Raw genomic sequence first — 136,432 nt, forward strand, 5'->3', positions numbered from 1 at the left:
CTTAAAATTCGTGATTAACAATAAAAGTGACGCTGAAAATGAATGCTTGGAAATTACTATTCTAGTTGCATATTATTCTAGTCCAGTGGAGATCCAGAGAAGCTCCTTCTAAATCATGTTAACTTCTCTACCTGTTTTTTCAATATTCAATAGAATAGAGAAATTCTGACCTAAATGACTGTAATTAGTTCTTGTGATGGACAGACGCATGAGGCAGGCACTTTCTCACTCTACGCCCCCAACTCCAAGTAATCATTTCCTTTCTTCACCACTGTATACTTTGAAAAATGTCCTGTAACTTTTTCCTACCAGCTAACAATTCAATTTTCTGAGGCTGCAGTTCCCCAAGGAAACTAGTTCAAACTCCTTAAATCAAGCTGCTGTAAGGAGCCAGACAGTTTGAGCTGATGAAAACTGCATACAGTGTAACGCAATAAAACCCACAGACCAGTCTAGGTCATAACAAAATAAAATTTATTCCTAATATTAAGCTAACATTTTCTTACAGTTGTTATTCTTAAAGACTATACATACTGATTTTAAAAGCATTAAAATATTAATGGTTAACCAAGTATATGTCACTGAATTCCTAAAAAAGTATTTGAACATGACCGTGGTCCTTTTGAAATAATTGTTTAAGTCTGAAGATCTTGTGCACTAATTCAGCTTTACCATAAATCCCTCATCCTGCACCAGACTCTTTGCTGTTGCTTTTGATGAGCGTTAGATGAAAAGCTACATATTATTTTTCCTTTTTAAAAAGTGCCACAACCACCACTCTGATAATTATTCTGTAGAGGAGCATGCTCAAACTTTTTGCTTGAGCTGGACCGAACAGGAGTCAGCATCCTGGGATCAGAAGTAGAATAAGCATTTAAAAACTTGGCCGCAAACTACCACTTTGGCTAGTCAGCTGGACGCAAGGAGACCTGAGCTCTTATTCCCTCCCTGCTATCTTTTTTTTCTTCAGTGACGGTGTAATGTAAAATATAGAAGCAATTCAGACCAGCAAGCACTCAATTATTAGTCTCTTTTTGGAGCTGGCTCTTACAGAAGGGGTCCTCATAGTAGAGACCCCCCCTTCCCCTCCTCCCACTAACCTCATCGTGGGGTCAAGACCCAAAGGCCATGTCTATACTGGTAAATAAAACAGTACAGGGCTCATTTTCTGACCCTGTGGCCAACTAGCCTGGCACATCTCGCAACCATACAAGGGTTTAAACCAGTTATCCCTGCAACCAGGCCAAAAGCAATCTGTATACTAGGGCTTGCCTTTGGCCCATGCTAGTTCCCCAACCACAGCCTAGCACCAATTGTTTTGGCGAGGCCTGGTTGGCACAAAACCACTTCACGGACTGTGCACAACCAGTGCTCTGGCATTTGCCCTGGCCCTGTTCATTTTGCTAATGCAGATGTGGCCAAAGAGTCTTCGTAACCCTGAACAAGCAAATCAGCAGTGAGGACCCAGGCACAGGATTTTACGTCCATGAAACAACACATGATGGGGGGAACAGACAGATCGAGAGCAGCAGTCCAATACACTCTGTTTTGTCAGGAGAAAAGTATTTGTCTTTTTCCTTGATGTAAAACCAATACCTGTGTGACACACACATGGCACGCTCATTCACATTCATAGGAAAGCCCAAGCCAACAACTCTTTTTCTGGAGTTGCACGTATGGCCTTGCTCTGGAACGCGGAAAGAGGGATCTGCGCTGACTGAGGGGATTCACAGCTGCCTCTTTCGTTTGCTCTTCCTGATCAACCCATCACCAGTTTATCAACTGGTTTATCAACATGGTTTATCAACCATGGCAAGTTTCTGGATGCACACAACTCAGCTTCTGCACCAGCTTAAGCAATGAGCATAACCTCAGCTTTCATTCATATTAGCATATCTGAGCCACTGAACAAGGACAGAAATGATCACACGCTCAAAGAAGGCAAAATAGCACTGGTCTGGAATTAAATGCAGTCTTGTAAAGTTGGTAAATACTGGTTTAGAAAAGGCGCAGAGAAGTCGACAGCTGAGGCTTGGCAGAGTGTTCTTAGCGTGCCTGTAATAAAGGCTTGACTGAAATGCAATTGACTTGGCTGCAACTAAATAAATGTCTAAAAAGGCATTTGTGATAAAATACTTATCTGTGATTACCATATTGAATGTTCATGTGCTTAGATATCTGTCTAGGTTTGCAAACGGAACGTTCTTGAGAATCTTCTATTAAAATTTAAAGCTTCAGAAAATGCTGCATGATTTTCACAAGGCCACAAAATAAAGCAGAACAGCGTATTTTGGCACAGCTTTTCCAAACTAACTTAAAAAAAATCACTTCCTTTCTTTGGCCCCACTGGCAAAAGCAAATAAAATAGGAGGAAGACAGAAGAAAAATAGGAAACTTCTCCGTTACTAACATTTTCATTGGGTCATTAAAAAATTAGAACAATCCCAAAGGGCAAAGAAGGAGACTGATGGCTAAAAGGAGAAAAAATAAAGTTCTGTAACCGCGTACAGCCATTGCCAGCTAAGAAACAGAGCACGGTTTGGACTTTCATGAGGCATGAGCAGTTCTGGGGGAAAGAAAACAGGAAACAGAAAACAAGACCCTCACCGGGGTCCTTCTATAGCACATTTTATATCGGTTTTGCTACCAGCATGCAGGTAACACTTAGCTTTGCAACTGCAGTTAATTTTCCTTTGATTGAGTTTTACAGTACACATGATGTGTTTTTTAAAAAATAAATGACAAGGGGGTTAAATGGAGTATATGATAGTCTCATGATTTATCACCAGGCTTGATACCATTAGGGTATATACCTGGTATACACCTTCCACAGCTGAAGGAGCAATCCTGTACGTTACTGCTCCTGAGACCACTGGTGGAACATGAAGCCCTAAGAAAAGGCCTACGGCAAGTTCACAGTGCCGGGGGCAGCAAGGGGAGGCTGCTCTGCAGGGGAAGGGGAGCCGGGAGCCATGGGTGACAGCAGGGCCAGCGGGGCAGGGTCTCACTGACAAGGGCGCAGAGCAGGTCTGTTGGTGGCAACCAAGGCCAGCCAAGAGTCCAGACGGCCAGACAAGCCCATGGGTATGAGGGAGGTCCGAAGTCAACCCTGTCACCAGTCAGGATCCAGACCAACAGGCGTGGGCATGGCTGCAGCGCAGCTGCAATGGAGCTTGAGCCGGGAACAAGGGTGAGAGCCTCAGCCTAAAAACAGCTCCTGGGCGAAGGAGCAGCAGGCCCTCACTGAGGTTTCTTCTAGCTCTTTCTGTCAAGGCTACCAGCTACACTACCTCTAAGCTGGCCCTGAGCCCAGGCAGCCACACACCCAGAAGGGGGGATGCACACAGGACCCCCCCACACCAGCCGTGTATACTGTTTCCACTCTCAAGTTTTTTCCATGTTTCTGTCCTGCCTTCACCTACCACAGTTCCCTATCAAACCTATTTCCATACTCTTTTAATCCCCATTTTGTGGACAAGCATCTAAATCATTTTTTCTTTCTCCACTGGATTCCCAGACCCTTTTTCTCTTCCTTCTTTTAGTGCATACTATTCGCCCACTAACTTCCCACGCTTCCTTCATGGTTTTGCAGTCAGTTTCCCCCACGCACACTCCCGGTCCCTGCCCCTCACAAGTAATAGGAGAGATGCTGCTGCTTCCCACAGATACATACGACAGGTATTCCAGCCAACAGTAGCCCTGTTGGTCCTCATTAACTCATACTTCATATATTGTGGATTACGCTATGCTGGCGAATAAACACACTGATATAAGGTGAAATGCTCTTGGGCAGTGAGTCTCTGCCTCGGCTCCCCAGTTCCTACACTTAGCTTTTTGCCCCTTGAACAGTCCTGATCTCAAGAGACTCTTCCTCTTAACCTATTTTTTTTCCTCATCCTGGCCTGGCATTTGTCTTTTTTCCATTTGACTCAGACAGCTTCTTCCTTCATGCTTCCAGGGTGTTAGCAGTAGGGTCACTAAAAGGACAAGAGAGAGAAATTCCTTGTTCTTAGTTCGCAAACAAGAACCTGTTTGGGAAAAGGAGCAGCTAAAAGCATCCGTGGAAAGTTTTCCCCGAGATTCTGTAGCCTGGACAAGGAGGGGGAGTGTGTATGTGAACTGTACCCATTCGCTGTAGCAGTCCGGGTGCACGGAGGCTTCTCGGCTCGGCGTTCAGTGTTGGAAGGGACTTGGGTTTTCGTTGGACCCAAGGCTTTGTAAGTTTTAGCTGTTAAGAAAGTCTCTCAGTGTGTGCAAACTGCAGTTTGGCAAGGGGTTATAGCTTGGCCAGATCTGGACAGAGTACCCACACGAGCAACAAAAGGCATTTTCCTGTCATTACACCAGATTTGAAGCGCCTGCTCTAAATGTTGGGACCACTAGATCATTTTGAAGAAAATAATATCTTAACATGGACCAAATATATATTTTTTAATCTTCTTCCTGGAAATGACTGGGAAAAAACGTAAACAGCTTATTACAGGAGGCATGAAAAATTTCATACCAAAGAGCTAGCTTGCCAAAGATACAAGCAACTGGAAAACTGTCTTATAACGGGAAATTTTTAGACAATTTTAGTAATAGTCGATACAAACACACCCACTTTTAACAAATAACAGTCCATAGAAATATTGCAGATAAACCTATACACAATGTCCAGAAGTGCCTACTCAGACCCTGATTAAGCTGGCATAAAGCAAGACTAATGAAGGGGCTGGCAGTTGGGCGATGATACCGTCAGGAAAGAAAACACAGCGTGACCGAAACGGGACGCCAAGAGGATAAATGTGAAAGGACGGGAAACCTGAGGCAGCACAAGGCTGTGGGAGCAGAAGACTCACTCTGCGGCATGAAATGAGTAAATGTACTCTCTGGTGTGAGTGGCAGCGTGGGTGGAATAGGAGCAACCGCCCTCGGTCTAAAACCGCTGGCTTTGGACTGGTTTCCGAAACCCGGGAACGTGCTGGAGAAGGTGTTACCTGGAACCTCGGAAATTCCCTTCCCACGACCAGCGTCTCAGCTCCTTCTTTTCAAACGTTCAATGAATATTCCCCACGGCTGGAGACACCATTACAGAATGGAAAACAGCGCTATTTACCAAATGTTTTTCTTTTTCTTTCTTTTACTGAAGTGAAAAAGCTTTAGTAGACCTCACTAGAAAAATATTCTATATAATGATTTTATGACATATTTTCATGAACTATTCCAGAAATTATTTTTGATTGCAGCACAACACAAATAGACTAAATGTTTTGTTTTGCTTTGGGTGGAACACATAGCATGAAAAATTAAAAGTGCTTTTTCAAGTACTTTTTTTTTTTTGCAAAATATCTTCAGTACTTTTTCACCAGGGGTGACAGGCCACTTCAACAGGTCACCTTAGGAAAAACTCCCGTACCTCATGAAAATGCCTAGAACTGTTTAATCTGCATAGGAAGAAACAAGTTTTCCACCAAGTTCTCAGGGGAAACCCTATGAACAAGCCCAGTAAAAAAAAAAGCTGAGGAATGGAAAGTAATAGAAAAGAATGTGCAGTATTTTCACAGCCTTTCAAACTGTTTGAAGTTCAGTTATTTGTTGAAAGAGTTCGATTCTGCTCATGTTCCGTATATAACTTCTGTTATACAAACTTGCCGTAAAATTAGATTACGTCATATGCCAAGGGTACAAAACCAAAGCAGGTGGGTAGGTTTCTTTTTCTGGAAAAAAAATCTCAGCACAAATACCAGGGACCACGAAGGAACTCTTCCTCATCTATTAGAAATAAATAAAAAAATTGAGAAATCAAGTTCCAACCGTGCTTTGGTTTTGTTTGTTTGTTTTTCAGAAAAGATCACGCATTCTCTAACTATTAGCAAAATACAGCTAGAGCTGCGTTAGGGTAATATAGCTATATATTGGGCTAGATTTGTTTTTATATATATATACACACACAGAGCGCACACTAAATTTTAGGTAATATAGTCAAATATTAGGAGTATTAGCAAAATACGGCTATTTAAATCTCATCTGGGAAACATGAATGAAGGAACTTTCCAGGGCTGCGCCTAGATAAGTCTAAGTGGAACGGTGTCATTCGGTGACTCCCTGCACAAGACTCTCTCCTGAGCCTTGAAAATATTTCTCGGTCCAACGCAAAACCTTTCTCAGCTAAGTAAGGCACAGTATTTGAAGGCTCGAGAGGCTCCACAGCTTCTTTAATCACGGGCTAATATCACATAGCAAAACTCTGTGTAAAGCTTTTTTTGTGAAACAGAAGTTAAAAAGCTATGCGCGCAAGTATTTTAGCACTGACTGGGCCCTTCATTGCGCTCAAAAAGTGCTGATAAATTCTTGAAAGCCTTACTGGAGCCTCAAAAATTAAATCCACAAAGGAAAGCCCAAGAATGGGAAGTGGTGATCAAGGCAGGCATGCCCATGCCTAACGATAGAAACCTGTGTGAACTGGGCTTCAAAAAAGCCATCCTTTCCACGTGCCACATTTTTAGCTTGGCCTCTTAAGAAAATGCAATTGCATTCACCGTCCATCTCTTTGCTCCCAAGTAACTTTTGAACCCTTTTTACAATTTCAGCCAAATTCAACATAAAGGACCCAAAAATACTAAGTGTCATGAAAATCAGCTTAATAATCAGATAAAAGACTGCTAATCAGTGTCCCCCCAGAGGAGAGACGGTGTGACTTCACCAGCCACCTACTGCCACCAGTTGGCTAACCGTCAGCACGAGCGCCTGGTGAGCCCGCCAGCGTACGCACCGCTGGGAACCATCTCCGTGTTGGTAGTGCATGTGGGAAGTGGGGACTGTTGGAGCCTACGTAGAGGGGACGGGTACAAAAAGGACGTGGAACATCAATCCGTAGGTAACCAAGCTTTGTTAACCCTGCTATTTCTAGAACAATGTACTGTATATACTATATACACTCGGGTGAAGTGTGTTCATGACAGTATGTAAACTGCCGTTGGGGTGTTCCGTGGATAAGTCAGAACGAGCCAGGAGAATGAAACTTCGGGATTAATAAATTCTCACGTGCCAGGAAAGGAACCCCATCATGGTGCAAGACAAGTGGGAACCGACACGCCCCGGACAAGCCAGTTGTACAGCTAGAAGCCTGCCTGCTTTGGGGATGCGGGCAGCACATGGTGAGACCCACCACCAGCAGGTCATGGCTGCAGCTGGTTAAGATCCTGCTGTGCCAGATCCTCCAGACATGAGCGAAACCCCACCTGCCGGCGGCAGATTTGGGGGTGGGCAGCAGCGCAAGTGGACTGGACGCGCCGCAGCCGGGGAGTCCGGTCCTCGAGGCGGTGGAGCCAGATGCAATCACAGGAGGCAAATGGCCTCCACGACACGCAGCCGTGAGACAAGGAGGTGCCTTCAAACGGCGGGGGAGGAGGTGGCTGGTTGGATGCCGTGAGCGGGGCCCTCCAGGCTGGCTCCCGGAGGACGAGGCCCTCGACCTCTGCGAGCGGGAGGCCGAGGGACTGTGAGGCGACCTGGGCCCACGCTGTACCGGGCACAGCGGAAGGGGGTCGGCGGGGACGGGAAGAGGCCTGCGGAAAGACAAAGCCCGCACAGCTCAGCCCGGCGCCCGGGGGACGGCGGCCGGCGGAGCGAGGGCAAGCGGCACCGGTGAGGCGGCACCGGCGGGACGGCGCTGACAGGGCTGCGCGCGGGCGCCGGGGCGCGGCGGGCTGGCGGGCGGCTCCCGGGGGGGCGCGGACGGCCCCGCCCCGCCCCGCCCCGCCCCGCCCGCCGGCTCGCGCTGCCCTCGAGCGCCCCCGCGCGCAGCCGCCGGGCGCCCGCCCGCCCGCCCGCGGGGAGGGCGGCGGGCAGGTGCGCGGCGGCTGCGGCGTGAGCCAGCGTTGGGTCCGTGTCTGCCCGCCACCGCCGCCCCTCCTCGCCGGCTGCCGTCGCCTTCCCGGCGTGAGCACCGGTTCCCTCCTGCCGCTGCGGCTCGCTGCCTCCTCCTCCGTTCCGTCCTCCCAGCGGCTCGGGAAGGCAAAGCCCCCGGGGGTGCCCGTCGGTGGGTGCGTGCCCCCAGCCCCCGCGCTCGCCTCCCCATCGCGGCAGCCGCAGGCGCAGCCCCGCTTAGCCCGGCCACCATGGCGCGCGGGAGGTAAGCGAGCTCCCTTCACCTCTCCTTCGCGGCGGGGCCGCCGCCGGGTCTCGCCCTCCCGCCGGCGCCGCACCTGCCGGGGCGCCCGCGGGTCCGCCTCCCGCCGGCCGCGGGCGGCTGCGGGGAGGGGGCGGCAAGCGGGTTATTCCGATGCCGGAGGAAAAGTTGCGCTGGGCGGAGGCGAAGTGGCTCCGCATTGTTGTGTTTGGACGCGGGTGTTTCCCTGCGGGCGGCGGCGTGGCGGGTGTACTTCCGGGTTCGCACCTTTTATTCCTTCGCCGCCGCTCTGCGCCCCCTCCTCCGCCGGCTGCTGCTGCCCTCGAGCGGAGCCGGAGCCGCCGCCGGCTCGGCTCTCGGCACCTGAGCCGCGGCTCCCCCTCCAGGACGGGGGGAAGGGGGTGCCGGGCCGCCCCGCACGTCAAACACGAACGACGACAGCAGTCGTAGTAGAGGAAGGGTGAAGGGACGGAGCGTCCCCCGCCGCCGAGCGGGGCGCGAGGCGCAGCGCCCCGCCGAGAGCCGCCAGCGCCGCGGCGGCGGCCGGGGCCGAGGTAACGGCCGGGCAGCGGCCGCGGGGACGGTGCGGCAGCCCGACGCCAGGGGGCGGCCCGCGCCCCGCCGCCGCCGGCGGATGGTGGTGACCGCCCGGCGAGCCGCTGCGGCCGGGGGTGGGGGGGGGGCGGGCGGGGACCGGCGCGGAGCGCCCGCGGCCCGGCGGCCGGGGCGGAAGGGAAGGCCGGGGAGGAAAGTGGACGGACGGCGGCACGGGACCCGCCGGGCGGCGCGTCCGCTGTGAGGCGGCCGGGGAGCGGAGGATGGGGCCGCGGCGGTGCGCCCCGAAGGGCGCGGTGTTTGACCGCCCTGTGGTAACTACCGCCGGTGCGGGCGGGGGCGAGGGGCCGGGGCGGGCGCCGCTGCCGGGTGTCACGCGCAGCGCCGTGTGCGCGGTGCGGGGGGTTTAAACGTGAGTGGTGGCGGGGCCGCCATTTTGAATGGTTCCCTGCCGCGCCGCAGGGAGCGCGGGGTCGCAGCCGGCCGCTGCCCGCCCTCGGCGGCGGCCGCCCCGCGGGGCTGCGGGGAGAGGGCCGGGGCGGTGTGGAGGTGCGGGGGTCCGTGCGGGCGGGCGGGCTTTCCAGGCGACGGTCACATGTAGCCTCACGGCCGGCTCTGAGGCGGAGTCGCCGGTGCCGACGGGACGCAGCGCGAGGGAGAACAAATAAAGTGCAGAAGTGCCTCCAAAGCGCCTCGTTTCTCCTTGTCTGGTTTCACGCCCGGGGGGAGAGGCGGCGGAGTCGGTTTGGCCGGTGGGCGTCGGCCGGGCGGGCCGCCGGCGGCGCTGGCCGCCCCCGCCTGCCGCCGTGGTGGGAGGTACAATGGCATGTCACCCTGCTCCGGGGCTTCACTCGCGCCTAACCTCTTCTGGTGGTATCTCGGTGTGCGTTTGGGGCTGAACGGCGGCGACTTGATTCGGCTGCAGCGATTAGGCTGTAGTACAGCGAATCAGATAGGCAGCTAGTAAATTAGTAAATTAACTTAAAAATAAGCAAACATCTCAACGGCAAGGCACGTAAATATTTTGTCCAAGCTATTACAGAATATGAAACTGGCGTATCTAAATAAATCTGAAAACTCTAGGTTAGTTTTAAATCTCTTTTTGCTTTAGCACGAGGGAATCATCCATTTTAATCTGATAAACATATTACCTAAAGAGATTTGATTAATTTACTTGTTTCTCTCTTACCGTTTGTCAGCTTGTTAGTGGTCGTGAGTAAATTATGTGTGACATTCTTACAGCGATGGGACAAGATAGTAGTACACTCTAGCAATTTGTTTACAGACTTTATGCTTTTTCCTTACATAACTGATCTTGCTGTTCTTTCTAAATAGGCCATACGCAGGGCTGGGTTTTTTCCCCCCCATCTAATAGCCTGTTTTGGAATTTCACATCTTGCATGGAAACACTGTTAATAATTGCAAGTACAGAGAAATGTCCTGTCATGAACAAGTCATCCGATACTAAGAAAATAATTATAGTTAAATTTGGTTGTAGTTCATTTAAATATAGTTGTGTATAGTTTTAGTGGTATCTGGATATAATACTGCGCTAAAATGCAGTAGTGCATGTTTACTCTTAGATTGATACCTGTATGCTTTGCTTTACAAAACTACAAGTCATTTATTTTTTGAAACACACTAAAAAAAACCAACCTTAAAACTTCAGAGGAGGCAACACCGACAAGCTTGTTTAGAAAACTATTTGTAAGATGTGCAACTAAGCCCTAGTTCTTTAAAGAATGATGATGGCTTTTTCCCCCTTGGTATAGAGTAGTAAGAATCAGTATTGAATTAAATTATGACCTCAGTTATTAATACACCAGGAAGCCAAGTTTCCTTTGCTGTAGTGAAACGAATCATGTATGTTATGGCAAAAGTAGTGATGACGGCTGATGTTTGCCCCGTGTAGTAGTTACAAAAATGCAGCTGTAGTACAAGCTGCCTCTGTGTGTATGCCAAAAACAGCTGTCTTACACCCTGGCTTTGAAATACCTTCTGTAAAGAGGGCATGTGCTGCCATCTCAGTTTTATCAAAACTTTTTTTTTTTTTTTTAAATCTGAAAATGTGTTAGCTGGCATGTATTAAAAATTTCAGAAGAGGAAAAACGGTGGTAAATAAATGAATAAATGAAGAAGGAAACCCCAAACCCTCTCCCTCCGAGGCCTGACGGCTGCTGTCTAAGCCATTGCTAGGGTGCAGCGGTAGGTCACAAGCAGCGTTTCAGATCGCGTCCCTAAGCACAGGAATGAATTTTAAAGCCCAAGCGGTTAAAATAGTTGTTCCTCCTCTTTTTTTTTTTTTGTCACTCCGTGGCAGGGTTTTGTTTGCATCGCAGCTAAAACCCGTGGTACGCGGCGCGATCGTCGAGCGGACGGGCGAGGCTCCAAGCGACGCCGGCAGCGGGGCGCTGGGGGCGGGAGGTAGTTTCCAAAGGAGCCGTTTCTCCCTCGGTGAGGAGCCTGAGCGCCCCGCGTTGCCGGGCAGACCGACGGGTCGTCGTGCGGCGTGAGGAGGTGGCGGTCATCCAAGGCGGCGACCCGCTGGGCGCGCCGAGGGCCGGCCGGGCGCGGCCCCGCGCCGCCGGCTGGGTGCGGGCGGCAGCCCCTCCTCCGCCCGCCGCGCCGCGCCGCGCCGCTGGCCGCGGTGCTGAATCCCGCCAGCCATGTTGGTGCCGGCCGGAGCCCGCCGCTCGCCTGCCCTGCCCGCGGTGCCGGGGAGGGCCAGGTGTCACGGGCGGGGCTGCAGGTTGAGCAGGCTTCGTCTTTTATTCGGCTCGTGTGTTTTTGCGTCCTTCCCGGGGGGGGTCACGGTGGGGGAAAATGCTTTCACCAGACGCCCTTATGGAATGCAGCGTATCGCTTTGGTAGTGAGTGCTGGTAGTCAAGTCACTGACAGAAATACTACAGCGCTTCCTTGCTTAGGAAAGGAGCCCTTCCGGCAATAAAGACTTTCTGTAGACAACTTGCGGAGGATAATGTTACCTGTATAAAATGGAAGTGGAGCTGAAACCCACAACTAGGCAGGAACTTGCTATTTGCTATTTTTAACCGCAGGTTCAGTTTATGAAAGGACATTCTGAAAGCTAATACCGAAACAGCATGTCATCAGTGAGAACGAAATAACGGCTGATAGTATGGGGAAGGTTCAAGAAAAAACAGGTATCCGTTAGCAGCAATACAAACACAGACGTGAGCTTTTTTCCTTTCTTCCTCTCTTCAAGAAAAGACAGTTAAATTTCGAAAGGCATGCAATCTAGAAGATTTTTTTTTTCCCTAAATTCACTTTAATGTCCTTCAGCATCTCTAGTACATTAAAAAAATAAAAAAGCTTTTTTTCACCACAGAGACAAGTGTTCATTTTCTGTAATTGCACACTGGCTGTTTCAAATGCAGTTGCGCAGTAGAAAGCAAATATGCTGCTCTGGTTGGATGTGTAGAGGCTAAAAAAAGACAAAAACAACCTGATGTGTTTCATATGGGAGGATAACAATTTTAAAAATATACAGACTTTTTAACATTCTGCTTCTAAAAATAGAATGAATTGATATGCAGGGTCTTCAAATTAAAGGTCAGAGGTGACAAACCGGGACAAAGGTCATGCAGCTCATTTTCAAGCAATCAGTTTCTAGTTTTTTCATGGTTGAACAAAAGCTTAATTATACAGAAAAGCAAGGACTGTGATATTTAACTAGTCAATTTTAACAGAGAGAGAGGTAGTTTTACACAATTCCCTCTTTTTCTTGAATGTGGCTGTAATATGGAATTATTTGTGCTACTGTTACTGATATAAAAATAGGTCTGTCTAAATTTAAACATTTAAATACGTTTCTTAATTTAACATTTAATAATCTACAATCTGTATTTAGTATTTGTACTAAAGAGAACTAAGAGAAGAGTGTGTAGCCATTTTCTGCCTTTTCAGTGATCTTAGCAAAAAAAAAAAAAAAGAGGTCTACCCTGATGATGCATACTATGATTTCAATAAAGTTAAATTGCTGGTCCATGCATTTTTGGCATTCGTGTACATACTTACTATTTCTAGCAAAGCACTCTCCTTCCCAAAAATCCTACTTCCAGTCTGCAGCATTCTCTGTGTCACTGTGCAGTAATTACACAGACCTAAAAACTGACTGTTTAACTAGTATGTGTATGTGATTATCATTTTATTATATGCAGTGTAGTATTCTTTCACTAATTAAGATTCAGGGTTCTTAACAATTTGAAGGGATTGTTTCCATGTTTATATTAATAACATCACATTTACACCACACCATGTTTTCATAAATGTTCTAAAGGTATTTAATAAATATTCTATAGGTAACATCTGATACATATTTAGACCACATGCAATACTGCAACACCTAAGGATAATGCCCACAAATTATACTCTTAAAGTTTGTACACGCACTGGTATTTTAGTATCGCATAGTAGGTTTTTGCTTTTCTTTCAGGCACTGTGTCTCCTGTACCTACTTCAAATACTGATGTGTGCACTGATTTTAAAGATTTTAATCTTTGATTTTAGAGATTGTGAATTTTTAGTTACATATCACTGAGGTTCCTGCGTACTTTTTTCCGGTTTGAATTAATGACCTGTCTGCACTAAAGTTTATAAAAAATGACCATTGCATTACTTTATTTGTTCAGTTGTTTGAAGCAGTGACTCGGTCAGAAGGTATGACATACAGGACTGCTGTCCACTCCAGTTAAAATGAGAAAAATGTCATACACCCTGTACTATCCATACTTATAGGAAAGTGAATATTGGTGTTTAAAATACAGACACTCATCTGTTGTTTTGCTTTTATAACCTTTGGTTTGATTGTTTTAATCCACAATATCCGTAGTGGTATTTGGTGAGCATGTTATGAAATACAAATGACAAAAAAAATTCCATCTTTGTTAACGCTCTCAAGTAATAGTTCAGTGATTATTAAATAAAAATAAATTAATTAAATAAATAGATAGATGAATAAATAAATAAACCCCCAAAACCAAGCAAGAAGATTCTGTGTTTTGTAGGTAAATGGCATGTACAAATAAAACAAAAATTCTATGCAAGGGAAAGGATATGTGAAAGATGTGTAAATTCCATGAAAACAAGTATTAGGTTAACGTAAAACATCTCAGAAAGGAGGTCTGAACAAACCATACTAAAGTTGTTGTAAAAACAAAAATCTATAGAATATATTTTTAAAAATAAAACTTGTAGTGCCATCACTTTTGAGGGGATGATGTTAAAGTCTTCATTGGTTAGAGTATTTTTAGAACCTAAACGAAAGTTGTGAGCTATACCATTTGTTTATAGAACAGCTTTAATCTTGGTTTAATAATGGTTTTGCATTGAGGAAAAAGCATGAACAATTCTGAATTAAAAATGTAACATCTCTACATTGAATATGAACAATACACATTCAATTCAGTGTGATCAGGGAGAATGGAAAAAAACGCGTTTTTCTTTAAACTAAAAACTTAAACATTGAATTCACCTTGTTGCCATAATGGCTCTTTCTTAATTTGGCCTTCAACGTGTATCTTTTCAGGGCTTCATTTGGCATTGTTTTGTTTGCAAACGGTTTTCAAGTGGGGAAATAAAATCAGTCTCTCTCTCTCTTCCTCCCCCCCCCCCCCCCGAAATAAATAACTACAAATCAGTGATCAAGCTCTGAAAAATGTGTCGATCAATCTATAGTTTGAGAATTGTGGCTTTTAAAGTTTTTTTCCTTACAAAGTACTGATACTAATTAATTTAAAAAATACAAAGAAAAATCCGTCTGAAAACAAATGTAGTAAGATCTCAAGGTAGTTTTTTCATCGTTTCATTTGCTGTGTAGCAAATTGATGTGTGGCAATTTCAATATGCCCATGCTAACGGTAAACTGGGAACAAAGTACTTTAAATACGAGGGAAGTAGAAAAACAGTAGTAGGAGAGGGTGATGTGTTTTATTTTTAAATTGTGTATTTAAAAAACTTCATCTTTGAATCTTACAAAATATTGTTTGAAACATACTTATTTTACATTGCTTTTTATTAAGTCATTATCATAGTTGCTTAATATATGTACATTCAAATGCAGACTATAGGAAATTGCAGATTATACTAAATCAAATACACTAAGTGAGAATTGTGTATACCTAATTTCAGTCCTTAAACCAAAAATAATCTTGTTCAGTGTGTTCCTTTAGTACATATTATTGAAGTTTTAACCTAAATAAACCCAAAATAGTTTTTATGCTAAAATAATTGTCAATATTAATATAATAACAGTATTTAATTTTGAAGAGAAACTTTGATCCTATTTAAATAGTTGGCAGGCTTTCATTGGCTCCAACTCTGATATGGTGGGTTTTATTACTCCTTTTTATTGCCCAAAAGAATCAGATTCGTAACAGCAGTGGAAGCACATTTTGCCTTTCTCTGTTCACATTCTTACTGTAGTCAAATGACATTCTTACAAGTAGTTAAATGGTGCATAACTGGATGTTTGGTCTTAAAAAATGTGCATTTCATTTCTTAAAAACTAAGGTATGCTTAGCCTCTTTTTATAGCTGAGAAAAGCATACCTGGACTATTGCCAAGCTATTTTATTTACTTCAAACTGTAATTGCCCTCCTTCAGATCAGTGACAAAATTGGGTGAAATTAGTAAAGAAAGACTAAATTTTAATTTGCTAGTTGTTCGATTAATTTTCTTGAATCAGCATTTTTTAAATGTTTTGGCATCTCACATGTGCTTGCTTTTATCTTCACTTGCTAGAAAAATAATGGTGTAAGAAGAAAAGCAAAGAAAATTATGGCTAGACTAAGAATAAAATTGTGAGAGCTTTCAACTTTTTTTTCCCCCTGTAATTACATAAGGACATTGACACCTGAGTGTACATTTTCAGGAAATTTTAATTTTTCTTATTTATGCATTTCAAGCTAACTGTATTTTACTGAATGAAACCAAAAGGAAAAGAGAGTTAAAACAATGAAAACATCTCAGGAGAAAATCCATTTAGAATTGTACATTAAGGAATCCATGGTACATACTCTTAAAACAAGTTAATTCAGAGTACAAGACAACACTCATTTGTGAGGTTTGAAATCAAAATACTGTGGGCATAGTGCTTCTACCAGCAGTCAAGAACTGCAAATGAGAATAAAGTGTTAGTTAATTTTTACTGACTGGTTCAAAAGATAGATGGCAAAGTTTGTTAATTACAAAATGTGTTTTCTAAGTTAATATATCTGACCAATGTGTGTGTGTGTGTGTGTGTGTATGTTTTAAAAGCTGATGTTTTACGCTCTTTCTATGCTTGGGTTCTGTACACAGAGTTTTAAAGTTTTGTATATACTTTGCAGCATTCATCCGTTTAAGTCTCCGCTCCTGATGAGTTAACTAAAAGAGCTCCTTTAACATCGGAATGTTTCCCCCTATTTGCATCACTATCATATTTGTTTGTTATAAAATAAAGTATCGGTGGGTTTTGTTTTCTAGTTCTTCTGCACTCTGATCGTACTTATAGCATCCAGCATTCTTTAAAAAAAATACTGCTGGCTTTACACGGTGGAAGAAATCAGTCCCCTGGCTACCACTGACCGTGAAAGAAACAGGTTTCACATCTGAATTTTTCTTTTCAACTTATTTTTGGAGGAAAGCATGTAACTTATTTAAATGGGGTAACTATGTATGTCTGTTTTACTTTCATCCAAGCAGATTATGTTTCTGAATCTTCTGGCAGCAAACTTGCTTAAGCTAATGAATTCAAAACAATGCTTATCAAAGAGAATTCTTTTTAAATAGGTATAAACTTACTATTATTTTCCACTGACCTTTTTTGACAACTGAGTTGTCAAAAAATAAACTATACAAGCTGTTAAGTAAGTTGAATTACAGAATGTGCTACCTGTAAGGAAAGGTGGATTACCTTTGTTGGATGTCTGTCAGTGTGTCTTTAACTGATACTATTTTCATTGTATTTCCTGTCCTGCAATAATTCCATATGGTGTTCTGTTGCATTATTTTTTGTGCCTACTGTTACAGTATCCTTCCACGTGCTGTGAATACATGGTTAAAACAAGGATTGCTTTCAAAGCAAGTAACTTTTTCTCTGAAAACATCTCGCTGTCTAGTAAATAATTCCTAAACAGCATTTATTTGGTTACTTGCAGTTACAAAGTTCATGTAAATGCCAAGATAGTTTCAGAAGTGAAATGTCAAAATGTTTTTCTGTTTTGTACAGCATAAGGAGGCATAGGAGAGTTCACCACGAGCCATTTCAGAGCCCAAACCTGCTTCCATTTAAGTCAGGGGCTGATTTCTTACGGCTTTCAGTAGGATGCAATAAAATACATGCCAATTAGTTTCTCATTTAAACTATCTGGTTTAAATGAGTTCGTAGAATTGGAATGCCCAGACTTTTCTACGCTAACATCCCTTGTGCCGAGTTTTGTGTATCGTATAGGGAAGCTTTTTATAACAACTACTTTATAAAAAAATTACATCTCCTTTTTTCTACTTAATAATCTGATATGTTTATGCGACACTCTAAAATATGTGATGCTTACAAATGTGTTATGAAATGGTGATACTGGAAACAAGGATAAGTTGAGCTTGTGCTGTTTTCTGCTACAATTTTTAAGAGCTGTACTTTTCCCCTTTGAGTCCCGACACCACTCCCCCAAATATTTATTTTTAATCCCTTCATAAACTGAAGCAGACTACGTGCCAAAGCCACGAACGGATCCTTTACTCTGTGCTTGCATATTTCATTGTGTTGCATAAATAATGCAAGTAAATCCGAAAGACACAAAAGCCACATAGCCACAGGTTGGCAGAACAAAGCAGCAGGCACAAGAGATTGGGCTTCAGTGCTTGAAGGTGTAAAAGCAGAGCTAGGTTTAATACAAGGCAAAAGTCCACACAATTCCAGTGGAACACTTAGTTACTACAAAAGAAGAGGAACCGAATCAGCTTGCCAGTGTTGTTGCACCGAAAAGAAAGATTGTACCATCCCCTTTTCCGATTCCCGGTGTTGGGAAGGGCTCGGGATAACTGACTGTAGGGGAAAAGAAGTTACAGAAATTTGATTCTCATTTGTCTTTGGTCATTCTTCTGGCTTTGCTCACTCCTAGTGGAATACCCCTTTTTTTAGTAAGAGAGCAGGATAACGGTCAGGATGTGCTCTTAAACTGGAAGAAGACAAATCTCAGATTTCTCTAAAAGAGAAGAGAATTAGGCTTATATCTAAACAGGAGGATAATGCAATTCCTTGTTTGTTTTGGATGGGTTTTAGTTAAAGTAGATTATTCAAAAGACAGTAGAGGGTGACAAGAGGACAGGCTTGTAGCAGGTGAGTTTGTGCATGCTCCTATCTATTCATCTTTCATTTATTAAACAAACTGAACAGCCTAAGTAACAAGCTTACTCCAAAACCAAGGTCTTTTCCTTCATTCTTCCTACCATCTGTGGTACTCATTTTCTGCGTGATATTTTTATTGGGATTATACAAAGTTAGCCAGGCTTTGCTCAACTAGATCAGAAGTACACCTTTCATGTAGTTTCAATCAAGTCACACATCTGTATTTTTATGACTAATTGGTTTTGTTTAGATTGAGACCTAGAATTTAATATTATTCCATATTACGCTCTGCAATTTTATAACTGACATAATTGAAAGCATTTTTCTATTGATACTTATAAATTGGCATCGAGTTGCAATTTTGACCATGAAAGAATCCCGAAGAATCATTTTTACTGTTTTTTTTAAATCATATACAAGGTATGACTAATTGTTTAATTTGTACAATTTAAGCGTAGTAAAGACAACTCACTAGTTCTTAGGTTACCTATTGCAATTAAATATTGATAAAGGAAACAAACACCTTCCAATATCCTGCAAATCTCTGTCTTTTCCCTCTGTTGTCATCAACTGTGTAGCTTTCAAAAGAGACCAAGGGAAGGGGCAATGCCTTTACGGATGCTTGGGGGAAAAAAAAAAAGCGGCGGCTGAATTTTTTCTTGTGCCTTGGTTATCTCATTGTGGTTCTGATGAGCAAGGTAAGTCTCAAACAGTTAATAAGTTTACAGGTCACTTCACAGAGTCAATGCCCTGGCATTTTATGGCCTTCTAATGAGCCGTTAAACTGGAGAAGAGGTAATTAAATATGGTACTCTAGTACGATGTACACAGTACTGACTCCAGCTCTCTGATTTTAGGTTCCTCAGAAGACGATGAGGTCATTCAAGAAGGTCTCCTCAGGCTCAGGTCAGTCTTCTCTATAGCGTCTTACAGGGCTGACTTTGTGTCTGTAAAACTGAGGTACTGCAGCACTTCTGTCCCACTGACTCAGATGAACTTAATTCTTGGGGGGGGATCATTAATTTTGTGCACAAGCTTCAGCGTTCTTGCTTGATGCAGTTTTGAGTGTTCTGTTTCTGTAAGACAAATAAACAATTATATAAGGAAAGTTTATTTGCAGTAACCCACCGTCAGATACCTGTTGTAAATTGTAGGATCCCCACGTGCCTGTAAGAACGCTGTTGGACTACCACCACAGCAGACCTACCGATGGCCACACACCTCTCAGTCGCTGCCTGAAATTTTACCTCCTCGAGCTATTTCCATGCCGCTGCCAAGTTACAGCGCCGGCTGGGCGTTGCCGCCAAGCAGACCCCTCCGATCGCGACGCGGCTTCTATCAAGCGCGGCCCAAGCGGCAGCGGTGCCCGCCCGTCCCAGCCTCCCGCGGCGGCGGGGCGCGGGGCGGCCCTTCCCCGGCGCCCGCCGTGCCCGCCCGCGGCGGCGCATGCGCGGGGCGGCGGGCAGGGGGCGCGGCGCTCCCCCGCGGAGAGGCGCTGCGTGCCCGAGGGAGGGACGCTGGCCCCGCTCCGCGCCGGCCGCTCGTCCCACATACAGGCGCAAGCCGTCCGTGCCCCGGCTCCCGTAGAACGGGGAGTGCTCGTCGCGGCGCTAGATAGCCCGGGGCTGGCGCTGGCAGGGGTCGGGCTTTACCTGCGTGCTGGGGCGGCAGGAGCTCCCCGTGCCGCCGCCGGGCTGGCGCAGGCTGCCGTGCGGCGGGCGAGAGGGCCTGGGCGGTTGCCCGGCGGGGAGGATGGGCACACCGAGCCCGGGTGCGGCCGTCCCGGGTGAGGAGACGGGCTGGAGCGAGAGCGCTTGAGGCGCAGACCCGCCCGCTCATCGTCCTGCGCCTACACCGCGGGAGGTGAAGCGGTGGAAGCGGGCCGCTGACCGCCGGCGCGGTTACTTCGGGCGGGCCGCGGCGTGCAGCCGGTCCCTCTGCAAGGGCCGGTCTTCCCTGCGGGGTTTTAGCCCTGTCAGACGGTCTCCCGCAATGACTGGCTAGAGCCTCCTTAAATCTGCCGGGGAAGCCGTCGCTATCGGTTGCAAATCCACAGCTGCGAGACTGTTAATGTACGTGAGACCACATCCTGCCGCAGAGCTTTCCGAGTGGGTGCCTCCCGCGTCCTCCTGCCCTCGGATCACGCGCGGGATTAGAGCAATTCCCAGTATTTTATAAATCCCCCTCGCGAGCCGCCGGCATTGCCGGCAATAATCCACGGAAGGCAGGGTGGACCGCGCCAGGGGGCTGTGCGGCACCGACAGCCGCCGCGTTTCATTTCAACAGAAGATGTCGGTAAACCGCGTGTCTGAAACCACGCTCCGGCCGTCAACTAAAATAGCGGCGCCCGCAAACTGCGGCGTGATCCTTCTGTGAGGGCCGCCCCGTCTCCGTAACGAAGGCAGAGGCGGGCTCCGGGGAGCCGTGCGCGGCCCGCCGGGGTGACGGGCGGCTGGCGCCTACCTCAGGTGCAACGGCTGAGGAGCGCCGGGGCAGCCGTTGGGGGGCTCCCGAAGCCGTGCTCCGGTTGCAAACGGCGGGCGGGGGGTGGGGGAGAGGCGCCTGCTGCGCCTTAAAACGGCATTTCCCGAAAAGAGCCGTCGCTCGGGACGGGCGCGGTGCGAAGGCACCGTTATAAACCCGGTAACTTCATACCCCGCGGATGCACGTCGAGCAAACCCCGTCCCTCATCGTGCCCAGCCAGGGGAAGCGCGCGGCTGGGTCGGAGCGGGGCTCGCTTAACTCGTACCTTCAGAAAATCTCCCAAAAGGTGTTTTTAAATAATAATCATCCCGCGGGAATAATACGGAGGGTAGTTAAGACCGAAGCGGGGAAAAGGGGAGAGCTGGGCGGCGGCTGGGCACGGGCGACCCTGCTCCCCGAAGCGCGCGGGAAGGCATGTCGCCACATTCCCCGATGGAAAGAAACCGCATTTTCTCTTAAGTGTTAAACAAAAGATTAAAGGCAAAGCCCCGCGCCGGGGGAGGGTTGCGGGGACAGACCCGCCGCCTCAGGCGCCGCCGCGCCCGCGGGCACTGACAGAGCGCGGCCGTTGGGCGACGAGCGATTGGGAACGGCTCCCCCCCCCCCCCCCCGGGCCCCAGAGCGACGCGGCCGCTGCCGAAAGGAAAGCCCGCCGGGCCGGTGGCAACCCCCCGCCCTCGGCCCGGGCGCTTCACGGCGGCGGAAAGGGAAGGCGGTTTTGGCGCCCAAACTGTAGGTGAGAGGGTTTTGGCGGGAAGAGCTTAGCACCGGCAGAGACCCCTGGCCTGGGGGTCGGTGCGGCCCCTGAGGGGGCCGCACCGACCCCCAGGCCAGGGGTCTCTGCCCTGAGGAAGCGGCCGGAAAGCCCCCCCCTCCCTCCGCCTTAGGAAGAGCCGGTTTCGATAGAAACCGCGTAGGAAACACGACGGGCGTCCTATTCGGTCGAACATCAGCGGGAGCGGCGGGCGTGGGCCGCCGCTGGTCGTGCGTGGGGCGCCTGCGGCCGCCGCGCAAAGCAACCAAGCCCAACAAGTGAAGAAGGGGGGGGGGGGGGGAGGGAAGGGGCTCTCCGGCGCCGTTCCTGCTTTTCCTGCCTGCCCGTCGGCGAGAAACGTTGGCTCTGCTTTGAAATGGGAAGTCGTGGCAGCACCCCGAGCTCTGCTTTCAAGTGTAAAACACGCGTTTTGTTTGAAATGCACGCGGGGTCGGTCGTTTGTTTGGCTTTTTTTTTTCCCCCTGTTTTGTTTTTTTTGGTTTTTTTTTTTTTTTTGGACGCTGCGTCTTTTTTTTTTTTTTTTTTTTTGTTTTGGGGAATAGAAAAAAACCCGGAGTTAGGACTTGAAAAGTTTTAGAAAGGTGACAAACTGGAAATCCAACACCACTGGTTTTGGTTACATAGTTTCAACTGAGCTCTTACTGTGCGTTTAGAAGGACAATGATTCCAGCTTCCTATAATTGTCTTTACCAAAATTAGCATCTATTTGGCGATATGTAAGGATAGAAATATCTTTTTTATATATGTGAACTATTACCATTGAACTATTTTTTCCACGAACTGGCTTGTTCTGTAGGGCTTTTTCCCCCTTTATCCTCTTGGCTCCCCCCCCCCCGATTCTTTGAGAATGAATTTTGGAAGGGTGTTAGTGGGTTGGGTTCTTCCCCCCCCTCCCCCCCCTCCCCCTTTTTTTTTTCCGGAGAGTTCCCAGCTGGCAACAGCTCTCTACCTTCCACAAAACTTGAAAGGCTGATGTCCCTTGCAGGAAATGAATGAGTCGATAACATCTGACACCAGTGACCAGTCCAGTGACCCCAACCTTAATTCCACTAATACTGGAGGCCTGAAAATCTCAGTAAGGACCCTTTGGAAATCCCCCCCCCCCCTCCATTTTACAAAACCTGCATTTATTTTGCAGTGTAAGAAATACTTTGCAACAAATATCTTTACATTCATTTTTTTATGTGGTTTTGTAGTCTTTCACTTATTCATCGAAGAACATACACTGAATTTTCTTTTAACTGAGATTTACTAACAAGACATTTTTTCCATTTAACGAACTCAGTCAACTCGTTTGTGTCTGTTTAACCAATATTCTAGCCTCTAAGGAATTTTTATACCAAATGTCGGTAGAATAAATCAATCTGAAAAAATAAAGACCTTTAAAACGGTATTAAACAGACTACTTTCTGTCTTTTCGAAGGGAGGGACAGGCAGAGCTCATATTTTATAAATGTGCCATTCCGCTACAAGAAATGTAGTCTTGGGCACTCCAAGTAAGTGGTGTAAGCATTTTTTTCTTCCGGTAACCTTAATTTCTTGTTCATAGCTGGGGTTTCACGTGTGTTAACATCTCGTACATTTCTTACATATTAGCTATCGTCCCGGTCATAAGATCCAAGCATATAAAATTACTGGTGATTTAATATTGTAAAATAATCGCTATTGTAAAGGGGGAAGGGTGGTTACGAGCAGAAAGAAGTGGTATGTTGCACGAATGCGTAGGGCAGGTCAGTGTAGGAAGTCGACCTCCACTGTTGAAATAACCTATAGGAAATTTACGGTTGAAGACTGCAAAGGAATTTCAGGATTTAAAGCTTCTGCTCCACTTGCCCGGCTGCTTGTCTTTGTACACTTTTGCCCACCCTCGCTTCTTTCTAGCAAACGATCAAACTGAGCGCCTTGGTATTTCACACAGAAATGAGGCGCTAGCAGGGGAATTTACGCTTTCCTGAAAGGCAACAAAAGGAGTAAACAGGCCCATCGGGGCAAAGGCGTCCCCCTTAATTGGGCAGACTGATCGACGCCACTTCCAAAACAACAGCAAGTGCTTGGCAAATGCATAAACCCCTTGTATTCAGGTTCTGCACGGATCGGTTTGTTGCTTTGGCTTTTGTTTGTGTGTGTCCTTGGGATAAGAGAGGATGCCCGGGGGGGGGGCTGGGAAGGGGGTTTAATAAGAAAGTAATTGAGCCCAGGTTTTAACAAGGTATAGGCAACGTTTGGAGGTTATACAATACTGGATGTGGAGTGAGGTTATATGTGAGTAGGTGGTGGTGAGGAGAGAAAAGGCAAAATCTGATGTTTGCATACCTCCATCTGTACCTTTACGCTGAAGGATAGGGCAGATGGAACATACACGGAATCTCACCTAATTGGGGGGGGGGGGGGGTGTTTACGTTTCTACAATATTTTTTAATCAAGCGTTTGGCCGTAAGCGCAGCAATAGCAGGGGCTTGCGAGCACGTCGATGGCTGTGTACCTGCGAGAGCCGAAGGGGAGTGCCTTTGTAAAGGGGTGCGCTCAGGCTGTTACCGAGCCCGTTACATATAACGCATTTCTTTTCCGAGTTGGATCCCCGCTCCCGCTGGCAGTGAAGGCTTAAACCAGCAGTCCCCGGTCAGCGTTATTCCTCCCCTCTTTGTCTTCTTCCTCCGGCTTTTTTTTTTTTTTTTTCCGCCTTCCTCCTCTCCAGCAGATCCTTTTCTCTGTCAGTCGTCGTTATTGTCGTCCTCCTCCTCTTCTCACTCTCCCCCGCGCTCCTGGGGAACAATCGCTGCTGGTTGAGGTTCACTCCAATACTAGGCTTGAAAACTGGGCTCTTATTTAGGAAGTCATTAATCACATCCCCTCCCCCGGAAAGAGATGGCGGAGAAACCTGTGAAGTACAATTCCTCGCCCCATCCCCCTCCAGAAATGTTTTGAAACGCTAAACCTCCGCACATTCTGGGCCATATTAAGGTGATATCGCGTTTCCGGCGCGCTTTTAATTTGAATGCGAAATTAGTAACGTGCAGCAAAGGCGCGAGCGGCGGCGGCCGCCCGGGAGCCGCGGCACGGGCACACGCATGCACACGCATGCACATGCACACACAACACACACACACGTGGGTAGGGAGAGGCAGATTCCACCCGCCCCCCCACCCCCCCTCCGCCCCGGGACGCGGACTGTGCCGGGCACGGGGAGGGGACCCGGGTCTCGCGTGGGCAGCGCCGCCGGGGCTCTGGCCGGCGGTCCGGGAGAAGACGGTGCCGAGAGGCGCCGACGCCGCGGCGCTGCGCGGGCTTTGGGCGGCGTTCCTCCAGGTGGAAACTGCGATCCGGTTATACATATGCCCGTATTTTGCGCAGACGGTAACACATGCTGATGCAGATGCCTCCCGACATACCTAGCGCATGTCTATACACATGTGTGTACCTCATTTGTAAGCATCTTGCGGTCGTGTGCACGCGTACCCCACCTAAAGCGTGCGCAGATGCCCTAATAACCTCATCTGCATGTCCGCCTCTGCATATATTTGTTGTTCTCCGGGCTGTATCTAGAAACACACGGATCTTCCTACGTATTTGTGCATGCACGGGAGTGCAGAAACCCCAGAATAATACGTCATCTCGATTTCCCGTAAAGACGCGTGCAGATTAGCTGTCGAAAAAAAGACGTGTTGGAAATTTCTTGTTCATTCATAAATTATTTTGGTGTGTCAGCCTAGTTGAAATGGCGATTGGCTACTCCTGCCTCCTGCCAACCCCTTAAGGATCCGATGTGAAATTAGTAGCAAGAAAGCATGTAATTGACCAAGTCACGTGTGCGCAGGGGGCCAGAAACGGAGCGAGAGAGAAGGGGAAAAATCAAAAGAGGGAAAGCACATTAGACCATGCGAGCTAAATTTGCGATCGTTCAAAATCAGGATGTTAGATTAATGCAGAAGACCACTTCGATCCACAGGGAAAGTTTTCATCTCACGAGTTTGGAGCAGAGGGCCCGTGGGGCAACATGGCCGAAGGTTAATTTTCTTTTTCTATTGTTTTACTATGATTTTCGCTCGCTCGCTCGCTCTCTCCCTCTCTCCCCCCCCCCTCCCCCCACCCCCCTTTTAACCCAACTATGCATTACCCTTTTTTAGCAGCTCGCGCAAGGGGGCTTTCTCCAAACCCATTGTTACCCAGCTCAGAAACTGTTCCGTACCGCCCACACCGATTCACAACTTGAAAAGCTTTCAGGGGGCTATTGTTTGAATTGTTCCTGTTTGATTAAGCACAGTTGCAGTGGTGGGATGAGAAAACGGCTGTACACCTGTCCCAACTTTAATCGAAAGTTTATTCCAAGGAGGGATGGATACACGTTGGAAAATAGTGGTTTCGGCGCTGCATGTGCAATAACCAGTCGTGCAATCTACCCAATTTTGCTTATTCTCTCTCCTCCACCCCTCCTCGGCCGGCCTCCCCCCTCGCCCCCCGGTCCTGCGCCTTGCGAGGAGAGACTAATTGGGCTGAGACTTTCTGTTGAGAAATGGGATCGGTCTTAAACCAGCAATATTCAAGTAAAGTATCGCGTTCCGTGCTGTAATGTGGCTGAAAGATGGAGTTAAATGGAAAAATACACGTATGTACAGAAACGTGGGCTGCCCTGGGCAAAGAGAGAGGGAGAGCCTCCGTACACAGTGTTTCCTCTCTGTAACCTCCGGTGATTTTATTTTTTTACGTATTTTGGGGAGAAGGTTGTTTATTTTAGGATTTAGGAAAAAATGAGCTCTTTTCGCCGTTTGCTTTTTGAGTTTGTTGTGTTCGCCTTTTTTTCCTGTTTCTTCTATAGTAACTCCTTTATACAGTGGCAGAAGGATGTTACCAGAATTTAACTCTTTGCTTTGCATCTTGTCCCCCCCTTCCTTCTTTTTCTCCCCCCTTCCCCCCCCCCCCCCCCCCCCCCGCCTTTCCCTCTTCCTCAGCAGGGGCGAGTAAAGGTGGAGACGAGCCCGGGAAGTTGCCGGAGCAGGAAGAAGAGGAGGAATCCCAGGTTTTGCACGGAACCGGCCATTGCAAATGGTTCAATGTGAGAATGGGATTCGGGTTCATCTCCATGAGCAACCGAGAGGGAAGCCCCTTGGAGTCTCCAGTTGATGTCTTTGTACACCAAGTAAGACCCATTTTTGTCTTCCATCTCAGCCTGCCACATTTGGTTGAGCTCAGTGGGACTCCGGTTTCATGTGAAGAGAAGTAACCTATTTTTCCTAGGTATTTAGGTACATCTGTAATTAAAAAGTTGTCTTAGGTAGTGGTTTTGTTGGCAGCATACAATTTGAGTAAATAAGGTCGTTAGATTGTGCATAGTCTCTGTGGCCGGAGATTCGTGCAAAGGGATAATGTTGTTTCTTCGTATCTTCCTCCTTGGTTAGAAACTTCTCCTGTGCTTTTTATTTATTTTCAAATGCCACGCTTTTCTTTTCAACAAGGTTTATCATTTGTCACCAGACTGATCGGGAGCAGATATGCCTTTCCTTGGAAACTGATTAAAATTAAGCTCGGAAAAGGATAAAGAAATGTCGGTTTTCATTCAGATAACATTTGAATACAATTTTAAACACTTTTCTTGTGAACCTCGAATTGCTTTTTAAAAGCTCATCTGAGATTAGTTAGTGAAATTAAGACATAATTATAGTGTTATTTTGCAGTAATTCAGACCTGAGAGCGTCCCTATGGTGATACACTGAAGCGTGCATGTGGTTTGGTTGGTTGATTTTTAAATATTCCTTCCTAGAAAAAAAATATAACGATTAAGGAACCGGACCAAAAGCAGCGTCTCTGTAAGGCTGTTCGGGAGAGAAGGGGCGTGTGGCCGTTGTTTTTATTTTTAAGCACAGCAGCGTGAACGGTGTTCATATTTTGAACGTGGAAGCTGGTATGAATGCCTTCACGCAAAGGAGTTTCAGATGCAAGATACGTACGAAATGATAAAGTTACGGGAACTTTTCCCAAGGTCTGTAGCGTGGTTTGTGAAGAAGGAGCATGTGTAGACCTTCCCTGGCCCTTCCGTTAGTCTCCAGTTGCAACAACGCTATTTTGAATTTCACCCGTCTTCTCTGTGATCGGAGAACAGAAGAGCGCTATCAGGTAAAGAGACCATTTTGGGTTTGGCTAGGGCCATGTTAGGAAGGGAAAAAGGCATCTTAACTTTTTACGTGGTTGTCCATTTTCTATGACGTTTGCAATGACGGTGCAGGGGGGTGTTCCATGATTATATAGTGATTCCCTTTTAATGTTCCATCTGATGGCCCGGCCATATTTTGTGGTAACTTTCAGCAGGCTTTTTCAAAGAATACACCTCTCATTCGGCTAATAAAAAAGTGACTGAAACTTAGAAAGAGTGCTGCTGCTGTGGCATGTTGCCTTGCTCCGTGCGGCGGTGGAGTGGATTTCTCATCTTGCTGCTTTACGTACCCTATGCCTAAGGACCTGCACATCAGTATTAGCTGTTTGCATTTGGAATTAATGTACGAAGTGTAGAATCCAATAGTGAGCTTATTAAATTCTTAACTTCCTGCTTTGTACTGGCATATGAGGTGCCCCCTTCTTTGCTGCTGCTTTTTCTTTTTAGAACTGAATGAATGAAATACTTATCAAAGAAGGAGCAGTCTTTCCCCTGTTTTTCCCCCTTTCTTCCCTTCTTTGTACCTTTTTAAGTCGTGAAATTGCTCTTTACAGTTCTATAAATTTACTTTATAGATAAAAAAACCCTTTTTCTTAATCTAATTTTGTGTTAAAACGTGTCATTCTTTTTGCTTCTCAAATAATAGAAGGCAAACATTTGAAGCATAGCAGTGTTGTTAATAAAAAAACGCATTTGGAAACAAAGATATTCTTAGAGCTGTGGAAATAGAGAAGTGTTGAACTGCATGATAACGTGATACATTTAAGTAATACTAGACAAGGTGTGCTGTTCTGTAATGGAAAGTAATCATAGAAAATAATAAAAAAGTATGTGGTAAATTTGGAAGTCGCTATTCAGTTGTGTCCCCCTAAAGGAGGGGACAAGAAGGAAATGTTAAACATGTTTGTTTACACTTTAATAATCTACAATTTATCGATATCCTTAGGTTTCTAAGACATATCACAGTGTAAAATGCAGTGAAAAATAGCATGTTTCATTGCACATAAACTGTGTGCCTCAGTCATTTTGAGTATTACTTAGATTTGTGTCTTACTGAGTGAATTTGTTAGTATTCTGCAGTGGATTGCTCTTACAACAAAGAAAATATGTTTCTCGCCTTTTTCTTTCTGATGAAATCTAGGATATACATAAACTTCATGGTGACCTGAATCTTCCTTCCATCAGTCAAAAGTAGAATTTTTCTGTTTAATGTAATGGGGAGAAGCAGTATCTATTTTGTTTCAGAGTACATTTTAGATAATTTATATTTCTATATAGAATGCTTTGTGTTAGCTGACTAGCTGACCAGTGGTAACAGTAGCAGCCAGAGCATAAAAATATCTTTAAATCAGTAATGTTATTTAACAGTGCTGCTTATACAACAGGGTCTGTTGCCTGAACAGTGATTGGACCCTATTCCTATTAGTTTTGTTAATTTGAAAACTTTAGTCATGTGAAAAGGCCTTTTCAAGGGAAAGATGTTAGTTTACTAACCTGTTGAAACAAAATATTGCTGTTCAAAACTGCTTTGAAAACACTTCATCATTTATTTAAGTGTGTGCACATAGTGTTGCGTGCATTCACTTGTTCTGCAATGTTTGTAGCTACTACTATCATTTTATGGAATCAGACAGTCTAAGCAGAGGAAAGAAGCTTCTATCTTACTTAGTCCAAGTCCTGTCAAAGCTAGCTTGAACCCTGCAACAGTATTTTTACTGCCTTATCTTACCTTTTCTTGGTGAAGTTATGCCCAGTTTATGAGATCTTCCTAAGAGCAAAAACTTCCTGGATGTCGAGTCAAAATTCCTGTAATAGTTTAAGCCCATTATACCTAGACTTTTGAGCTTGCAATAAATAATTTTGCTTTCTTCTTGGAGTTCCCCCTTGGTTGTGTGCAGATTATAGCCATGTTTTTCTAAAGTCAGTGCTTCACTAATTGTATATATTGATATATTTTTAGAGGACGATGCTTTTGTTTGGACTTCTCTACCCCTTCACCCAATGAAAGTTCTGTTCATGAAACAGCTGCAGTATTGAGTTTTTAACTCTACCTTTTAAGTCCTTCCTTCGGCACTAATCATTTTGATTGACCTTCTCTGAACTACCTTCAGGTTGTTGTTACCCTTCTGGTAATGAGGTACCTAGAGCTAGATGCATTATTTAAGGTAGAAACACATCAGCCATTATGTATGTGCATCTCTGTGTGTGTGCAACGTAAATAGGGTACACTTAAAAACTTCTACGCTCTTGTCCTTTTTTAGCTTTATTCTGATACAGCTTGTATCTTTAAGTCATGTGTTTGAGTCATTCAGTGTCATATAAAAATTACAAGTCCTAAAAACTTTAATTTTTCGAAGACAAGCCATGTCCAATGCAGCAATGTGCCTAGTCCACTGTGTTTCTTTTACAAAAAAATGAATAGTAGCAATGTTAGTCCTGTGTAATTCTGTTAAATCCAAGGAATGTGCACCTTACTGAATTTGGCTCAGTATCATCATTTACACTTCTAATAGGTTAGCATGGAATGAATAATATAGCTTGCTTCTCTTCTATGATATGAATTCTGCACATAGTTATGTATGAACAGCTCTTGTTAAATTTTAGAAAAAGATGGTATTTGTCAAAGGGTAAAACAGACTGGAGAGGTGAAGTGAGTGAAACCTTTTGTGATGCCCATGAAAAAAGGTCTTCATTGCTAAGAAGAGCTCAAGCTTTTATAAAATCAGAGAAAAGGATGATGTTTGTTAAAATTTTTTTGCATGTTCAAAATTGTCTACACAACTTAGATACGTACAACTTTTTTGGATGCTGGCAGTTAAGGCAAAAATGCTGCAGATTCTTCTTCGCACACATTTTGTATGGACTATGTTAGAAACATGTCTATTTTCCTCTGCTTAGCATGAAGCCCAGATCTTAAAGATGATAATGAAGGGTAGGGTGCTGGACGTAGACGCAATTAAATACTTGTTTGTGAATATCAAGGGTTATAATTTTACATTCTGTTTCTGAGTAATGGATGAGATGGATTGTTCAGTTTAGAAGATGTTTGTTGGGACCTGGCTCTGTAGTCCAAAATTCTTACTGTGTTAAGGGATTGATACAGGATTTCTGAACTGGGACCTTAAACATGATCCTTCTTTGGGATCCTCCTTTATGAGATGGGGAGAGGAAGGAAGGGAGGAGCAGCATGCAGGACTTGGTGTATTTTGTTTTCTTATTAAAAGGAACATTGTTGGTTTGAAATTTTTCACTTTCATCTGAACTTTCTTACTGTTGCTGCAAGTTACTGTTATTACAAGATTTGATAAAAATGGAAGAGAGCCTTTTTTCTTTCATTGAGTCCTTCTGCACTGTGCTGTCATTTGAATATTATAAATTTTGCTCTTATTGTTGCAAGTACCAATAACAAACAGAGGGAAAATTCCTGAGACTATTCAGGATGATATACTATGATTGTAAACAGAAGAATAAATAGAAAATTAGACATGTAAGCAGCATCTGAAAAGTCGTCTCCCTTAATTTGACCAACCATCCTTTTTGATGATGAATCAGATGCCTATTCTTTAAATTCCCAGTATTTTAGCCACAGTTGAACTACTTTTTCTAAGATGAAGTTTGGCATGGCATGATACACTGAATGCTGACTTTCTAATATTGTGACACATGATCCTGTGCTTTTGCAAGGATGCATTCATTCATCTAGCACACCTTTTCCATTTCTGCGTTATTAGGAGCCTGTAAAAAGCTACTTAATTGCTCAGGATAACTGGAAGTTCTGGGCAAGGAAGTGGGATCAATATTACATTGCTCCTTATTGTTAAACATGACATAGCAATGCCCCTTTGAAGTACAGAAGTCTCCATGCAGAGTATGCTGTTACAAACTTGTCATCTTTGACTTCTGCTAGGGACCAGGCAAGCCCAGTCCTAATCAAAACAAAAGTGGCTAGCAGGATTTAGAGAGGGAAGCTGAGGAAGGAAGCGAAAGGGGAGTAAACGTGTGTCTGCAGTGAGCATGTGTATCAGAGATCCGGCAGAGATCAGACCTACACTAAAGATGTGGGTGTCAACGTCTGCTCAGCAGCCTCAACGCGTGTAGAATCTGTAATGGGTAACTGTTGGAGATCCGGAGCCAAGCTTTGGCACTCACCAGCTGTGTTGGAGCATACAGAGAAAATTGACTTTAAATTTTGGGGACCGTGGATTTGTGGTGTGGAGCGGTACAGCCTTGTTAGGGTTGGTTATTTATTTATTTATTTATTTAGGCTACTGAATTTTTTTAATTATTATTTATTTATTTTGGCTACTAATTGGGCACAGTCCTACATTTCAAGTTTTACCTATGGACGCATAGCTGGCAAAATACTTCACTGAGAGCTTGATCATTTAAGATGGTTGTCTGAAGAAACTTGTCATTTGGTATTTAAGTTATGGAGCCACCACCTGTGGAAATACCTTCCAGATTTCACCTATTTACATCTAAACCCAACATTATAATCCACTTTTATCGATAGACATATGTAGTATTTAAGTGAATAGCAAGTCCCGTTAAACCTAAATGGTGTTGAATCAGATCAGATTTTGCTGAAGAAGTTTAAACATTAAATGTTGACAAGCAAAAATCACAAGCGGCCCAAAGACAGAGGCCTGCAATGGGACTGTTTTGCCTTAAGAGAGCTTTGGCAGAGCAGTAAGTACACCCTTTCCAGAGTGTGCTATCCTCCTTTTCTCCAAGACTGAGGAAGTTGTGCACAGGGGTTGGGATACTGGAAGGAAGAGGATATTTTGTCTGGGGCACAAACATAAGATATCAAAGCAGATATATGAACCGAAGCTAAAAGGAAATGAATTGTCAAATTGGGAAAAATGTTGTTATTGTTGCTTGTCCTGGTTTGCGACTACATTACTGAGGTAGTAAGTGTATCTAGACCCATCCAGAGTTTTGTTTTAGACTCTTTACAAAGTATACTCCCATGTAAATATTGTTTAATGCATCTTCCTGATGTAACCCATCTCAGTAAAGCCCTGTCATCTTTCCCCACGAATTATTAACAGAAGCAAAATTAGGCCCATCAGTTTCTACAAAGGTGTATAAAAGTGACCGTAAAGGTATAATTTAAGTAAGATCCTAGGAACCTAGGAACTGGAGGGTAAAGACTGTTTATGATGTTTCTTAAATGAACAGGAAGAAATAAGGACATACTGTTTACATTTTTCATTCCCTGTATTTAAGGGTGCTTTTTTTCCCCCTTTTTGTTAAATCAGCTGAAAATTATCATGACTGATAGAAAGGTATTTTGTGATACTTAGCTCTTTCTAAGGGAGAGTACTCAGGACAGGTCTAGACTAGCTTTTGCTTGCTGGATATCACTGGTGAAAGCAGTGAATCCTTAAATTGTTTTTATATCAGCAGAGTATCAGTAAACACCTCCGCATGGAAGGTGAGGAAGTGCTTCTGATTGCTCGAGCATATTTAGTTGGAGAAATTGGTGTCCCGGCCTTTCCTCAGATTATTCTGGCTGGCCCTGACTTAAAATGGGGGGTTAACTCCTTGGGAGATGGCTAGAGGGAATTCCAGATCCCCACTCCAGAGATGGCTCAGCTGCTTGCGGAGCAGCTGTGGAAACTGCTGCAAGTTTTACAGTCCGCTGTATTAAGGAAAACTGGCACTGATTTTCATTTTTTTCCTAACATGCAAAGCTGTAACATGCAGCAGGTCAGCAGCTGCTCCGCAAGCAGCTGAGTTGGCTTTGCAGTAGCAGTGTGGTGAACAGGTGGAGGTTGAAACTCCTACAGCCACCCTTCTTAGTGGGAGTCCTATGGCCGAGATTCTACTTTTACATTTGGCAGCAGTGCTGCTGCTTAAGTAAGCTTCAAGAGCTTTTACAGCACTCTCCCTGTTGGGCTAGCGTAAGTGCTTGTGAAGCTGCATGGCAAACCCAGCTGGGGAAGCTTTAGTTTTCATATCTGATTTTTATCATTTTTCATATCAGAGAAACCCCACAATCCCCACAAATAAGGGTGGGTAGTGTTGGCACCATGGAAGGGCGGCCAAGGATGCAAACAAGCAGCTGCCAGGGTGAGGTGAAGGTATAGGAGGAAAGAGAGCTGGAAGCTACTGTTGCAGAAATGTGAATGAAACTGCAGTCTCCTCTGGTGCAAAATAGAATACTGGTGTAACCTTCAGCTGGGGATGGAGAGACAACAAAAGTGTTTTCACAAAAAGAAAGACTTTTCAAGAAAAAAGGCACTTGTGGGTATTGGAATGAGTACAAGCATCTGAGCTCTCCTTGGAAGTGGAATGTTTCAGGAATCTTTTTTTGGGTCACACTTCAGTTCAATCTTGTACGTTTCTACTTTTTTCTTTTTTCTTGTTTTATTGATAACAATTAAGCTGTGGCATTGAAATATATTGAATTGCAGTTTTAAAACAGTGCTATTTGTAAAACAAAACCAAAAAAATTAGGAGGAATTTTCAATTCATGACAATAATGTGTATTTCTTACTTCTACAGAACAGAAGTAAGTATATTTACAGGGCATGTTCATAATAATTTGGATATATCTTTTTAGCAGATAGGTGAGAGCTTAGTGAAATTAGTTGATAATCTGAAAAGTATCGCCCCCTAATTATTCCATATGTATAACTTTGAAAATTAAATACATCAATACATTTGAAAAGTTATTTGTCTGAGAGTATGTAGAATATCCTTGTTCTGTTATCAGTGCAGGAGCCAAGAAAACCACACAGATACTTTCTATTCCAAAGTTCTAATCTAGTGCTAGAATTACATTTTTTGGAAGGAGGGAGGCTGAGAGGTTTGGTTTGGTTTTGTGAGCATCATAGGTTAGTATTTTCACCTGTTAAAATTGTTTAACAGGTAAAATCTGAGTGAATGCATGTGTAATCAATATTTGGAGTGTATGAATTTGTCTACAAAATAGAAGTAAAATTCCATGACTACTACAGATCTTATGATGCTCTGTTAGAAAACACTAATGTTGTTATTACATTCGTAAATGTGTACTTCTCATGAACATAGCTGATAGTGGCTTTCCCATCAAAGATAATCTGTTCCCAGAGAGGCCCTCTTCTAATTAGTCATGGTAATTTATACGTACGCAGCATTGAGGGATTTTTTTTTTTTTTCTAGATTGCTTTTATTGTAGTGCCACTTGAGGCTAATTTAACATTTGTGTTACAACTTTCTTTGTTTATGGTCATATAAATACATGCACCAAAATAATCCCGAGGCTGAAACTGAGAGTAAAAGTGGTAGCCCTTATGTACTTTAAGTAGACTAGAATAAGCATGAACTTGTATTTTTTCAAAGTACAGGTGTCTTTAAAATCTCTTAATAGTGCACGTGTGCTATAATTTTAAAAATGCTTTATTTCATTTTACAGCTGTGTTTTGCAAGCTAGTAATCAAAATCTTGGTCGGTTTTATGGGCTATTTGTAATAATACAATCTTAGTGGAAATACAGGGTTTTAAAAAGCCTCTGCTGACCATGTGTAGTAATTTCTGTATATTCTTAGATTCATTATATTGGAAATACAAGAAATACGTAGAAGTTTTAATCTAGAATGTACCTAATAGACCCAAGCTGACTATTGTAGACTGTTGATTAGACCCCCAACTACTCCCTGTATTTAACAGATATATATATTGCTATCTTACCCTGTTCAATTACCTGGCCTAAGACGGGTAGATTGCACATTTTGGGAATTAGCCACTGTTGGCACTAAAGTGGAATAAGATCAAAGAATTATTCACAAACCTGTTTGCTACCCTCTCCCCCAGATATTAAAAACAATAGTACATCAGGTGAATGGAAACTTGAGAATTATTTCAACAGTAAACAAAAACTTATCCTTAACATAATGAAACCATGACATCCCTTCTTTTCTTGTGGATATTACAGACCTGATGGGCCAAATTCTGCTCAATCTTCTCATGTAAAGTGGTCCCACTGACCTGTGAAACTCGTTCAATAAACTGGACGGCATTAGGAGTGGATTTTAAGTCTGCTATATGAATGTTCTTACTGGAAGTACGTGGTTCACGTCCTTTTGTTTTTGTAAGTGTGCTTTTTGTGCTCAAAAACTTGAAGGCCGTATTGTGATCTGATTTGTTCCCTGTACAGTACCTAAAATGTAGAGTAGTAGACTAGGGTTTGGGTCAGTGCTGCTTAATTAAAGTTAACTTAAAATGATACAACTTAACATGATGTGTATGCATGAAGTTGACATTTATGTAACTTGTATATACTTTTCACAATATGCTACTTTTTTTGTACTGTGAATGTATAATATTTAATGTCTTACCTAAATTCACCTGACCACTAATCCGCTAGGCTGCTTTGATGCAAAGCTCTCGGGCTGATAATGTTGTGGGTTTTTTCATCTTCCTGTTGAAAAATTGCTTGGTCCCAAATCATTCCCTCACAGGAGGAAAGAGCAGTAGAAGTATGTGAAATGCTCCCAGTGTGAAAAAGACCCCTCACCTTAGGTACGCGGGCAGGTTCTGTTGAAGGGGAATGAAGTTCACCCTTGCAGTGAAAGCGCCTTGGGATCTTGAACAGCTATTCAGTAATCTAGAGACAGTTGGGGCCACCTGTACAGGGCCTTTGATTTCTGGCAGGGGTAATAGGATGCGGTAGGTATCGGGAAAACTTCTGAAAAACTTTGTAACTACAGTATTGTGTATCTGCATTCACAAGGGGAAGGATGGGAATCCTCCTGCTAGAGTTCGTCACGATCTGCCTTTTTCCCAGGCCCCTATGTTAGGGATGTAGAGATGCTACCCAGATACGAGGGGGAGCACTGACTTTATGGGGAAGGGCAAGTAGCTGAACCCTGTCCAGACAGGAGGAGGTGGACAGTTCACAGATTTGGAGGCATAAAATGGTCCTCAGAAAGTTTCCATTTCGCCACAGTGCTTAATAGCTCTTCAACAGTGATTAAATTCTCATTTGGCTGTGCCAAACCTGCTTTGTCTGCTTCATTGTTTGGTTTTGGGGGTTTTTGTGAGTGTGTGCTAATTAAAAAAAAGCATGTTACATTTGTAACAGCTGTTTTACATGAATCAAAATCACATTTGTTTAATGTTTTCATGTAGCATGTTTTGCAAAAACTGTTTAATGGATGGGAAATGTAGGGTAGAAGTTAACCCTGTAAGTAATGCATCGTCTCTTGTATAGGGGTCTCTGTGGCTATAGCGTGCATGCTGGTTTTAACTAACAGGACATTCAGCAGGGCATCCTGTTCATTGTGTGTGATTCTGGTTTAGACACTATTGCAAACTAGAAACAAAGATAAAAGTAAAATAATTTTTTAAAGTGTTTTTAATTGGCTTCAGGAATTAGTGATAATTGTTAAGGATAGACATTACTTGTAAGGTGATTGATCTGGGTGTGAAGCAGATGCATGAATAAACAATGTCAGAAATGAAGAGTTTCTTTATAGAGAACTTTGCATGTCACCATGGACTTTAAAGGACCAGTCACAAGGGGAGGACTGTGGGATTGAACTGTAGATGATAAGAGAGCAAAAGATTTTAAAGGTGCGTTGTCAAAATGAAAACCATATTCAAGATTTTCAGGCAGAAATATAGTACATCTGAAGATAAAATCTTTGCTTAGACTAATTGGAATAGGATTTTGTTAGCGTTAATTCATGCTTTTGCAAACACTTAATGCAGCAGTAAATAACACATCTTTCACTAAGGAGTGCTTCATTCTCCTGGATGATAGTCTATTATCTACACTAAGAAAGTAGGCTATCAGAGTCTCCTCTTAGCAATGCCTTCTTTTCCTCAAGAATTAAAAAAAATCTACTAAACATTCTAAAACCTGATCTATCAGATTTGAAAATGTTTAAAATTATTTGAATTCAAAACATTCTGGTTGAGAAGGTTCCTTTACATTTGATCTATGCCTACGTTGTCTTCAGGAGGAAGTAGCAAAGACGTTTGTAAAAAATAAAAATGCATTTTCCATTTTATATAATGTCTTCGCATTTAATGACTACATAACATTTTTGCAAGACAGCAAATACTTTTCAAAATTAATCTGCAGTCTGCTTTGAGCAACAAAATCTCTTTATGTTTAATAATTTAATTGGTGGATTCAGTTTCCCCAAAGAATTTTTACATTCATCTTCATTAATTTAATTTCATTAAGCAGTTACATATTTTTTAAAATGGCAGATTATTTTATTTTTGTAATATAGTAGTTTCTTTTTTACTGACAATTATTGATAGTTTATTGGAAAGTGATAGCCCATTCCATGCTTATGTGGGTTTATTGTTAATCTTCTTCACACAGATAGTACTTCTTCCTTGGATGATCATTTCTTTAACTGTTGACAACTGTAAATGGACCAAGATTAGACTGTTAAAATGGCTACAGTTGAAGCACTATCCTTTTGCCAAAGATTAATTATTTTTAGTGTTCATTATTTGATAGTATAATCAATGTTTAACATTTTCTATGATCTACATAGTAATATGGGGGGGGGTTAATGGGAATCAGTAATTGTTTTTAATTATATATAAAGCAATACTATGCTTTTATAATTGTAATTTGTTTTCCTTGTATCCATACGTAATTTAGTATTTATTCCTTATTAATAGTATGTCCGTTACAAGGGAGCTCAACCAGCACTGACCACAATAGCTGTCATGAAATGCACCTATAGTATATTATATTCTCTTGAGAAGTATTGGGGTAATTGGCATAAAATGGTTGATTTTGTTATTATATTTCTGGTTTTAGAATGATGAATATAATCGATTTGTTAAATTCTTAAAAACTGGTAAAACTTAGCTTAGTTTCTGTTTTCTGCCTCCATTTGACATGCATTTTATATGTATATTTTAGCTACACTTCAAGGACCAAATGTTATTAAGAGATGAAATGTTGAGCCAGGTGAAATCAGTGAAATAGTCATCAAGAAGTTTCAATAGGTATGCATAATTTCCCTCAAGGATATTTTTCTGAAGGTTTCATTTGGGAGCTTAGATACTTAGAAAAGTTTGATTAGATAAATGTAAGGGGTGTTTGTGTGTATAAACTATCATTCAGTGTACTTGTTTTTACTATGTTTGTGAGTGCTTCACAACCTTTAAAATGCCCCCAAAACTAATTATATAACAGTATTATTTGTATGAACTTACCATCTATGAATGTTCATCTAAATTTCTTGCCACGCATTCAGCTGTACCATGTACCTTAAGAGAAATGTGACTCCTCTTTATTTACATCTTATGTGGCCGAAAATACTCCATTGGCTTCCTTTGTTCATTTTCACCGGGGTCGTCATTAGTTTAAGTGTAGCTTTGCCATTTTGTGAACAAGTTTGAAATTCCTGGCATTTCAGGTCTGAAAGAGGGCTAACTTGGCAGATAATTCTTTACTGATAATATGTAAGAGAATAAAAATGTGTTCCAATCTATGGCTTTCTCCACGTAAGTGAACATGTAGAAAGTTTAGTATGGGGTTTTTTGTTGTTTAATTCCAACGGTTTAACCAAGTTAATCTGAGTTTGTATATCTTGCTAGCACATTGGTCTTCTGGGCACACTCGCATGTCATTACCAATTATTTTAAGATGACGGACAAAAAAATTATTTCCTTTTATTAAATCTGTATGGAAGTAAATTATCAAAAAATAAGGGTACATGCTAAATATATGTGAAAGAGAGTAATCCTTGCTTCCTTTAAAAAATGGTTTGTTGAAAAATACTGATTACATTATTGTAATATAATTTTGACACATTTACTAGACAAAATATTTTCTTGCCAAAAACAGATTTTCAGACTTTGAAATGTCCAGTTTCCATGAACTTGACTAATTTTATAAAGAGCTTTCTGATAACAATGTAGCTACTAAAATGTTACCGTTAAAAAGCTACATTCAAGCATTGAGAAATTAAGTTAGCAAAATTAATTTAGATATTATGCAAAAAAACCCACAATGAAATATTAATTATGAAGTAATACAAGATCTCTTAAATACTTGCATACAAGCCTTGTTTTCATCTTCTACAGTGTTCATGCCTATTTCAGGAAATATGTTTAACAACGTAGGTTGGTTTGGATTCTGCTGCATAAAGGAATGGCAGAGACCGATGCTAATTGTCACTGTGGTTTTTATATTCGTCAGTCCCCTTCTGGATCAGTGCATTGCAAATCCATATAATTAGCATCTAGAAGGGGCCAAAAGTAAAGATTCCAGGTCTTCATTTTTCCACTGGCCGACAAGATTTGCCAGTCGGCTGTTGACTTCTTTGCTGTGCTACAGTTGGCGTGGATGGAGGAAAACCTCTGGTCTTGCAAAGAATGAGCTATGATTTTTCTTCCATAGATGTATTTATTGTATGTTCAGTTGATAATATTCACGTAGTGCAGGTTGCTTCTAATATAAAAGTTGTCTCGGACTGCTCTGGTAATGAAGGGACTGCAGGATAAATGCTGTTAGTACCTCTTCATTTAAAACATGCAAGAATGGAATCACTGCAAAATTTTTTGTTGTTCTTCTTATGCCTATTTTTATCGAAGATCATCGCTGTGAACATAAACAACAGCAAATCATTACCACTGCAGTGAACAATACATCTGAAATCCTGTTCTCGGTTACAAATTTATAAAATGTAGATTAATTGATTGGCTGATGTAAAGACAGATGATTCAGTTCTGCTCTTCATGCCAGTGGCAAAACAGGCAGGAAGACTGAGGGGTTTTGTATTTTTAACGTAGCGGTATAAACCCGTAACCGGTTTTAACGCTTAGCTTAAAGAATTTAGGTAGATGAATTTAGGTAGGCAATCAGGTATTTGAAAGTGAAGTATATCGCTGTTTTGGGGTTGCTTATTTTTTTTCAGCAGGCCAGGGCCCTGGGAGCGCGGTAAGCCCGACGGCGCTGGGTTTGATGGCCGCGCCGAGGAGCCGCCGCGCAGGCGGGAGCCTCCTTAACGGCGGCCTGCCCCCCTCGGCCGGAGCGGGAGGAATTTGCACCCTCCCGGCTCAGGTTGCAGGCCCTCCGATCAAACCGGGGAAGCCAGGGTCAGGGCTATTCACTGCCTATCGCTTCCTTGGGCCATTTATAACCCGGTCCTCCCCTGGTAGTTAACTATGGCCCAAAGAAGTGATTGATGCGCAAGATTCAAAGATGTTCGGTTTATTACTTTCTTAATATGGTTTAAATTGTTTTTTAAAAGAAAAGTTAATTTAGCACACGGTGCAGAACGGGAGGTGCTGGTTAGTGTCTTTGAGAATCGAAAAACCGTAGATCAAAAATAGCTATCTGAGGGTCTGACTTGTTCGAGGGGGCAGTACTTCTGAAGTTAATGGATTTAACTTAGCAGCAGTAAAACACGTACTTGCCATCCGCTGGAAGCGCTAGCGCAGTGCCGTGGGGATGATCACCGTCTCCCAGGCTGGAGGACCAACTGGCCATCAGCCACAGAGCAAACTAATCTACGGCAAACGCAAATTAAGGAACGGCAAATAAACAGCAGCGCGTTCGTGCATACTTCCATTTTTCCCGGAGGTTTGCTACTATTTATGCCGGCGCTTAGCGCCATGGTAGCATGCGTTTATACGGGGCGCTTTTGAAGACGTAAACACTTTTAAACTGAGCCGGGGTTAAAGCCAGCACCCAACGCTTTGTTCTTATCTCGGCATCCCACGCAGGGGGCCCGGCCCGGCCCGGCCCGGCCCGCGGGACCAGCCGCCGCACCAGGCCCTAGGCCCGCAGGGGGCGCGGGGGCTACCCAGCAAGATGGCGGCGGGGCGGAGGGCCCAGCCCGGCGCGGCGGAGGCGCCCCGCCTGCGGCCCCGGCGCGTTCAGGCGCAGGCACGGGCTCTCGTTACCATTAGCCGCGGCCCAGGGCCGCTTTTCGGCCCGCAGGCCCCACCCAGGGAGGGCGGCGGGCGGCCAATGCCACCCTTTGTTCTGCGGCCGCGGGGTCCTACCCCTTCCTCCGCCTCACGGGGGGAAAACGCGGCCGCGGGAAGGCCGAGGGTAAGGCGGCTGTCACACGTGGGCAGCCCGGGAGGCGTGCTCGCAGCAACGGCTGTGCCTCGAAGCACGGTGCCTCTCTTGCACCTTTCGTTTTAACGGGGTTGAAGCCACGTAACTCCGGAGAAGATCTCCCTTCCCACCCCCGTGCTAACCCTCTGCGGCGCGGGGCTTGGTATCGCTGCCTCCCCCACCGGGTAGTCGGTCACCTCGGGGCTCCTGAGGAGGCCCGGACGGGAGCGAGCCGCCCACCCAGCCCCTTCCCCGGCGTGGTAGCCCACCCCGCCGGGAACGACGGTACACGCGTTTCAATGGAGGGGTTGCAGAGCTTGGGGATGGGGGGTGGTGGTGTCTCGCCCCCCCTTCACATAAAAAATGACTTTAAAAGAAATGCAACCTCCTTTTAAGGAGGATACGAAACCTAAGCGTTGCATTTGTTATTTGCTTCATTGATGCTTAAAGGAAAAAGAATACTGGGTGAAGAATTAAACGTGGGTATGATAGAAAGTTAGACGTTTAGTGATTTTCTTAGACCTCTCAGTAAATAGCTAGACTTCCCCTCTTAATGATCAAGCAAAACATGCTACTAACTAACACTGTGTTGAAGCAGTCATATTTACAGAAATATTTGAAATTTTAAAGTGAATACATTATTACCAACAACCAATAATTTTTCTTAAACTTTCAGAACTTCTAAGCGGCGTTTTACCTTGCAGCTTACAATTTCTCTTTAATTTAACTTCTGAGTGTTGTAACGTGACAACACAAAGAAAGGCTTTGCAAAATATTCAGCAGAATTATCTGCTTTTGTTTGTTTTGAAGGAGAACATAGTCCTTCATGCTAAAAAGTCATTCAAAAAGATTAATGATTGTAGGATTCCGATCTTGCAAACACTTGTTCTTTAAAGTAAGAACTATTCATGTAAATAAAGGTTTCAAGATTAGGACCTTAAATATGCGACTTTTATAACTATTCACCCCTTAAAAATGGTCTTCTGCTTTAGTCTGGCCTTGGGCAAAGTTCCACATGGACTCTGGGAATTTTTTTTTCCTTGTGTAAGAACTATAGTTTCACTGCTTAAGATATTTTTTAATTGAGGATTGATAGTCTATTTTTTTGTTTTCTTTTTAAAAATTAAAAAAAAAAAAAATCTATACTACATAAGAAATACGTATATTTCTTCCACAACAGCAGTTCTGCTGCAAAGAACATGGCTGAATTCCATCTATGTGGGTGAGTTGTATAAAACTGTTCTACAAGTTCTCTGATTGTGGCTTATAACATATAATAGAAAAAAAGATTTTTAATTTTTTTTTACATTTGAAAATACAAAATGTGCTTTTAGGCTGTGAGTGGTGTACGATTCATTAATTACTCTGGGACAGACTCCTATGGGATGAGTTTGTTGTAATTCCATTGACTTCGATACAATTGTGTCAGTTGCCCCTTCCTCCCCCATCAGCATCCAGCTCACTGGAATCTCATTGTTTTTTCTGATAACATTTTTACTTGCAAACGATTTTTTTAGATGCATGTGTTGTGAAGGGAATTTGTACTGACAGAACCCTAAACTTGCTTTGGTTGTTTCAAAATAAAATAATGCAGGGATTAAAGTCTACATTACTTGTATTGTTAGCTTCAAAATAGGTGACACATGCTTTTTTTAAGTGTTTGTCAAGCAGAAGTATTTCACATTTCAGATACAGATAACTTTGTCTGAGGTTGATTAATTCACATGTGCTGTCTGGCTGTGGATTTTCAATTAAACATAGCACTGTTTTACAAAATGTACAGGTTTTTTTGCTGTACACGTCAGATAATTGGAATATTTAGATAATGTTTCCGTTGGGGTTGGCAACTTATTTTAACCTTCTATGTAAAATTCTTTGTCTGTTTTTAAAGTTAATGTTAAATGTTGCTTTTACAATCCCAAGCGGTAGAAAGGCTTTTCAAAAATCACAAATCTCTGCAAGCCCAAGCATTGTCACTCCATACACCAGTGTTTCAATGGTATTTTGGTTGATACACATCGAACTTTCCATTGCTGTTTTTGTGAGCCCCAGAATTATGCTGCGTGGTTATTTTTAAATTAAGTAAGCATCTCTGTTAATGTTGAAGAAAAAATTGTTTGCTGAAGATGTGGTACCACTCTAGGTTTCTTGTTTGTTTTTTTTTCCTGGACAAAATCCTTGCTTGTTATAACCCTGCAGTTTCGTTATTGCCTTAAGCTACCTAACTGTAGACTTTTGCTAGAAGAGGCAATCCCATCCATCCCTGCCTCCACCCTGGCCACATGTTCCCACCCAGACTCCCGTGTCAATTCTGCTGCCTTGTAGCTGCAGGAGGAATTACAATCCATTGCTGTTTGAGCTGAAAACTAGTCATTTATTTTGCATGTTTAAATTTCATTTGTATCAGCAAGCTCATAGGACTTTGGTTTTGCTACATGAAAATTGGAGCTAACTTGAGGAAAGCAGTGGAAGCATGCAGCCTGAGGAAATGCAGAATACAACCACTCCATTTGGTGTCAGGACAGTGGTAGAGTGTAATATTCAAGGAACTGAGCCAAAATAAAATGGGAGGTCTTGTTCCCTGAACTCCTCTTCAGTCTCATTGATTTAACTCGCTAGCTAGGAAAAAATGGCAGAGCGAGACTTTGCACGACTGCATCCTGTAGAGCCTCCGTCTTTGTTAGCGTACGCTCATCGTGACTGCACCTTGTATCAGTGCTGTGCTTGGTCTGGCATTCATTTCCTTAGAAAGAGATGTTAACAGTCCAGTCCTGCAAATACTAGATGTGTCTATTTCTGTAACTTTTTTTAAAATAGAAATATTTGGGAGTAAGATTGCCATTGGCGACATTTAATTTGTGACTGCCCTGCTGGTGTGTAACTAGCAGGTATAATTGAGCTGTCTCCTTTGCCCAGCACACCTTTTACTTAATATTACAGGAGGATCAAGTTAAGCTCCCTTGAAGAGTCTCCATGATTCAAAGTTTCTTAGCAGACCCTACGTAATGTATATTAGCTGAACTCAGTGGCTACTTTCACTAAGGTTCAGGGCTAACCAGTGCTACATCAAATGAGCCATAAACAGCTTCTCTCCAGCTGCCCAAGCTCTGCTTTGAAGCAGGCTGTAGCAGTAATTTTTGTTTCTCTTTTAAGGACACTTGAAAAATATTTTCACAGGAATAAACCACTGAAGTGTCCTAAATGAACTGAGAAGTGTTTTTAAATAAATACTTTTTCTCATTCACGTGCATGTGTTTGTCATTCATGGTATTTGTTCAGTGCTGCAAAGCACTGGTTACCTGTGCCATACCTACAGAGGTAAGAAGTCACTTGGACTTCATTGGAGTTGGCTGATGATGATCAAGGTCCCAAACTGAGCTCTGTGCAGGATTCCCTTGCGTGGCAAGTCGCAGGACGGGCTCTCAATTTGTCTGAGAGCAGGTAGGACTGAATTCTGGCTGTGCAGGGTCAATGAAATTATGCCGGGTGCTGCATACGCATAACCTAGGCAGATTTAGTAGATACATTGAAAATGTTGAGGTCTGGTTGCTGCTAATTTAACATAAAGTCAGAAGGATGTTGTAGTTAATAAAAAGCAAGAGTGATTATCTTGAAATTGTTTATTGACACAAGTTGTGCTGTGGCTGGTTAAGGTGCACCATACTACAGATACAGTATGTTGCTACTGTACATTAGAGTGCAGCCTTCTCACCGAGGGGTGTTTGGTGAGGAGGTAATACAGATGTACGTAAATTGAAGGAGCCTTTATTTTTTTATATATATGAAATATATATAATTTCTGGCAGGGGTGAGTAGCCTCGGGCAGCTGAGGATGGGCAGAGTAGGAGTGTAAGAGATCTGGCGGCTTTTCAGGGCACTGCTGACAGTCTACGCTGGGCAGGGTCAGTGTGGTTTGGGAGGAACTGCTGCGTGTGTCTGTTTTTAATTGAGAAAAAAGTATGTCCTGAAATTTTGGGAAATATTTCTCTTATACAGATAGATTGCCACTGATGAATGGAGCCTATCCAGTAGCAAAGCTCTGTGTTTAATAGCATTCGATCAGGTTCCTCACAATAAAGTTGTCTTTCATGTATAAAATTATATATGGTTTGAATTTGTAGCTGCTTTTCTTGTAAATGCATCTAGGTATTTATTTCAGAAAGAAAAATTGCCAAATGCCACTAAAAAAATTCTGCTTGACTGCAACATGTAACTGTGAGGAAATCATTACACTTTTCAGTAACCTTCATTTACTGCATAGATTAATGATTGATTAAAGTAATTTGGCACTTTCTCTTGCAAACAATAATTTGTGTGCCTTGTGCACTGATATTATGTATACGCTCTAAGTGGATCACGACTGTACACAGTTGCCATAATACAAGACTGATCAAAGTAGGTATGTCTGTTCCTGGCACACAGGTAAGAATAAGGAGGATATCAATGTTGGGTATATTATAACAAATTGAATTATTTGGCACATTATTCTAGCAAAGACTGAGTTAACTGAATACCATTTACCTTTATTTGTAGGTTGTTCTTCGGGTCATTATAGATTTCCAAATTTCAGGTAGTTATAATAAGTTACCACGGTAACATTAACAGTAAGCAATTTATCTTTTTTTCAGTGGTTGGGGGAGGGTATGTTGCAAACAAATGGAAAATTTAATGTAAGAAAGTACAAGCTGCATGTGAGAAAATACTTTTAAAGGGAGTATTAGCTGTGAAAGTGATGTTTGAAAAACTTAAGACTGTAAATTTAATTTCCACTTAAGGGTATTTGCATAGCACAGGATTTTCTTTATTTTACAAAATGAAACAATTTCTACCTTTTCTGAGCAAAAATATATAAATCTCTAATTTTACAAAGAAACTTTTTCTCCCATCAGCTTAGCATTTGTGGGACAGCATTTTACCATAAACTCTTGATTTCTTTACAAAAAGGGTATAACCTATAGTAAATAAATAATTTCAGAATTGCCCCTGGAAATCTGGGGAGGTTGACCAAGGAAGAGTTCTTCTTTAACACCTTTTTTTAATTCTCAAGTAGTGATAAGGAAACACTACTTCAGTAGAGCTGAGCAAAAATGCAGCGTTCGCTGTAGACATTTCTGCTGGCTTTCATTCATCTTCTGCGGGTGCCCCTCCTCCATTTTGTTTTCCTTTTCACAAGTTTTCTGGTTGTGCTCTCTCTTGACCCCACTGTGTGAGCTTGTAGCCACACAGGACACTGGTAAGATCAGAGAATACCACTGTTGGATTAAAATGTGAGTGCACAAGTCAGGAAAAAGACTGCAAAGGCAGCAAAAGGAAAGTGAACGTCTACTGTTTTATCTATAAAATAATGCAGTAGTCTTAAGCCAGAGCTTGAGGTTTTGTACAGATTGTTTGACGTTTAAAATTGAAAGATAACACGGCTGTTTGTAAAAAATCCCTAAATAGATTTTGTTAAGATCTGTTTTTCTATTGTGATTTGTTATCACAATTCAGAAAAAAATAAGAATAGTTAAAAGCACTCTCGGTCTAAAAAGGCAAGCAAGCTCCAAATAGAATGATTATTTCCCTTCCGGTTTTCTGCATTTCAAACAAGTTTCCCTAAGATAAACCCTTGAAAATCACGTGACACAATTTAAATATTTATCGGTCCATTTGTAAAATGAATGCCTTTTATTTATTCCTAAGAAATGACATCTCTGATCTGTGCATAAATACACTTTTTCATTCAGAAGTTGACCTTAACTTAGTGTTTTGTAATAATGATATTTTAAAACCTTATATTAACATATTTAACCTATTTCTTGGCATTAGTGTTCTGGGTTCAGTGTTCTATAGAACAATGTATTCATTTACAGAATATAAGCAGAAAATACTTGTACTTTCGTGATAAAGTATGCTTATTCCTGGCTGGTTGAGTAGATGGTGAAGCTATTTAAAAGTGTCTTAGAAAGTGCTTCTTTCGACAAACGTAAGAAATGTAAGAAACCTGCATTCCTCTTGTCCTTACGTCTCCAAAGTATATATCCATCTTTAGTTTGATTTTCATCTTTCCTTTGATAGGATTTTAGCACTACCATTTGTTAGCCATGGCATACACCTGAACACCAGGGAATGTATTCTGCAGTCAGTATTACATTTCCATGTTTATCAGTTATGATTCTCCACATACAGTGAGGGGAGGCATTCACAAGTTTTGTGAAATAGGTACAGTATCTGATTATAGAATCTCCTGAACGCTGTGTTCACTGACTTTAAACAGTCTTTTGTGACTTTAAACAGTCTTAAGAGAAAATACGTGTTGCATTAGTTTGCTATTTTTCTGTACCTGTGGGTCTGCTTTTTACATGTCTGACTATGGATTCAGTTTCTTGGCAACTGCTTCTTGATTATATTAAAAAGTTGTGCAGAGATTTCTGTCAGGATCCAGAGACAAGAGAGGACCGCTGCTGAGCTGTGCTCACAGATACCAGGGTACAGGTTCTTGCTGAAATTAAGGCATGGGCCAGCTGAACATAATTGCTGCAAACACCTGCCTGATCAGTAGCAGAAAGTCTCCCTTATTAACCGAACCAGTATTACTCACTTTGTGGGCTTTAAGACTGCATCTAGTGATAAATAAACCAGGGTCAGGAGCAGGCTGAGGCAGTGGAGTGTGATCCTCCGTGCTGTGTGAGAGGTAGCATGTTGTTCCCTATTGTTTTTTTTCTTCCCACAACAACTGCTCCTGCATCTGGCACATCTGGCAGAAGGATGCGTGCCCAGTGGCATCGCTCTGGTCAGCAGTCTGAGCACAGCTACCCTGTCTTTTGGGAGTGGGGCAGAGATGAGGAAGGAAAGAATTTTGCCAGATGGATGTTAAATTATGCTGTGCCACCTTGCTTCAGAGCCAGGGAATGATGCCCGAGCTGTTTAATTAGCGACATGTGTGTAGCCTGAGACACAGAGGGATGGAGAGGCAGGAGAGACTTTGAAATGGGTGCCTATGTGGCTGCCAGCAGATGTAGTCAGGAGCCCATGAATCACAGTGTTTGTAGTAATGGTAAAATTTTTGTAGCCCACACAGTTTTGTTGAATTTTTTTATTTATTATTATTCATTTTCTCCTCACCTTTCTGTTTAATAATAAGAGATTGCAAATACTGGTATTTTTGTTCCCTTTCCAAAAGGATTAGGACATAGTAAATTTTAAAAGATGAGAGGCCCTACAGTGGGTGGTAAACTCACACGGGGTTAGATTGTACCTGGTTAAGGACAGCTTTGCAATAGATCTACCCTGTGCAAGTGGGATAGAGGCATTTGGCAGCAGTATGGTTTTGTGTTGGCTTGAACCACAGGTGAAAGTGTCCTGATCTGTCTACTGTTGATGTGATTGACTGAAGTACTTGTGCCATGTGGGAGGTAACAGCAATTCACTAAGCACACGTGCAAATGCCATGTGTGGATGCACTGACTCATGTTAATGTAATTACCTCATTGTAATTGAGTTAAGTACAATTGATTTAACAGTAGTGAAGATGAGCCCACAGTTACAGTCTAAAATGTGAGTTCATACTTGATTGTCAGCGTTACTGATTCTTGCAGGAAGCTGAAAATTTTCTTCATAATACAGTGAAAGAAGAATGTGCTTAACTTTAGCCACATCCACAATCCGAGTGGAACTTACCCAGGATGGTAGTTTTTGTTTCCTTGCATGTATTTTCCAAATACTGTGTGAGCTATGGGTAATACACCTTTTGCAGAGTGGGAGGGATCAGCACATTGTGCACAGCAGTGTTTTATTTGATTAGCTGTTCTGTAGGCTGAGTTCCGATACTGACGTAGAAATATCTTTTCTTGTCACTTAAATTGCTTTTGGGGGGGATCTCATGGCAAGAATTTTTAAAGCCCTGTGGTTCACTACTCTGCAAGCTTGATCTTTTCTCAGAAATGTTTTTCATTCCTGCTTTATATTAGTTCCCAGTTACTAAGAAGCTCAGCTGTTTACCCAGACTTGTTCCGGCAGTAGTTGCCATCTCTAATTCAGTATGTTAGCATTTACTAATCCATGATTTTGGAGGCAATGGGTGTGTGAAGATGACATGAGAAAGGGGTTGGAAAAAATTAGTATCTTGATTGGCTCATCAGCTGATGAGCTTATCAGATAGGAATTGTATAGATTTGGTATATTATGTTAATACAAACAGATTTACAGCATAGTGAAGTGCTTTTTTCACTTTGAAAAATTTTTCTTTGTGTAGAGGTCTGTACTGGTCGTTGTAGTTGTTGATAGAAAGGTTTTGTCACAAATTCCAAATTTTCCATGAAGAGTTCATCTGTGTCTGTCTGAGTTCTGAACATAGTGTGTGACTACTTTAATGAAACTTCCCATAAAGAAAAATATTTTGAAATTACTGTTATTTACTAAACTTCATTTATCTTTTAAAGGTATAGGTGACTGGTACTCTCAGGGTCTGATTTGACATCTCGGTTTAGCCCATTTAGGCTAGCTGCATCAGAAGGAACAGTCTTACCTGCTTTGTTCTTTCTGCACTGGCCCAGGCTCCAGCATGAGTCAGTTCAGCAAGCTAAACCTGTTTTAAAAACAAAACAAACAACACCCCCCCCTCCAAAACCCACCTTTTTTTGTAGAATTAATTTTGTGCTGGCATTGCTACCTAAACTAGTGATGACTCAGATGAATGCCAAGCCTGGTACACGGGATGGAGGAAGGAATCTGCATCTGCAGCTGGGAAGAGCAGAAGGGACCTGCTCCCTTTTCCTGAAAAGGAAAATTTAAATTAAAAATTATGTTAATGAGTTTATGAGAGTAATTCTAACATTTTAGTTTTGTTGTCACTCCAGAAATACTTGGTTTCTGAAAACAGGATACTCTGTATGTATCTACACAGAGATATCCCTATCTCTGTCTTTGTCCACACATATTCTTAGGAATTTAGTAAGATATTGTAGATTCAAGCTGCTGTTTAAAGAGCCAGGTATTTTTATTTTACGAACAGTTCGTTTGTCATGTTTTGTTTTTGGTTGGTTGGTTTGGTTTGTTTTTAAGAACCAAAATGTCATATTTGGCAAAAAAACTTGCCTGGATAGCTTCTCATATTAAGTGAAATGGAGCAGAAAACAACAGGACAAAACCAAAATGTTACATGCAATTGTGAGTACAGGTGGTTACAGCATAAAACACAATTAGTATATGTTATAAATCTAAGCACATTATTAAGCATATTACCATTTCTTTATTAGAAATTCTAGTTAAGCCCTGAAGTTGAAGCATGTTAAGGAAGCTAAAAATATTCCTGATGTTTAGATAGCATATGATTGAGTCAGAAGGCTTTCAAGACTTGGGGGCAGGCTGTATCAGAAATGATGGCAGTGTTACTATTTGATGTAGAAAAAGGAACACAAAACAGATGCAAGAAATGTTTTTATGTATAATAGGTCATTAATAATGCATTGTGGTGGGTGAGAGTTTTTCAAATTTCAGAAAAACACCATTGATGGCCATCTATCTAGTAGTGATATTTTAAACTTTGAGACTTTGTGAGTGAAGCTCCTGTTGGCTTGGCTGAGTTTTACCCTAGTTTGAAGCAGGAGGCATTTTGACCAGCGAAAAAGTTAGCTATGCCTATGAAGTCGAGGGCTCGGACACCTATGGTTGTTCAAACATCAGCAACTGTAATTGAGACCAAGCCTCGTCTGAATCTTTGTATAGACAAAGCCAATGTTTTTGCCTCTATGTCTTATTCTCGGGGGGAGGGGGCAGAAAACCAAAGGGACCAGTGTATAAGGAGTTGAAATAAACTGGCGACATTTGCAGTACAAGCAATCCAGACCTCCAGCAGGCAAGCTCTGGGCTCCGTATACACAGAAACTTTTAAAAATACTCAAAACCCTGTCCTCCTAGCAAAATTTTTGCTCCCAAAACAGGGAAGCATCACGTGTTACAAGCACTGAGGCAAGCTGCCTTGCTAGCCTGGGCCTCTCCAGAGCTGAAGCCTCCATCCAGCTGCCTCCTCGCCCTGAGTCATCCTGTCTTTTGTGAAAGGATCCTGCGATGCTCCTGCTTGGTGTCGATCCCAGCAAGTGCAACTAGGCTCATAAGCTGCCATTTTATTCCCTTAAGAGCAGTGATGTGGTAATCAGTGGCCAGAAATGAGCTTCAAACAGAAGTATAATTTTTATAGAACAAAAGGCAACAGAGAGAAAAGGATCTTAAAATCCATAAGCCAGAGAGCATGTGAATGAAGTGCTATGCTACATAATTTCCTGGGCTAAGTACGCCCAGTTTCTCTAGATGGCTATGGTGGAGTCCCTTTGGGCCAGTCCATCTTTCTAGTTTCTGAACAGTGACCCTGCCCTTTCCATTGAGAAGGGTCTTTCTAACTCTTCAGTGTTTGTTTTTAATTTTTAAGCGGAATATCCATGTTACTTCATCCTGGATCCTAGCATTTGTCCAAGTTGTTGCTTGCTGCTTTGCTGGGCTGATCTTATGTGTAGCGCTGCTGGAGAGCTTTCTGTCACTGCCCTGGCCATGTGCTTACTTGACTGATCATACGTAGCCAGTTCTGTGTCCCTTTCACCAGACAATAAATGACTTTGCTACTGGTTTTGATTTTATATGTGATAGGCCTTCATTCTGTATCATGTCAGGCAATGAAAAATGGGTTGGATAAGTGTGTTATTTCCCAGGAGAGATACCTGTGGCTTAGGTGTCTGTGAGTACATTCACAGTGTATGTTTTCCTTGATGAGAAAGAAAAGGTTTTAGATGCCCATTTTCCTTCTGGGCCCTTTGAAAGAGAGGGCAGAGGGATTGTAAGTTTTTAAAAGCTGCATTCACAGGACAGCGTTCAATCCCCGTTTTTACTCTCTAAGAAAGCTTTTCATTCACTTTAGATTATGTCATTTGAGAAAAAAAACAGGTCTTTAGCTGTGCTGGGGTATCCGTTTGGTGGTTTATACTTCTTTAACTCTCTTCTAAATCAGCAGCTGAACTGAAAATACGAACATTTTACTGATACAAGACTAATTCTTGCATCTTCAGCTGTTCCTAGTTTTAGTTGCTTACAGGAGGGAAGCCTGAGGTCTTGAGTCTGTGGAGAATCATGCATCTCCCAGCTCTGTATCTGTTTTTATGGTGTCTCTTTTCTATTCATTTAAATGTCCTAACTCTGCCAGAAGCTGTCCCCTCCCTCTTTTTAAGATTCTCATGCCTGTTAGCCTCAGGGGCTTAATTCTCTGGAAACATCGAGAGTGATTAATCAAGCTAATTTGTGTTAACTTTAAAAAAAACAAACAATCTGACTTTAATTTTGTGTAGTCTTGACTTTCTATTTTCTTGTTAACATTTTTTTGGAATTTCTTATCTCAAAAATATCTTGCCTGTCTACATAACAGGCATTTATGCACCTGATTACTCTGAAGAATATTCCTGTGTCCACAGAACAAAGCCAGCTGTAAGAAATCCCACATGGTATATGAACTGCAGAAACTTCACAGGTGACTAATCATGAACATAATCTTATGCTTTCCTTGCATTCTTAAAATAACTATTCACATGACATAGTGGTTATGTTTAAGGGGTCTGGGAGGTGCAGAAGTACTGTGTAGCTGTGAAGAAAAAAGCTGTTTTACTAATTTGTCCTTAAGATCCATTGAATTGAAGGGGTATGTGTTTAAAAAAATGAGAGAGATTATGTAGGATTGGCCTCAAAATTATTTAGTCTCCTAAGTTTTGTGGTTTGTTTTGTTGTTGTTTTTTCCTATGTCTCTATCCATAAGCACGTTTTGCTCATGAGCAGAATGTTTACCGAGCCTACATGGTCCTGTAGACCATGTTACTTACCTGTATCTTGCAAGATGCAGTGGTTCATCTGTCATAACTGTCCTGTGCAAGTTTTTTCCCTGGGGTGTGGAAGCGCACTCTGAGTACACTTCAAGCTCATGGTGTCCAGTCTCCTGACCAGCTGTGATCGTGTCACAGTGCCTGTTGGGTACATTGCTGCACAGCCTGCGAAGTCTTCATGCAGTACTTTATGCAGCCTCTATCCACACTTGGATATTCATTGTGTTCTCTGACACTGAAAAGGTGGTGCAAAAGCTTTGTCATCTCTCTGCTGCGTAAGGTGGCGATCAGCTTCTGGAATTAGTGCACTACTTCTTTGTGGATACAGCCATTAGTAGTGTATTTTTTTGAACCTTCAGAATACTAATCAGGTTAAATTTGTCAGCATAGTGAACAGAAATGCAAGAGCTCTACCACTTTTTTTTTTAGACTGTGCCTGTCTAATTAGAGACGTATTGATTGCATTATCCAAAATTGCTGGAACTTTTTTTCCAGAGGAGGTCTTAGCCTCGCTTGGGTATCAATACCTTCTTTGTCCTTCAGTCAATGAAATTCTTATCTGCTCATCTATTTATGCCTTTAATTCTACATGTGTTTTATAAGAGGAAACGAGACTCTCCGTTCTTCGTGTTCCCATCTGGCCGAGGCAGGCAGGTCTGCTCCCCAGCTCATCCCTGTGCACCCCCTGTAAAACCCCAGGGCTCTCACGCCTCCTGTCTCACAGCAGGAGGGGGATGTGCAATCCAAATCTGTATTTCCTCCCTGTCATTGTATGGAGCCTGGATGACTCCTGACAACTGGTAGCTCCTGCTCGTCCCCTTTCTTACCTGTAGCAGTTTTGAGTCTCCACCTGAAGGTGGAGATAGTTTTTGACTGAGTGAGCAAAATCTGACTCAGCTTAAAAAGTGAGCGTATTCTCCAACTATCCAAGCCTGGTGGAAATAGATCACAGTGTCTACTCTGTGTTCTCACCACTGGTACTTACATCTTCTCTAATTCTATGTTACAGTACTTTCAGGGGTCTAATTAAGGTGGAACATGAATGGCCTTTCAGGTGGGACTGCTACTTGTGTTGATGACAGTCTGCTTGCTACTACTATGTTTTTGGGAAGTGGTGTGGTATTTTTGGGATTGCAGAGGACCGTAGTAATAAATCTTCGTTGAGGATTCAGCATGTTCCTACTCAAGGTTTTCAAGTTATTTCACATAACAATTTCATCTACCATCCTCCAAAACTACATTTGCCAAAAGCTGAGTGTCCTGGTTTTGGCTGGGATAGAGTTAATTTTCTTCCTAGTAGCTGGTATAGTGCTGTGTTTTGGATTTAGAATGAGAATAATGTTGATAGCACACTGATGATTTAGTTGTTGCTGGGCAGTGCTTACGCTAAGTCAAGGACTTTTCAGCTTCTTATACTGCCCTCCCAGCGTGGAGGCTGGAGGTGCACAAGAAGCTGGGAGGGGGCACAGCCAGGACAGCTGACCCAAACTGGCCAAAGGGATATTCCATACCATATGACATCATGCTGAACAAAAACTGGGGGTGTTGGCAGGGGCGGCACGACCACTGCTCAGGAACTGGCTGGGCTTCGGTCAGCAGGTGGTGAGCAATTGCACTGTGCATCACTTGTTTTGTATATTCTTTTATCATTATTATTTTCCCTTCCTTTTCTGTCAAGGGTGAATTATTTATAGCTCAGACGTAGATAGTTTTTCAGTTTTTCCTGGTAAGTTTACTTCACTGCATCTCCAAGTTCACCTCATCTCCACAGCTATTTATAGCTATAACTGAGAGTCAAGGACTGCACAAATGGATGTTGACCCATGCTCAGGTGAATCTACTGGTAATCATTAGAGTTCATTTAAACAGAACTTGAGCAGTTGCTCGGTAGCCTTTCTTCTCCTGTGCCTCTTCCCCTGATTCTGCTCGTTTCTTCTCCCAATGGGATACCTGTGTGGAAGCTGCTGGTGCAAGAACTGCTGGGCACGTGCATCCAGGGTAGGTACTGCCTGGATTAAAAAAAAGCCTTTGTGGTTAAATACTGCAACATACCTGTTCCCCCGTAGCATAATATGTACAAGAGGCATTTGCAGAACTCAAGTTACTGGCAAGTAATTTTTTCTGCCAGCAAGAGCTTTCTAGCTAACCTTTTATTATACTTTGTAATGGGCACCTTGTGTGGCCTAGTGTTTAATTTGGCCACTGTTTGATTTATCTATTTGATCAAGCTAGGTTATGGAGTTGGTTTTAAATTACACGTGCGTTTGCACATGCACATACATGTATATAAACTGTGATAAGGGAAAACTGAGTTTGTACAGTCAAGGAGGAAAAAATTTAGAAAATACTGAAGCTGAAGTTGCACATGCAGCTGCAAGTCTAACCTCTTTTTATTTCTCTCACTTCAATTTGTACTTACTTGATTTTATGATCACCTACTACTCCCCCCCAACATAATGTGTTGTGCTTTCAGCTCCAAATGGCTGCATCTTACATAGTAGCCAGAAAATAAATGTTGGTGCGAATATGGTCATAAGATGTGTCACTGAAAGGAGTCTAAATAAAGAAATAACACACAGAATTTATTGTTTCCCACAGCTCAGCTGTGTTTCTTGCATCTTAGTTACTATGCTGTGTACCTCTGATTTTAGCCTTTGGAGTTTTCTCTTTCAAACAGTCCAATAAAAACAGAGCCTGGAATTTGTTTACTTCTAGTATTAAAAGCAAACAGCTCAGGGAGCAGGCAACTTTTATTGGACCTGTAAAGGAGTAATATAGATGGTGGAGATTTCAGGCTCTATTTTGTTTATTGTGAGTTTCATTTTTTTGGGGGTACTGAGCTGTTGGTTTGGGGAGGGTTGGCAGCTTTCACTGATGTTAGGCAGTCCGTGAGGCCAGACCATTGCATTAATGCAGCAAAAAGACTAAGTGGAAACATAAATAAATATGTTGTAGTGAAGAGACTTCAATTTTTATACAGTTCTGTTTTTTCTCCCATATAAAGTGTAATGTTACGAGGAGGAAAAGTCTTCAGCCAGAACCGAGAGGAACAAAATCATTACGTAGAGAACTTTTAATGTTATTACAGATGGGTACAATAGAAATAAACTTCTCAGAAGTTAAGAAAACATAACTACTGCAAAGCCAGTGTCCCTGGTCTTGTGATACCTTGGCCTGGAAAGGGTATTTGGAAAAGAAGATACCCGTTCGTTGTTCGCTCTCCCTTCACCAGCCAGGATCTGTACCCCTGACAGGCAGTGGGAACCTGAGCGTGCCACGTATGCCACCGGTGCCCTACGAAACAATGTGCTTTTAGTATTGAAAGAAGGATGGGGGAGAGTCCACAGCTCAAATCATGATATTGAAAGTATATTACTAGGTGATACAGCTAAACCATAAAGGTGTATTTGGAAGGATTTCTCCTGTGGAATATTTGCCTTATAACTGCATCAGAACTAGTCACCTGCCTGCGTTTCATGAGATGTGTCTGGCATGTCTGAGGTATAACCAACCCACAAAAGCAAACAAATTCAGAGTTAACAGGCTGATACTTCTGGGTCTGCTCTCCCCCATAAGTGTTGATGGGAGCTGTGTCAGCAGATTGTAGGAGGAAGGACTTGTCCTTAAGGAACCCCTTTGTGTCTTTCTGCTGCAGCTGGTCTGACCCTCTTTCAGGAGGCCTCGGAAAACATTTACATTCTTTGGCAGAGCATGCTAAAATTAGGGCATAAAAATGACAGATTCAATATTGGAGTCTTAAATAATATTTAAGTAGTCTCGTGTTGTGTAATCTGAGCAGAAGCCAACATTACTGTCATTTGATTAATGCAGTTGCATGCGTGATATTCCAGTTTCACAATTACTTCCTCAATAAATATAACTATAGCAATAAGATACTATTTTAAAAGTAAAGTTTTTCAAGCATTTCTGAGTACTTCCCCAATACCTATGCTAATAAATTTTAATAGTTTATCTTTTATAGTTAAAATCCTTTGTCATCGTCCATAAAAATCGCTTAAATCTGCCTTCTGTTTACTTTAGAAGGATTTTGCCTTAAGTGCTGTTTACTCATTTGTATCACTGTAAATTCAGAGGTGTTTCGTTGAAACACGGGACGTGTCCTTTGTAACAGAATATAGCTTATGCTTTGATAACAAAAGTTACTCCAAACCAACCACTTCTGTCAGCTTTTAAAATGCAGCTCTTTAGAGAACTAGTTCACAGTAAAGTTACAAATTAAGTACTCTCCCAAATAATATTTTAAAGATGCTGCTAAGTTTGAATCATCAACACCATCTCCTCCTACTGCTGTGTATTTCTAAAAAGGAATTTAATTTGAAGTCACCCACTCATTTCCTGTTATGTCCAGACCATGTTAGACATTTATTACTAGTTTCACTGCTCTCTAGTACCTTAACTGTCATGTATTTAGATGATCTGCCACTTCCTTCCCTCCAAAAAAAAGTGATAAAGGTTTGAAGTGTAAAATAACCTTGTGCTCATTCTTCCTCCAAGACAAAAATGTTCTTTTATTCAAATATATGAATATCTAATAAATATTTGTAATTCTGATAAAATTGTGTCTAATTGAGATTTGCTAAGTTGGTAGAACTGATGGGATACTGGATTATCTAGTACTAGATTAAAAAATGAAAAAAATAGTAAATGTATAATCTGCTGTACAAGAATAGCTAAGGAGGAATAACCATAATAAAAAAGCATAAAAATATTAGAGAACTCGAATCATAAGTCAGGAATTGTTAATACAGTATAAGTGTTGCTGTTTAATTTTGCTTTTATAGTAAAGGAAAAAGTGTTTTGTTTTTACAGTATAGATAATGTTGTGAAAATAACTACAACTTAAAAATAAACCTGCCCCAATGAAAATTTCAGCCTATTTATCACTTCTTTGCTTTAGGAGCAATGACATTTGAACCCCACCACTTTTGTCAGATACTCTTGTCTTATTTTTATGTGCATGGTGACTTTGATTTTAGTAAACAAATATTCTAACCAGTATTTTATTTTTGTGTTACACTTAATATATTGGCATTTTAAATGAATTGAATTAAAAAATAAGTAGTAAATGTAGGTTCTGACCTCCAAATGATTTAGCAGCATTGGTATATTGCCTGTTGATAAGCCATGCCTTCTTGTATCATTTGTGCAGGACCTTGCACAGTGCAACGTGAGTCCTCGGTGGGAACCAAGGACACCTGTACCATAAAACTAAAAACAATATTTGCCCAAAAGCTTGAGAATAGTTCAACAGAGGTTCCTGTTTACAAGATAATGGATTTTTATCTTGGGATTGCTTAGGGCATAGTTACTCCCAGTTGGCTAAAGTATCATCTGTGCTCACTTACTCCCTCGCTCCCCAGCTCGCGGTAGCTTTCAAGCAGACAGCTTTTTTCTCTCTGAAGAATTAGAAGAGGTCATTGAAGCATGGAGGGGCTTTGCGCTAATGCACCTGATGGTAGTTCTCAGAAAGCATCCTCCACAGCAGGGATCTCGAGTCTCTGAGGCAAGGACCCATGAGGTTGCAATCGTGGCACTGTGCTGGGCTGGCGGGCTCCGTTTCTCAGCCCAGGGCCTGGGAGAGGAGGTGGTGGTGGTGTGAGGACAGTTCTTCGGGCTCCAGCCTATAGGTAGCTGGGACCAACCAGAGGAGGAGGAGAAAGAAAAGGAGGTAGTGGCAGGGGTGGACTGCTAGCACACTCTAAGTCAGGAGTGGGCTGTAAACCCTCATTCTGCTTCCAGGACTCGAGCTGCTCGTGTACCTTCGCAGCCTGGGAAGAGAGGGGAGTTGGCTCTTCTGTGGCTTCGAGAACCTGTAGCCACTGTAACTGTCAACCACTTCTTTTCCACAGATCAGTTTTGGCTTGAATCCTTATTCCTTGTAGGCTACCACTCCTGGTCTTTCGGCATGGCCCAGCCCTTCTACCACCCTGTACCCTGCCCCTTAAGAAAGTCAAGTTGCTGAGTTCAAGCATGATCCAACCACCATCTTCTCTCTTACCTTCATTCTTCCCACCCCACAGTCCTACCTCAAATTACTGCTCACAAGTAAGATCCTCTCTATCCTGGGTATGTATTAGCCTGTATCTACCAACACAACTTAGCTACCCTCTCCCCAATTGCTGGTCCCCTGTTCGTCTGCAGAGTTGGTAACTACCTGTTATGCCACACTTCAGGAAGAAAGAGGCAGGTTGGTATAATCGGGATATATTCTGCCATGAGAATAGGGTGAGCTGAACTGTCTTAACAGGTTCAGGACTCCCTCTGTACTGCTGACTTGCTGAATCATTTGTATGAAATGCCTTTTGTCAGTGTCAGCCTGTGCGTTCTGTAGTTGCCCACAGCGTTAGCTGTTCCTCTGTTCACCGATGAGATGTGAACCGCTCAGTTTTCTCATTTAAAGCTGGGATGCAAAAAGGTGGATGAACCGCTTTCTCAGTATTTTCCCGGTACTATTTTTCACTACTGGTATCCAATTTAAAGGTTAAGGACAGCTTCCCAGAGATGGATGTTAAGGGTCTGCAGTAAGAAAACATGACTCTTTTTCAAGCCACTTTTATGCAAGGGAAGGGAAAGGTGCATGTGCAGAGAGAGATCCTGCTACACCTGAGTTAGCAGAGCACAATCTGGGCCTAATTTCTTTTTAATTACATGCAGTCTCTTGGGACAGTAGGAGGTGGTGAGGGAGGTGGATAGGAAAGCTTTATATAGCTAAAACATCTCCTGGCATAGGGGATTGTCATTCCCATGCATGGGGATGTATAGAGGAGCACAGAAACAAAGCTTATAGACATCGTAGGGCAGGCGTGGAAAATAGAGGTGCTGCAGTTGTTTCTGAAAATGTGGTTAACGACACCAGAAAGGTGTAGTAAATCTGGAGGAAATTGTGGTTTAGTTTTAGGTGAAACAACTCTACCATTGAGTCTGTGCTTTCTACCGGAGTACGTTTTCAGTACTTGAAAAATGCAGCAAACTGTGTGGGTTGTACATTGCGCCTTCCTGTGCTTTTGCACTTCCACCTGTGTTTATGGGACGATCTACATTGAAATTAGCTGATTTTTAGATCTGTTAGAGAACTGTGTTCCAATATATTCAGTGTGCTTTTTAAAATGAGTGAATCATAGCCATACTGTGTTGTGTCCTCACCATTAAACTCACAGGGGAGATGCCAGACAGGAGACAGCTCAGCCACATCCATCGTGCAAGTTTCAGTGTATTTGTATCCCCCGTGGAAGAAATGAGAGAACCAGATTTGGTGGCATTCATGAATTTTCTGGTGGCCCACACTTCTTTCCTTATCTCTTTTTTTTTTCTTTTTTTTCCCTTTCTTTTTCCCTGGAAGGGGGGAAAAAAGGTCTAGGACTCTGTGTGGCACCTCTTTTCTTCAGGTTATAGAAGACAAGCTGCAAGAATGGTTTGTTTTGACCTCTGCCTTGGAGGTTTGGGTTTTTAACAGAAAGGAGGCTTGAAAAATACTCTGCCTAGGTGGACACTATGAAAGTACTCAGCTCACCGTTGTAATGAATTTTTCAGTGTACAGCATGTCATCAGGGGAAGAGGTACACCGTGCCTACAGTCTAGCCATGCTAGTTTTCTCCCCTGTCAGGAAGTTTTGCACTTGATGCTTTACTAAAATGAATTGAGTATCAGGGTGCCTTGGAGAGCTTGTTCATCTGGACCTCAGGCCTTGTCTCATGAAAGAAGAAAAAACAAGAGAAAAAAGTGCCTCCTCCCAATGAAAATAAAGAGGGTAATCTGCCCTATTTATTGATTGCATAAAAGGTCATGTTTGTTCCTAATTTTTGTAGAAAGAGCCTTCAGGTTTCTGCAAAACTGCCTTACAGCAGATGAGTATTTGGACCAGAAAATGAGGTGGTTTCAGTTGCATGAAGTGACTGCGCTTGCCTGAGGGTGGAATAGCTCAGTGGCGAGTGAAGGAAGGGAAGGGCCTCCATCCTGGGGGGCTCTGTGGGGCTCCCAAAGGCAGTGTGGTCAGCCGGTAGCAAGGGAGCACTTGTGAGGAGGGAGCTTGGAGGTGTTCAACCATTGGGAGACCGTCAGGAGAAGATGCCTCTCAATGGGTGGACTTCAGAGGGTATTATAAACTGGGATTAACGATGTGGTTTCAGGAGATCACTGAGGCAATGTAAGTGGTAAGGTGGCAAGGTGCTGCACAGGACAGCCTTACCGGCCATGGCTGCACACTTGCACGGCTTCTTTTGAGGTGTGCTGGTGGTTTTTTTTAACTGCATAGAACTGATTCAGGGGGCAGAAACACAGCAGAAAACCTGAAGAAGGTTTACCAAGAAGAGGTAAACGGTTTTCTTCCTGAGTCAATGTGAGACTGAGGTGGGGGAAGAGGAACCATCCCTTTGAATTGACTGAACTGAGTCCTAAAACTCTATCTTGTGCCTAGCATGACTGATGAGAAAATACTTAAACTAAGAAATGGGAGAAGAGGCTGGCTTGATTTTCACGCCTGATATTAAAGCACAGAAGAAGGAAAATTGGGTAAATGAGAATTGCACATGCAGTAACACAAATGGTCTATGCAAATGAGCAAAGGAAGGGCAAAAACTAGTAGTAGAAGACTAGTTGTGTAGGTGCTACACTAATAAAAAAAATATACTTACTATATCGAGAAAAGAGGGTGAGGTCAGGGAAGAAAAGCAAATGAGAGGTTTATTATCCAGGCTCTTTTCATTAGTATACAAAACTAGAACAGCTGGTGCTGAATGTGTAACCAGATACAGAGGCAGCGGAAACACGGTCAAATAGCATTCGTGGCCTGAACACAAATACTGAAAATTATGGAGAAAATTAGTAAGGTGTCGTGAATGAAGTGGCACCATGTAAAGAAACGAACAGTAGCACGGACACAGTAGAATCTGTTTGGTCAAAATCACTTTGGGAAGGAATTACGAAAGACCTGTTGTAGACTTTCTAGCTTAGAATTTGTATACAGACAATAGAATAACAATATTATGAGAGAGGAATACTAGTAGGAGTAGTAACATTATAGGTAGGCTATGTAGAAGACCAGATCTTTATTTAAGCACAAATGATATTATAATGATGTGATATTTCTGTACATGGCAGTAAATAGTTTTCTTACCAAAAGAGTAATTCAGAATAGAAGTTGTGTTGTTTTGGACTTGGAAGGAATTGCTGACCTTATAGAAAACGTGATTCTTTAAAAAAATGAAGACAAATCACGAACTGAGTTAATTTGGTTGAAGTTAAATGGGATGATAAAAGGTCAGTAACATTTTTTTTTAAGGCGAACGTTTGTTAAATTAGGAGAACTGGTTAGTGAACATGGGTGAGCTGAGGTACTGGAGGCTTAAATGGAGAAAAGGTTCGACTTGAATCCCAACTAAAGGAAAGGGGGAATTGTGGGAAATTACCTAACCCTTCCAGCAGAGAACCTTCTCCTGGGAGGGATATTGGTAGAGAGAAGGTAATGCAAAAGGAAGGAGGAGTAGATCACCAGAGGAAGTCACTTCTTGGAAGTTGTGGTGGAACAGGAACTGAAAGTATTAGGCTGAGTTAGAATTTACTTAAAGTTCTTAAGAGTTAAAGCAGTTAGTAGAAGTTTCTTTAGACATATAAATAAATTGAGAAAAAAGAAATTCTGCTGTTGTATAGGGAGGGTGGTTTTGAATTAGAGAGAGACTTTAGTTCAAAAGCTAAATAAATACCTTTGCACACTTCTCAGTAAGAAGAGTAACTGTGGGGACAGTGACAGGATGATGAATGGGAACAAGGTTATGAACATGACTACGGTCAAGGTGGAAATTCAAGACAGAAACAGATTCCAAGTAAATAAGGATGTGAAATTGCAGTGTACCAGCTGCATTGCAGTAACTGCCTACGTACCAGTTCTTTCCCTACTGTAAAGTTACTTGCAATAGCTCACTCTATCTAATAAATGTTGTATACACGTAGTGTACGTGGCTCTTCATTGCCTAAGAGCTGAAGTGCAAATCTTTGAGAAATAGAGTGGTTTATAGCCTTATTTTTAAAGTAAAGTTAATTTATATTATGTTGAGCTTTAAAAAAAAAAACTTGTAATTCTTTTTTACATAAAATATTAAGGAACACATTCTGATCTCAGAAGTTGCCATTTCTACTGTATATGCCCTGGAGCTCGTTGAACCTTTCTGTGAACAGATTTAGTTCACTGGAAAAAACAAAAATCTATTCCTGTTTCCTCATCTTCTTAACCTCCCCCCCTTTTTAAACTGAGTTTGTTTCCTGTCAGATTAGTGAGTTAAATTGGCCTATAGTGAGGACCAAGAAGTGCCAGATTTGGTGCAAGATAAGCTTCTACGAGCAGGAAAAAGCCCTTGAAGTCAGCGGGAGCAATGGTGAGTTGTCTTGTGGCTGTCTGGCCTTCGAACTCTGTGTTAGTGCAGCAGAGCTGCGCGTTGCTCTTAGAGGGGCGGCTGTTCAGTGTAGTGGATTTTTCGTTTGTTTTAGCATTCTGTCTGCAAAAATACATGATCTTCGCAAACCTGCCAAAATGAACTTTTGGTGGACAGCCAAAGTCCTTACAGCAGGACTAGTGTAACATGCAACTGATACTGATACTATGTTGCAGTGCTTCCCCTAACATTTGCAGTGTACAACAGTTAAATTCTGGTTTTGACCTAATGCAGGTAAGAGCGCTAGTATAGATCCAGTGTAAATTGTTTTACTTCTGTGTCCTCTTACTCTGTACTCTTGCTTCACTCAAAGTTTGCTAGCTCTTGATGGAACTGTACGAGGTTGTTTTGGAGAGAATTTCTTACGATTTTCAGTGCGGTTGGGCTTCAGGATATGCTTTCCTTCATGTCTGGATTTAATTGTAGATAATTTTGGAGGGAAAACCGTTTCCTTACTTTGGGAAATGCAGCATACTGGTGGCATCTGGTCATTGTACCGAGCAATCAATCAATCACTAGATAAAAAGGGGCAGAAGTGAGAGATACAGAAAATAAACGATCTAAGCAGAATGCCACCGAATAACTTCCCCCCCTCCCCCCCCACTAAAGAATTTATTGTCTGCGACAGCAGTTCTTCACAGCCCTGACCAGAAATGACAAAGAAGTTGTGAGGATGTGCTTACTGGGACCCTGTTCACTCCCCACACGTTAATAAAAGTAATGCACACATATCGGAGGCGATCGGGCCCCTGTAATGAACCTTAATTCCAAACTTCCTTTCTTTCGTAGAGCCCGGTGAGAGTTGTAAGCACGCCCTGACGCTGCCCAGGAAATGGTACTTTTCTTTGGGACCATCTTGCTAATACAGCTTATATTTGTTAGTTTTGATTTTTGTTTCGTAGTAGGAAATGCTTTTCCAAGAACTTGTGGTCATGGATTTTTCCACTCTTATTTTTTGTTGTTGCTAATACTCTTAGGAAATTGCCAGCACTTTGGACCAAGCCGTTGCTTGTGACAGAGGTATGTGAGACTTCACATTCCAGGTTAAAATACCAAGAAATAATAGGATACCTATTAAAAAAAAAAAAAGAAACGGCATTGTCAAGTTAAAAAAGAAAAAGAAAAAAGGCTCTAGTCTGAAATCACTGTATTGACTGCTGGTAAAAATAACAGCAAAGTCTCTGACAGCTGAAAGAGAGAGAAAGGAGGAAAAGCATGTTGCTTTTAAGTTTTTCCCTTTGTTCATTGGCGGTATGCCTATACACCCCATTCAGGGCTCTAGAAATGGTTCACTGACTTGAAACTCTGGCTGCTTTTAATTGTGTGGGTTTTATTTGTTTAAGTAATGTGAGGAAAATACTGAGCTAGGTCTCTCAACATTAAACTATCAACTTTACAAACATTTTTTGTCCGACTCTTCAAACAAGTTAAGAGGGATTCAGGTTTTAGATTTGTTTTGCTGGCTTCCAAATGCCATTTTTTCACTATGGCTTTGAATTGTTATTGCACCCTCAGAGAATCTCACCATGAGCTGGCTGACAGCGTGGTAGTATACATTTACACAGTAAGTCACACGGCACCAAATCCATCTCTAACATTGAAAAGCTGTTGAGGTGTATTCAAGAAGAGTACTGTGCAAGTCATTTGGAGTGTTTTTTCAACATTTTCTGTTGTTAAAAGTGCTTGAAAAACAAACATGCAAAAAATGTACACTTGCATAATATGTGATTTATGAAAGCATAATTGTTCCATTAATTTGGCTTTTAAATATATTAAAAAATCCCTCCTGTATATATAGTGCTTTGTTTGGAAATAAAAGTTCTCTTGCTAAAAGTGAAATGAGAAAAATAAAAACATTTTAGATTACTGAAAATGCCCTGTTTTAGGTTGCGTTTTAAGTACTTCTTTCTTTTGAAGTAAAGTAGAAGACATAATGTTATGTGCATATCAGATGTCAACCTTTTGGTGTTTGTTTTATAACAGTGAAACTCAGAAAGGAAAAACACGTAAGTCTTGGTGAGACTTAACTATATCTTCATTAAGTTGTAATTAAACAAAAAGACAAAAGCATCCATGCCGTGTTCAGTATTACTGAGAAATAAGGGCTTACAATATCTGTTTGGGGTTCCCCTTATGATTAGCACCCATCTGTGGTGTTAATGATTGTCTAGTTTTGAACATTTAACTATATGTTTTGGGACAAAATACATGTTGTTCAGTTCTTTCCTTTTAACAAGATTTTCCCTGGTGGCTGCTGAAGGCTGAAGAGGTGTGGATGGACCTAAGGATGGATTCACGCCACAGGCAGAATCTGTCGTTTCAGTTGTTGAGTGGTGGTGTCTTCTTTGGGCATATTCTGAACTTGGATGTTTCTTCATTGTGACAAAGATCCCCTTACAGCTATACAGACGTTTAAGAGTGGAGGGCTTGCTTGAAATACTATTGCCTTCCTGGGTGGTTTGTTTCATTGGTTTATGTAGGATTACTGTCTTCCAGTTGTATTAGTGAGAAAATTTGCATATTTCCTTTTTCATACCTTATATTTTCATTTCAAAAAAAAGACAAGCTTATGATTCAGGGAACAGATATTATATATTTCTTCTTTCATGTGTCCCCATCCCGCCCCATACTGCGTGTTCCCCCCTGTCCCACCCCCACCCCCCCCACCCCCCGCTTTTTAAATAGTGCTCAACCTCTCACCTAGAAAGTCAACTATTTGTCTCATGCTTCAAATGTTACAACATTTGGTGGAAGAGCCACGTGTACTAGAGCTGCACAACTGGATAAGCAAAAACAGCCTTTGTCCTAACCAGTGGGGCTGTGTTCTTGCTTATTTTTGGCTGCTGGAAAAAATTATAAGCAACTGAGTCCCTCTGTCAGACTGGCATCGGTAGTGTCTTGTTGCGTTATGAATGGTTGCTGCTGGGTGGACTGTGAGAACTCAGCTGGTCCGGTACTTGGGGTTTTTGGAAGCAAAGGTGCGTGTGCTTTCACATGGTTTCATTAAAATAAATATTCCCAATTATCTTATAATTTTTAACTTAGTCTATTAGTGCTGTGGGAAATGGACATTGCAGTGGTGTCCCTCTTTAGAAAGACAGGGAGAAGTTAAGTGACACAGGTTCCCCAAGGTAACTGCTGCAGAACCAGGAACTGGAATCCTGTTTTCCAGTCTCACCGGGTGTGATTCAGCTCCGGATTAAGATATCCGAATCACAGAAAAGTCTAGGTTGGAAGGGACCTCTTGAGATCATCTGGTCCAACCTTTTGCTGAAAGCAAAGTTATTCAGTGCCCTGTTAAGCTGAGTCTTAGCTATTTCCAGCAAAGGGAACTACTTCTCTGGGCTTCTCCATTTAATTCTTCTCACAGTGAGCAACTTCTCCTCATGTCTGGATGGAGTTTCCCCTGAAGCAGCTCAGGCCTGTTGCCTCCTGTTCTCTGTGCATCCTTGTGAAGAGACCAGCTCCTTCTTTGTTTATGAACTATGAACTCTGTAGGTGTCAGTTCTTGTGCTCTGCTAAAATAGTGTCTTGGTGCTGCAGACCTCCAATACCCATAACATGAATACAGGAAGCCCATGTCAGGGATTGCCATCTGATTTGAACACGTTCCCTAGTTGCACTTGTGGGGTAGTAGATGTGACGTACGTAGTCGAGTGTTGGCTCGGCTCTTTTTGACATGCAACTGAGTGGGATGGCACCTGCAGTGAAGATTCCCTTCTTGACTCCATGGTTCAGCCAAGCAAATGCTGGAGAACAGTAAGAATCAGTCAGGACACATTTTTCTCTTTGCTATGAAGAGTTCATGAGCAAAGGAAGAAAACATGTTTCATAACTCTCCTGCAAAACTACAAGTGTTTGGAAATTGACAGATTTTGTAATATTCTCTGTGAGTCCAACTGATCTCATTTATGTAATATGTAACTTCTAAAATAAATGTTTAGTGCAACCAGTATCTATCATTGTATCTTTTTCCCCCCCAAAAAATTGTCTCGTTTAACTTGATGATCATTTTATTTAAGAGTTTGATTCATCAGATTTGTCCTGGAATGTAGACTTACTATTGTACATAATTTTATTAGGAATTGAGATGAAAATTTTCGTTGCCTCAGAATCAATGGTGAGCTCCTGTTGACTTCAGCTTGTCCAAGATTATGATGCTACAGTGTAATATCAAAAGATTTATCAGTATTTATTTCACTTGCCCTGATGATAATAATTTCCTTTTCTGTGAATGAAAATACAAATACCTGAATCATGCTACCTAGATAAGATTTTTGGGGTAGTGAACAGAAATTTAGCGGCTCACTGGGGATATTTGAATTGCCCATTTCAGTAGAATTTGTTCAGAATGCCTTCCTCCTGCCTCTCATGCTTGTTGTATCTGATTCATTTTCAGAGCAGCAGAGCCATGTCCCACATATAAGGAATATGAATTATAATTTTGATCATAAATGAATTAGCTCTGAAGTGAACATTTGCTCTCTTGCCATTTTGTTAAAAGCCTTTTCAGTTCCCGATGTCTGTTAGACAGGGGTTTTAAGGATACAGCGTTTTCTCTGCTTCTTATGTCTATAGCATTCATCACAGAAAAGGAAAATGTTATTTCAGTTTTGTTGATACTGAAAATAAGTTCTTGTCACTTGTTTAGTGTTAGCGTTTTCAGTGTATCCAGGACTGTAATTTGTAGTATCGTCTGCTATAGCTCACACAGAGGAAACTGTTATTCAACCTGTATGTATTCTAGGACAGTAGATAGGATAATTTGTCCTGTTGATTATGAATGTAAATATTGTTTTTAAGGCAATGGTAACCAAGAGTATTTTTCCTATTTACAGAGCAAGCTTTACATGGAAGGATTTAGAAGCCTAAAAGAAGGAGAACCAGTGGAATTTACTTTTAAGAAATCTTCCAAAGGCCTTGAATCAATACGGGTAACAGGCCCTGGTGGGAGCCCCTGTTTAGGAAGTGAAAGACGACCCAAAGGGAAGACAGTACAAAAAAGAAAACCAAAGGGAGATAGGTAATTACCTTACTTTGCTATCCCCCCGCCCCATTTTTTTCTTTGCAAGTTTTTCTTGAAATTATGTTTTCAGCATTTATTCATTTGTGAAAGGAAACCCTTCTATGTAAATTTGGTTTTTACATGTAGCCTAGCAGTTTGGTTAAACTTATTAAGCTGTATCTATACAACTACATAAATCACCCACTTGATTGGTTTTATTTGAGAAGGTTTTATTGAATTAGAGGGAGCCTGCAAAGGAATGTAATACTATTTTGAAAATATTACTGTTAGACTGAGAAGAGAGGTCAGTCTGAATACAGGTGAAATAACGTCATGTTTAGGTGAGAGTTGTGCATGCTAAAGAGACTATTGTGTGCAGTGGGGTTTTAAACTGTGCATCAGTAGTTTTATACAGAAGAAAGTGTAGGTGGTGCAGTCAGGGTTGAGATGTACATAATTTGATTAATTATATTTTTACTTAGCGAACAGAGTATCAGGTGTTTCCAAAAGTTTTAATGCCTGGTGGTCTGAAGAACTGTTGTAATAATATTTTACAAATTCCAGGTGTTGTCGTTTAACCCCAGTCGGCAACCAAGCACCACACAGCCGCTCGCTCACACACCCCCCCACACACACCCCCCACACACACCGGTGGGATGGGGGAGACAATCGGAAGGGCAAAAGTAAGAAAACTCGTGGGTTGAGATAAGAACAGTTTAACACTTGAAATAAAAAATAATAATAATAATAATAATAATAATAATAATAATAATAATAATAATAATAATAAAGTAATGAAAAGGAAAACAACAAAAAGAGAGAGAGAAACAAAACCCAGGAAAAACAAGTGATGCAACCACTCACTGCCTGCCAACCAATGCCCAGCCAGTCCCCAAGCAGCAATCGCTGCCCCCCGGCCAGCTCCCCCCAGTTTATATACTGAGCATGACATCATATGGTGTGGAATATCCCTTTGGCCAGTTTGGGTCAGCTGTCCTGGCTGTGCCCCCTCCCAGCTTCTTGTGCACCTCCTCGTTCGTAGAGCATGGGAAGCTGAAAAAGAAAAGTCCTTGACTAGTGTAAGCACTACTTAGCAACAACTAAAACATCGGTGTGTTATCACATTATTCTCATGCTAAATCCAAAACACAGCACTGTACCAGCTACTAGGAGGAACATTAACTCTGTCCCAGCCAAAACCAGGACACCAGGTTAGTCTTGAGAGCTGCACTTCTTTATACATAGGTGCAGCAGTCTGACTTGCACTCTTTTACTTTACTTTCTGCCTCTGATGGCTTGAAGAAGTTCCGTAATCCTCTTCACTACAAAGCCACCTGCACCTAGTTCCCCAAGGACAGCCTTCCTGCCCATAAGCTCTTGTATTTAGGTGAATCTCCTTTTTTTCCTCATGGTATTGCCCAGCCCAGTAGCTGTAATGACTGAGATCAAGGGGAATATATAGTTTGTGAAGGATCCTAGTGAGAACACCCAAACAGCCAAGTTTTGCCTGCAGTATTTGATGTATGGCATGACTGAGAAGTGGCTCTCTTCCATTGCAAATTCTGAAGCGAAGAGTAGCTTGGGAAAGAGGGGGTCACCTGGAAAGGCAGTGTAGCCCAGCCTCGAGAAACAGGGCAAGAGAAGCCTTTGCTGGCTACAGATGAACTCCACTTGTCCCCACCTCTGTTAAAAGCCTTCTCTTTTTTTTTTCTCTCTCTCTTTTTTTTCTTTTTTTTTAATTAAGGACTGGAGACAACATGATAGTTGTCTCTCTTTCACCTTCTTCGTAAAAGCTAAAGGCCATGAACAAAATTTATTGCTGCTGTAACAGATCAGAGTCCATAACCACAACAAGGAGACACTTTGTAAGCCAGACAAAGCTTTCTTTTTGATTGCTCACCATATCTGGCCTTTCAGAGTTGTGTTGCATGCAAAGGCTGTGAAAAATCTTTTTTTTTTTTTTTTTTTTTTAAGCTAGGCTTCCAGAGAATTAAGACTGTAATTACTAATCTGTTTAGGGTATTAGCATTACCATTGTTATTGATGTTTCATAGTATGGCATCAAATAAAGGCCACAGTCATGCAGTCATGATACTGTTGTCCTGTTTGTAGCAGATGTGTGTGAAGGCAGTCCTTGCTTCAAAAACCTTGAAATTTAAATGGACAGGTTGTAAGTAGACCAGGAAAAACTACATATTGAAGGAGACAGGGATTTGAACAAATGTAGATATCTATAGTGCACAGTATAGTCAAGGCAGAGGAAGCAGTACTTTCAGAGTGCAATTCATCTCATCCTAGGGAAGCATCTAAAATATTGGGGATCAGTCTTGCCTTGTGACTGTTTCTCTTCAGGGACTACAAAGGGAGCCTAGCTCCAATGCTGTAGATACTTCTCTTACAGTCTCTGAAGTTAGGCGATATGAATCCTACTTTCAGTGACGTTTTTTGATAGCTAAAGCATAGAAAAAACGGATATACCCTAAAAAACAGTGCAGAGGGGTGATCCATGAGACAATGCACTCTTTCATGTTCACTTGCCTTTAAAGAAGGAAAAATTCAAAATTAAATTGATTTGAATATGAAAGCATGGGCAAAAACATCTACACACTTATGTCTCAAAATTCTTATGCTTAAGTCATAAGACACCAAAAAGGTCTGAAATTTGAAATGTCTGAAGTAGCATTGACGTTATCACTCAGTGAGGAGCAGTGTCTTTGCTTGAAGGAAAATTAGTTTTCACTGAAATCCTAGCCAATAAAAGTGCATCTTTCTTGAAGATTGCTGTTGTACTGTGAGAACTGCCTCCATTTATGAAAGCTAATTCCATGTTCTTGTGTTTATCTCTTTTCTACATTATCAGCGTAACAGTGTGAGGGCCCAGCCTCACTGCATCTTTTTGAATGGATCCCATTTGAATGGATCCCGTGACTCTATTAGTGGTGTAGGCGGGATTTAAGGCAGAAGGGAAGACTGACAAAGAGTTAGAGATAGCAAAGGTGGCATAAAGAAAGGGAAAAGCAGCAATATGTGCAGAGAGGGGGGAAAAAAAAAAGTCATGACACTGAGGTTACCAAATATTGGTGCTTTTTGGTAGGTTTTGTGGTGCTTCCACAATAGACTCAAGAGTCTCTGTAATTTGCAGAGTGTTGTTGCTGTGGGGTCCTTGCTACGATAATATTTCCCCTTCAGCGTTACTGTGGGCTGTATTAATTTTATAACATGAGTGGGAAGGCTTTGTAATTGCTCTTGGTGATACTGGCCACTTCAGCATCTTTCCCAGCTAGCATGTTAGCACATGCCAGTACGAGGAAGGGAAAGTCTTTTGTGGTCCGTGTGAAATGAAGCTGCGGCTGTAAGAAGCCTGCAGGCTTTAAGTTCCCAGACCTTACTTTAAGCTATTGTAATATCTATGTGTCTTAGGTATATATTTTTTCACAGTGTCTAGAGTAATCTGGGCTAGAGGGGGGATTTCTAAACAAGACTCAGCTGGGATTGGCATCTGACACGTGCTGGGCTCAGAAGTGGTGTATTATGGCAGAGATGCACAGTGGCAGCTCCTGGGGCTGGTCTCTACCTGAGTAAGCCAGGGGATGAATTTGCAACGCATTACACTGCGGCAGGTTGCAGCTCCCTTCGTAGGAACTCTTAACACATTCTGAACACAGTGTGTTTTGCTCAGCTTTGACAGTGAGCTGACACAAAAGCACGTTATGCTGCTCTCTAGGAATGACCGCGGGGAGCTGATGCAGAAAAGATAAAGTACTCTGAATTCACACCTTAATCACCTGCTCAGTAACTTGTAGACAAGTCTGTGAAATCTTGATTTACAGTAGAGTAACTGAAATCAGAACCTAGCCCACCATCTCAGAATAAGGTTTGGAGGAGGGAAAAGGGAGGAAGGAAAAAAAATTATGCTTTTTTTGTTTGTTTGTTTGTTTGTTTGTTTGAACAAACACTCCCGGTGTTTGTATGTGACCTAAAATGAAACCAGGTAAAGGACCATTTTAACAGTTGTAATTTTTTATTTAAGATTATTTTTATAAATTTGCATAGCTGGGGAAAATACTCTTTAGTGCGGTGTATGTTTAAATAAATTTTACCCACAGACCTTTGGCACAATATTAACCGAGAAGATGCATGATGCTCACAGGACTAGAAGCTGGAGTTATCTTTGGGACCTAGAGGTATTATCCAGTATCTGTAAATAGTCCTAGTAGGACCTCAAAGTTGGATACTTTTTCAGCAGAGTGTCTGTAGTGCTGTATCTGCTTGGCTTGGCACTTGCTTCACGTGGAACGTTTCAGGGGGACAGGGAGGATCACAACTTTTTTTGTTTGTTTGTTTTGAAGTATTTACACCAAAATGGAAGCAATAAAATGAAGCAAGAAGGAAGGGACAAGGAAGAAATAATTAAGGGTGTAGCTCCATCTCCCAGTTCTAATTTATGACATTTCAGTCCTATGCTACCCTCTGCTAACATCACACTTGTGGCAGGGAAGCTTTCTAGCACAGGTGACCTGTATCAGAAAGTGGTTTGGATTTAAACGTGTAATAAGTAAGCAGTATGTTGTGAGATTTTGGGTTTGACATGAAACATTTCACTGACTTGGTTTATAGCGCAGCCCTGCAAGTAAACTGTGAGGGAGGGAGCTGGGAGCTGCTGGAAATGAGGGAGCTTAATGAAGCATTGCCACTGGCTACACAGTAATGCTGAATTATGTTCTGGGAATATGGCTAGTGAAACAGCTGTGTATTTCTAGCTCAGTTGGCTAAATAGTGATGACCACTGCAGCATCACTTTAACACTTCAAAAACCTTTTTCCAATGTAGACATCTACAAAGGAGAGACAACTAGAAAAGAAGTGGTTTTGTGTTAAGATGTAATGAATGGTGTTTGCCAGTAACTCTTGGACATGACCAAAAGCATAATTTTCAAATGAAGAAAAACATTTCTAAACCACCGATTGGGTGGAAATAGAGGCACTTAGGGAAGGGAGGCTGTAATTAAATAATGTAATACTTCCCTGATGAACTGTCACTTAAAATTAGTTTGTGTCTGAGTCAGACAGAAACAGATTTAATATCTGAAGACATTCTGCAGATGATCTGAAGTCAGACTATAATAAGAAAATCTTAAAAGTCATCTTTAAAAGCTCATGATCTGCACAAACAGCCACTAAACCAGTGTGATGCAGGCAGAGATGATGGCATGGTGGAGTGCTGTGGAGAACATTTGGATTGAAGTTAACAGGACTAGGAGAGCTAGTTTAGGATAGCAAAGTTACATGATACAAAGTCACTTCAAACTTGAGATTATATCAATTCCATCTCTACTGACTGAATCACGCTCAAGTGTATAATTTAATTTTCATAGAAAAGCCTCCTACGGCTTGAGCCGAGCAGATTTTTGTGAAGGAGACATGAATAACGCGAGTGGTACAGGCTGGGAAGGAGAGCCCTGAACTAGTACCGAAATGGGAGAAGCTCATAAAAACCATGCTTAACAGACAGATGGGGCCAAGGCGGATGGGGAAAGCCCGTTGGAGTCCCTTTGCCCGAGAGCTGGGAGGCAAGGCCAGGCCAGCGGTCACCACACACAGCTATGACACAAGGGGCACGTCGGCTCCTGCCCTCGGCCAGCCCCGGGGACCTGCTTTGGGCAGGTCCTGAACAGCACTGGGGTGAAACGGGGGGCAGACGAAGCAAGAGCGCCCAGCCATCCAGAAAAATGAATGAAAAGTTCAGGGAGTTGTAGCCTTTGGCACAAAATGGTGTCAGCATGTCACTGTCAAAGGGTTGCATTTTTCTGCTCCTCTCCGAGGTAGATCACATTCACAGTTCTGCCATTTTCTAAAGAGGAAGCTGGCACAGAAGTAATTCAGAAGTTGCATGGCTTTTACACAGATTTCTTAAAAATACAGCCTTGCAAAAGGACCTTACTCGAGGGTGGTGCTTCAGAAATTAAAATGTGAACACCTCCTCCTCCCTGACTCTCTTTCACCTGATTTTAGATGGTAAGAATTTCTTTCCAGTTTTCATTCTTGCTTTTCCCATTTTTCAAGCATAGGGCATTTTCTTGGCTGTTTGCTTTTTCCCTGCTTCACAGCGATTCTGTTGGGTGTTCAGTTCCTCTTTCCAGTGATGTTTGAGACCCCTCTTAGGCTTATGGACTGCAAAGACCACTGTAATTTTTGTTGTCTCACATGAAAACTGCTGTATGAAATGAGGTCCCTCCGGCCTACTATCCTCTTCCAACAGGAGCGTGTATTTAAGGAGAGATTGTAAGAAATAGGGAGAAATAGCTTTCCATCTCTTGCAATTAGTACTGAAGTACTAATTAGTGGTAGCAATTAGTGGTTTAGGCATTTCTTCAGCATCAACACCTAATCTGCAAAAGACAATTAGATGATGTGTTAAGTACCTGAGTTGCTGGATGCAACTTCCTCTTGGATCCCCAAGCAAAATTTGAGATTATTTGTGCAGACTTTTATATAGTTAATAATTTGCGCACTTACACAATAGGTTAGAAAGGGGGATAAACACCAGTCTGAGATGTGCTTTCTTACATGATCTTATTGGTATTTGCTGACTGTGCCATAATAAGCCACTAAACTAGTATGAACTGCTCGTAACAGGAGCAGCAGAATGCTGCTAGATTTTAAAAAAGGGGCAAAAACCAAAAAGCCCAAGAGCTTTGCATTACTCCAGTACTTTAAGCAGGTTGTATCTTTGTTGGACTGCAATCATTAGGGACAAAGTTTCCCGTACTTGCTCTTTTTTTTCAGGCTGACAACTTTTTGGAAGGTTTAGCAACAGTTCAGGTTTTTCCAAGAGTGGGGTAAAACCAGAGGGCTTTATTAATAGGGTTAAAAAAGAGGTAACTTTTAAAAATAGCTGCCGCTTGGTGCTGTGGATCAGAGGCTTGAAAGCTGGCTTGGAGATGGATCTCTAGGGCAGGGGGTTAATCTTTTCTTGTCTTTGTGCAGACCCATCCAAGTCTAAGGCAGAAGCCTCTGAAAAGTATTACTGCATATATTCATTAGACAGCCCTTGTTAAAATCTCTACATCACCCATCCGTGTTTAAGGGAGCTCAGCAGCCACAGCCTTCCTGCATACCAGTCACACGGCGTGCTTCCAGGACTCAGTCCATCCAGCCTGATGAGAACAGAATCAGATCTCCAAGACTGGGTATTTTCTTCACCAAAAGATGAAAAGAAGGTGGCTTAAGGGAGGAAAGACAAAACAACTGCCACTGACTGTTGTGTATAGCGCCCGATATCTATGGACCATACACTGTTTGGCATGATTTCATCTCCAGCCTGGAGTGTAGCTAAATTTCAGCCTTCTGGAAATGCCAGATGTAGAGCTATGGTAGAATAAGTGCCCCAGAGCGAGAGCACAAGCAGGAAAGCCTCACCTCTCAGAAGACAGCAAGCCATGGCTAGCCTAGCTTCTACCCCCAGATCCAGCACACAGCATCGGGAGTTGCCTTCCTCAAAAGATAGTGGCTTTCCCTTCCTGCCTACTTACATAGCTCAGTCAGTCAGGAGCCAGGATGCAGAGCTGAAAGATCAGTACTCAAATGTCGGAGCTAGGTGTAGGAATGGTTACAGTTGTGCATAACAATATGTTTAATATTAGAATAAAAGACTTTGTCTTTCAGAAGACAGTGCAGAGAACATTGTTTAATTTGCAAAGCTAAGTGCCCATAGTTAGATGCAGACTACAAAGCTTGATTTGGTCCCTTACCAGCTGCACTGCTTCTGAGACCAAGATCAGTTAGAATTATTTCGGGGTACCCAGGCACACTGTAGTATTCTGGGTGGTGATACAGGCATTTCCTCGTTCATTTGAAGGGCCGTTCACTTGTTTCACACGCTTTTAACTACCAAATTCACCAGAAGGCAACTTGAAAGTAAGGGCTCATTTCAGATACCCCATTGCTGGTGAACCTGCGTGACCATGCAGTGTTTCAGCCTGCTCGCTCGGGTGCGGGTGGGAATTGGCCTTTGCAGTTAGGTGCAGAAATCAAAACACACAAAAATACGTGCTTCCTTTCCATCAGATGTGCCTTCTGATAGGGCTATTCACATACTTCAAGTGAATGCAAATTTCTGCGCTAAAGCAAGAACTGGGAACCTGGTGGCAGTGATATCATGAAGTGATATCTAAGCCTAATTTTCTTCATTGCAAGCTTATATTAAGAATAAAGTCTGAATAAAGTTGTCTTTGGTATCTGTTTGTATGAGCATACAGTTAAGAAGGGATGGGCCCCAAATTTTTCATAGTGTTTATAATAAGAAATCCAAATTTGATGCTAAAGTAAGTAGATACAAATCTGAAAATGTACAAGGAACAGATGAAGTGAGTAGGAAGGTGTCGTTTTTATGCAGCCTCATGTAGAGTAAAGCTGTCCCTGCACAGCAGATGGGTTTCTTAAGTACATACGCTGTTTTTGGAATGCAGGATATTTTTCTTTAATCGGATGTCTTCTCAGGCCTCGTGTTTTCTGAGTATTTCACCCCCTTTCATCAAGGAACGAGCTCCCTCTCATTTACAGTAAAGTACCAACATATATTTAGGCCTTTGCTATGGTATACTGATATGCCTAATGATCACACTGGAGTCTCACCTGCAGTAATGATTGCCCATACCTGAAGGAATTTAGAAGCAAGAAAGAATCGAGAACTTTGCACAATTTAATGGAAAGTATGCATAACTTCAGTAGAGCGTATGTTAAAAGTATTTCAGTAAATAATTTATGAAACATTGTTTCTGTTTCTAAAAATCTTCCTAATATAACTGGCATCTTCCTTAATTCAAATTTCTCTCTCACTGTTTAATTTCTTACTACTATACGAATATACTACTTTCAAGTAGACAAGAATAAACAAAAAAAGTGCATACATTTTCAGGGCCCAACTCAGTAAATACTTAAGCCTGTGCTTTGAAAGTGGTAGGGAAGAGGGCATTATTTGAAAAGATTTCCCCGATCATGGAAATTTCTTTTTAAGCTGATGTTGACCATGACTATAGACTGTGCTGATTTTTGCTCATGTGACACACTATAGCTATCAATGAACTGGGAAAAGAACTGCGAGTAGGACGAATTGTCTTTTAAAAAGGTGCACACAGTCTGTGCTATATTTTATTACAAAAACGTTCAATGTAAATACTTAAACCCCAAATCCCTTTTATTTTAGGAAAACAGTTGCATTTCCTTGATTTTCTTGATGTGTTACACTCCACTGCCTAGCAAGTGTACTCAAAGTATGTAATAAATATATAACACTAAGGAAAGATTATAATGGTGATTCCAGATGATGGAAAAATTTGCCATATATCTTGGCCTGTTGAAAAAGATACCAAGAACTTGAAAGTTGGAGAAAACTGAATTATAGCATAGCTGCTAAATCAGATATTCCTAAAACGTTGCCTTTGATTTACTGCTGTTGATGAATCTGAGGCTCTTCAGAAGGAATAAAAGTTCTGGAGCCCTTTAACTTCAAATTAATAAAGTCTGTGCAGTAATATAATTCCAAATCGCTACAGCTGTTTCTTTTATTAGCTGTGGCTTCATGTTTCTGTCCTTGACACTTAAAGATCAAACCTACTTAAATATGAATCATTTAAAAATGTTAATTTACTTCAATATCTTACTTTGTCAAGAAGCTCAGCAGCTCATTATGTAAGAGGAATGTGTCACGGAGGTAGTCATCTCTCTAGTGGTGGTGCAGGCACACTACTGCTATTCCCACTGTGCACACCCCCCACCCCCCAAGTGCATCTACAGTGTGCTAGAGCACTTCTCAAGCAGGTAGTAAGACATAGGCTATGTACTGAAAGAAATCATGGGTTTAAGGGCGTATTTACACCAGGAAAGGTAGATTTATTTGGGGAAAAAAGTGCCGGTTTAAGCCACCCCTGCACAGCGATGTGGCATCCTCCATCCAGAAGTAGCTGGACTGAGCGGGACTTTGCAGTTGCTTCTTCTGGTTATGGGAAGCTGTTCAGAGACGAGACAGTGGAGCTCAAACAGAAATGCTCCTGTGATGTCCATGATCCCTCAGGCAGGGTGACAGGAAGATATTTCAAGGGCAACGGATAGGGAGAAGATTAGGAAGGAGCAGGAATATGAAAACACAGACACGGGGGAGATCAGAAGGGGAGGGAAGAGAAGGGTTTGGGGAGGGGAGGACAGTCCATTGAAAATGGTAGTAGTGTGAGATGCAGAGTTTTCCCAGTCTCCAAATGATCACCTCAAAGCTGGGAGTTCGGGCACTCTTCAGGGAGTGCAGAGAATCCTGAATCCCCTCAGGCACAAACAGGGATTGAATCGGTTTCCTCCATTTTGAAAGACTGCTGCAAGTCAAGAGCTAATGTACAAGGAGCTGAAGTGTAAGTGGGAGCTAAGCTCCTGCTTTGCAGCCCTGCAAAGACTGAGGTGATTCCAGCGGATCTGGGAGAGTGGATCTGAAATGGGACTTTTTGCAGTAGTCTGCTTATTGTGTGTTCCTCGTTTACCGGGTGACAAACGTGACACATCTGGAGTTTGTTTTGCAGAACCACCAAATGCTCCCAGCTGTAACAGTTGCTCAGTTTGAGCTTTGTCCTAAACGTATTGGGTGCTATGAAATAGTAAGTGCTCTGTGGGCTCTAATATTTCAAATTGTTGGGAAAACAACTTTGGCCTTTTTCTTGTGCTTCAGAATCCTGTGCATTTCCTTGATACCAATTAAACCACACAATTTCCTACAGCCATTGCAAAGTAATTAATATTTGTAATGCATGAAGATATCTTGGTGAGAGCCCCAAAGTCAGTACTTCTGTATCGTGTTCAAGATTTAGCTGTATTTAGTGGTGAGTCTAGGCATTGAATTGAGTAGGCTAAAGAAGTATACAATAACTATCTTATATTTCATGCAGCAAATGAGAAAAGGCGATGTAGGAGAACTCACATGTCATCATACAGTTCACAGGCTGTTACTACAGACTAAATTGTTTCTTTTTTGAATGCTGAATTTGTAGGTAATGGGTAGAAATTAGCTTGAACACTCCTCTGACTAGCAGCTAGGCTTGGGGATTTGGACTGTTTTTTCTTTGAAACCGTACTGTGACACTGTAGGACGAGGATGAAGGGGCTGGTTTTGCAGAAGAAATTGCACATACATGTGCAAGAGAGAACAAAGGTGGCCGTGGACAAGCTGGAAGAATAGCGAGCTGAGGCCAGCGTTATTGATGGAGTAGAGGGAGCTGGGTTTGCTCAGTAACAGACCCATGGAACGGTTAAGGAGGAAAGAGTTGCGAAGGGTCACTATGAAATATGGGAGTGAGCTAAACAATTTCTTTTCTTTGATCTCCATTCATTTATAATCTTATTGGTGTTGAGTCTCCTGGCACTAGAGCTTTTACAATGAATAGTTGAAAGTACAAAAATTGATTTAAATTGCGCTGGTCTTGTGCTGAATGGCTTTCTTTAGCCTAGAAGTTACTTAGAGTTTTACTCTTTTAGCTGTTGGACAGTTTAAATGCTAAGCATTTAATTTACTTCAGACAGCTCTGAAAACAATAGCAAACCACAGACTGCTCTTATTTCATTGTCTGCAATTAATGTTGCAACAGCCTTTGCATCAAAGTTTAACCAGAATGCTTTGATTTCCTCAATGATAAATGGGTATCTTTTGACCAATATAAAAAGCTGAAATAGTTCAATGTTTCAAATTCAGCTTCAGATTTGCTAGTGTTTAAAATCAGTATCTCTGCCTTTTTGTTGGGCTAAACTAATAATGTAAAACAAAACAATAGAGTGTGTGTGTGTCTGTGTCTGCATAATGAGACGAGTTGTTCTATAAAATTATGCAGCGTTGCTTCTTCTGTCAGTGGGACAGAATCATCAGTAGTTGGCAATAGGTTTAGAAATTGTATATAGCTCAGATGTAAGCCTATTTATTTACCTTTTTAAAGGTTTAATTTTATTTACATTCTTTTTCCTGAGTTGTTTGTTGTAAATCGCTTCTTTCTGAGTGATAAGTATAGTGATAACTTACTAAGTAAGTATATGAAAAACCTTTAATTTTCTGTTGATCAGGCTGATTTGCCATGTTTTTGTGCTTTGATATATTTTTGGAGAGTCATGGTTAGCTGCTCACATAATAATTGGAATAATAGGAATATGTGCCTACGTCTCCTTTTAATAATTACCTAAAATGTGCTAAGCACTTTAGTTTTCTAAAGGATCCGCAGAGTGTTTTAATTTACTTTTTGTTAAATAGTTCAATGAGATTTTATGTTACTAGATGTGGGAGTATCATTAATCACTTCACTTTTAGAATTTTTGTCCTTATGTACATTGCGTAATGTATAAATTTTACTTGGAGTTCAGAAATAATTTTATCAAATGGTTCGTTCTTGTTATCCCTGTATTTCTAAGTCACTGAAGCCTCATGAAGTTATCTTTCTCCTTTACAATCTATACATTTCATTTATGCATAGAAAAGAAACATCTGGCATTTTTTTAATGAGAGCTGTATGCTCATTGACCAAACAAGCAGCAAGGAATCTGTTGTATAGCTGATTGTGGCAAGAAAATGAGGTAGTAGTCTCACTAATAATCAGTAAAATTTGTATAAACTGGTGCTGTTTCATTTTCTGAGTTAGCTAATCTCATACTTTCACCCTTACAAGAAAACAAATTGTGTATAAAAATGCCTGGCATGGAAAAATGCTACTTTCAAATGTAGAGAAGAAACATTTAAAACATACGTATCTGTGGTTAAAGATGCTGACTCTTAATTCTCTCCTGTCTAGAGCTTTCGTTTTTTATCTTTGAAGTTCAGTCATTATTCCAAGTCACTGCCATTGGTTTTATTTATTTTTGTATCCTACAGAAATTAATTCTAAACAAATAATCGTTTAGATCCAATCTTTTTAGAATATTTATGAATGTAACATATCAACAAGTTTATATTTTATGCAGCCTGGGGAGCTGGATTTTGGAATTTGCTTTTTTAGTCGTTCTTTTGTGGAAGAGAAATCTTTCAGGCATGAATTGATAGTCCAGATCTTTTGCGGTCTGTCTGTGCTAACCTATGACCTCTGTTCTTAGGAGGTCAACATCTGAGGGCAGGAGATTAAGGCAGTTAAAAGATTGGAATGGGAACTGGAATGGAAAAATTAGCCAGCACATTTTGGGTGGAAAACATCAAAGTCATCAAACAATTTGCTTATTTTAAACTCAGTTTAAGGGTAACAAGCTAATTGTACTGTGTTTGTTGACGCAAGCAATTTATATTATTTGAGGACATTAGCACTGAAGAATTTTTTTTTATTGAAGAAACATAATGCCTGTTCAGTATAAACACACTATGTATTTTGTATACTAAATGCTTTTGTGCAACATTTTTTAGGATAATAATTCAGGATCTGATCATACAGTCTGTATGCACTTAATTAGTTCTGTTTCTTACAAACAGCAATAGTAAGTGTTGTGGAACCTGAATCTTGCTTGTGGTCTGCTGAAGACGCCTTGCTCTCATTGGAGAATGCAGGTGCTCTCAGTACATGGGAGAAGTTATTCCCATATTAAAATTTCCTGACTGTGATGCTTAAAAACATTTGCAAGCATCTCTTTTTGTTACAGCTTTTCAAATGTGAATTCCTTTCCAATGCAAACTTGTCACCAAGGAATGTTCTTTCATAGGTTATAAATTTATTTAAAAGAAAACAGCACTGTCTGTTTGTTCTTGTCTGTCATAGTTCGAAACTCATTAGTATGTGTTTTTAGAAGAATGAGGACTTCATCTTTCATCTGTACAACCGATTTCAAAGATGATATTATCTAGAAAAAGACACCTTTCCACATCTGAAAATTATGCAAGTTCAAGGATTTCTGCAAGCAATCACATTTTTGTCTTGCTTGTTTAAAGTGCAAATAAAAGTGGCTTCAGTATCACGTGCAAAAGCCAGACTAGTGTTTCAGCATGCAAACCCACCTAGCAGGAAAGAAAACAAAAAGTTATGGATACCTCACAGCTCAGGCTCTGACTAACAGTGTGTGGATTATGGTACTTCTCCTATAGGTAGGGCTACTAATTAAATTAAAGTACTATAAAATACAGCTAAACTTAAGCGGGACAGCCATCTGTAAGCCTCAGTGTAACTTCCACATGTTGTTATTGTTCCTTTGATAGTGAAAGATATGAGATTTAAACCCCTTTGCAAGCTTATAACTTTCCAAACTCTTCCTCTAAAGGCTAAAACCTTCCTTTTGCAGTTTTTAGCCCTGACTTGCACCTGAGGGGAAATTGAGCAAAATGATCACCATCGTTTCTTCCTCCTTCATGGAAGGAAAAGAAGAGAAAGCAGGAGGAGCTGTTGTGGACTGCAGCAGCCCATGGACCGTTCCCACGGACGCAGCCACTGCTTTGTTTCCTTCCTGCCATTTCACTGGGGTGGCTGGAGAAGCTCTGCCAGCTGCAAGGGCGGCTGTGGCCGGGTGTGCCCCGCGACCCCGGCGGTGCCACCATTGACCGGGTGTGCCCTGCATCCCTGGTGGTACTACCACAACCAGCTGTGCCCCACGTCCCCAGGAGTACCACAGGCGTAGGGGAAACAGGGAGCGTTTGAAGGGGCAGGACCAACCCTGAAGGCTGTTTTATCTTGGATATCTGTTCCCCATTTGGATTCTTGGGATAAAATGGGGTAGCTTCTGATCAGCCATTTTGTGATCCTTGCTTGTCAGCCCTCTCTGTCGTTAAATAAATTGGTAGGATCGATGGATGGAGAGCTAATTCTGTTTTTACAGAACGGCTTTGGTTACCCACTTGTGAGAACATGTGAATCACTGTGAAGGAACAGAGGACTTGTTAATTAATAAAGGAAAAAAGTTAAGCAACTACAAAGTTAGTGTGCCTGACATGACTTAAAAAACTTTGTTTGCCTAAGCCCTTTTCTATACTTTCCCTCTGTTCTGTCTGTTTAGATAGTAAACTCTTCAGTGCAGAATTGGTTTCTGTCTTAGTCCATACAATACTTAAAATCACTGCTGTTTTTAATTAGAATAGTAATTGTGATTCTTGGCTACTTGAGTTATTAGAGAGCAGTGATACACACACACATTTTTTAATCTGGAAGACCGGCTCCCCAGGATTTTTGTTGGATGTGTGTATCCTCTTTGTTTCATGATGTTTGATGATTCAAACATCCTGTCCACAAGCCTGCTTTTCTTAACTATCTTTTGCCCACCCTTTAAAAGTAGTCTATAGATACCTGAGATCTACAGATCAAAAACTGCTCTAGGGTGCTGGAGGTTTTTCATCCCTTAATTATTGTTGCATTAGTTCTAAATGTACTAAGAACTGCCTCGCAAGTTTTGTGTGCAGTAGCTTGCAGGGCAGAGTAGACTGCTTGCTGAGTTTGGGGAAGGGGGAATTCAAAACTCAGACAAGTTATAATACAATTTTTGAATGACTTAGAAATTATATTTGACTTTTTATGATGAAACCCTGCTTTGTTTTTGCTTGATCTGTGTGAGAAGTAGGTAGAGAATATATCTTCAGTTCCCTCACATGTTCTTTTTCACAACAAAAAATCACTGCAGAGCTAGTCAAAACTGATCAGAATTACTGCAAATAGTATTTTCAGGCTTATGTGCTTGTGAAGGTTGACATTTCTGGCAGTGCAGCTGTGCCAGATTTCTGACTGCAGCCCCCAGTGCTCTTGGAATCAGTGTCTCCAAATGGGCTCTGTAATTTGCCTCAGCTGAGTCACTTCCTTACCACGAACTGCCATAAAGAGATGATTTCTTCTGCTTTGCTTTCTAGGGTTTAGCCTGCACTGCCCCCCTCCTTTTCAAAATAAGAACTCATCAGAAAATACCCTTTGTAGTAATGCAGTCGAGTTTAGAGGGTTTCGGAAATCTGGATTTTGGTGGCCTTTTTCATTGAAGGGACTATTGGTTTTTGTGTTCCTCCTCTGTTTCTAGCTGCTAATTTGAATGAGAAGCCAGCAAAGCAGCATGTTGGTTTTCTTTGTAAGTAGTGGTTATAGTTCCCAACTGCCAGGTGAACATGAATGTCTATGAGATACTTCAGATGATAGCTATCCATAAAATCTTTAAAAATGTATCATAATGTATCGTAATGTATCTAAGCTGTTATATCTAATTTTTCTTAATGACCCACATTTCTTGCTTAATTCTTGCATAAAATATGAATGAGTCAAATTTGAAAGCTTTTGAATTTGGCAGAATAATAATAGTCTTTACACTAATGTAATGTTAAGGTGCATTTTATAGAAGATTGACTTTAATTGTGAAGAGCCCCAAAAAAATTTATTAAATCTGTTGTATACATGTTGTGTACGCATAAATGTATACACAATAGATGTATGAAAGGTTGCGTCAGCTGCATTGAAGAAAGTGGGTATCAAAAGGAAGATGACTTAATAAAAGATCTGTTCAGAATGAGAGGTACATGTTGATGACCTCATCGATTAAAAATAAAAAGTTATTTTTATAGTTGCAAGGTAAAGCTGACAGGAACTGATTAGTGCTTCTTCCTTATGCTGACAGTGATACTCCCTTTGTATTCCAAACTTCTACCAGGTGAGCTTGGTACAGGTAGTCATTTAATAAAGTGATGCTGTGGAACGTAGTGAATCCTGGCTTTGTAACCCAGTTTAGTTTATTACAGTCGCTGGTAGCTAAGACTCTCCATGAGTGGCTGCTTCTAAAAGATGCTGCATGTGTTGCATTAGTAGGACATCTTCCTCTAACCAGCCGACAGTTCCCAGTCTACGCCTTGTGTAGTCAGCATGGCCACAGCGTGTGCTCCTTTCTCCCGGTTCTCTCTGCTGGTGCATCCTAGAGTGCATTGTTTTACATTATTCCCCTTTTACAGTATGAGGTATTAGACAAAATGAAGCTATACCAATATAGCTGCGTTAGCTTGCTCTCATTTGGCCAGGTAACAACAGAAGTAACGATGTCACGACATGTGCTTTTTGCATCTATGGTCTTGCCCATGTAAGAAGGTCAGTTGAGAGTTTTCACAAACCTGCAAAAAATTCTTGAATTACAGATTATGGTTGAGACTGTAAGTGAAGAAGTATATGAATTGTAAGGTGGTGTTAGTACTGGAAATTAATCGTGACACTGTACGCGCACTAATCACTGTAGTGGAAACATCCGGCTGCTATAATGAGATGCTGTGTTGGGAACAGGATACCACCATGTTCCCCTTCTATGGTAGCAGGTGGTAAATTTGCTTAAGCTTGCATATTTTGTTACGCTGTAGAGGACTACAGTTTGTGTGTGGCATATAAATCCATTTTCATTTAACTTGGAATTGTTTTCTTAAAGCAGACTCTCATTTAGTTAAACTGAAAATAAAAGATTCCACAGAGGCAGGTTTATGTGTAAAGACTTGAAACAAATCTGTTTAATAAAGCAGTGCCTTTTTTTTTTTTTTTAACAATAGTTCAAGTTTTTCAGTTTAAAAATCCTCATTTCCTTGAAGTAGCCAGCTGTGACCTCTGAAATGGTTCATGCATATCAGTATGTAAAAGCTAATGTGATGATTAGGAGCAGAATCAGGATGGAAATGAAGGTGGGAGTGTGAAGAACTGGAGATGGGGAGGAAATGTGGTAAAAGGGATTGCTGGATATGAACTAGGTACTTTGTGGGACTGGGGCTGACTGCATTAAAGAGAAATGGTGGGTGGACAGTGCTCGCCTCTCCACGGCAGACAGAGACAGGGCTGCTTCCGACCTGATGCTTTCTGTGGACTGATGACTTCCCAGTGCCTGTAGACAGGTCTTCAGAATACTTCTGCCCCGAATCAGGCAGGCTGTAGTGCTCACCTTCCTTTTGCCCCTATTTTCCCCCCAGAAAAGCTGAGGAATAGTTAGAGAAGCTTCTTTAACGTGCATATTTCACATGATTCAGAGGAAGCAGAGTGCCAAACGTGGGTCAGCCACAAGCTGACAAAGAGACAGAGAACAGCACAGGTCGTAGCTATGTGCTTTGCACTTGCAATCCAGGGTGCATGACTGGCCAGGGCTCTCCCCATCTGGGATACAGCTCTCTGCTGGGGCAGGCTGGGTGCTCACCCCGTTGTAGCTGCTCAGGGGCCCCAGGTACTCTGTGTGCCTGTGTGTGGGGTGTGCATTATCTGTGAAAGCCAGTGCAAATGAAGACGTGTGCCACAGCTGTGGTGCGCTAAAGTCTGGTGAGGGAATGGCTTGGCGCCAAGTGCCAGGCTCCCTGGAGGTGTGCTGTGGTGGCTGGTGTGTAGCCTTGGGGAGTGGGAGGGCTAGTTTTCCTGGCTGTGCACAGACTATTTGAGGAAGGAGGCCAAGTGTGTGGCCTGAAGGTAGGGGTTCTGCTGCTGCTGTGTGGGATGTGGATGAGCAGGCTCAGGTATTGCAGGGCGGCCCCTCCTGGGAGAGGATGGGCTGCACGGTGCTCGCTGTAAAAAGGCAGGCACTTGTAAAATTCCCCTCTTGGTATTTTAGACAGGCAGCGCTTGTGACACTGCCAAACGCACCCACGGGCTGAGGCTGCTGAAACAGTCAAGCATCGTGGCCAGGAGAGTTCTCCTGAGGATGCTGTAATAGATCCAGCCCTAGAGACCTGTTTGGCAGAGCGTGCCAATAACTTAATTCTGCGCATGCCGCAGTCTCTTTCTGCAGAGGAGAAGAGCCTCTCTGGAAGAAAGATGGAGATGGGGAAGGTATAGAGATGGCCTTGGCCCAACCCCAGGCTATACCCTTTCTCAGGGGGGATTCAAGACAGGTTCCTTCAGATATGGGGGTTAACTTAAACTTTCTTGCATCAATAATGGTGTTCTTAAACGTGCAGTAAATGTGTACATTTAGGTTATTGTCAGTGTAGGCATTGAACATCCTGAGATAATTTTTTTCCTTTGTATGTGCTTGTAAATCATATATGTTGAATATCAAGAGCATAAACTTGTAGCGGCTGGTTCTGTATCTCATGCCTGTGTCCATTAATACATAGCCAGGTCTTGGGACTCTGCCTCGTCACACGCTGACATCCCCTGGGGACACAGAGCTAGTGTTCAAGTACATCTGGTCCAGGCTTGCCAAAGCTCTCCCCAACAATCACCCCAAAACTCTTCAGCCCAAAGACTCAGACAGCTGTGCTTCACAATGCAACTGAATTTTTTTTGTGTGTGTGGCTGACAAATGACAGCTTTCAGGGTGTTTTTCCTTGCTAGAGAGGCACTATTAAGTTGAAAATACTGTAAATTTCAGAAAGCGATACTGCACTAGTATTAAGTATAAAGCATACGAGATGTTTTTGTTGTTGTTGTTGTTGATTTTTCTGCACTGTGCTGTACAAGCTGAAGAAACGGGAATCTCTCAGGTACTGGACAGCATTAACAGATTGAATTCGTTATTTTTTCCTGTAGGGGAACCGTGACTTGAAAAGAAATGGATGCTGCCCCTGGCTCTGTAAGCCAGATCTCTGCCAGGATGCAGTTTCACATTACAGGGGGCCGGCCAGCTGCCATGGCCTCCCTGCACCCTCAGCCAGCGTTGTGGTCCTCTCCCCACAGCATCGCTGGTGCTGATCTAATCCTGCAGAGAGCCAGTTCAGAGAGAGTAACTGAGAGAAACTAATCTTGGGAAAAAAAAAAGGTACCAAGGAGCAAACAGAGTGGTGGCAGAGCAGAGGATGCCTCTTGGTAACAGCTCTGCTTTTGGTGGGTTGATCTGGATTATGAAACCCTACGGGCAGCTCTGCATGAAACGTGTTGTGCTCTATGCTTGGCATGGCAGAGACATTCCCCGCAACATGGTGGTGGCTTTGCAGTCCCTGTAGTAGCAGCGATGCAAGGTCTGCCCTCATTGGTGACAGGTAGTGATTTAAGAGCCGTCGGGGTTCACTGGAGGAAAGCGTCAGGAGCACAAAACCCAGCAGGGAGTTGGGTTTGGCCTCCAAAAGGCCAGAAGTGTAAATAGGCATCAGCAAGACCTGGCAGAGGGTTTGGGGAGCATCCCAGGCAAGGCCTTTTCTATATTCAAGCTTCCCCTGTCGGACTGCCACGCAGATCTGAAGTACCAGATCTCACTGCACAACAGTTCCCCACAAGAACGATGGTCTGTGCTTTTAGCAGGGTTGCAGCTTGTGATTTTCCTGGCCTGGGAAAGAAAACAGGATGAGAAGAGCAAAATACTACCTATTTTAGATGCTTTGGTGCCACCACACCATTAACTTTTCTATTAAACTGTACTGTACCAGGAAGTCAGCAACTGACTGGGAAGGTGAGCAGCATTCCTCAGCTCTGTGCCTGACATCCCTGTGAGGCTGAAGAGCAACCTTTAAAAGCTGCAGTGATCAGGCTTAATTCACTGTTAACTTCTAGTCTGGCGTTCATAGTATGGCAGAGCAGCGCATAGGCAGTGGTCATTTCTCAGTTCCCTTCCTGCCTTTCAGCAGCTGCTCAAAACTTGCAAAATGTAAGCGGTAGGCTTGGGAGGAGTGCAGCGTGTGGTGTAATCACAGCTCTTCCTTCCCCGCCAGCTTCCTCTAAGCAATTTGTTTAATTTTTTTTTCTGCTTCTGTTGCATTAGTTTGAACTGCTGTGAATGATGTGAAGACAATTGGAGAAAACTAGCATTTCCTGTTGTAGTGTTTTGCTATTTCACATCGATCATATTAAGTGTGTTACAGTTTGAGTTGTACTTCGGAACTTAAATGTACTGAAATGATAACCTGCCTTCTTTGTGACAAGAAAGAAAATAATATAAATTTCACACACAGTAGCAGGAGCCATATTCTTTCCATTTAATTTTACTATATGCATCAATTATAGAGTGTTTGTGTGTAATACACAAGAAGTTAATGTTTCAGGTTTCTTAATGACAGTTCTTCAAAAGAAATTTTCTCACTGAATGGAAAGAAAGGATTATATAAAATCAGCACTTAAAGCTAGTAGTACTGTAATGCTGAAAAGTACACGTAAGTGTCAGTAACCTTTTTGAAACTCAGTATATAATCCATTCAATGTTATGTTTTCCAGGCTTCCAAAAAAGGAAAGTGTATATTCCATGATATTTCCAGACATGCATATTTTCCTAGTCTTTGCTAAGAATCAGTGAGTTTTCAAAGCAGTCATAAATACTGATCAAGTTTGTTATAAAATGCTAATTTGCTATGTTGAGATAGCAAACTAGTTTTATTGCAAATCTTTCAATTACTCTCAGTTACCAGGAAAGTGAAACAAGTACCTTAAAAAAAAAAAAAAAAAGAAACACCAAAACAAACAAAAAAAACTGGTTCATTTTTTAAAAATAATTTATGATAAAGCTCTACAGTGATACTAATGTTATTCAGAGTTCCTTTTGTACAAAAAGTGTGATATTGGCAACTGAAGTCCTGATTTAGTGATGACTCCCCTTTCTATAAGACAGCTTAAGGTTTTCTTGTTGTCATCATCATCAGAGGAAAGTTACCAGCTGAACTAATTCACTCTACAAGACTTCATAGGAAAAATAATTTTGCAGCTGTTTTTTCTAACTGATACACATGTGATTTTAACTCTGGTGGCAAGAGGCAGGGTAAGGTATGGAAATGCAGACAGCTGCCTCTGAAAGAAACAAAGCTTCAAGGAAGCTTAGCACGCTGAAATCAAGGGGGGCGTATAATCTCCATCCTAGGGTGCTGAAGTAGCAAGCGTCACATCAGTCCAGGGTTATTAACAGCTTTTTCTTTACGGACTTAGGGCTAAAGCGTGCTCATGAAAGAAAGACATAAAAACTGCAGGCAACGGCAGTCAAGCCAGTCCGATCTCAAAATATATATGGCAGCCTTGCATCCTACTAATAGAGAAGACTGGAAAAATTAGAAAAAGTGGGTGAAGTGCAATGTTAGTTTATCAGTTGCAAATCGTGCCTTACCTTTACTATCATACCTTACCTAGCATTTGTATTTTGTTAACTAGATTACTTTCTTAGACAATGGAAATGTACTAATGTAATCTGGCCTTCAAAAAGGATCTGTTACAGTGTGCAAGAGAAAATTATCAGTTAAAATAAGGTTTACCACATGAATTCTGAAATGGGTAAAAAATAGTTCACTGAGCTCAAGAGCTTCGCTTGTTTTTGAACCTCCTGTGCTCCCCTGTAATTTATGATTTGGAATTAGAAATGTTTTTAACATAGTATAAAACTGCCGTGCCTTGTGCAGTGTATCCAACTGAGCCACCTCATAGCATCTAAGCAGCCTTTAAGGACAACCATGTTAAAGAAATATTCAAGTTAAAAATAACTTTCCTAAGTTGCACCCTGCTATTTATGTAGAAGATAAAGGGGTGAAGGACAGGATTTAAACTGATCTTCTTTCTGTGGGGAGAAAGTAGAGGTTACCATGTCCTGCCTTTGCTGCCGGTGTGTCTTTCCTGTGTTTCCCCAGTTCATTGGTCTTCCCCTTTGGCAGCCAGCTATGGTTGCCCCTGAGCTTTTATGTCAGGTTATAGGAACCCCAAGGAGGAGTTTGGCTGCCATTTTTCTGCTTTTGGGGAGCATGTAGGAAAGGGGAAGCTGCTCTTCCTAACGGTGTCTAGAGCAGCTTGGGGAAAGAAAAGAAGAGAAACGATCAGGTCCTTGATTCCCTACTCTGGTTCATGCCACAGCAGGCTCAGCGCTGCTGAGCTTCAGGTGGCCCCTGGCTCCTCTTCCCAAAGGCACATAGGGCAGCTGGGAACGGCAGGAAAATATTTCAATGAGCAGTGTGTCTCCTACACCAGATGAGGCACTGACCTGAGGATCTGGCTAGGGGGATTTCCTTCCTTATTCTGCCAGTGTAGTGCAAAAGCAAGTCCCTTTGAACAGGTCAGGGAGTTTGCTCTAAAGTATTGATTATGGTTTCTCAGTCCTTTTAATAAACTGATCAGCCCCAGTGTTGCAAAAGCCTCTGTGTAGTTTCGGTAACAACAGATAACTGTTTGCAGCATCCCTCTAATATCATTTGCAGGTTATGCTAACTGCATTGTCTTCAGGAGCCAGTATGTTGAAGTCCTCTCGCAAAGAGGCAGACACATTATTTGGTGCTTGGTGGTACAATTCAGTCATTTCTGGCTGCAGTCTCCTTTTGGTGAGGTGCAGTTTGCTTTTCTGATGGCAGGCCCATTGGGGAGGAAGGTCTGGAGGGATGGCTTCATACTTTTCTCATCCCATTCAGAACAGCATGCACCACAGCTGGAGTAAACAGGGAGAACAGTACTCCCCTCTCCCAACCTTATGATATCTCACACGGCAGCTGGAAACCTGCTAGGCAGCCACAAGTAGTCTTGTGGGTTTTTCGCTACCTCTGTTACATCGTGTGTTGCAGCTTTTCATCAGCAAACGTCTGATGTTGCTGCATCACGGTGCAGGCATTGTGAGATGTTATCCTCTACATCACAAGCACTGTACAGATGTGTCTTGGCATGTAACAATTCGCAAGCTTCCCCTTATTTCTCAGACTGAGAAGTCTGCTGTGGGCTATCTTTACTCAAAACTCCTCTTGCTTCCATTTTCATCTTAAAGGCACAAAAGAGGTCAAGACAGGAAAATTTGACCAAATTTTCAGAAGGCAATGATCAGTAACGAAAATTATGCAGGCACAGGTAGCCTGGGTTTGGTAGGAAAGGAATTAACGACCTGACTGTTGATGAAGTCGGTGATGATTATTCATGTGATTAAGAACCTCTGGGGCAGGGTCTGAGGCTGCAAGGGAGGGAGAATCTGGGACTTTTTGATGAATATTTGGGGGAACGAACCTGAGGTAATGTATGATGTGCTGCATAGGACAGAGTTAGGGTTTGGTTTCACTCGAGAACCAACAGATCAGGATTTTAAGAAGGGCAGGGGGAGAATGGGGGAGTAGAATGGACCTGCTGCTGCTGCTAACAACCATTAAAAAAATACAAAGCCAGCTGCTCTCAGAGCAGAGCTTGATCCTTTCAGTGCCTTTAACAGCACAGTATATATTCAGAGGAGGGGAATTCATGAGGCCCTATGGACCTACACCATGGTATTACACAAAAATGCAAACCCGAACAATGGGTGGCCTCAGCGGTTCCATCTGGCTCGCCATTAACAAGGTTAAAGTAAAGTGGGTTTCCTTGGCTGTGTCACACGCAATTTACACTTCAGATGCTTTAACTTTGGAGCTGGACCGGAGGGAGCACCACTCTAAACGCACGTGGCAAGGGTCTCCTAACATGTGTGGTAAACGCATTTGGTATTGATGCTCTTTGAAAGATACAGAGTAGTAGCGTTTAGATAATTTGTAAGTACTATTTGGAAAATGCAGATTTTTTTGGCTAAACCATTTACCAAAAAAAAAATTTCCTGTCAACAAATTAGAATTACAGTAAAATACTGTTTACTCAAAATACTTTAAGGACATTAAAGTGGCTGGATTCAGCTAAGAGCAAAAATTATTGGAGGCCTGAGAAATGTTACCACCAGCATTTCTGGTATGGTAACCAGAAAAATCCAATCCACTTCTAAGCTAAAAGCATATTGATACACGGAAATGTATTCTGTTGTAAAGCATTCTGCTTTCAGAGCCACCAAAATACTTAGCTAATAGCACAGTTAACCATGGCAAATAACAACCTTTAAAAAATTTTAGTTGTAGAGAGCCAGTAGTACATGAACAGGTATGTTGGCCTGTTAATTTCTACGCCATTGAGTGTAGTAAAGCATTGGAAATATCATGGCATTTTGCAGAAATCATGCTCTTTGTCCTGGCTTTGAGATTCTTCAAGGGAACCCAGCTGTCCTGTAGGCTGTCCCATTCTTGAATAAAAATTCTGTTGTTGTTGAATGAATATCAAAGTTGATAATTCAATTGTGAAGCTGTTTTATGTTCTGCAAGACAAGCACTTGAGCAGTTAACTCTGTGGTAAAGATCTAAGGTAATTTCTAGAGAGAGAATACATCCATTGTGGCTGCAGAGGTGCTCAAGGCAATCCACAGAGCAGGGCAAGTGTTGCACTGAACAACAAATATAAGAAACCTAGCCATCTCGTCTGCCTTCGACCCCAAATCATGAGTTCAGTAACAGAGCAGAACTTCATACTCCTCCTGAAGTTAAACAATTAAACTTGTGTACCATAAAATCAGCAGATGTTGTTGACTAAGTTATCCTAGCGACATCGGTAGTCTCACATAGGAAGGCCCCAAGCAAGCAGCCCACCGCGCTGCACTTCCTCCTTTGTGAGCTGTGCAGTACTGCTGTGACAGGGCATGCTTCCTCTCGAGCATGCTGCTGAAAGGTTGGCTTCAGACCCGCCAGCGTTGAACAGCCCTGCAGTTGCTTTGCGCCTTCCAAGCTTTGCCAGCAGGCGAGCCACTGTCACTCATGATGGCCTCTGTTACGTGGCATTAATAGAGGGGTTGGTGTGGATGGCCCTGTGCTTGTTTGTCCCTCTTCCTCCTCTGTTGTCCAACTCTCTGACCTACCCTCATGGCCCCTCTGTGCTGCCCTTTCATATCTCTTACAAAGACAGGAATATCCTTAAACATGACACTTTTGTTTCTGACTGTATGCAGCAGTCCTGTAATCATAGCCATGATTATTGTAAGATGCCATTTGACGGGCATGTCAAAGTTGCCAAGCTCCTCTCAAAGGCTTCCTGCCCGCTGCATTTCAGGTAACTGCAGGCAAAGTAAATGGAGCCGAGAAGTCATCTCATGATCACAAACCATTGACAATCCCTTCTCTTCTTCCTTTTTAGCTACCAGACTGCTCTCTGTCCGTGAGCAGCAGCTTTTGACTCGCGCCCTGTCTTTACAATAGTATCAGAAAGAAAATAGTCAGAGACCTATTCTTGCTGAGTCCTGACAGATGCAATGCTTCCACACCAAGCACTGCAGTGGAAGGGAAATGAAGAACAAATAATGCAGCAAGGCAGAACCTGTGAAGGAGGTAGAAGGGAAATTGTCCAGCTGGAAGTAGCACTTGCATGTGCATAAGGTGGGAAGTGCCCCAGCTATGCTAGGTGTGAGTAGAGGGAGAGTTCACAAAAAAAAAGATTAGTTAACCTAAACAGGGATGGTTGATTTTATGGGGAGTATGTAAAAGAATGGTATAAAACCATATTTACTTAGAGGAGGGAAAATATGCATCTCTGTGTGCTGTATTTAGCGTGTATTTAACTCAAAGCACACTTTGCAGCCAAATCGGCTACTTTTTTGTCAATTAAGTTCTTTTCCAGCTCATTGTCTCTAACTGAAAGGGAATTCAGCCACAGCCACCCTGTTTACAAAACTAAGCTCAACATCTGCATCTTGTGCCTGGACTTCCAATGCATGATTCTTTCATCCATCTTTCACATACACACTCCTACTGGTGCAGATTAAATAAGTGAAATATTATGATTGACATATTCATGAACCCAGGTAGAAATCCAGTATAGATTTGTGTAAAGGCCATGCGTGTGCTGTGACCAGGGGTAAGTCCCAGACACAGGGTGCAGTTTCACATTGCAGTTCCTCTGGCAAGAGCCTTTGGGAACGATGGGAGTCTCACTGCTTAAATCTACTCCCTCCCACCTCCTGCCAGTGTTTATCACACCCACAGTTGTGCCAATGCAATGGTTTATGATTTTACCTCGAAACTGGAGATGTGATGTGAACCAAGCTAAACAAACACTACAAACTGAAAAAAGTAGATGAATTAACTGAAAACTTTTGCTGTTGAGAATTGGCTAGCAGTTTTAGTTACTGCATGGATCATCCTCAGGAGTTTTTGAAAGCAGATCATATGTCTTTGGAAGTATTCTTGAAAAGGGGGCTGTTTACTGGATGATTATCTTCCACGTATTTTCACATCACCAAAGAAGAGCTATGAATGAAATGCAAAGTAGTTGAGCTGGAGTCCTGGTCACTGCTTACAGTTCTGGATGGGATGCAGCACTGGAGCAGGATCCCTGGCAGTTCCCTGTGTCCTGCCTGGCACAGCATACTGTTGCTGGCTTGTTTCACAGTACGGAGTGTGAAAACAGAAGGGCACCCCAGGAGCTGTTGCTGATAATGCCAAGACAGCAAGCAGCGGTGGCACGTGCTGTGCAAAGCTTTGTGGGAAACTGGGATGAAAGCTAAGCACAGTAGTTTGTTGAAGACATCCTGGTTCAGGCTTTTGCACTGTGTAGAAAGTGTGTGTTTTCCGCATCTGATTCTCATTTTTGTGCTTCCTGCCAACAGGGAATGAAAAAGATGCGTGGAGGGTTTTTCTGCATTTGTGCAAAGTCCAGTTAAGCTCTTGATAGCCCTCATTTTCCATGTAATGTTTGGATTGTAGACATAAGTGAAATGACTTTTCACAACTTGTCTATGACTTTCATCCCAATAGTTGGACAGTAGTGAAATAGCTATTAACAAAGATGACAATTTCAAAATCAGGTATTTTATGCATTGTCTTGGATGTGCTTCATTCCTGCTCTAGTTCAGTGAATGCCAATTGATTTGTGGCCTGATCACCGTATGGTTGTATGCTGTTGTACCATAACTTTTTTTTCCCTTGCTTTACCAGATATAATCCCGAGGGGCACAGACTCAGATCCTCAAAGCTATGAGGATCTTGCTTGCCTCTGAAGTCAGTGGGACTTAAGCATTTAAATACCTGTAAACATTTGCTTATACACGACAAGGTCACACAGCTCTCTGTGACAGAGAAAGAAGCTGATGCCACACTCTCCTTCACCAATTTCTGAGCCTGGGAAGGATGAGACTTTTCATGAGGGAAATTTGTGGGTTGTGCTTGAGGTCCACAGTCCTGGGTGGGGGACACAGTCTCCCTCCACTCTGTGTTTACTTGGAATTGGGTATTTCCAGGTACTTTGGATATTTAGAATTGGAAGGTTTGTAAGGAGGAGGGCCAAAGGGATCTTCATTTAGGAGCCAGGCTTTCTGGCCTTCCAGGTTTTCAAGAGTGAGGCTGGTTTAATAAACAATGGGTTTGTTCCTGGAAGTATCCAGGAATAGTGTAGGAAGTGTCAGACTTTTAAAGGTCTGGTCCCTTGTCTTCTATGGCTAAAACTTTTCAGGTATTATTATTTTCAACCCCACAGAAGGTGTTGGGTTCCTGGATTTAATGTTTGGGTGCTGCCAAGAGCCTCAAAACCCAAATTTACTGTCTGTGTCTTGTATCGGTTGGAGTTTCTACTGATCAGCCAGCAACTCAGTGCTCTAGCTTACAGCTGAGCCCCACAAAATTGTCAGGTTGACTCCTGAGCCCTTCCCTTCACCTGTATGGCCCAAGCCAGCGAGCACACTTTAACCGTACACAAAAGGTCCCCGAGGGTTCACCACATACCTCGCTCCATGTGAAAGACATATTTGGATGCAAGTCTTCCCTCCGTGAGGAGGTTGCTGTGATCTCCAGATGGTTGTTGTTCAGCCTTTTGAAGAAGGATTAGTAGATTGTCGGTAAGAGACAGGGGTTTCTCATCTTCACTCTCTGGGGAACAGGGGTCACTGACCACTTCCAGGAGGATTACACCCAGTGGTGGAAGCAGCACCACGAGGTGTGGGGGGAGACTGTGCCTGAAGAGGGCAGGCAGCGATGGAGGCTGTGGGCAGTACAGGGTGAAGAGTTCAACTACCAAGCCTATGGCAGCTCCTAAGACTGGTGTTGCGGTTTTTACTATGGTGCAGTAATACAGATACCTAACACTGTCACCCGATACAATTTGTTGTTGCACAGATTGAGAGTTGTGGCATCTGTATGCCACCCCTTGAGTAGCTGTGAGGAGGAAGGGTTCACACAAATGGAGGATGCTGGCTGGGGGTAGGGGTCCTGCTCCAGCCTGGTGCTGAGCAGCTGGGCTCCCTCGCTCTGCCTGCTGGCAAACTCCCTGCTCCTTCTACCAAGTGATGGGCATTTATCCAGAATGCAAAAAAAAAAATAGATCCAGTTCTCTGTCTAGCTGTGAGTTCAAATCCACTGCCCCAGCTGGTTCAGCTGCCTTATTTTAAGGTCTTGAGGGAGAAGGATACTCTCAGTTTTTTCTGCGGAAGATCTATCACTGGAATAATGCAACTGCTCAATGAATAGTCTCCATAACCTTGTAGCGGTATGGCCAATAATCACTAAAACACAAAGAAACTGGGTTTCAGTCAGCGCTAATGAAATCCTATGGATTCCTATGGATTTGGCATGTTATATGTTCCATTCCTAGCCACTGCAGTATGTCCCAGTCACCTTTCCATGTCTTCTAACCTGCCCCCAGAGCCTGGGATTGGAGGAGAGCAGACAGGCTACCAGCATAACTGAGTAATCCTTTGTTTTGCCAGAAGTCGGGATTTGCCCTCCAAAATGGAAGAACTCATAACCATTCCCCCCTACAGAAGTTCAGTACCTTGCTGGCCTGTGCACACTTCGCATAAGTGGCTGCAGAGACATACGTGCCTTCTTCCACCCCAGCCAGAGGTCTGATTCATCTGATTCATCACTAGCAACTTCAGGGCTTGCATTAAAAATGTGTGGCCCTTTCTGCCTCCATGCGCTTCCAGTCTTAACATACAGTTTTCCTGCCTTGCACAGTGAGTGCTACTGGATAACTGGAAGGTTGGTTGGTTTAGAGTATGGATGAATTGTTAAGGCACAGACACAATGCTGGCATTAATCACTCTTCTGGTTTGTGACTGCTTTCAAAATTGTAAATTCAGGGCTTCCATAGTTGAAGTTGTGGCTTGGGTATGAATTTCTGATCAAAACTACAACAGCTGGTTGTGCTGTGCTCAATGAGCATATCCATTGCGTTTTTCTTTGGCCGGTGCACTCAGTGTCTGACTTGTAATCTGCTGTCTCCTTGCATTGATCACGACTGGGGTGCCCTTATCTGAATTGTTCTTTGCTTTCAAACATTTTATTTAAGTCTAGGGCTCCTGTTTTATCTAAATCTCCTGATGCAGAGTTCATCAGTCATGCCAGGAAAATTGATCCTTGGCCTATAAACATCCTTACTTTTGAAATCGTTCATTCATTCTTTCTTAACCTGAAAGGCTGAGCATAAACGGGCAGAAGAATCAAACACACCACTTCTCTACCTTGGCTATAATTCTTTGGTTTTCTTTTTTCAACTTTGCGATTTGTGCTGCGTTATGCTTTCAAGTGTTACATCAACCAGCAAACACAGATTTACAGGTGGAACTGAGGGGCTTCAGCCTGCATTGCTGCGTTGCCTTGCAGGTTGTATTAGCCTGACCTCTGCAACCAGCCTTGACTACTGCAATGTGACTTTTCAGCATTCATACACAGTTGGAAAATCTTTTCTCGGTTACACTATTAAAATTAACGGAGAATAAGCTCAGTGAAGTCATCAAAATCGCTCTGGATTTACATCCATGTGACTGAGAGCAGAATTAAGTTGCTCTCTTTCTGGGAAGATGCAGTCTTTTAAAAAAGTTTTATTAGCCTCATTGTTATCATTTTACTGGAATGATATCACTTAATCTACGTAATCACAACCAAGAGGGATAAGGCGATCTAGTTTACCACATATAGTGAAATGCTTTCAGTTATTCGTTATTTTTAACTGTACGCAGAATTAACAGAATTCAGAGAAAGAAGTATTAAATTCAAACCTGTGCATGAGATTTGCTGTCCTGAGGCCAAACTAAGAAAAAGGAAACACCAGATTGTGAATTAACAATGTTGTTTTTATGTACACAAATGTGTGTGTTATTTTCGCGTACACAATCTTAGAGAGAATTAATAACGAAGATAAATCTGGTGGTGAGATAGGGTGGAATAGTAGAAAATGGCATTATTTCACTTTTAATTCTCAGGGATCAGGCAGTGTGGGACAACAGAAATACCTGCCTCAGGTGGGAATTAAAAGCTTTAATATATGAGGCTTAATCCTGTTGCAGCTGAAATCCTCTTTCATGCTTTACTGTTGCGTCTGCATTTTGATGTGAAAAGTTTCAAAATTTTTTTTTTCTTTAAGATGCTGAAAGCCTTTTAAAAATGTGTTATAGAAAATGCTGAACAACTATTTAGTAATAATGTCAATATATGGAGCTATTCCATTTTAGACATCTTAAGGTGCAAGTTTGGAAAAGTGAATTAGGAACTGACTGCTTTCTTTCTCAGTCAGTGCTTCAGAGTGATACAGATTTCCCTTACCAGTAAAATGCGGCTATAGAGCATCTGAATGGCTTAATTCTTCTTGCAGGTATTGAACATGTGAACTTACAGGTGCCATTTCAAGGAAAACCAACCACCATGTTTGATGTCCTTTTGTTACACAGTTGGGAAAGGAAGCCTTGCATGTATTTCATGTGACACGACTTACTCTGTCGATTCCATGAGCTCTGGAAGGAACCCCTATAGAGATAGCTGGCATGACCTCCTCATAGCAAGTGTGTCAGACAGTAACCGTCCCTTTATTTCTGAAGAATGAAATGAAGATGTGAGTTGCTGGTCAAATCCTGCAATCCTTAACGCTTGTGAAGCCTATATTCATGCAAGTCATTTAATTCAGTGAATGTAGCAGGAGAATCCATTTGAAGGCTAGTATCTAAGTCAGTCCGTACTCCTGTCTCCAGATATTTCTGAAACTTCATGCATGATACCGATTTATAAGGGATACCTAAAGTCATATGACCCTAAACTGGTATTTGGGGAAGAAGAATAGGTTATGAACTTCCAGAGCAGCCTTCCTCTTCCTCTACCACTACTTGCTTCAGTGCTCCAACCTACTGCCAGGATGCTATTTGCCGTTTGCTGCTTTTGTGAGGAGTTGATGTTACTTGTATTTGCTGCTAACATTAGTGACAAAATAAGGAACAAAAGGGAAATGGCAATTTTTAACAACTAATTCCCAGTTACATACTACCCTTTTATCTCATCTGTGGATTAGCTGATCAGTGGACGTAGAAACCCTGGAACCGGCTCTGCTGAGAGGCAGATAAGGTCAGGCATGCCTTTTAGCTCATGAACAGCACCTCACTGACCCAGAAAGAGTTGAGCCGGTTTTATGCAGCGTGCATCCTTATCCATATGGCCAGGAGGCTCAAGCCACCTCTGTGAAGACTTCTGGTGTTACTGAACTATGCTTCTGTAAACAGGCGCACCCTGTGGTGGAGGTGGTTTCAAACACAACCAGCCAAGGTCTACTTTAGTTCTGGCCACCCCCACGCCTGCCCAGCGCTGCACCCCAGCTAACTTTGGCAATAGGCTGCAAATGTGGGTACACATTGCAGCAGTACCCAGAGCAAACCTGTATGGCAGCCTTTCCACCAACATGAACTATGGAAAATACTTACTGTTTTTAAAAGTACTGCATACAGAACTGTTTTAATTTAAAATCCCTTTTTTTATTATTCCCACAGAAATTCAGGGTTACAGGGGAAATTTGTGGTTGAGAATATTTGTGTGTGTGGTTTCATAATGCAAAAAGATAGATACTACAGTAGTAGACTTATTTGAAATCACGGTATAACATTTCATGTTTGATATGCGTGATATACGACTGTTTAAAACATAACTTACTTAAACTGTCACTGATCTTGTATCTGCTTTATCTGTATGGGTTAAAGCCATTAAAATGTACACATTCTTTCCACACTATATTGATACTATTGGAGCAAAACCATCTTTCATGTTATTTGGAAAAAAGACCTCACTTTGTAGATTGTTATTTCAGGAGTTCTTAACTCTCAATATAAAGAAAACCCTTTTGTTGTAACAAATGAAAGTACATCCAAAGCATTCCTCCATGAGGATGCATTTCATAAGGATTTTTATGTGATTATGTGAAAAATAATTTTCCTCCATGCCTGTAAAGAGGGCTGAGTGGATAGCAGAGAGAAAGTTTTATGGAAAGGAAGAAAGAATGGAAACAACATTGTTGAGGGTATTTTTTAAGAGCTGCCGTCCATGTAGTCCTTTTCATTTTTGTGGACAGAAAGACTGCATTTTGTGCATTTTGAACCACCTTTCTATTTCATTGTTGTTCTTGGTTCACCAAAAAAAAAAATCCACTTTCCAGTAAAATCATATTAGCAGATTTTAAACAAATTCATTTCCTCATGAACTTAAGCTAAATTGTATCCTAACAGGCCTGATTTATCAGGCAAATGCCCCACGTTGTTTGTCAGCTTCTTTGTTGGGGGGGGAGGGGGAGGGGAAACCCAAGCAACAAAAGACCGTAACCTATTGATATTACTTCTGCGATACACTGGGGAAAATAGATTGATTTAGAACTAACCACAGAAAACTAGTCAATCTGATGAGTTTACAACGGAGCATTTTTATTTATTTATTTGTAACAAGAGTAAACATCATCAATATTCGACTCTGTGTTATTGGAAGCCTTGCAGACAGTGGGTTTGTGTCAGAGTGCTGGGGCTATCTGTAAGATGAAAGAAGGCAAGCTTAAAAAAATGGAGGGACCTTGTTTTTCTCACGAAATTGAAAGTCTCCAATCTCTGATACATTATCATGTCTTACAGGATTCGGAGGAGAAATAGATAAATGAGCATTTTTATTTTATTTCATCTTTATTTCTTTAGGAGGTTATCTTTTTTTTAGAAAATGATATTTCTGTTAATCTCAAAAAGCTAGTAAAACACAGGAAATTTTCAAACTGAATTTTATTGAAGAACAACAGCCTGCAATTAACTTTCCCAGCATGTCGCCTCTGCACAGTGTTTTGCGTGAACGAGGGGATCAGGGTAGCAAATACTCACAGGATCAGCACAAATCTAAATGTGGCCCTGATGTGCCGCTTTCTGAATTGATAATATGCCATTTTCCAACATACTTGACTAAAAATAATTACAGTTTTAAAATCAAACTGATTTTTTTTTTTCCATGGATTGATAAATGAGTTTGCTAGTGAACTTTTCTGCCTTAGTGTGACCCTGCTTGCTGGACGCACCATAAATGCTCTGAAGATGCTAAATGCTCCATTCTCTAGTTTATTTAACAAGACGATTTCACTTGACCTTAAATGATTTTTTCAGTATTATTTCAGTATTCAGTATTTTGAATACTAGTACCTTATTGGAGTGGTTTCAAAGTTGCCTGTATTCTCTCCTGCATTCAGCTACAGGTTAAGAATTAAAGGTTGATGAACAAAATGACATAAAACCCAGCAATGTGCATGTAAGCAGAAACATTCCAACAATTTCCCTCTCGGAGGGCGCGGGCAGAGCACGTATGTTCGGTGCATCTTGTGTATGTCTCGTTGACTCACCGGTGGGTTTTCATCCTTAAAAAAAAAAAAAAGCTGGGCCACGTTTCTGTGGGTTAATTCCCTGCTGGGTGCAGCTGCGGGGCACAGTCGGCAGCAAGGGAGCACAGCCATGCACCTCAGCAATGCTCCCTCCTGCGCCCCATGATTTTTTAAAAACACAGGCTGGTTTTATTTCTCCTGGGATTTAATGCTGCTTAGAAGGTTCGGGAGGGGTGGTGGGCAATCTCCCAAAATAATGCCTGCAAGGGAATCCCCCGGTAAAAGCTGTGGAGGAAGGAGTGAAATGCCAGAGGAGCTGGTGCCCGGCACGGGGCTGCGGGCAGGCACTGGCCGCTGCTCGGGGTGCATGGGGCGCCCCACCACCTCCCGCTCCTCCCCTGCCATGCACTGCTGCTGCTGCTGCTCCTGCTGCTCCTGCAGCTTGTTGCCCTGGCAGCCGACCAAACTTCTTTATTTTCCAGAGACAGTTGCCGCCTGTTTTTAAGTTGCAGCGACTGCAGCCTCGTATTTAGTTTCAGCATTTCTTGCTGTAAAAGGATGAGGTCTGCACGTGCTATCTGTTTTAAGGCATAAGGGTAATGCCCTGTTTCAAAAAATATTCAAACTGTTTTTTCACTTTTAAGTGTAGGCTTCTCAGCAAGAAGGATTTTCGTATTACACCTGTATTAAGTAAAAGTGATTAGTCCTTTTATAATACAGTAACATACGAGAGGTGCCCATTTAGCAGCAATCACCCGTGATCCTGTCAGTCTTTGGAGTGCTGCTGTGACAGATTTGATATCCAGGATTTGGTTACTGGAATGTTTAACTCATCCATTAAAATATACTTGTATTTATCTCAAAGACAATTTTAGCAGATCCTCGACAGTCCAGAAGACTCTTTCAGTCCTGCGGAGGTGTTGGAGGTGTTTCTCACTCATCCCAGGTGGTGCCTGAGCAAGCACACGCCTACCCGAGCTTTTCCAAGCGTTCACATCCACCAGCGAGAGGTGTCCCCTTGCACTGCCCCACGGCCTGATTTTCAAGACAAGTCACTGAAGCCCTTGAAGAGTAAAACATCTTAGTTTTGTCTAAAAGATCCACATTTCTGTTAGCTCATGGATAGTTTAACCTCTCTTTACAGCAAAATAGGGTAGTTCAAGCAATCTGCTGCATGTTCTGTCTGCAAGAACCAGCCTTTCTTTAGGTATGCTGTGAAAGTAATTGCTAAAAAAGGCAGCACATTTAGGTACAATTTTAAACATTTCCTTTATGTTTTAACTGCTTAGTTGGCATTCAGTGTATTGTAAAAACATCTCACTTGCACATGCTGTTAGAATACCATGCCATTTTTCAAAGCATTAACATTGCTAGATGGAGCATTGTTAGCCAAGATGCAGTTTTTTGTTGTCTGATAGCATTCAAAAAGGAAAAACAAAAGTGGAGTTGGTGTAGGGAATGTCCTGGTGAATTATTTTAGTCTTCCTCTGACTATACCCGTTTTCTTCCCATTGCTATTCCTGTTAGGTGTTAACCCCTCCCCTTCCCCCCCGCCAAGAAAAAGTCAGTCATCGGGGTAATTTTAAAGCTTTTTCTCTCGACGGATAATAGTGTGGAGCCACACAAATTATTCTCTACTTGTCATATGTATTGGATTATGATCTAAATCATATTATAAAGCATCATGGAGAAGCAAGCAGTTGTGCTTACCCTCCCTGCTGCTTAGCTCAGCTGAGCTGTTACTGTGGCGAATGTATTTGCAAGGCAGGGGTATTGTCATTTTAAAAGGGGTAGGGCTAGGGTGTTCTTCCTAAGTAGGAGTTGACTGCTGGGACAAGGAAAAAAGCTGAAGACTAGAGAATATTTTATTTTGCGTTTGCATCTGGTTGTGAAATTGAGTACTTCTAATGAATTTCAGTCATCAGCTTATTGCAATTAATACAACATAGTTTATGTTGGAATCTGTACACTTTTTGCTTGTTCATGTTTCCTTTAATATGTATAGTTCTGTGCAATCACAAATCCATAGTGAAGGAGAATTTAGAAGTGTTTTTTAACCTTGCTATATGTTCTCTTCTTTCTTCATTAGTAGGTATTAATGTTATTGTTTTCTTGAGAATATTGAAATACAGTGCTAGACAAGTTCCTCAAGGTGTTCCTTTATTAAAATGTTCATCTTTCTTATATCAAAAAATCACCCCGATTCACCTTCCTGTCAGTGCTGTAGTGAAGAAAGGATTCCCCGTTAGGATAATTGCCATCTCTTTATTTACTCTGTTGCATTATTTTTTGAGCCTGAAGCTACCTAGTAAATCATGGGAGCCTACTGTGAGAAAGACAGGCCTATTTTAACAAACCCTTCTTGCTGTTGCTTTTTTGTAAGGGTTACTTCTACTATAATTGCACTTTTAAGGGCTTTCTGTGGTTTATTAATCTCATGGTGTAATTTACGTATAAACTTTTATGTTGCATTTAAGCTGACATACATTATTTCCATGGTGCTTCTGAAGTGAAGAAATACGTGTTATGGTTGTACTAATCTAGAGTTTCTGAGAACATACTCAAATGAGAATTTGCTAATTTTCTTAGCAGGAGCCAGCTTGTATATTGTTCTATGTATTTATGGATATAGAGATGTGGATGTATAAGCTCGTGTGCGCATATCATATGCTGTTAGGTTTCATTATGTTGTAATGTAAGTATATACAGCAGAGAGGAGCCAAGAGTTGAAGAATTTTGGACAAAAGGGTTAATACCATATCTTAATGCGCGTGGATGATGCCATGTGGTATCATTTGTGAGCTCTGAGGTAGCTGACCATTTCCATTTTGGTGTAAATCCCTTGAGAGGGAAGGCATTTCGGAGCGGGGTGTGATCTGTTCTCCTGGTAAGAGTGATTGACAAGGACTGAATAAATAGTTAAAAGAACTGAATAAATACCACCCTCCTGTTTAAGTCCAGGCACACCCCGGCTGGCACATATATATTCTAATGCGACACTTTAGCCAGATGCTTGAGTTGGTTGGTAACAAAAAACATTCCTGAAAAGCCAAATCATAGTTTAATCACAACTGCTTCTGATAGACTTTTCTTTTATGGTGACGTTTTAGCAGTGATTTGAATAAATGCAGGGAATTACAATAGTTTGCAAGTAGGATGTATTGCTAAATATACATGCAAAAGGTGACGGAGGCCTCTTGAGTGGAAGCAGGGGCCCTGACAGCAGGTTCTTGGTCAATTGGTGAGGTGAAATGGTTCACTGAATTGGATAACACAGTGCATACCATAGTGACTGATTAAATTGATTTGTCCATGGCTACCGCCTACCCTGCTACTGAGGCCCTTTAACCTATTTTCAAACTTTTTTCTTTTTTAAACCACTCTAAATACGTGTGATATTAAGGGAAGGAAGCAAGTGCAAATACATTCACAGCTATAAAATTCTGTACTCTGAATTAAGATAAAATGCACGATTTCCAGAACGTCTGCACACTCCCATGTTATACTGTATTATACTATACTTAGCCCAGGAACAAGTACACTGCTAGAAACCGATGAAGAAGATAATAATAAACATCATTCTTTAATATAACCTAAATTATAATAAATGCCACATTTGTGAATTCTTAGGTGTATTTATCAGAGAGGGGTAAAGTAAAACACTTAAGGGTTTTTGTTGTTGCTGTTCTTTTGTTTTTCTAATTGCAAGTTTTACTTCCGTATTATTTTATCCAGAAGGTGTTTAGAAAGCTTGTCAGGGAAACGTAGCTGAATGCCAGTTAAGAAGACTGAATGCTACTGTTAAGTGGGGGTCACTAATTTGAAAATATCTGCAATGATTTAGGAAACAGTAGTCAGATGGATATTGTTTCATAACTTAAAACAACTTTTTTTTTTTTTTTTAATTATAGGGGAAAAAAGCTTGATGTTTTGGTCTTAGATCAAGATGTTTGTATTTTACAACATATTTAGTATGTCCTTGCTAGGGAAATCAATACTAAGTGACAATGGGGCTTGTACATGTTATTTTCTGCTTGATTCAAGGGAAGCTTTATATTCTGTGTCTCTTCATGGGTTATTTTATAGTATATGCAGAAAGACTAGTGTAAGCATAGCCTTCAAATTCCACTGAAAAATCACATAAAACTTCTGTGCAGTGGTGACATAAAAATGGAACCAGTTCACCTAAAATATGTTATTGCAGTTGTCATAGAAGTGCAGAGTTCAGTATAATGGGTTTGGTTTCTTGTTTCTTACTGATTTTTAGGGAAGATAGGACAATTTAATTACAATGATGTTTTCTGAAAGGATAATGAAGTTCTGTTCATCATTTAACTTCTCTAAATTATAGGTCAGTCTTGTAGGACATGACAGCATGCCATGGGCAACGTATGCTGTTTTTTCATTTGTCTGTTAAAATAAAGATATGGTTAGTATCTTGCTAATAGTGAAGAAGAGAGATGAAGAGGGAGGTGCTGGGGGGGATTGTTTCTTGGAATGGATTTGCAAATGTTAACAGCAATTTTGCAGTCTTTTTAAGAATTACACCAGTTTTATTAATAGCATTTCTTTGGAAGGTAAAGTATATTCTGTAGGTGAGACTCCAGCTGTACATACAGCTTTGCATGGACTAAACTTCTTGGTTTTGTACAGACTAGTAGTGACCACTAAATGCTAGCTGAAACAGTGCCTTGTTACTTTCCAGGAATCTGAAAATTTAAAATAATTGGATGTGGGCTCGTGCCAGAACATGTTGCACTATTTTGTACATCTAGTTAGTTTAGTTACAGTATTTTGTAATCCTTCAGTTGACTCCACCAGGCCTGAGTACTTGTGCAATTGTTTTTTAATTTAGTTGATGGTTAAGGGCAAGCAATAAAAATCATCATTATTGGTTTAGTTCTCTCCAGTAGCGTGTTAAATTATAATAAATTAAATTTCTATGCATTCAGTGCAAGTTTTATAAAACAAAGAAATGGAAACCATAGAAAAATAGCCAAAATAGAAAGCTCAATGGTGAACATGACCGGCATCGGATCACCATGCCAAAGGCGTATAATTATTTCTTCGTATCATGTGTTAGAATAATGTAATCCAAGGACTGGCGTTCCTGGCGTGTGTTACAAAGTGAGAGGATTCAGTCAGGAATTGCTGGAGATTTCTTCAAGACTCCCCTGCCTAACAAGGTCAATAGAAGAGTATTTAGTGGATTTTAGCCATTTTTGAGAACTGGGGAGGAGGCCTTGCCTGTGCAGCGTGGGGGAGGCACTCTGTGTCCGTCTGCTCCTGGGCAGGTCACCACCACATGCACGTGGCTTGGGAATTTCGAGAGAAAACAAACCAACCCTGTTTTATGACTCTTGCTGGGTGTTTATTTATTTTCTTTTGAATCGAAACCGTAAATGCCATTACAAACCCTCTGCAACATAAGCATTGTAAAAGTTTGGCCCCCACCCCTGCTCGCCGTGCCTTGGTTGAGCTGGAGGAGGCAAGGTGCAGGGCCCGGGGGCGAGAGCCTGGCTAGTGACAGGGCACCGCGTCCCTCCTCCACGTTTGGGTTTCCCTGGCTGAAAGCAGCGTGTCCATTAGGACATGGTTACATCATCTGAGGCTGAATATCTCCTCTCTGCACGTTTCTTTATGGCCCTGACCCGGCGATGGGCACACGCAGAGCGAAGCCACCTCCGGGTGAAGCCGCCTCAGGGTGAGGAGGCCGGTGCTGGTGACTGCCTCGCCTCCTCTCCTCGCCCCGCTTTGCGATGTTCGTCCTGTCAGGCGTTGAAACACTAGTACTCTCAGGCGTTTAATGCTATAAATACCTGGGTAAACAGAGGTGTTCGCGGCGGCGGAATGCTTGAATATCTGGTGCCCTCTAGTGGGGCCGAGTGCCGGGGCCCTGCCCGGGAGGCGGCGGCCGCGCCCCGGCGGCGGCCCTGTGGGGAGAGCTGAGCCGGCAGGCTGGGATTCCCGGTAAAAGGTTCCCGGCCCCAAGCACAAGGTGTTTTTTGGAACCGGTGCGACAAAGGGGCACCTTCCAAGTGACTTAAAAAGCAAAACTCAAATGTACCTCAGCCCGTGGCAGTGGGATATCAGTGCAGAAGCCCCCACTGTTTCACCATCAGACCTTGTGCACGCTCATGCTGAGCTTACCTGATGTAGAAAATCTTACTGTTTAACGCTGCATTTTATAACTAGCTGTCTCTCTTTGTTTTTAGATGCTACAACTGTGGTGGCCTCGACCACCACGCTAAAGAATGTAGTCTACCTCCGCAGCCAAAGAAGTGCCATTACTGTCAGAGCATCATGCACATGGTGGCTAACTGCCCCCATAAAACTGTCTCGCAGCAGCCCACTAGTTCTCAGGGAAGACACGAAGCTGAACCGCAGCCTTCCACTTCTGCTTTCCCGAGAGAAGGGGGAGGAACGCACGGCTACTCGTCTCCATCATACTCACAGGAGGGCAGGTTGGAGATCTCGGAGCGCTCAGGCAGGTCACCACAGGAGGCTTCGTCGAGTAAGTTGTCTGCGTCGCCCGAGGAACCGAGCAGAAAGGGGCCTTCTGTTCAGAAAAGGAAAAAAACTTAAAGCGTTTGTCATAACTTTCCATTTTCTTTATCCTCTTGGGATGTCTACCTCATGCAAGTACAGGGGAAATAATTTCATTATCAGTAGCTGACCTGGAATTTTAACTACTGTTGAGGAACTGTGAATTTTTTTTCTTTAATAGACAAATCACTCCAAGCAAAATACATTTGAGCAGGGTGCATTACGTTTTACCTTCTGTATGTGTGTGTATGAGTGTGCACGCGCGTGTGTGTATGTGTACATATCTATAAATATAATTTTTTTTCCATCAGTCCACTCTCCAGCTCCCACAAGACATTACTGTGAAGCAATAGGCACAGTATCCACAAACGTTCCTGAACGCATTCCTAGAACCTATTTCCAAACGTGTTCAAAAAAAACAAACAAGAAAACCCAAGAAATCTCACTCAAAAACAAACCAAACCTGAAAAACCACACACAGAACTGAGATCAAGACTGTTACTTCTCTTGTGAACCAAAGGATACTTTCATATTTTAAAGCTGCCATATGGTACTAAAGATACTAAGACATCCCCCATGCCATCAATTTGAGTTATTTTCTTTCTCATCTCCACAAAGTAGCAAAACCCCTCCCCATGCCCATGCAGGGCAGTGTCATGACTCAACACAGCTCTCATTGCCACCATCCTTTGTTGGTGAGGAGTTCGAAGCTCCAGAAAAGACAATGAATGTGTAGTTTCCATGCTGGTTTCTCAAAATGTTTTGTTAAATTAATATGGTTGTAACTGTAATTTAGATGACTGTTTTGTAGGGGAGAATGTATAAGTTGTTACCGAACAGACCCTTTTGAGCAGTATCAGGATACCATCCTGTTTAACCCTTTGTATTCTGTGAACGTTTAGGGGACCTTGGTGGCAGTAGTAGCAGCAGCAGCAGCAGCAACTTCTTTTGGTCCCAAGTAGTGCCCCTCAATTTGAAGGGACTTCCCCCTTGTTTTCTGTTGAAATGCCATAGAGAGAACTCCCTAGGGATTTTTTTTGTTGTTGTCTGTTTTGGTTTTAAAGAAAACAAAATGCAAAGCTAATGAGATCCTGGGATAAATAGTTTCTTAAGAATAAAGGTAGATGGATACTTGCAGTTGCTCAGCCAGTCTTCCTTGCTGATGATACAGTATGTGTATAGTCAAGAAGGACAGGTGTCTGCTGCAGGCAAGCCTGAGTGAAAGGACCTGCAAATTTGCCAGAAGTCCTGGGCATCATCTGCTTCTTGTGAACCGGAGACTGTTGCTGACCAGCCTTGGTCCAGAGTGCACTGGGACCACACACTTCTGCATTAAAGAGGAGAAAGATTGGTGGCCTCAGAGTGAGACTCCCTGGGCTGCAGCCCTTGCTCAGGGTTAATAGAGTTGGAGCCTATCAAAACTTGAAGTCGCTTTCCATTTGTAACTTCTGAATTACCAAGTCATACATAAGATAACGTACTCTGACAAATCCCATTGCGGGTGTAAGTTAATTAGAGAAACCTGTATAATCCTTAACATCGGCAATAAACACAGGCTGTTAAAGCTTGAAAGAGTCAGGTAGGTTTAAGCTCGGATAATCAAACTAAAGAAACAGCCTGCATGAAAGGCTACAGCGAGCCAAAGTCCTACCCATGGTAACTCTTTTGCAGCCAATAGTTACAACAGGTGTGCAGCTGGCTCATTACATGGCCTTCCCCTTCCCACTTGTCCTGCCAGGTGAGACTTTTACTGTTGCTGCTGCTGCTGCTTCAGTAAACAGGTAGTAATCAAACACCTCAGTGAAGGGCACAATTTCAAGAAAATTATTTTGCGTGAATTCCTTGCCAGTGTTTGCGAGAATCTTGATGGTTTATACTGAAGTTCTCAATATGCTAATGCAAAGCTTACCTTTGACGATATTGAATGTGATATAATCTATAGAGAAGAACTTCCTTGCCTTACGTGAGGATAGTAAACTTATTTAAATTATGTAGACAAATCGAAGTGGCATTGCTTAACCTTCTAGCCGGTGTAAAAACCAGGTTAAACAGCAAAGATGCAAAACTTAGGTCACTTTGAAAATTTAAACCAAAGTTCCTTATAGAAATAGGCAATTGTGGATTTGAAAACTGGTCATTCCCTGTTTATATGTAAGAAGTTCAGAGCTGAGATAAGGAAATATTTTCAACATGCAGATTTTTATTGGTGCTGTTTGAGATCACTGTGCGCACCAAAGTCAGACTGAACTGCTAAGAGCACATACCAAACCCTATCTTATTGTTGAAAGCTTAAGGTTTTATTTTTATATATTAGAATGTTATCACTATTACATAACATACTCAGGACAAAGAACTTTGCTCAGGGAATATACCATGTAACGTTTTTTCTTTACAGAATAGTCTACAGACCTGCTTACTCAGAACAAACCAAATAGTCTTAGACCTTTTTATCTCTATATAAGTATTATGTACTGATATTAGTAACTACCTCTGAGTTGACATAGACCTACATTTCTGATAATCAGATCTCAGCATTTTGTATTATAAGTTCCTGTGAAATGATAAAGTGGTATTCTGTACTGGTTGCTTATGTGAGCATTTGTGTCTTTACATTCACAGGGTCTGAGTTTTCAGAGATGCTGGGCAGCCACAGCTCCCACTGACTTCCAGTCGGAGTTACTGGTGCTTAGCTTTTCTAGGAGGGGAGGGATGGGGGACGGGGGGTGGAGGGGGAAGAATAAAAACACAAAAGCATCAAGCCCACTTTGTTTACATAGGTGACAATAAAATTATTATTCTGTTTACAGCAAAAGGCTACCTCATATTTACTGCATAAACACACCTTTGTGCTGCTCTAGCCTTAAAGGTGGCTGTTGATCTATGGTACATACTTTTTATCTGTACTAAATATGTAACTGATAGTTCACCACTGCATACGTTATGGCAAATACTTGTTTTAAGATGAAGCATCCATTTGAAATTATGAGACGTTTCCAAACATTTCTTTGAAAGTTTTTATTTTTCTGTCTAAAGGATTATGGGCACTGTTCACAAAAATTAATATATCTCCAGAAGAGACAAAACTGTACATGCCCAAGTTAAACATACAGCAGCGCAAGCTGCGGCAGGTAACTACTTAGCACTGGGCTGCAGTAGAAAAAAAAAAAAAATCTAGTTATACTCCTTCAATAGGCTGCTCCAAATAAGCAAAGAACACTTTGAAGGAGAAGGCCACAAACTGAGTTTGGGATTCTTCCTTCATGTCTAAGGACAAAATTAATATTCTGCAGCATTGGCTCAGCCTAGATTTCCCCTATTCACCAGCCTGTCCTTGCCAGAATGCTTTACAATAAAACTCGTTTCAGTAGAAATAGTTCAGATATCTGCTGAGAGAGATGCATTTTTCTCCTAACAATAGTGGAGATAAGGTTAAACCTGGAACAAGAATATCTCTCCCTCCCGTTCCCCCACCCCAAAATACTCAATTTGATTTAACCGTAAGGGACATTGTGAGGTATTTTTTACTTTTCCGCCAAGGAGAGGTCACGGTATGTATTTACACACTACAAGTTAGGCCACGAGGAAGACTTGTATTTGGAGGAAGAGCCAGATAACTTTTTGCTGCAGTTGATGGTAAATCTGGCGTTGTAATACCATTTGCAATATTTTGCTTTTAGCCAGCTTTCAGGGAGTGCCAAACACCACATTTGGATCCTACCTCTTCCCTTTGCAGGCCACCTTTTTCAGCCCAGTTTTACTCTGCACCAGTGTTATCCTGGAGTTCCTGCTTAGTCGTACTTAGTTTTGTGAATAGAGCCCCATAAAAAGTGTTTATAGATCTTGTAACATTCTTTGTAAGAAGAATTATAAAAGAACATGGGAAATCTCATCGAGTCTTAAATTTAATTTAATTAATTTATCTGTAAGAAATGTTTATCATAAAAAATATATATGTATTCCCCTGTGCTAGATATAAAAGTAATTGGGAAGATATGTACATGTGCAGATGCACTGATTTTAATTTTCTAGAAGTCTTAATGAGATTTGAGTATTGTTTTAGAAACAAGCAGAGCCTTGTTAAATGCATCAATCTTATTTTGCTTAGTATATCAACAGCCTCTTCTTTAAGATCCGTTGGTTGTGTTACCCCTGTTACAACTGTTGAGTGATGACAAGAGGTTGATCTATGAACACACGCTTCTTTTTTTATACTAAACCGGAGCTGTGTATTAGCAGCTTCGGCAGTGTTTTTATGAGAATGTTGAAAAGTACCAAGGTATTTGCTACCATTGTCATTGAACCAAACGTAAGAGCAACCATCTTTACAAAGGATAATGGTTTTGACTACCTCTTGGATTACTAAGTTAAACAACTGGCTGACAAACATCACCAGACTGGCTTAAACTAGTATGTGTTGCTTGTGGTAATAATAACAATAACCATACTAGAGACCAAAGTGAACACTGATTTCTATATGTCTTTAATACTGTGTCTTATCTAGTGTTTTTAAATTATCTTCTGTAGTATAGATTACCTCATTGTCCATTTTGACTTGTATGTTGTTTACAAGGTGAAATAAAAGAAAAATCACTTGAATTTTATGTTTTAAGAAAAAGACAGCGAGTTGAAGTTTTGAAGGTCATTTCACCTGCTTACTGTCTTGAGGGACTAAAGCACTGATTGCCTTTCTACATATCATGTATTTTATATTCTCATTTCATGCCTAATGTCTTTTTTTCCTGTCAGTCATGGATTTTGTGAGGTTTAAAAGAATTACTTGATTAAAAATAAAACATATAACATTGGCATTTACAGCAAGCCTTTGAGATTTTCTTTATTTGCATGATAAAACAGGACCGTACAGTCACTGGGCAGACTTTTCATACGCACCTATGTTCACTTAGTTTTAGGATATTACCTTCAGAAAAGGTAATTTTAGTTATATAAGCTGTTGTTGGGGGGAGGGAGAAATAAATGATTAATGCATACCTGGATCATACTAGCAATGCTGCAGAAATTGCACCCCAAACCCTATACAGCTATCGAAACTAAACTGCAAGATTATAGCTTTTGGTACTTACTCTCTGTGAGAATACACTGGTTATTAAAGTTACCAAACATTCGGGTTATTCTCTGGGATGAAAAGCTTTTGGTATTTAGGGCTCATCCCGTCTTTATTACTTCTTCCATAATCTGTAAGCTTGTACATATCTATTACATGCTAATTTAAAATTATTTGAAGACTTGTTTCTTTTTTAGAAATGAAAGTACTGTCATCTACCATTACCTGGAACTTCCATCTCTAAATTACATAAAGTGTATGAGTGAATTGGACAGCGTTAGCTTGTCATTCTGTATTAAAATATTTGAGGGCTCATATATGCTAGCTCCAGTGCCTCTGTGTTTCAATACAGGGCTCTACATATAGGTAATTAATAGCAATATTTAACAATCTCTACTGAATACATGGCAGAAAAGTGTTTTTTTTCTATTTGTACAAATGAAGAGTTACCACCCACTCCATCATCTACTCTTCTAGTCACATAAAACTTCATTTATTCCCCGCCCCCACCCCTCTAATTCATGGCCTCAAAAAAGAGTGAGCTATTAACATGTGTCCCATCACATCCAGTCCTGTCCCCACCCCACTCCCAACCTGTAGCCAAATGGTTTCATCACTTTCCTGGAAAGTGGAAGAGGCGACTGAACCCCCTTGGCTAAGATCTCCCACATGTCCCACTTCTTGGGTCAGTCGTGAGGAGCAAGGCTTTCTTTAAAATGTCTTACGACTGTTCTTTAAAGAATGCAGCTCACACCGCGTTACTATGCATGCTCCTGGCCTGCCAGACCCCACTGTTTAGGGGAATGGGAGGGGACACCTTGGGCATGCCACCATCTAGCTTCTGCACCACCCCGCAAGATGACAGGCAGGAGCAAGTCACCTCGGGGAGCTGTGAGCAGCTGTGGACATGCACAGATGTAAGAAGCCCTTGGAACAAGTAAAATGGAGAAAGCTCCCCCTCCAGCAGTGCCTAATAGTGGCTGAAACCAAAGCGCCTGGAAGAGCAGCAACACCTAATTCTTCCCATCTAGTCTCTGATATGTGCATGCCTCCCTCCCAGAGCACCTGAAAGTCGGTGGTCTTTATCCTTCCAGCAGCTCCCCCAGAGCGTTAAGAACTATTCATGTTAAAGGTAGGAAGCCACGTCTTGTGCACTAGGCAAAGACAGATCATCAGGAGTACCTGAATCCACTGCTGCAAGCCAAACCCCCCCTTCCCAACCCTGCAGAAGACGTAACTGCCACGTGACATTAACAACAATGTTGATTCATGCCAACGAGAAGAAATTCTTGGGTTGAAGCTTCCAAACTAGTCAACAGCGTAACATCAAAATCACAGCAGCCCTTTGAAATAATTATAAAAGCAGCATGTTCATTTGCTTCCCTGTTCTGTAGGTCTTAGGACGCATGCTTCCAAGCTATTTCCAGCCTTTCTGTAACCCTAAGTACTGAAACAAATTTAGCCTTTTTTGAAAGAATTGTATTCTTCCTGCAATCTGCTGGGACCAGGGGCTGTATACACAAGCCAGTCACTTCAAAATTACTCTTAATTCATGAAAGGCTCCATACCTATCTCCTTCCCTCCAGACCGGTCATCTTTTCCCTGATAATAAAAATACCCCAGATGCAAAAACTTCATGTGCTTTCAAGTTGCTTTACATATTTAAAACTCTCCTGTATGCTTGCACAGAAAGAAACTGGCAGAGAGGAGGGAGTTCATTCTGTGGCTGTCCTGCTCCTGTTTATTACTATCGTTTAGGTGATGGCCTGATTAATTAATTTAAAGACCTTTTCAGCAAAGCGCTCTGCTGTGCCCAGTGGCATCTGCTGCCTGCAATGCTGTTGACCTCCAGGACGATCGGTGCCCTCGAGAGCAGGTTGTTTTTTGCAAGCGTTGCCCACTGCATGATTGCAGAGTAGCTGCCATCAAGCCCCAGGCGCGTTTTCAGGCTGCTGATGCTCAGTTAAGCTGGACGGTCGATTTTTGTTCCCTGGCCGTTCGATATTTGGCCCCGGGCATTACTTGCTACACAGCACTTAGCCTAGATATTCAGGGCTGGAGCAGCCAAACAGTTCATAAACCAACGCAGATGAACTGGTGTCGTTACTCCCATTTTACCAGCCAGGAGAAGGTGGACTAGGCAGAGAGGGTAACAAGTACTGAACTTAGGTGTCCATCCAGCTTTAGATGCTTACAACCCATTTTTTTCCAAATAATCCAAAATTCAAGGCCAGAAAGTATCAGTAGTTTATCTAGTTTGACCTGCTGCATGACACAGGCTATTAAATTCAGGGCAGTTACTGTTGTACTGAGCACTCAGCTTTAACTCAAGCTTGCTTGAGCAAGCTTGTTTGCTTGGCTGCTTTAAGCATATTTTCCAGTTGAGCTTCAGATCAGGCCTGAATGCTCTTGAGAAAAAAAAAAAAGAGATGCTCTGCTCCGTGACAGCTTGTTTTAATCACCTGCTGCTAACAAGTAGTGCCTCATTTCCAGTTCCTCTGACCTCAACTTCCAGCTCTTCGTCTTTGTCCGCTAGAGCAAAAAGTCCCTTTGTGCACCAGCAAGAAAATGCAAAACCCTTTTTTTTTCTTTTTTTAAAATGATAGACAAGACCCAGTATCTTTTTTTTTTTTTTTAATAAGTTGCCTCCTCCTTTAGAGTCACTTTGAGAAACTTGTTATTCTCCTCCTCCAGAGTCCTTCAACGTTGATGCTGGAATAGCGTATCCAGCTCTGGCTTTAAAACCAGCCTCCTGTCTTCAGTCAGGCAGACTATGGTTCAAAGGCTGCATCACCCAAAACAGACACTAGCCAAGCAATGTCGTCCTACTAGCCATGGCGATACAGCATTTACTGGGCCACTGCTGGAAGTTGAACACTGCCTTCCTCCCTGCAGGAGAAAAGGCAAAAAGCCTGGGCCAGAAGTACGTGGACACTAGTGAAGATAATTAACCAGCAGAACAATCCCCCAACCAAGGCACGGGGTTGGACTGTGATTTCTTTCCTTTGACATCTTCAAGACTAAATGTCTAGAGATGGTTTGTAGCTGGGAAAGAACTGGTGGACTCATCTTGGCCATTGCTGAGTACATCTGTAACTGGCAGTACTACACGAAAGTCAGTTTTTTCAGCCGATCTGGCTTACTACACAGATTTATATGGCAGGTGGTTGCACTGCCACACTCTTGGTCTTCGATATTCTAAAAAACTAGTTCTTTTGTCTTCATTCCCTTTTAGAAATGTGCTGAATTATCATGCCCTAGGTTCTTTAAAGCAACTAGCTAAAAAAAACCCCAGTAAAACCAAACAAAACAAAATTAAAAAAACCTTTAGTTGGAGCAATCAGACCAACTAGACATTTTGGGAAATGCTGGCTGAAAGTTACTGGAGTAACTTAAAATAGGTTACATTTGGAAGTATTTTGGAAGCTGCCTATGAAAGAAAGCAGAAGTGCTCCTTCTCCCCCAAGGCAGCACAGCAAGGGTGGGGGCTCGAAGCACAGCAAGTTCCTTTCCATCCAGCCCCCGTTTCTTTCATCTCTCCTTGACCTACACTGACAGCTGTGACAAAAAGTCACAGTCAAGCCTGCTGAACCATAACTTCTGTGGAGTTTCAAGGCTCAGAGTTTCTGAAAAGCAGTTGTCTCACACAGAGCTGCGCAGAGAGGAGCAGCGGCTCCCCTCACAAAGACCCTGGGCTTGGCAGCCGCAGCATGGCAGGGTAAAGGGGGCAGGCACAAGCGCCACCCCAGCGTTCCCCGAGCCCTCGGATCTTTTTCTGTGTTAGCAAAAGCCAAGGGGAATTAAAGCAAAAGAACTGCAGGAACAGGCATATGGTTCCAGCATCAGGTGATTTGGAGAAAAAAAAAAAAAGAAAAAAGAGGATAAGGTTTTCTAGCACTTCTGACCAAAGAATCTGGAAAAATGGGATTACTGGCAGCTCCTGGAGTTTAGGGACAGCCTATGAGGGGGTTTCAAGGAGCAGCAATAGGCTCAGCTCCCCTTCCAGCTGCTGCAGTAAAGCTTCATTTCCAGACCAAGGATTGGGGTTGCTTTTCCCAATAACTCATGAAGAAGTAATGGCCCTGAATTGGCCCCTCTACTAAAAGCTACAGCCTTGTTCCTCTGAAGTCATTTTAGTTGAGCTCTCATTCATTCTCAGCCAACACCAGAGAGTGCCATTAGCCATATTAGCATATTTGGAGGTGATTTAACACACACACTCACATGCTAAAGAGAGCACATATGTCAGGAGGAGCGTTTAGACCATCTCCCTGAGGCATTTCACCCTGGTGTCCTGAAACCCCTGGACAGGACAGACTGCGGGAACTTTGCTGTGCACAGGTACAGCTTCCTGAGTGACACAAATGTTTTGGCTAATGCATTTGGGAAGGGGAAGGCTGAGATTCTCCTTTCTACCAGCTTGGCTGTGCACTCCCTTGGGTTTTTTTGGTTGTTTTTTTTTTGCTAGCATTTCTCAGCATTGTATTGTTGGATGAAACAGCAAAAAAAACCTGAAACGAGCAACAAATTTGAAGAAGAATTTGTCACACAATTAAGAAAATTGCATACAGATGTTAAAGCAAGCTACAAACTACATTAGAAGCATCAGGTACATCATTACCAGATGAATCTGCTATTGTTGAACGAGTCACCTCACCGTTCTGAGTGCTGACAAGACATAGGCACTTAGGGCTGAAAATGTTTTTCCTGGCTGGGGCCAGCCCTATGAATTCAGGCCAGCCCCATGCCAGGCAGCAGTACGTACAAAGCAGAACACGTCCTGCTGTTTCTCTCAACAGCTCAGCTCGAGGACGACCACTACCTTTGGTGGACATCTAAGTACCACGCATTTCCCCACGTGCTATTTCCTTCCCCACTTCCCTGCATTCTGTTTAACTGTTTCCTTGGGTGCTTGAATGCTTTTCACATCACGCCTGCCCTGGAGCACGTGCTGTAGCTGTTCCCTAGAGCACTTCATGTGGCTAGGTTTTATTTTGCACCTTTGATGGCTATGTATGTGTTGGACATGTACCCCAAGTACACGCATGCCGCAGTGAAGGGCACATGTCCCCTCTGTACTGTATTTGCAGACCATTAACTAGAGTGGCTCCCAATCCAGGGAACATCATTGCCCAGACTTTCTCCTGCAGTGCTGTGCAAATAGTACCTACAAGGACAGGAGGGTGTCTATAGCTGAACTCAGACCAGACTAACCCACCTTGGCACAAAGAACAGACCCCATCATCTCCTCTGTGAAGCTCTGCTGTGGTCATGAGACCATCAAACCCATGAAAGTCTCCCTCCCTTCCCAGTGGAGCCACCAGCATCTCTTCCTGACTTCAGGCTTTGGTGGGAACATCTAAGACAAGACCATCTGTAAGATGCATCTTTGGTAAGAGCAGCTGTGTCAGATTCCTGTTTGGGGCTATGGAGTAGCTGAAGGGCAGCTTAAAACCTATGAGCTTTTAGCACCAAAGCAGCAGGTGGGTTCTGTGCACCATCTGGTTTTCTTTCAAAAGTTGCCCCAGCATGTGCAGCTTCCAAAAGGGTGAGCACAGCATCATGTGCCGGCTGGTACCACGTGCTTTAGCACCAATAACTGATTCCTGCCTAAAATCAAGAGAGGTTAAGAATATTTCACCTTGGGCCCTTGCCAGTACCACTGAGCAACAGCCATCACTGCAGAATATCCTTCCTCTGGGTGCTGCACTTTGCATCAGAGCTCACCGCTATCCCAGCTGGATAAAGACCATGCATTGCAAAGAGGAAGGTAAAAACCTGTTCCTAGAAACTTTTGCTGATCCACAGATCCTCCCACAGATCCTAGAATGCAGCAAGGGAGGGGTTGAAATTCCAGTTCCCACCTCCAGCTGTTAGACCAGACAGCAGCTTCTCTGCAGGTAATGACATAAAACCTCCCGTATTTTGTCTACTCACTACTCACTCTACACCATTTCCTGCTGTTCAGCTTGACAAGGTGGCAAAGCTGGGCCTAAGGTTCTTCCCAACAAGGCTGTAAGATAAACATTTTCTGAGCACTCCAGTAACTGGTAAGTTCTTGGGGCTGGAAATGGCAGTAGGCTGATCTATCTCTGAAGCTTAAACAGGTATTTTTCTCTACAAGCACAAGAAGTTCCTCAAATCATCAGCATTGACAGTGCTTTCCACTAGGCAGGAATTAGGACGGATTTCCACGTGAAATTTTCCAGAGAAAAAAGCCTACCTGCCTCTTTTTACATGGGTACACGGCTATGAGGAGCTACAGCTAGACAGGGAGCCACAACAGGTACAGGGGAGGTAATGGAAGAAAATACACTGATCAGCACAGATCTTGAGCCCCTAAGTAACACAAGGTATTTATTAGCTTGCAGCTAACAGCCACAAGTAGTTACCAGAAAAACCTTGTCACCCCTGTGAGTCACACAGGGACATGCTATACTCACTGAAAATAAAAACAAAATCATCCATTTCCTGGAACGCTACCACCACAAAGCGCAAGACAGAAAGCAAAGTGACAGGATACAACAAGAAAGGGCTGGTGGGAGAATAAAGAAGGTCAAGAGTCTCTTTCAATTGGTTTCCTCTGGCTGCAGAGAGGCGCCGGCAGGTCCCGAGGGCCACGGGGCTCCTGGGGTCACCCGAAGCCCACACCAGAGCTTCCCAGGCCCGTGCCAGCACCGCCAGCATCCACCCGCACTCACCACCCGGCACCTCTTAAGTGTCCATCTAACCTATTCCAGAGGGGCTTCTGAGCCTGCTTTTGTCCCCACTGAGTCAAAAGGGGAAGGATTTGGGTCACTGTGAGCTTTTGTCAGAAGAGTTCCCTAAATTAGCTCCTCTCTTTGAGATAAAAGGAAGAAAGAGGTCCATCTTCATTTTCCCCATTCACCCACCGTAATTAGTCCATCTCATCCCCTGTCTGCTATTCACTGGCTCTCAGCAAGGCCCCGGCAGCCAGGTCACAGGTCAGCATGGAGGACAAGCCTCTGCTGCTCTGAAAAGGATTGAAATGTCTTAAGTGCAGCTTCAGCAGCTTCCAGAAAGTGCCCATCCCTTCTGAAAAAGGGGGCCTGGTGAAACGCACTGGCAGTGCAAGGAGACCAGGGGCCTGGAAATCACTGCTCCTGCACTTCATTCTCCAGACATTGCTTGGTTTGTTCAGAGTCTCAGGAGATCAGTTAATGTACCCCAAATCTCTTTATTGTGCACTGCTTTATTCCTCCAGATTATATAGCAAGGTATTTGCCTTGTGAATTTTCAGACCTACTCACATGCCTCCTCTGTATTTTTAATTATTTTTAATTCAATGCATAATTTTGCTGTTGTTATTAACAGTCACCGAGCAATTGCTCCTTTCCTCTAAGGCCTGGAAGAAGATTTTACCTGTACATTTCATATTAGAGCTAGTGCTAGACATGCGTACAGAGGTCTAACAGCTCCTTTAACTTCTTACATTACGTGCTTTTTCTAGTTTAGAGTCTTTTACACAGAGGGTTTCCTGAAACGACTAACTTTAATAATTATAAAAATACTTGGTCTTGAATTCATATATAGTATTAGCTGCACTAGAAGCCAAATCCTCAGACTACACTCATCTGGCCAACAGGAACGTGTTTTATTATTCCTGCACTGAGTCACCACCTCCTGGTTTGGATACCTGCTATGAAGAACCAGGAACACCAGACTATCCACAGAAAGTATTTGTGACAAATTTTTGCCAGTAGCCAATGAGTTTGGACACACCAAAATCAGGCTACCAGGTGGTCCACAAACAACAGAGGTAGCACATGAATCAACAGCTGAGAGTTACTAACCCAGCTGTTCTTGGGACATGAGAAGCTACGGGAAACGCAAGGTTATCCCCATGCCCGAGATGGGGGCTCTGGTGGATAGAGATGCCAATGTCACGGCTGCTCATCACCACCTCCAGGTAAGGAGCCTCCTCTCCTTGCACCCGTGGTGGGCTGGCGTTGCAGCGAGTACTTGTGCAAACCAAAAGCAGAACAGACTTCTCAAACTGTTAAGCCACCACTGCTCTTCGAACACCCACCTTGTCCCATCCTCAACCCAACAGCTGCTCCCCTCAGGACACGGCGGTGCAGCCGGGGCACACTCTGCCTTCCCTCTGCCAGCAGCGAGAGCGCTCAACTCTCAAGCAGCAGCTGTAAACCCAAGCCTCACAGAGCTGGTCCAACCACCAGTAGCAGCTAACTCTTCCCTTGGTGCCCTCACCTCTGCTGCCACCACCCTCACTATTTCCAAGCATCAGCTTTCACACATGATGACTTAATTTTGGAAACCCAGGACCTGGTCTGCAGAGGTGCCGGGTGTTCAGAGTAGCACTTAGGGCTGCCAGGCATCCCCAGGACCACCGCTCGTGGCACGGGCACCACGCAACTTTGCCACGTTCACAGATGTTTACAGGTAATGGAGTTAGAAGGTCCCACTTGAAGTTAACCCACACATCTCATCAAAAAAACTGCCTCGCATACGCAAAAAGTATGGGGGTATATTAGCTAACCAAAAGAAAATGGCGGCGTGGGTTTCCAAGTATAACATTGTCCTGGTTTCAGCTGGGCTAGAGTTAATTTCCTTCCTAGTAGCTGGTACAGTGCTGTGTTTTGGATTTAGGATGAGAATAATGTTGATAACACACCGATGGTTTAGTTGTTGCTAGGTGATGCTTACACTAGCCAAGGATTTTTCAGCTTCCCATGCTCTACCAGCTGAGAAGGCTGGGGGTGCACAAGAAGCCGGGAGGGGGCACAGCCAGGACAGCTGACCCAAACTGGCCAAAGGGACATTCCATACCATGTGACATCATGCTCAGTACATCAACTGGGGGAAAGCTGGCTGGGGGGGGCCGCTGCCCAGGGACTGGCTGGGCAGGTGGTGAGCAATTGTACTGTGCATCACTTGCTTCGTATATTATTATTACTATTATTAGTAGCAGTAGTAGTTTAGTTATTTCAATTATTAAACTGTTTTTATCTCAACCTACGAGTTTTCTCACTTTTTCTCTTCTGATTCTCTCCCCCATCCCACCGGGGGGGAGTGAGCAAGCAGCTGTGTGGTGCTCAGTTGCCAGCTGAGGTTAAACCACCACAAACATATTGCCCTTCAGCTGTAAGGCTCGAGCCAGAATTCGCTGAAGCAAAGAAAGCTCCTGGCAGCATTACTGGGCAGCATGGTTAAGGCCATATGAGAAAAAGCATGATTTTGAACTATACATGACACTCAAATAACTGGGTGTATTCATGTCCTGGGTTTTCTCCATAAAAAAATTAAATGGAGAAAGAAAGCAGTGACATGATTCTTGCTCAGACAGGAACAGGCCATAACATGAGGCCATCTGCTTGAGGGATATATTTTTTTATTCATAGTTTAAGCTCAAAGCAAGGGAGAATGTCACACTATCCAACCCCTGGCACGCATACACCTCACTCAGGATTTTGTGAGGCTTTGTTGAATTTATTCTACATAAAAGCTATTTGCTGCCCTGTGCAAAGATGTTTGTTTCAGAGGTGTGCCTCTAGACACATACCTAGACCCACCTTGCAGGATCCCGTGGGTGTGGGATGCCCACATACATTATGCAGCCCATTCAATGGACACACAACTGCAGGGTCGCTGTTATGAGCATTATTAATGCACATCAGCAGCCCATGCAAGTACATGTCACTTACATGAGCAATTGTCCCAAAGAAAGCATAACTCCCTGTATGCAATGGATGTTCCTGGGAAAGCATAAAGACTCATAACTTGAGCTAAAGTAGAAGAAGTGGGACCATAGAGGTTATATGTTGCAAAATAACATCCCATCTATGATTTTGAACAACCCCTCCCCAGTCTGTGGGCTGATCTTATGATTCCTAGAGGCCCCAGTCAATTTTTGTCTGCCAGCATCAGCAGGATTATTCCCCTCCTTCACGCGCTCAGCTCACTCCTGCCAGACAGAAGGAACTTGCGTCTGGCACCCTGAAGCCTCTGCTGCTATTCTCGTTGCCAGCTGAGACAAGAAAAGCCCAGCTGCCTCAAGGCACAGCTCTGTGTAAAAGACTGGGGGGGGGGGGAGGGGCAGTGTGTGCATAAGGAACTTTCCCAGCTACCCCCAGCTGACATTGCATTCCTCTGGTGCCAGAGCAAGTGCCCGGCCACTGCTCTCAGCCCTGTGCTCGCCAAGGCACTGCAGAGCCACAGCTATTGTCCCTGTAGGATAAGCTCTAATTTTTCACTCCCACGGTTTACCTACGTACCAACACAAGCACTGTATTATTTTTCTCTTCTTTCTACAGTGCTGTCAGCTTTCTCTCTGCTGGAAATCAGCAATAGATGAAAGAGGAAAATTGGTGTTTTCCCTCATGTTTTCATGTAATTACTAATATTAAGACGCATATATTTTTGCATCACTCTTCCAGATAGCTCCTGTCTTGGACCATGTCCAGATAGATCTTCTCCACTTCAGTTGAAGTTCAGGATGGGGTTTGCATTCAGCAGTGAAAATGCCCTAATGGGGCTGAGTCTCACCTGCAGTAGTTACACCGGTGACCTTCCTCCTCTGAAAGGGAATCTAAAGCGCCAGTCACAGGGCCAGCCCTGTTCGGTGCTCTCAGCACCGATGGGGGAATGGAAAGTGCCCCCAGATGGGACGAAACTAAAAGGGATGACTGCAGGCACTTCAGAGGATAGGGTTAGAGGAAGAACATACACATTTAGCAGGGTAAATTTCAATAGTGCCAAGCAGGGTGCAGTACCTCTGCAGATTATTTGGCAGCACTGGAAGACAAAAACAGGAAAACTGTGATGCATTCAGTAGCTGGCCCATATCAACCACATGTAATTGTTGCTGAAAAGTTTGAGAAGATACACATCGAAACATCATATAAGCAAGCATCTGAGGAATTCTCTCTGTTCTGGCATGAGTGCCAAGGACCCAGCTGAAGCAGCTTTTCTAGTTGAAGGTACCACACCATAAGGTGACAGCTTCTGGTACAAGCAATAAATGCAAAAAAGAAAAAAGCCAGCTATAAGGGTAGGCTGAAAGAAGCAGATGTTGTCATCTCTTTTAGCAACCTCCTTCTACAGGGAAGGCTGGCTCAAAGGGACTAACAGACAGTTGTTCTCCAAGTCCAAAGGAGAGGGGAAAAGAAACCCACTAAACCCAGTTTCCTTTTGCGACAGTTTTAAAGAGGTCAGCAGTAGGCAAGCACTGAACACTCACCTATCTGACCTTACGAGGGAGGGATTCCCAGGTCAGGCCAGACAAGCCCAGGAGAGGCGGGTTCATCTTTCCTCTCCCTGCCCCATTCTGAAGGGGTAGGGGCCATTGGGGAAGAAGCAGAGTAGCTAGCTGGAATTTGAATGCCTTAAGGACTGCCACAGCATTAGCTGCCAAAATTTATCTGCTGCTTCTCTGCTATGCTGCACAATGTACCAAAGTCGTAATGGGGCAGGCTTTGATGAGAAATATCCCATTTACCTGGCCACGAGGGCAACACTCATTCTGCAAGAGCCATACTGCAGATGCCAAAAATTCCTTTAATAACAGCTCAGTAGATGTTGTTATCTTTTTCTCTTCATAGTACAAGCCAGAGCTGGGCTTGGATATTAGTGCATTAAGGTTAATATACATAAGTTGGTAAGAAAAACAAAAAGAGTGTAAGAAAATATGTAAGAGGGCTTGATTTTCAAATGTGAAGTTTAATTTAGAGCTGGAAAGTGCCACACGACAGTGGAAATTCTCCAGAAACATTTTCCCCTTTGGAAAAGAAAATTAAGTTTTTCCCCACTTTGGAAGCCATTAAAATATTTCCCATACATTGTCTCTTTTCAGCTTGACTCTTTTGGGGATTTCCATTACATTTAGAAGTACTAAAAAGTGCTGACTGCTGAAAGTACTGTATAGCATGATATATATGATGCTGGACAAGAGCAGAACTCAGATCAACTGCTTCAAGACACAAATAGCTTAGTGATCGTTCCTTCCATGACATGATTAGGTTACTCACTGTACAATCGATTTTTTCCCTTGTCTTTCTTCAGTAGGCTCTATTACCTCTAACTCAGAGAGGTGGAGAAAGCATCTCTAAGAGTAAGACAGGAACTGGGAAGAGAGATGTGAGATTCAGGTTGCACCGTTGCCTGTGGTACGCTGTTGTAGCTATGTGCTTCTTTAATGGGAATAGCTATCTGGTGAAGCTGTTGCAGGGGCAGCTTACAGCTCTACCAATTATCACAACAATTCTGTTCATTTTAGTAGTTTCCCCAAAAAGTTTATTTATGATCATAACTATACTTATTCACCCCTGCCTAGAGAAATGTTACCTCCATCACTTACTTTGGGCACCATGAGACATACTCTAAACTCATCTGGCTCATCACCAAGCCCGAAGCTTGCATGCGCTTCCACAGTCTTTGCCAAATCAATCTTTCCAATTAACTGAATTTTTTTGGCTTCCCCACTAGTATCGACAGCATTTGCACAAAGCATGGGAGGTTTCTCCCCAGTAGAGGCTGCTGTTTGTCTGCATTCTTCTCTTCCAACATGAGTAATTTTTAGATTTCTCCTCTGCTGAGCAAAACAGCACAAATTCCAGGGTGCTGTCATACATAACTCGTTTGTGTTACAGCATCTGACAGTTGATCAGAGCTCAGTTGCAGTCAGGCCATCGGGCTGCACTGGAAGAAACACTTGTGTTGGCCGAGTGCAACCTAGAAGCAGTTTAGGAACAGGCTTGGCCATAACACTGCCTCCCAGCTCCACCTTCCCTGACCCTGACAAGGTACCTGCAGCAGAGAAGAGCTATTGATTCAGCTCTCTTCACTGCTTCCATTTTTAAGGTAACATTCAGAAAGCAATTGGTCTTCTGAGATGCTTATGATGAGTGGAGATAAGATTTAAAATTTAGCAGAGTCTCCATCCATTAAGAAAGTCAATGTAAAAATAAACTGGTTTGAGCTGAATGCAATGTAAGCAACTTGTAGACAAACTGTAATTAGCTCCAACTGACTGATTTAAATGAATATAACAGAAAAATTCTGTGGATTCTATGGCAATATCTCATGGATACATACTGCCTATGTATTCATGTGCCATTAGGACACAAACTGAATAGCTGAACCCAAATTTTTGTCTGTTTGTGAAGAAAACCAGGGTTCTCAGCCCACTAAAACAAAACATAAAAATAAATCCCACTCATGTTGTTACAGATTTGCTTTAAAAGGTTATTTAGGGGTCTTTATTTGTCTGTTGGCTTTTCACCTGCAAAGGCTCAGACCCCCCAAGTCTAGGACAAGGCAGCAGAGGGAGCAGGCATTCACTAGAGTGTTGAGAATAATTCAAGTTCTCCAGGAATCACTCACTAAAAATACATTTTCTTGGTCTTTTACTTCTCCTGCCCTCCTCAAAGAGAGCTCATAGTACTAGGTTCATTGCAATTAAAGGATGCCTGAGACACACTAGCACATTTTTTGGAGGCAAAAAACCCCAACTTTTTAACAAGCTCCACTTTTTTTTATTTGAGTAATGTGATTTTTCCAATTGACATTTAAGTAAGGTATGTATTTAAGCTTTCATATTCTGTAAGGTGTTTTACAACACACACTGCATGAAAGAACATTTTCTGTTCAATACACTCTAAGTCAAAAGAAACAGTAGCTTCTTAGTTATTCCTCCAAATATAATGCTAGGTGATGTCAAAGAGAGTTTTTCCAAGGTCTCTGATCAGAGTTGCTGTTGGTAACTCTAGAGCTTAGTGGTGAATATATAAAAATCTACAAATGTGCATAACAGTTTCCTTTGATAACTGTCCCTAACTGCCAGATTTGGTTCAAAGAAGGAAAGAGAGAAGGGAGCAGAAGAGAGACAGGTAGCCAGGCAGCCCCACGATTCTTGTGCGAGCTTCATTTCTCTATGGGGTTTTCAGAAGAGCAACTCAAATTTCCCATCCTCACCACCAAGCATCTTTTGATTTTAGGCAAAATTGTATCATTGCAATTCCTCCTTACACTTGCAAAGATGAAATACCAGCTGGAATAAAGGACTAAATCTGGCCTTTTTTCTAAGAAGGACAAACTCCTGTGGAGGTATTAGCTGCGGGGATTACACAGACATTTGCCCTGTGCTCAGGATCACTTACCTTTCCCCAGCCCACAGGTGAGACCACCACAGACACGCACCGCAGCAGCAGCGGCAGCAGCACACCCCACAAACATTCCTTCAGTGAATTTTCCCAAGCATAGAGGGAGGACAATCTAGCTCAACTCCAAGGAGACAGAGATAACCTCTACCACACCCATCTGTTGACTTACTCCTGCTGGCTTGGCTCGCTCCTCTCTTATCACACCCAGCCGAATGACTCAGCCATCTCCACCTGGGCTTGCCCATTGCCATTGGTCCTAGTGCAAATCCCCATGTGGAGGAGAAAACCCTGTTCCTCCAGCCCAGCTCACAGCTTGGTTCCAGCTGTGCTTTGGCACAGGCCAATGGTTGTGTGCTCCAGGAAAGGGAAACGGTGGTGGAGGTGTGATGGGAAAATGTCAACAATGACGCTGTGATTTTAAGACAATTAACTAATGTTTAAAAGGATCTCTTTAAAAGTCCTGCCTCTGAGCAGTACCAAGGGTTTCTGTCTTGCTCCCCTGGAAGTGACCGCATGCACCATGCCTCCACACTCATCCCAAAGCCTTTAGAAATCAGGACAATACCACCTTCGTATCCCATTTAGCCAGGAGCAGGTGTGCTACATGCCCTTTCTAAATCTAAGCCAGCCACCCAGCCGAAGAGCAGTGCCACCTGCCAGCTCTCCTGAGTACCCCTGCATGCAGAAGTAGCCCAAGGGACCAGGTTATGGACTTGACTAGAAAATGAAATTTGGGGCCTTTTGAAAGGGATTCCCTCCTCCCTTATCCCCTCTTTGTAGTCCTATGACAGCTTTTGAAAAATTATATGAGGAGGAAAGGATGGAGATATAAACACAGATCAGTGTTTGGTTTTCTAAGTCAGCTTTCAGTAAGCAGTCATCCTCAGAAATTGTTCCTGTTGAAAGCCAAACAAAGTATTTTCAGACATGAGTGACCAAACCCTGGAAATTTTTAGCCAAGAAAAGTTTCATAAAAAAAGCTTTTCATAAAGATTTTTCTGTAAAAACTTTTGATAAAAACATAACTTATGAAACCAAGATGGAAAAGCAGTACAGAAAAGGTCTGGGTAAATGGTGAAAACAGCTGAGGAAAGGAATGAGATTACAGGAAAAACAACAAAAAAAGTTTTAGGACTAAGCCAGCTCAGTAGCGGTAGCAGTGGGGTAGCCAGTGAGTGGGCTGACACAGACTCACAGAATGGCTGAAGCTGGAAGGCACCTCTGGAGTCCAGCCCCTCTGCTCAAAGCAGGGTCATCTACAGTAAGGTGCTCAGGGCTGTGTCCAGTTGTGTTTTGAATACCTCCAAGGACAGAGACCCCACCACCTCTCCGGGCAATCTGTTCTAGTGTTTGACCACCCTCACAGTAATATTTCTTCTTACGCTTAAATAAAATTTCCTGTATTTTAGTTTGTGCCATCACCTCTTGCCCTGTCACTGGACACCACTGAAAAGAGCCTGGCTCCGTCTTCTTTTTTCCCCTCCCATCAGGTATTTATATACATCAGTAAGATTCCTCCCTGAGCCTCCTATTCTCTAGGCTGAACAGTCCCAGCTCTCTCAGCCTCTCCTTGTAGGACAGATGCTCCAATCTCTTAATCATCTTCATGGCCCTTTGCTGGACTTTGTCCAATATGTCCCTGTCTCTCTTTTACTGGGGAACCCAGAACTGGACCCAGCACATCAGATGTGTCTCACCAGTGCTGAGTAGAGCGGAAGGATCACCCCCACCTTGACCTGCTGGCAATGTTCTTCCTATAGCAGCCCAGGATACTGTTGCCCCTCTTTGCTGCAAGGGCATGTTGCTGGCTCATGTTCAACTTGGTGTCCACTAGGACCCCCAGATCCTTTTCTGCAAAGGTGTTGTCCAGCTGGTTGGCTCCCAGCATGTGCTGGTGCATGGGGTTGTTCCTCCCCAAGTGCAGGACTATGCACTTCTCTTTGTGAAACTTAGGAGATCCCTGTTGGCCCATTTCTCCAGCCTATGCAGGTCTCTGAACAGCAGCACAACCGGCTTGTTGAGGGTGCATGCTGTCCCATCATCCAGGTCACTAATGAAGATATTAAACACTATTGACTCTGCCATTGACTCTAGAGGTACTCCACTAGTGCCTGGCCACCATCACAACCCCTCTGAGCCTGACAGATGGTTTTCAGTCCACCTCACTGTCCGCTTATGTAGCCCATATTTCATCAGTTTGTTTGTGATGATGTTATGGCAGACCGGGTCGACAGTCTTGCTAAAGTCAAGATAAACAACATCCACTGCTCTCCCCTCATCCACCAAACCAGTCAGTTCACTATAGGCCATGAGGTTGGTTAAAAAGGATTTCATTTTCATAAATTCATATTGGCCACTCCCAAACAAATTCTTGTCCTTAATGTTTGGAAATTGTTTCCAGGATTATCCGCTCCATCCCCTTCCCAGGAACTGAGGTGAGGCTGATGAGTCTGGAGTTCCCCAGATCCTCCTTCTTGCCCTTCTTGTAGCTAGGACTGAGATTTGCTTTCTTCCAGCCCTCAGGAACCTGTTGCCAGCAGGTCGAGGGAGGTGATCCTTCCCCTCCATTCAGCACTGGTGAGGCCACACCTGGAGTACTGTGCCCAGTTCTGGGCTCCTCAGTACAAGAGAGACATGGGACCTGTCCACCTTGGCAACTCTCCACAATGTCCTACATCTGAGCGCCCAGCAAGCAGGTCAGGTTGGCAGCTGGGGGTCTACTAGAAAGAGAAATCCATGTTCTTATGCTATAGTAACTTGTTTGTGTAGCAAGCACAAGTTAGTAAAGTGAAAAAAATGGAGGATTGGTTTGTGTTTAGCAACACCCACATTAGGGCTGATTCTCACCCTTTTCCCATTTACATGAACCTCTGTGGTATATGAACCTTCCCAGTCTGAGCAACTGCAATCAGATAGATGGCCAGGTTTTCCTTTATCTAGACAAACCTGTCATCTTAAGGCATCTCCACATGACTGGAATAAGAACAGAAATGTGTTTTCATGCTGTTAGAGCATTTTATATACTACCAGTTTTTCTTCATCCCTTCATCATAAGCCATTTTGCCTGCTGCTTGTGTGTTTTACATCATTTGGAAGGAAGCCCAAGTACAATGTAAAACTCCAGAAGGTGGTGTGATCAGGGAAATTATTTTAAAACAACTGAAGGAGAGCATGCTTTCTTCAGCATTTAAAAGCTTAGAAGATTCATATTTCTTCACAGTATTTTGGCAGACGATGTCTACACTATTATTAAATTCCTCAGTTTTCTGAAACAGAATAGAGCACTGAGTAGCAGTGAACACAACAGTATTGATGCAGTAGCATACAAGTGGATGCATGTCAAGAGGCATTGCTTTTGATCTGTTCTTTGCTACAAAGGATGACGGGGAATTGTTCTCCCAAAGGCACTTTGCACAGGAAATCAGGATGTGGCCATAACAGATATTAATCCCCCAGGAGAAAGCTAAGGAGGAATTCAAGTACGGTAAATTGCAGTGACTGGACTGTATTCATTTGAGGCATCTGGTAGCTACAGTAGGTATCTGGATAACTTACGTCCATCCCTGTGCAAAGCCCTAATTTCTACTCGAGCTCTGACTTGCAGGTCTTAAAGAGGTTTCTGGAAAAGAAAGCAGGTGCTCTCAGGCTTCTAGAAGTATTTAGCAAACATACAGGCATGGCATGGCATGGCATGGCATAGCTGTATACTTAGATTTGTACCTTATTTTATGTTCATTAAGTGCTAAATAAATGTTCTTGTGAACTAAAATTCGGCTGATATTTCAGCTCACTGAAAATGCTTTATTCTACCTGTAGTCACAACAACTTTATCAACTGAAAAGCAACTTGTTCTGTTAAATGGCCCAACAAGAGCCCATCAACTTTTGCCACGCTGTCGAGCCACTCTGCAGTGCTCTTTTTGAAAAAAAGTATAGGGGCTGTACTGCAATCAATACTGAGCGATCCTGCAACTTCTGCTTTCGTATTGCCTCTCTGCACTCTCTGGTGACTCTCATATTATCATCATCGTGCTCTCAGGAAGTTGAAATGTCAGGGCTAATTAATTAAGATGGTTTGTCTTCTCTTATTAATCCCTTAAGTACTGACAACCCATTCCCCTTTAATCAGAAGCAGCTGCGACCAACATCGCATGAGAGAAGGAAAAACAACATTTTACTGCAAGGCACTTCCTATGACTACCTTTCTGAAACAATAATGAAAGTAACTGTTGCTGTGATTCCAGTAATAACGTTAGAATGTGTCACTACAATTTCACTTCCAGAAACTCCATCCAAACGATCAGTGAATGTTGCTGTGACAGCCTATCGTGCACAATGTTGCTCATGAAACTGCTGCTTTCCGCATATGAAGATACTTTCTGAGTCTTTACTTTTGACTCTACCGAGACGCCAGAAATTTACTGAAGAACCGAGCCCTTGCCTTTTAACTGTATCAGTTATATATATTACTATATGACTCTCATTTTTTTTACTGAAGTGCCTCTTTTGTTAGATCTTTGTTTTGCTTTCTAATGCATATATCAAATGAAGTAGCCTATTTTCCATAAGGAGATTATAATTCAGTTGTACTTATTTCCTAAAGGGAAATAATATAGGAAAAAAATTAAGTATTTAGTATTTGCATACCAGTCCAAGACATTAATCTTTTTTTAATTTAAATACATTGGGTTCGTTTATAAAACGACCATTTAAAAAAATAGTCTTATCTAAACTACATTCATATTATTGAAATTGTTTTGACCATTGAATCGGCCTGTTCTAAGCTTCCTATTTACTGCAAATATCCATCACGGAGTAGAACCCGAGAGTTGTTTTTCAGCCTGTAGAAACGTGCTGCGGGTAGTGACTAGCACCTTTCTTTACGTTAACCAAGGTCTAGAGGTTCTCCAGCTCCGCAGCTGGAGCATTTTTTACATGCCTGACTTCCCAAGCGCTGGGCTACAACTGATTTTCTGAATCCTCTTCTAAATGCCCAAATTAGCTTTTTCAAGCTTTGGACAATTTCTTCAAAGTGGATTTACCTCCTGGGGTAGGAGTACGCAAGCTCCTGTGCGCATGAGTTACAGCTGAAGAGACGCTGGGTCAACTCCGCGTGAAGTTCCACACGATTTAAGAGCAAGACAAACAGCGCTTCGCTGATGAGAGCAGGACAGAGCCTGAAATGAATCTCCAAGACAATTCTTGATACAGCCGATTAACACCTTTTAGTTCAGTCTCCCTGACAAACATGGTACTCAATACGTTTTTTACTGTAGTTATATAAATGCACCGAAATCACAGAATTCTTGAAAAAATTATAAAAAATACATTTTGATGAAGTACCTTTTTTTTCCCCACAGGCATTCCGGTTAGTAAAAACCACTATTTGCTAGTACAATCCACATCTGCTGCGTAGTAGAAGTCATGACCAACAGAACATGATGTTATGATTTAAAAGTATATGTTGTTTTTTGTTTGATTTACTAGTCACACCTTGAAATGAGCTACCAATGGGTTTGCAGCCCGTCCTCTGCCCACGCACACAAACACTCCTCCTCTAAATCTGAATTATTACAGCATGCTTTTCCTCACCTTCTGCAACAGCCATGAAAAGGGGTGCCTCATTCAATCCAGAAAAGCAGGCTACAGTCTACTTTAACTTCTGTTGTCTCCATAACAACTCTATTTGAAACAACAGGAACAGAGGTAAACAGACTCTGCAAGTTGTGTTTATCAAGTGAACTTACTTGCTGTTCATTTTATCCATTCGTCAGGAATTTTAAAATTTCCAGTTACTTATTTTTAGGTAATAAAATGTATTGTTTCCAGTAGACTAACACAGTTATTTATCAATTTGCAGTGTTATTGCTGTAGTATCCTTAGCACGTGTGCTGCTTTGCAGGCATAAAGACGACTGGGTTCTTGTTCCCAGCAGACAATAGTTTATGGTCCTGAGGCTGGGATACGCAACTGGTATGCAGAGCTCTGCTCCTGCAGAGCCTCCCTGATTTTTAAGACAAATTCTGTTCAGGAGATGCAGTATCTCCAGGCATTGAATATTGCTTGAATTTATAACAATACATAAGAAATCATTCTGCTGGAGAGAGAAGAAGAAAGGAAACTACTTTTTTTATTTCAGCCACTCTGCTTTTCTTGTTACTTGCTGAACTGCATGAGTTCTATTCCACCAGCTCAGTTTTCCTCTTCAAGGGAGTCTGAAAACCAGCAGAAGTTAGAGAAAATTACATCAGGACAAGGACATGGCTCCCTGTATCTCCTCGTAAGTAAAATAATTCCCATTTCCTCTCTCACCTTCCCAGTAGCCAAGAGGCAACCTCGGAGATACAGCCACTGTCCTTGAGACATTGAACCAATGATGCACTTGCTTCCTATGTATAAAGGTTCTTCTGTTTGTAATCCAGGAAGGAGGAGAGGCTTTTTGCATATTTTCAGCATGGTCAAATGAGTTTGTTAAGTGATTTTTTTAGTCCTAACCACTAGGACTTCTGACTGGCATGTTTTATCCACAGGGATCGTTTTATCTGGAATGGGAGTAAAATGTCACTTCTTACGCAGAGCTTGAAACTGCTGCCGGGAGCAAGGAAGCCCTCACCCCCCAATCTGCGAGTCTCTCACCATCGCGTTACTTACATGGCTTGATAATCAACTACTCGGAACAGCTTTTGTAAAACCTGCAAAAATATACAGCATGGTTTTATTTACAAAATCTGCCTGTGTTGCAATCCAAAAGGAAGGTAAGCGTTTTAGACATATGATCCTCACTCGTAGACATGTTCTTGTAACAGCACTTGTTATTATTTTTGTCTCCATCATTATAACATTTCCACTCATTTGGAAGTCGACCCTGCTTTGAGCAGGAGGCTGGATCAGATGACCTGCAGAGGTCTAAACCTAAATAAGTCTATATTCCTATAATTTATCCTATTGAAATGTTTTGCAGGTATTCTTCTTTTTATTAAAAGAAACAGGACATCAGAAAACTCAAACAAGTTCACAGCTTTACACCAAGTAGTTGATGGAGTTATGAGGATACATATTTCTCCTTTGGCTTGCATTTTATTGCATAGAGAATGTTTCATATTTTTCTAATATATTTTTTCTTGTTGTCTACTGTATTTTTGCTCATGGTGTAATCTGTTCAGTGGCTAGTATTTGACAGTCAGCTACTAAAAATGTGGTAGAATTTTAAATACGCATTCATGTTTTAGTTGCTGAATCACAGTTGTACCCCAGTAGACTCGCAACAGATCTTACCTATCATTTGGGCTTATCAAACCAGTGGTTTTAAAAGCTGTTCCAACTAACACTTGTGCATAAGTTATAACAGCTGCAGGAGGACTTTGTATTTTCTACCTACGAAGACTTTCAGAACATGAAATCAGATTTAGATGATAAACTACATCAACTCCAACAGAAGCCAATGTGTTCTCTTTTGCATGTGTGGCATAAAGATATTTTACATCTATTAACACAAATCAGTAAGTATGTCTCACCTCACTGCGACATTTTTAATAATGCAAAACTGACCGACCCACAAGACATACTGATGCAATATTAAACACTGGATTTAAATTCACAGAAGCAGGAACGCTGACAATGCGGGTCAAACTTCCAATTGTTTAACTGCGCATTTTGATATTGCACAAGCTTTTGATGAGGGAGTAAATGGGTTATATAACTCAGATGCAGGCTGATTCAAGGATGCTTTGTCAGGG

General features: G+C 42.3%; 1 protein-coding gene across 1 annotated transcript; it reads left to right on the forward strand.

The window, feature by feature from the left end:
- The first annotated feature begins 18,887 nt into the window (after nt 1–18,887).
- LIN28B (lin-28 RNA binding posttranscriptional regulator B) lies at nt 18,888–109,533 on the forward strand. The gene is made up of 4 exons (XM_076335463.1): nt 18,888–18,921; nt 26,221–26,408; nt 68,575–68,759; nt 109,164–109,533. The coding sequence occupies exons 1-4, from the start codon at nt 18,888–18,890 to the stop codon at nt 109,531–109,533; spliced, it is 777 nt and encodes a 258-aa protein (XP_076191578.1).
- The last annotated feature ends 26,899 nt before the right edge of the window (nt 109,534–136,432 follow it).

This window comes from Aptenodytes patagonicus, chromosome 3, assembly GCF_965638725.1.
Source record: "Aptenodytes patagonicus chromosome 3, bAptPat1.pri.cur, whole genome shotgun sequence".
In the NCBI taxonomy this organism is placed as follows: Eukaryota; Metazoa; Chordata; class Aves; order Sphenisciformes; family Spheniscidae; genus Aptenodytes; species Aptenodytes patagonicus.

What these genes read in the sequence shown, in the direction of transcription:
- LIN28B (XM_076335463.1), top strand. Translation starts at nt 18,888, where the DNA reads ATGAGGTCATTCAAGAAGGTCTCCTCAGGCTCAG. An exon ending in GAAGGTCTCCTCAGGCTCAG is followed by an intron (nt 18,922 to 26,220) that starts GTCAGTCTTCTC and finishes CCTCTTCCTCAG; the next exon opens with CAGGGGCGAGTAAAGGTGGA. An exon ending in TTGATGTCTTTGTACACCAA is followed by an intron (nt 26,409 to 68,574) that starts GTAAGACCCATT and finishes TCCTATTTACAG; the next exon opens with AGCAAGCTTTACATGGAAGG.